General features: G+C 29.4%; 5 protein-coding genes and 2 long non-coding RNA genes across 15 annotated transcripts; 4 read left to right on the top strand and 3 right to left on the bottom strand.

Annotated features, from left to right (window-relative positions):
* Positions 1 to 2,633: 2,633 nt before the first annotated feature.
* On the top strand, positions 2,634 to 26,707 carry LOC145196964 (uncharacterized). Of its 4 annotated transcripts, XM_090087233.1 has the most exons (33): positions 2,634 to 2,865; positions 7,991 to 8,104; positions 8,285 to 8,714; positions 9,092 to 9,124; positions 9,533 to 9,600; positions 10,152 to 10,952; positions 13,284 to 13,428; positions 13,733 to 13,762; positions 13,940 to 14,526; positions 14,641 to 14,800; positions 16,746 to 16,983; positions 17,335 to 17,621; positions 17,712 to 17,860; positions 18,189 to 18,315; positions 18,524 to 18,636; positions 18,754 to 18,881; positions 19,359 to 19,379; positions 19,496 to 19,592; positions 19,747 to 19,894; positions 20,192 to 20,358; positions 20,613 to 20,783; positions 20,904 to 21,074; positions 21,941 to 22,099; positions 22,708 to 22,793; positions 23,016 to 23,165; positions 23,579 to 23,659; positions 23,734 to 23,968; positions 24,604 to 24,710; positions 24,812 to 24,976; positions 25,156 to 25,519; positions 25,627 to 25,937; positions 26,028 to 26,097; positions 26,172 to 26,707. In XM_090087233.1, the coding sequence occupies exons 1-33, from the start codon at positions 2,844 to 2,846 to the stop codon at positions 26,234 to 26,236; spliced, it is 6,000 nt and encodes a 1,999-aa protein (XP_089943359.1). In that variant the 5' UTR covers positions 2,634 to 2,843; the 3' UTR covers positions 26,237 to 26,707. The 4 variants fall into 4 exon arrangements, 3 of the variants coding, with proteins under 3 accessions (XP_089943359.1, XP_089943361.1, XP_089943362.1); XR_016452454.1 differs by lacking the exon at positions 19,359 to 19,379 and having other exon boundaries at positions 18,754 to 18,904; positions 26,172 to 26,273; XM_090087235.1 differs by lacking the exon at positions 20,904 to 21,074.
* Positions 26,708 to 30,181: 3,474 nt separating this feature from the next.
* Positions 30,182 to 33,373, bottom strand: LOC149888090 (uncharacterized). Its single transcript, XR_016452350.1, has 3 exons — positions 33,265 to 33,373; positions 31,620 to 31,704; positions 30,182 to 30,315 (listed from the first exon to the last, which is right to left on the bottom strand). It is a non-coding gene; the product is annotated as an uncharacterized LOC149888090 (long non-coding RNA).
* LOC145189329 (uncharacterized) lies at positions 33,315 to 62,255 on the top strand. Of its 3 annotated transcripts, none has more exons than XM_090086843.1 (33): positions 33,315 to 33,738; positions 44,458 to 45,030; positions 45,299 to 45,707; positions 46,322 to 46,354; positions 47,990 to 48,057; positions 48,231 to 48,794; positions 49,714 to 49,852; positions 50,371 to 50,400; positions 50,685 to 51,256; positions 51,675 to 51,831; positions 52,141 to 52,381; positions 52,546 to 52,832; positions 54,893 to 55,035; positions 55,182 to 55,305; positions 55,386 to 55,492; positions 55,640 to 55,767; positions 55,925 to 55,945; positions 56,086 to 56,179; positions 56,558 to 56,702; positions 56,864 to 57,030; positions 57,139 to 57,306; positions 57,789 to 57,959; positions 58,041 to 58,199; positions 58,388 to 58,476; positions 58,664 to 58,813; positions 59,142 to 59,222; positions 59,600 to 59,825; positions 59,998 to 60,110; positions 60,332 to 60,490; positions 60,577 to 61,012; positions 61,199 to 61,506; positions 61,632 to 61,704; positions 61,788 to 62,255. In XM_090086843.1, the coding sequence occupies exons 1-33, from the start codon at positions 33,717 to 33,719 to the stop codon at positions 61,832 to 61,834; spliced, it is 6,204 nt and encodes a 2,067-aa protein (XP_089942969.1). In that variant the 5' UTR covers positions 33,315 to 33,716; the 3' UTR covers positions 61,835 to 62,255. The 3 variants fall into 3 exon arrangements, with proteins under 3 accessions (XP_089942969.1, XP_089942970.1, XP_089942971.1); XM_090086844.1 differs by lacking the exon at positions 33,315 to 33,738 and adding an exon at positions 42,668 to 42,852; XM_090086845.1 differs by lacking the exon at positions 33,315 to 33,738 and adding an exon at positions 44,326 to 44,378.
* Positions 62,256 to 65,851: 3,596 nt separating this feature from the next.
* Positions 65,852 to 68,604, bottom strand: LOC149888089 (uncharacterized). The gene is made up of 2 exons (XM_090088999.1): positions 68,082 to 68,604; positions 65,852 to 68,034 (listed from the first exon to the last, which is right to left on the bottom strand). The coding sequence occupies exons 1-2, from the start codon at positions 68,602 to 68,604 to the stop codon at positions 66,056 to 66,058; spliced, it is 2,502 nt and encodes an 833-aa protein (XP_089945125.1). The 3' UTR covers positions 65,852 to 66,055.
* Positions 68,605 to 70,279: 1,675 nt separating this feature from the next.
* On the top strand, positions 70,280 to 87,362 carry LOC145188867 (protein eyes shut homolog). Of its 3 annotated transcripts, none has more exons than XM_090087578.1 (14): positions 70,299 to 71,033; positions 71,407 to 71,494; positions 74,343 to 75,571; positions 75,738 to 75,917; positions 78,505 to 79,002; positions 79,118 to 79,294; positions 80,854 to 81,043; positions 81,344 to 81,632; positions 81,732 to 81,915; positions 85,543 to 85,612; positions 85,723 to 85,860; positions 86,020 to 86,103; positions 86,347 to 86,453; positions 86,925 to 87,362. In XM_090087578.1, exons 3-14 carry the CDS (start codon positions 74,476 to 74,478, stop codon positions 87,080 to 87,082), a joined length of 3,171 nt encoding a protein of 1,056 aa, XP_089943704.1. In that variant the 5' UTR covers positions 70,299 to 71,033; positions 71,407 to 71,494; positions 74,343 to 74,475; the 3' UTR covers positions 87,083 to 87,362. The 3 variants fall into 3 exon arrangements, with proteins under 3 accessions (XP_089943702.1, XP_089943704.1, XP_089943703.1); XM_090087577.1 differs by having other exon boundaries at positions 74,225 to 75,571; XM_090087576.1 differs by lacking the exon at positions 71,407 to 71,494 and having other exon boundaries at positions 70,280 to 71,033; positions 74,225 to 75,571.
* A 4,233-nt stretch (positions 87,363 to 91,595) lies between these two features.
* On the bottom strand, positions 91,596 to 92,423 carry LOC149888088 (uncharacterized). The gene is made up of 3 exons (XR_016453033.1): positions 92,374 to 92,423; positions 92,208 to 92,242; positions 91,596 to 92,043 (listed from the first exon to the last, which is right to left on the bottom strand). It is a non-coding gene; the product is annotated as an uncharacterized LOC149888088 (long non-coding RNA).
* Positions 92,424 to 95,343: 2,920 nt separating this feature from the next.
* LOC145189299 (uncharacterized) lies at positions 95,344 to 102,613 on the top strand. Of its 2 annotated transcripts, none has more exons than XM_090086969.1 (10): positions 95,344 to 95,645; positions 96,214 to 96,351; positions 96,663 to 96,711; positions 96,974 to 97,021; positions 97,594 to 97,724; positions 98,080 to 98,154; positions 98,787 to 98,907; positions 99,170 to 99,320; positions 99,418 to 99,621; positions 101,996 to 102,613. In XM_090086969.1, the coding sequence occupies exons 1-10, from the start codon at positions 95,598 to 95,600 to the stop codon at positions 102,027 to 102,029; spliced, it is 999 nt and encodes a 332-aa protein (XP_089943095.1). In that variant the 5' UTR covers positions 95,344 to 95,597; the 3' UTR covers positions 102,030 to 102,613. The 2 variants fall into 2 exon arrangements, with proteins under 2 accessions (XP_089943095.1, XP_089943094.1); XM_090086968.1 differs by having other exon boundaries at positions 98,607 to 98,907.
* Positions 102,614 to 105,024: the final 2,411 nt, after the last annotated feature.

Below are 105,024 nucleotides of genomic sequence, written 5' to 3'. Positions count from 1 at the left end.
TCTTGTAACTTAGCCTGCAATATAAAACAGAGCGATTTTTGTACTCAGTGGCAAAGATGCTTCTAGTTCAGGCAATTGATTAACAATATCATAAGATTCTTCACATCCAAAAAAGCCACCATTTTGACATAAATGCTCAATGTCAAAAGTGTAATCTGAAACATCAACTTTTAATTCCAATAACAGTTTAGCTCTCTCAATGTTTAGTTTTTCAACGACATTTTGAATAATTATAAAATACGTTCCGCCTGAACCTTGTCTAAACTTACTGAATGCTTTTTCACTTTAATCTGTTGAGAACTCTCCTAACATAACGTAAATGAAATTGGTTTTTAACAAATATTTACACATCTCTACTAATCCACAAGAAGTATGCCAAATTGAAGTACCTGTATGAAAATTATTTGGGTGCATAAACCTTTACTAGAAAGTCTATCGGCCTCCCATGCCTCTGACGGAAATCGTTTTTAATCAAATAATTTATACTTGATTTATAATTTTTGCAAAACTTTTTGAAATGTCATTGTCCCACCCTAAACATATTTGATAATGCCTTAAACGAATTTTGAAATATGTTCAGGGAAGTTTGAGTTGATTTACGGCTTTAATTGAATTTTTTCCAATAACTAAAGTTTTCACAAAAATGGAGTATTTTATTTCCTAAATAGAACTTATTTTTTGCGACAGAATTGCTTACTGTCATTATGAGATTTTCACTCTCCGCATAAAAATATACTTTTTGGAAAAATGTATTTTGCACTAATTAATCTGTAAATTGCTTAATAATGTAAAAACAAACGTTGAACTTTCTTCCATTTTTTCTGGCGACAGGAAACGAAAATTTGCGCCCACCTCCCACCCCCCACCCCCTCCTTCTCTTTGGCGGCCGACGAAGTTGAGAAATGGAAACCACTGAAGACAACCTTTTAATCTTTTTGCATACAAATTAACTTCTGACGGCAACCGCCAGTGGTTTTCACCTTTTGATTGGCACCGGCCTCCAAAAAAAATTTCCAGCACCGGCCGCCTATCGAAAGGCGGAAGCTACTGTATGTAGAGGCAAAAACATTCTGCTCGCAAAAACATTTTGGGAAGCGGACGGCAATTCTTTGCACCTCCAAAAAGAGTTTGTTTTTCGGCATAATCTTACTTTGCCGCCGGAAGGCATTATTAACGCTGACGCATTATATCACCATAAAATATGTTTGAAAAAAAACGCAATATAAAGGAAGTTTTCGAAAAAGTGCGCTCCGTCGGAAAAGTGACGTAGTCAAGGATTGGCATGGAAAGGAAGCAACCCACCATGTTTATTAAACTTGCCCCCAATTTACAAAACCCCTGCGCAAAAATGGTCCACATACATGCAGAATAATTCCTAACATTATAACCCAGAAGAATTCTCCTTAATACGCTGTTTTTCTTACTACTTAGTATGTTAAAACAACATAAAATGACTTTGTTATTTGGTAAAAGTAAATAAAATAACTTACTTTTTACTTACTTACTATGTAAAGCATTACTTACTATGTAAAGCATTACTTACTATGTAAAGCATTACTTACTATGTAAAGCATTACTTACTATGTAAAGCATTACTTACTATGTAAAGCATTACTTACTATGTAAAGCATTACTTACTATGTAAAGCATTACTTACTATGTAAAGCATTACTTACTATGTAAAGCATTACTTACTATGTAAAGCATTACTTACTATGTAAAGCATTACTTACTATGTAAAGCATTACTTACTATGTAAAGCATTACTTACTATGTAAAGCATTACTTACTATGTAAAGCATTACTTACTATGTAAAGCATTACTTACTATGTAAAGCATTTCAATGATAAAAATTTACTTTTACTTGTAATGTTAACTTTTTTTTTTTTTTTTCAAATAGTTTTTATGTAAGTTGCCTATATTAATTTTTGTTACTTTTACGCATAAAAGTAATTTCATATTACGATGCAGTATTCTCTTACTTTTTAAAGTAAATACGACTTTTTAAAAATCTTATATTTACGTAAGATCACTTTCAAAAGTAATTTACTTTTGTATGTAAAAAGCAAATTACATTTCAATACAAACTATTTGTATAAGTATAAATCTAAATTACTTTTTAAAGTAAATTACTTTCAAACGGCTTACTTTTAAAAGTAATTTACAAAAAAGTAACTCTTTTATGTAAACTACTTTTACTTGTAATTAAACAAAAGCGAATATTTTCGTACAAGAATATTTTTCTCGTTCAAACGAACAATATTCGTTCGAAAAGTTTTTAATAAGTTACGCATTTTTAAAATTAAATTTACGTAAGTAATTTTATATGTAATATGATGTTATTTTTAAAAAAATGAATTACTTTAAAATGTAAATATATTTCATAATTTAATCTAAGTTATTTAAAGTGATTTTTTTTTTTTTACATCAAAATAAGTAAAAGTGCCATCCCTATTCACAGCAATAAAAAAAACTGCTAAATTAGCTCTTCATAACAATAAAAGGATTTTGTTAAAACTGATGCGTACCAATGTAATTTTCCTCAATACGCAGAGTTTAAATATTTAATTTATGTCATTATTTACGAATTTGTTCTTTGGATGTATTTTTATAAATATTTCATATTTTCGATAGCAGATTACTAATTACAACTCTAAATCAGTGTTTTTATGGCATATGTCAGAGATCGCCATGCAATTAACAATGAAAAAATGTTTTTCTATTGGTTGAAATGCAACTAATTTTTATACCCTATTTAGAATTTTATATCATTAAAGATTTGTTTTTTTAACCATTCGCTTCAACGGCAGGTTATTTTACGCAGCTCTCGGTATTCTTAAAAATGACAGTTCTTGTTTGGATTGGTGAGTGTTTTTTAAAGTAATAGCAATTTTAATAGTTCATTTTTTTCCTATAAATATTTTCTCTCTGCCTCTGTCTGTCTTTGTCTCTGTCTCTGTTACTGTCTCTCTGTCTCTGTCTATGTCTCTCTCTCTCCCTCTCTCTCTGTCTCTCTCTCTGTCTCTCTCTCTCTGTCTCTCTCTGTCTCTCTCTGCCTCTCTCTGCCTCTCTCTGTCTCTCTGTCTCTCTGTCTCTCTCTATCTCTCTCTGCCTCTCTCTCTGCCTCTCTCTATCTCTCTGTCTCCCTCTGTCTCTCTCTGTCTCTCTGTCTCTCTCTGTCTCTCTCTGCCTCTCTCTGTCTCTCTCTGTCTCTCTCGCTCTCTTTCTTTCTCTGTGGGTGGGTGTACTTAAACACCAAACCACTTTTTTATTCATTAAAAATATTCTAGAGTTACTACTTATGAATTCATTAAATGCGATGGGCACATTAATAAACGAGTATATCCTTTTAAATATGGATTATTAAAACTAAGTCCTAATATAAAACTTCAGTTCTTTATCTTTTTCGTCCTCTTCACTATTCTCGCCGGTACGTGTATATATTGCCATATATGCACGTAGCGGCGAGAACAGTGAAGAGGACAAAGAATATAAAGAACTGAAGTTTTATATTTGTTTTAAGTTTTAATGATGCATTAAACAAATATAATCCGACAAAATAAAACAAAATTTATTTTCCTCCTTTTCCTTCCCATTCTACCATTCCGTCCTTTTTTGAAAATTCGTAAATTTAAACCTCATTCGTGTATGAAATGTGCCCATCACAGTTTCGTATTTTGTGCACTACTGACACAAAGATAAGGTTGTTTGAGCAATAAAGCAATAAATGGCTGTATATTTCTAGCACTTAGCGCGATAGAAAAGTAGTGCGCGAACAATTACGTAGGCCTGACACAAGGTCGAAAACTAATAAACTTTTTGAATCATGTTATTTTTTCAACAAGATAACCAAAAATATAATTCCGAAAATAAGTTTTGGTATGTTTGTTCGTCACTGGTTACAGCGAACTAAATATTTATTTCAGTGTTAAATTTAAACTGAAACTGATTTAAATATACAGATTTTTGTGAACATAATTTTTATCAGTGAAAAAAAAAAAAGCTATCGGCTTAAAAAATGGGGTCAAATGGGCTGGTTTCTTTTCATTGGCCCTAAAAATCTTTATAAAATTGCTGAAGCTCAGATGGCTGAATAAATGTCTTTAGTGAACTTTTTTTTATAAAGCGTAAGAGAAAATGATAATCTCCCTCAATCCGGCCAGCTACCAAGGCGGAATAAGATAGCGTTTTAAATGATAAAATAAAAGAATTCTAATGTTTACTTTATACTTTAGCACTCAATTTTAGTACTTATTTTCGATAGTATTAATATGTAAGAACTACAACTGAAACTAAAATATAAAGTTCAGGGGCGTGTACAGGAATTTTCTTGGGTAAGTCGCAATTTTAACCCCTCCCAAAAAATGTTAAGTTTTAGCATCCCCCCTTCCTCATTGACAAACACATATGTGAGGTAAGACGGCTTAGCAATCGCCCAATATTTTATCGCACATGATGCTAACCATTATCAAGCATCATCGCTTCGCACGCTATCTATTTTAGAAGAAAATGATGATAACCATAGTCAGCACCAACGCTTAACAATTACACACGACCTATTCTTATATCAAAAAAATATTACTTGCTTTATAGACAAACATCCAAATATTATACTTGGATGTTTGACTTTAAAACAAGTAATATTTTTTTCCAATCTTTCTTTCCAATGGACTAACTCCGATTAACATTTTGTTTGGAGAGTTATTTGAACTTGAGAGTTGGTCGACATTTTAAGCGAATAATTAAACTGTCTAAAATTTATGTTTAAGAAGTGTTTGATAAATACATACCAAACAGGGTGTATGTACCAAGGGAAGTCCGAATTTAATTTTTAATATTTTAAACCCTTTCTTTCTTTTTATATTGTTCAAAATGCAAGTAATTAAAAAGATACACAGCTTTGTATAAAATAATTGGGGATGTCCATTGATATATTTTAATATATGCTTGTTGTTAATTATAGTGTTCTCCTCCTGATGATAAATATTAATAGAATTTGACTAAAACTTTACTCAGGGTGTAATTAGAAAGGGAAGTCCAGAATTTGTTCTCTAAGAAACAATTACTTTTAAATTTTTTAATTAATAAAAGAAAATATTTAAAAAATGAAGTACTCTATAACTTAACGAAAAAAGGTATGTCCATTTAAGTTTCTTATTAATTTATATAAGTCAAAAATTAAAACAACCTCCGTTTAAGTATCTTTTTTTTTTTTTTAATAAACTATAGACCGTTCTCGATTTGACAAGCACTATAATAAAATACTAAACTGTTAATCTAATTGTTAGCCCGGATTAATAACTTCTAACCATCCGTTCGAACAATTAACCTTGTATACTTTGCTTAATTATTGCTTTAGTTTGCTATAATCATTCGCTCTGTTTGCTTCTATTTACCGACGCATCATATTTATTCAGCAAAATATTGAAGTTGTGAAAAAACATATATATATATATATATATATATATATATATATATATATATATATATATACATACTTTGGGTATGTCCAACGACGTAGCAGACATCCCCTAGACACGCCCCTGAAGTTATATAATAATTGAAATGATAAACAAAAGATGCTAGAGAAGAACTAGAATAGAATTCAGTCTAGTTCTTAAAAATTTTAAAAGACTGAATTCCAGTCCCCCCAACCGGTTTCAATATCTTATTCCGATCCCCTCCCCCCTTTTCCTCAGTGATATAATTTTGATTAATGGACAAGTTTAAAACATGTTACCATTATGAAAATATATTTATAGAGCGCTCACTAAATTCAAGCTGAAATTAAGAACACACTACAGTATATAAAGATTGTTACAGTATTAAAGATTACATTCACAAAATTCGATCGATAACATTCAAATATTGCAACGGGTTGAGACGAAATCGTGAAATCAAGCTATATATCGCAAACGGTATCAACTGTAGAGCAAAACTTGTTTGAATAGCTTCATTTTCTATCTAAACTTAGTATCAAACAACTTTTCGCGACCTCTTAACTTAACAATTTAATAAATAAGGTTTCACATTCTACCTTGGTGTTCCGTTCCGCTAAATATCAGCGATTCTTTATCTTTATATTTTTGATATATCAAATCGTCACTAATCTTATATATGTGCCAAATTTTAACTAATTTAAAGGCTGATTAAAAGCAATTATACACTTTCCTCATCAGAGATATAAAATTAAATAATCACTTATATTTTTTATGAAATGGGTAGCTAAGTGTAAATGCTGAATGACATGCTGAAGACACCCGAGCTCTTGGGTGTATCATCTTCAGGAAATTAAAATATTCCTGTTTTTGACCGTTATGGTTTTTGTATATCATGATTCATTTCAAAGTTAAATTATTTTGATCTAGTAGAAATAAAATGTTTGAAACCTCTTAGCCATGTAATTAACAAAAAAAAAAAAAAAAACAAAAAAAAAAAAAAAAAAAACGAGTGCAAAAATTCAAAGAAAGCGAAAGCGTTCAAGCAAATATTTTTACGAGATAATGAATCACGTGTCAAAATAAAAAGTAAATTTTTTTTCTCCGTATTTACTCCTCTGTTTTTCAATATTATTTCAAATACAGAACTAAAAACTTAATATGATTTTGCATTTATTTTTAAATGAAATAGAAATAAGAATTTTCTAATAATTTCTGACAATTTTCTAATAATTTTTTAACAAGTTAAAAAATAAATAAATAAAATAGTTTGTTTCTTTTCTTAAGGAGTCTTACTGTTGTCCACCTTTCTAGATTTCACACATGAAATTTTTAAATGTAATTAGTAAGGGAGTGTGTATCCGCATAGAAAATGCACCTTTGATATTTTAATACAATAAAATGCCCTGGTCCCTTCTCCTAGAATTTCCTAAAACCTAGTTTTTCTCTTAGAAACTTCTAGATATTCCTAAAAAACTCATGAAGACCTTAAAAGCTGCCAGAATGCTTTTTGCATTGTCAATTAAATGAAAATCTCAACAATGCTATGCATTTATTTAAAAGAATATGCATCATAATCATGCTAAATAAACCTGTAAAATGCCTCTGAAAACTATGCTTTATCTTTAACTTAAGTCAAGTCTCATTAAATAATTGAGCTCTACTTGATTCAGAAATTTGCAACTTTTCTAAAACATTGTAAAGCGTTCTAATTACTCTTACTCCAAAGTGCAATTTAATGTTAAGAAAACATTTTCCTCAAATATATTGAGTGACCTGGTTTACTCTTATGTACAGATTTCATCAGATAACTTTATTTATATGTTATTAGAATTGATTATGATGTTTTTGGAAGGTAATTGATTCCATATAACTTAATCAATTTGATTACTTTAACTTTTAAAATTTGGAACTTAAGGTTAAATGATTTTCATTTGTATGCTGAATTTTATTATAGCAGATTTAGTTTAACAACCTTTTTGATAATTCCAAACTATCAAGATTATTAATATGATTAATGTATCAATACAACATATTTCTGCACTTTGACAGAGCAATTGAGAGTTCAGTCTACAAGGAAATCTTGAAAAAATTTAGAGCAAGGATCCTGTAAGATTTTTTCTGTAGGGTCTTAAACTATTTTGGATGATCTTTTTTTTTTTTTTTCTAATTTTACAGAATTGTTCTGAAGTACACTTTTCTTAGATAGTTCAATATTTCATATTTAGGATAATTTTTTACCAAAATATTTGTAGAATTGTCTTGAACTTTTACTGTTCTATAGGGCTAACTCTGCAGGATCCTTTTTAAATTTTACATCAAGTTTTACAGTTAAAAGATCTTGAGTTTTTTTAACTATTATAGTTGAGACGATCATCTATTTGCAATTACTTTTATTTAGAACAAAGATGATTGTCTTTTATTTATTCAAAACTCTATAATTTAATCATTCTTTTATTTGTTTCATGGAAATGTAAAGAATGTTTCTTTTATTTCTCCAGTTGCTGTTGTTTTTTTCTTTTTTCAATTTTTTTAAAAATTTATTTATCAGCTCTCATTAGTCTTTTTATGGAAAAAACAGCTGCTCAAAATGCAACAGTAACCAATCAAAGTGAAAACCAAACTTGCCAGGATCCTAAGAAATGTCTTCTAAAACCTGCTTGTGGTAGGCTTACATTTTATTTTAAAATAAGTATATACATGTATGTTTTTATGTATGTATGTATGTATGTATGTATGTATGTATGTATGTATGTATGTATGTATGTATGTATGTATGTATGTATGTATGTATATACATTAAAAGTGAAATATTTTAAATGAAAAGTTAGTTTTTCTTTTGCAGCATGTCGACAGTATAGAAACTTGTACCGTATCTGTGCTTATCTTAGTGATGGACTGAATGTTTGCAATGATAAAGATGTTTATAATATTGCTCAGCAATGTTCACCAGATTTAACTGTTCATTTAAGTAATTTGAAATTGAGATTAAATGATACTGATCTTGCAGTTGATGATGTTCTTAAGATGCTGGACATGAGATTATCAGATGACATATTAAGTATGAATGCCCAGAAGATATTAAAAGAAACATGTATTATAACTAATCAGACTGAATTTAAATGTCCTACTTTAAAAAGTTTATTACAAGTTTACAATGAATGTGATGATAATTATAAAGAATTAGAATGTTCTGATCAGAGTCAAAGATTTTGTATTCTGAGTGGTATTTGTATTCCAAAAGCAAATTTCTCAGCAAAATGCAGTGTAAACAGGTTTGCTATAAAGTGATTGTTAAATTATATGCAGTTTAATTTATATGTACCTGTGTCCAGTCTATGCACAGTATACAATCATTACTGCTCCAACAGCATAATATTTAGGTTAATTGTACCTTTAAACAATAGGACATGTTTTCAGTTGTAAAAACAAGTTTAATGTTGAAATTCAAAATATGCAACTGAAAAAAAATCTGAATAATACAATTACAAAATCACAGAAGCAATACTTTTTTTGCAACAAGTGAATAAAAGGAAAATGCTTAAATTGATTTTTTTCTTTTTTTTTTATAAACAATCTACATAAATAAAATTGTTTTATTATTGATGAAAACTTTATATTGAGTGTAATGTCTAAAATATTTTATAAATAGAGACACATGCATTAATGATACTCAAAATCTATGGTATGTTTTTTTTTTTTTACAGTTTTTGTTTGTTTTTTATCACTTAGTTTATTGACATTTTCAGTTTTTTATATTCAAAATTTTTAGTTTATTTAACTTTTGTAAGATGGTAAGTTGATTATAAATATTTTAATATAAGTTTATATTCTTTTGCTAAAATTTTAAGTTTATTATGCATTTTAAGTAAATTTTAAATTTAATAAAAGTAAAATTAAATTCATTAAAATTTAAATTTTAAGTCAAATTTCTAAAATTGTTTCATTTTGAGTGAAATAGCCTTAGGAAAACACATTAAAAATTTTTCTGAATTAAAATTTGATTTTGAGTGGTTTGATTTTAAACAACAAGCTTTCTCATTACTGTGTTTAAAAATATTTATTATTTTAATGATGCTATGTTTTTCTTTAGTAAAGTCCAACTTCCTAAACTAGCCAATAAAATGGGAGATATATGTAAGATAGCAAAGCCTAAATATGGCAAGTAACAAATATTTGTTTCTTCAATTTTTAATTCATATTAGTTGCATCTGTTTGTATATATAAATAAAATCAAAAAATTAAACTTGTTTGGTTAAAAGCTAAGAGAAAATAAACAGGGTCTCTATCACTATATCAAATGAGTTATAATGATTATTATGAAATAACTTTAAAAATTTCCATAGAGGAGGAAAAATTTAAAAGAAAGTAAAAAAAAAAAAAGTCTTATTTTAAATTGCTGTAGATTTTAAGAAATCTGCTAAAGCTAGAGAAACAGTAATGGCTAGAGCAAAGATTTCTAAGGTATTAAGGTAAAATAATTTCAGATAAAATTCAAAAAATGACCAAATTCAATGTTAGAGTTAGAGCATAATACTGTAACCATAGTTAAAAGTTATTAGTATTTTCTTTATATTTATTGCTATATTTATCTCAGGAACTTATCTATGATCTTACCTAAAAAAGACACTGATTATCCATGGTTTTGTTTTAAAAAGAAAAAAAAAAGAATGTTTATGGTTTGGTTTAACTTTCACTATTTTTTTTCATAGCTTGCAGTTCTTGTCTTGACACCAAATCATTTACTCAAAATATCACCAAAATGCGTTGTGGTATTAGCATACTAGACAATCTGAAACTTGCTCAAGAGAATTTAGAAGAAGCCATGGATATATGGGATTACTCACTAAATCTTATTGTAAATAGGGCTCATTTTTCCCTGGACAGTTTTATGGAGTTTGTTTTTCAGTTAAGAGATAGCAAATGCATTAAAGAAGGCAAACAATGTAGTTTAGCAAATGAGCAAGTTAGCAAAATGAAGTGCAAAAAAATATGCAAATGGGATGCTATAGCAATTTCAAAATATTTAAATAGTTCTATTAAAAGTTTGAATAGCAGTCTGTTTATGAAGTTTAGTGACTATATTGTGTCATATTATCAATCTTCTTTTCCATTTAGCTCTTCTTTAATCCCTCAAAAAATTTCTCCAACATCAGCTGTATCAGCAAGCATTTCCTACCAAATCCCATCACTGAGTTCAATCATATCATCACCAAAAGCAACTGAATCTTTGCGTTCATCAGCTTACAGTATAAATCCATCTTTAACTATCCCTTTTTCATCATACTTAAATATTTCAACAATTTTATTATCTCAATTAACAACATCTAAACCAAACTCTTTACCATTGAAGAGTTTGCAGTATGAACAAGAAATTATTTCTGACTTTAAGAAAGTTTTTGCTACAAACTGCAGTGATGGGAGAAAAACTATGGCATGCGATGATTTGAAACAGTTGTTGATGATACTTGAGTGTAAATCTTGTAGTTTAAATGAAAGTAGTTTAACTGGAGGTAATCTTGTTATCTTTAATTTTATGATAAATATTGTAAAATGAGAAATATTTCTCTATTAAAAAAATTTTTTTTTTTTTTTTTTTTTTTGCATGAAAACAGTATATCTAATAATTTATCAATTGCCTAAATATAAAATATAAAATATATTTATAATGACACATTCAATATTTAGAAAATTTTGTAGATTTTTTTTTATTAATTTTTTTATTTACACTGCCAGTCAAAAGTTCCAGGACACTTGAACAATCAAAACAGAATTTGAAAACAAACAAGATAAGTTCTTCTGGCGTGTTTAAAAACAATAAAATATGTATGTTGTAGGAGAGTAACTCCATATGAAATCACTATTGACAGAGTTGCAAAAATGGTTTCATATAACATTAAAGAAACTTCCTAAACAACAGAAATAAAAAGCCCCATTTCAAACAACAACATTGTACACACAACAAATCTGATTTAGATTTAGAAAATATAAGCAGTTGGTTACAATAAAAAATTAAATACATTTAAAATAATTTTGTTGTAATTTTATTTACCTATTTTGCATTTAGAATTTGTCTTTCGTTTTTTTTCTTTTTTTCAAATCCTTGGATGGAAGGCTGAGAAGGGTTTAAATAACTCCCACTGTCCACCTTATTATGTCAATGACTATATTTGTACTAATCTACTAAATAATGCCATAAAGATATTGATTAAAATGTTTTAAAAAACATTTCAATGTTTTTAGTTTTAAAATTTATGATTTTTAAAATTGTGAAAAGATCTTAGTTTTGAGTGCTTACTTTGAAATAATAGGTAAATAATGAAAATATATCTTTTAATGCATTAAAAAAAAAAGCAAAATTGGTCAGAGGCCCCCTAGCCCTCCCTTGGCCTATGACTATAAACATCCTAAACTAGTCAATAAATAACACTATTTGATGTTTTATTCAAATAAATGTTTTAAAAAACTTTTTATTTGCTTTTGTTACAAAATTATAATTTTTCTATAAGGACACAACTTTTAAACGCAAATTTTGATCAAGTATTAGAGACAATTGATGAATCTAATTTTTTTCAGTAGACCTAAGATAAAATAATGATATAAAATTAAACTTTTTATTCAGGATTTTGGGCCACAGCCTTCATTTTAACTCCAAATATCATGAATTTACAAGTCAATGATTTTGAACAAAATTGGATAAACAAGGCATTTCCTGAGACAATCGAGTGTTGAGGGTGCTCTTTTTGGATTCCGCAAGTAAAAATCTATTGGGGTACCAAATTTTAGGAAATTTCCCCAAGCCATTATGAAGATACTATATGTCAAAGTTGCTTTGTACTCGCTTCAGATAATCACTAAAATGCTGAGTCAGCATTATTTTAACTGACAATATCGCTGGAACCCATATGTATTTTTAAATAAAATTTATCGCAGTTATTATTTTTTAATATGGACTGCAAGTGAGGTAAAAATGAACAAATTCTGAGAGATAAGGGTGTCGACTGGGTTTTTTTTCGGATGATTTCATATGGAATTAGACTGTGTGTTTCTGTTATTAACCTTGTTTCTGAAGTATTGTATGCTGTTTTCTTTTATTGTGTACATTAGTTTCTATTGAAAACTTCAAGGTAAGTATATGCATTCATTAAAACTAAATTTATGTTAATCGAATATATTTTATGTAGTAGTAAATTAAAACTACAGACATACCGAAACCAAAAGCAAACTTCAATTATATGATTGCTACAAACTAAAAACACCGAGATCTATTGTATACAAACACATTCAAGTGGTTTAAAAAAATACCACAAATTGTCACAAAAGTGTTAAAAGTTAAAGTTGGATTTTTTGATGAAAAGCATGCAACCATTTTTTTTTTTTTTTGTATAAACATCTCTAACACTTTTAAACATTTGATTATATATTTGCAATATAATGATAATATTGTTAAAATAAATTCAATTTATAAAGTTCGCAACAATTCTGTATTTGTTTCATGATTTTCACTAATAAGTTGAAACCAGTGCAAGAAGAACCTTTTTTTTTTTTTTTTTGTAAAGACATCTCTAACACTTTTAAACATTTGATTATATATTTGCAAAACAAACCATCTTTAGAATAAATATCTTTATATTTTTTAGTTTCAAATGTTTTTGATGGATTTTCTCTATTCTGAAATTACTTGTTAAGTGTCTGAAACTTTTAACAGGCAGCGTATATAAATTGTTGCTTTAAATAAAACATTTCATTTATAATTATAAAAATTTTTTGTGGAATAAAATAAAATTAAAATTCAACAACACAAAATATTAAATTGAAGTCCTCTAAAAACTATTATTTTTTAGGAAATGTACTTGATTTATATGAATGGCAGCAACCTGGTTGGCTTGGAGATCATAACTTTAATGAAACAACTTGTTTTAACAGCCAAAAAGGAACACTGTGTTCTACTTCAGACAACTCATGTAGTTCATATGATGATTGTTATAAGTAAGTTTGTCCATTTTGAGAATTTTAAATAAACAAAGTTATAAAGGATAAATTTTCTGAAAATGTAAATGAGCTTAATGACGGTGATGAAGATGACAATCTTGTCATAAAAACATTTTATATTAAGAAGTTTTTTTTTGTACTGTAATATTTGCTGAAACATTTCATTTGTTTGAGCATTACATATTATGTTATTTTTTTTGCATTACTATGGTATATAACCATAATAATGCATAAACACTTATAAACATAAACAGCATAACTTTTGACTATTAGCTAAGTATAAATCTTTTTCATTCATTAGCAAAGCAGATTTAAAAGTGAAATCATTCTGGTAAGTTTTTTCAAAATGTACTTCATTGTTTTGTTGTTATATACTTCATATGACTGTTGTCAAAATTATATATAAATACATTTAGTTTTAAATAAATTTTTTTTACTTAAATTGTTGAATTATGTTACATTGAGTTACTTTTTGACTACTATACTAGTTAATTTTTGTTGCTTTTAGTTCAGAGACATGTTATGTATCACCATCTCCCACTGTTGTTGTATATAAAACAGTGCTTAAATTAAAATCATTATCAACCCTGCTTAATATGGAGGGCACTTCTGTTAAAGAAATAATTTCTTCATTTATTATTGCTGATGAAGCAGTTTTAGGCAAGTTGAATGTATACTTTGAAAGCCATACTTGTTTGAAGCTTCAATGTGGTGGAAAAGTTATATCAAGTAACATTTCAACTCTGATAGATAAAGTTGGTCAAATACAATCTGAGAATGAATGTAAAGTAAAAGTTAGAGTGGTTTACTCTGCAAATGATTCTGTTGCATTTGAGATGGAACTGCGTAAAGCTGATTGTGCAGGTCGTGTAGGTGGCTCTTCAGTTGTTCAATGCAAAGTAACGTGTGTAGATCCCCAATTAGCGGACTTGTGCTGCCCTCAAAACAAAATATTAGGAGAAAGCCGGTGTTGCAACATATCAACATGTAATGGAAAATGTTATTATAATAACAGTTGTGCTAGCGAAGCAAATCCTTGCAGTTTACCAAATAAATGTGGCATCTGTGTAAGCCCAGGGAAAGATTTTAGTATTGGTAAAATTATTAGCTTATTGTTTGAAAATTTGTGTGGTTTTTTTGAATTTATATTTTTTGTGTTCATTAGTTCAAAGTATTGAAGAATATTATGCTTCAACTCTTTTTTTAAAGGGATTGATAAATGTGGGCATTGTGCAATTGATAAAAAGCCATGCAATCCTGATATTGTGTATGTCACAGAGTATCAAGATATGGAACACGGGAATCTTTTAAAAATTTGTTTTAATAACAATTCAGCCAGCATGAGTGAAGCCTTATTTTTAAATAATAGGTTAGTTTTTTGAATATATAAAAGTATTTTTGAATTTAACTATTTCTATTTAGTTAAGGTCACTTTAAGTGGACCATATAAATAAACTTTTGAATTTATTTTATGTGAGATTGGTCAGCATGGTTTCACGATTAAGCTCACTTTAAGTTGACCATTTAAATAAACTTTTGAATTTATTTTATGTCTGAGCAACCATGGTTTCACGCTTAGTTGACAACTACTTTAAGTTATTTAAACAGAGAAACTTTAAAAAAAAGGTTAAGTAGAAGCTTTTTTTTTTGAAAACTCTTAAAATATCATCAAAATCAAACAAGCCACCCTGCCGTGCAAATTAAAAAGAACGTAAAATGGTAAAAAATGTAACCTTTATCAATTTTTAGTTAAGTAGATAAATGTATAGCTCTATAACTGACAATCATTGCAAAATCTTAACTTTAAATTTTCAGAACTTTAATAAAAAACCAATTTTTGCAAAAGACGAACAAGCACTTTATTTACTTTAATGAGTCATCAAGAACTTTTTTTCAATTTTACTATTAATCAAAGCTGTTTTCAACTTTATTTTTTTATTTATAAATATTCTTTTACTTATGGTTTAAAATAAAAATAAAATGAACCTCTTTTTACTTTAAAAAACTTTACAGCTTTACTTTCTTAGAAAAACTTTTAATTATTTGCAATTGTTTTAAGCTCTTTAACATGATCAACAGAATTTCCAAGTTAAATCCTCTCACTTGAAATAAAATAGCAACTGATATTTTTTTAAAAGTAATATGGCCAAAAATGTAAAAATAGGCCTATAAGTTGCCCTAAAGTAAGAACAAGATACCATTTGGAGAAAAGTTCCAACCCAAGTTTGCAACAGTCTTGTAAAATCAATGCAATTGATATACATCGCTTACAAAAAAGTATGTGGGGGGGGGGGGGGGGATATTTAAAATACTAATTTGGATGCTTGTTGTTGGGCCATATATCACAGTTTTTCTTATTGATATATTTAATTATTATGTTCAATTACATTTTAAAATATATTGTATGGCTTAGGGTAAAGTCCTTTGCCAAGACTTATTTTAGGGTAAAGTTCTTTTGCAAGATTTAATTTTTAAGCTGTACTACTTTAAATAAGCTTTATACTAATAGAGTCGATGCTTCAAAAATAATAGTTTTTAGTTAGATAATTTTGGCCCATATTTTACTTTTTTTTTTTTTTTGGTCATTACACCTCCTCAGTGGTTTATCAATTGAAGTGGTTTATCAATGAAGTAAAAATTTAAGTTAAGTTCTTGAATCTATATTTACCCACAAGAAGTTTTTAGTGGCTGCAAGAGTGGACAAGAGTTGAATAGGCTTGCTTAATGTTTGCATAATTGGCTTGCTGACATCTACTAAAGTCTGAACCTATACTAACAAAAAGAGGACTTAATTATGATTCAATGTTTTGACAAATGTTAAGACTTTTTTAGCATCTTTTAAATTCTATTTCTCGTAATTTCGATTATTGTTTTGATCAGTTTAGATAATTGACATCTTGATAACTAGGAAACATCACACTATTATAAAAAAAACATGCATTTGTTGCAAATATGTGTTTGTTGCAAAGATTAATTTGTTGTTAACATGTGTTTGTTATAAATGCAAAATAAATTTAGTTTTGGTTTTTACAACAGTTCAATTTACGCATATTTGGTGTATTCATGGAACTTCTTTTGAAATATGTACCCAAATTTAAAAATATGTTTAGTTTGAAACCAAATGAAATCATTTTTAATATGATCAACACTGCTATAGGAGTCTATTTAACAGTTCTAGATTATACTATTAATGGTAGTAGAAGTCATAGTTTTTGGCATTATCAAAAATAGCAAACAATTGTTTCTGTGAACTTATTAGAATTAGAACAAAGCATCAAATCTGCATTTAAACTTTAGTGTTGCTTTTTTTACAGCAAGAAAAGTTACAGTTTAACAAGATTTGGAAAATGTCGTGATGTATATTTTGGACCACAATCTCAATGCAATGATTTATACACAACAAATCAGCTTATTGAGCCAGGCAACTACAATATTATTAGGAATGGTCTTTTGGCAGTTGGGGAGATAATCATTTCTGTCAAAGATGTTATATCTTTTCTTGGGTTGCCAGACACTATTGAAATGGGAGAGTCTGTTAATTTTTCTGTTCAGGTTGTTTGTTCTTTTCTTGTCTTTGTTCTGTTCTCTTGCTTGTTTTTAAAAGCTAGATACATTCAATAATTTTTTAAAATCTATTTATTGTATTTAATATAAAAATGTAATCAATAATATTATTAACAACATTTTAAATATTTTTTTAATAGCATTTTTTAGTAATGCTCTTGTTAACATTTTTGACTATATTATTATATCATTGTTGTATTAAAGCCGTTGCAAATGTTGATTATAAATTTTTGAGAATTTTTGAAATTTTTGAGTTTAAGGAAACAGTTCAAGTATTGGTTTTAAAATCAACTACATTTAATGTCAGATGAATTATTTAACAGTTGTTTTTTTACTTAGGGTATAAAAGACTATAGAATTGGGCAATGTTGCATAAAAAAAGATATGGATGATGTTTTGTGTAAACCTTTTGTAAATGGCAATTGCTCAGTTTCATTTTGCAATCCTGGTACTTATGTTATCTCGTTTAAAACTTGTTCAGAATTAGTTCTTGTTCAGAAAGTACTTCAAGTTAATTGTAGTGTACCAAAGCTTTTGTACAGATCTTATGGCAATACCTATTCATTGTTTTTCAAATGCCCTCTAACCCAGGTGACTTCGTGCAGTGAATGGATAGTTGGAAAAAAGTTTGTTCTTGTTTTGCTTTTACTTGATTTTTTTAAACAAAAATGATTGTTTCAAAGTTTGAAAAAAAAAGTTGGTTGTTTTTTTTTTAGCCCTCAATATTTGGTAAGAAATTATTTCTCTTCCTCACTCACCATTAAGCAAAAGTGTTTCACTTCATGCTCAAATGATACCAGTGATACTGAAACTTTACTTCCACAACCAAGTTGCATGCTTGAAAACATCCCACCAAAACAAATATGTAAGATATTATTTTATAAATAACATTTTCGAAGGGTTTCTACTATTTGTTTTTTTAGTTTGACTCTGGTATTGAGATTTGTATACATGGTATTCTTTCTAGGATAATATGTTTTATTAAAGTTTATGAGCTTTTAAGGAGAAAGGAAAATTTATTCTAAGGTTAAAAAATAGTTTTCTCTGTGGTTTAACACCTAAAGACAGAATAAATTATTTTTAACTTTAGCAGCTCATGTTGATCTGTTTTTTTTTTTATTCATGGACAACCATAGTAATTTTAGATTTTTTTAAAAATTTGTTACTGTCACATAGTTTACTTTTATTTTCAGCGCAGTGTCAGGATCGTAAAATTTTGATGTGTCTAGACCCAAGCATTACTGATAGTATCAAAAGTGACAATATCAGCAATACAGATGTTGTTGTGAAGATCAGTGGTAGATGCATGATCATTAACCAGTAAATATTAAAAACTCTCTATAGTTTCACTTAAAATTTAGTGAAATTTAATTTTACTTTTTTTAAACATTTATAAGTATCTAATAATATAATTACAAAATTTATTTCTTATAATGAGATAGATAATTTTAATCGATTTTTTTTTTTAATTTATGTTTTAATTTCTTCTTTATAGTGATTGAATAAGTTACTTCAATGATATTTTTAGAATGCAAGTCAAGAATGGCGATAAATTTAGGATTTGTGATACAAAGAGCTCCTGTTGTCAGGAACATGTTTTTGAAGTCGTGACAGTTCGGTTGGGTATTCGTCTTGAAGAAGGTTTTAATATAAAATTACAAAATCTTTGTATAAATTAACAAAATTGTTTTTAATTTTACATTATGTTGCTGTATATGATCTCTAATTTTTTGAATAACTGTAAAGATAAATATTTAGGTAATCACTTCTCTCCTTATCTCTCCTGTGGCAAGCAACCTGAAACTGGTTATTCATGGAAGTTAAAAATGTTAGGGGATGTTATATACCAAAGTGATGCACAGCACTTTTTTTTATCAGATGAATTGGTTAGTACAATATAAATATCTCTGTAAAAGTTTGATCTTTAAGATCTTACAATCAAGATCATTTACATTTGATACAAAAATTGCCACTCTTTTTATTAAACTTAGCATATTCATCATCATCATCATCATCATCATCATCATCATCATCATCATCATCATCATCATCATCATCATCATCATCATCATCATCATCATCATCATCATCATCATCATCATCATCACCACCACCACCACCACCACCACCACCACCACCACCACCACCATCACCATTACCATCAGAATCATCATCACCATCATTATTATCAGCATTATCATCAATTGTTATTGTTATCAAAACAATGTTTATGATTAATGATCAATGATTATGATTTTTATTAATATCTTCATCATTTTCATCATGATCATGAACATCATTATTTTGTAAAAATTAAGCTTTTTTTTTTTTGTATTTATAATTTTACTTTTCTTATACTTCAGCAATTCAAGTATGCTAAAAATGTAAGTAATGTATTTTTAGTTTTAAAAAATAGTTTTAATTTTTCTTGGTATAAAAAATGTTTTGATTGGTTTTTCTCTTTCATTTCAAATCATTTGATTGGTCTCTTTCATTTCAGGTTGCTACCCTTTCTTTGAATTTGACACTAAATGATAAATACTATTCAGCGAGTTATGAAAATATTGAAATTGGTAATGGTAAAATTGAGATATTTGGTAAAGTATTTTCTTTTTTGCTTTCATATTATTCTTTTCTCGTTTATTTTTTTATTTCAAATTGCATGAAATTCAATAAATGTTTTTTGAAATTCAGCTTTTTTGAAATTCAGCTTTTTTGAAATTTATCTTGGTAACTAATAATTCTTACAAGGTGTTGATAAGGGTGGATGTCAAGATGGTGATCCTGATGCTATCATTTCTTTTCGTATCAAAGTTTCTCCCAACATGGTACCAAGTATAACATGTAATGATATATTGTGCTCAGAAAAAATGTATGCAACTGTGCCTTGTGGTGGCATGTAAGTACAGTTTCAACAGAACTGGTAGAAATAAACGCATTTAAATGCATTCAGTTTCATAAACTATTTTATAATATAACTTTTTTATACTATAGCAATTATAAATAACAAACATGTGCAAATTTTCTCTGGCTATTAAAACAACAAATATTAATTTTTTACATAAAGTAATTTAATAAAGTAATAAAATAATGATAGTTATAATTAAAAAAGACAAGTTGTTTTTTTATTTGTAAAAGTTTGATTGATAATTAAAAACAGTTTGTTAAAATCATAAATTTTTAAAATTTACTATAGAGTGCGTGTATGCGCAACCGTTGGGATGATAGCAGAGTGTTTGAATCTTGCAAATAAAAAGGATCCCCTTCCTCCAATCATAAAAGTAGTTGAGCAAAAGGTTGGCAAATTGTGTTTCATATCGAACTTGAACTCACTTGCATTTGTAACAATCAATGGGATTCCAGGTAAAAGGTTTATTTTCAACAATAAAGATTTTTTTCATTTATTTTTCATAATTATTTTCATTTATTCAAATAATGAAGAGATTCAAAGTTACGCATTTCAAAATCAAAAATAAATTGTTTGTAATGAATAAAAAATAAATTAGTAAACAGATATTTAGGCTACTCTATTCATATTCACTTTATTAGTTTACTCTATTTACATATTTTTATTATGAAGTTCAAAGTTTATAAACATCTGTTAACATCATTCTTAGCTTCTGACTATTCAGCAGCCATGGTTACTTGGATTGGAAAATCATCTAGTGCTAAAATTTTTTTTAAACCTGAAACTGCTGGAACATACGAATTTTTTATTGTGGCTAGCAATAATGCTGGAAATACAAGTGAAACTGTAACAGTATTTGTTGGTGATGTTCCTTATCTATGTAAGCACTGTATTTTTTCTATATTTATTAATTTTTAACAAAATTTACATTTTGTTTATTTATAGCTCTTATTTTTTATCATTTTACTATCTAATAAAAGTTACCATTAACATTTTAAAGGTAATATTAATATTTATCCAACTGTTGGAGTGGCAATGGAGACAGACTTCTCAATTCAACTGACCTATGGAGATGATATAACCAGTAAATTAATTATAACTAATGTTGATGACAGTGCTACTAGTGTTACTTTCAAAGATAAAAAATTTATATCGATGAAATTTCCTCATGGTATTGCAGTTTTTTGTGCAGTTTGTTATATATTTGCTCAAAAATTTCTAATTTATATTTTTATAGATAAAGAGAGCAACCGTTATAAATGTTTTATCAAGTTTTTGTTATCAACTGTTAGTGACTTTAGTTGTTAATGTTTAGTAACTATGAATATTTCTCATCTGGATTATTTATTAAATTAAAAATTTGACCATGGCTGCTGGTAGACTTCATTAACCATTTATAAATTCAATCATTACTCATCCACTCAAATTTGTTATTTTTTTTGTTAGTATAACCTTCTAAATCATTGTTACTTTTTTGTTATGACTATTGCTCTTTCAACATTGCTGTTGAGGTTTTCTGAGCCTTTCTATTTTCTTTGTAGTTTTGCTTTTAGCCTTACTATTCTTTTTGAAGAAAGCTAAAATTTTTTGTTAAAATTTCTTAAGTGCATGTAGAATATTCTCCTTTAATTTCTCTATTTTGTTTAACAACAAAATAAACCATTAGAAATCTAACTAATAAAAGGACTTGCCATTACCCTTGCCTTTTTGGTTTGGCAGTTGCCTAGTGGAATGCAAAATTTTCTTTGTTTAACAGATTAGCTACGTATTTTAAAGATTCTAATCAAACAACCCACAGATGAAAAAATTGAAAAAAATACATTTGGAAAAAAAATTTTGCAAAAGACTTTTTATGTTTTTATCTTTATTTTGTTGTTGATGTTTCTTATTTAATTTTTTTTTTTTTTACTTATTTAAATTTTGTTATTACTTCCATTTTCATTTTTTTTTTTTAATCTTTATAACAGTATAAAAATCTCTTAAAAATTAAAATTGTTTTTTTATAAACCGTAAAAGTTATTTTCCTCTTTTTTAAAGGTGGTAAATTTTCTGTCCTTTTGGTAATAAGTAATGATTATGGACAGAGTTTTTGCGCTGCATCAGTTTCAATTAATGAAACACAAAAGGATATGGCTGAATTAGCTTCTATCACATTATCTGCAATATCACAGACTGGTGATACTACAGCCATAATTGGTATTTTTTTTTTTAAAAAAAAAATTTTTGTCATAGATTTTCACTTGTCTTTCAGATTGTTTACATATGCTTATGTTGCCATATTATTTTTAGGATGAAGTGAATATAAGTGAAAGCAAGAATTTGTAAACATGATAGTAAATTGTTGCTTGAATATAAAATCAAATCTAAAACTTAAATATTTTTCGATTTCTTCAGTGATTTTATCATTTTAAATTTTGAATCATGGACAATTTTTAATCTTGGTATATCTCAGTAATATGAAAAATTATAAAAATTGTTGCTATAATAGTTTTAATAATAGAAAAAATTTCTTTTAATTAGAGTTTTTTCTGATATTATTTTAGTACTCTTAATTTATTTTAACTGATGAGGTTTTGTCTAAAAGTCAGAAGGCATGCACCTATCATCCTCCTTAGTTTCAGACAATACATCACCATCATCATTCGAATTGAGATACATTTAATATCTATGTTGTTGAGCTTCATTTTATTACTAATATTTCCAAATTTGTAATTTTTTATATATTCTTATATTAAACAAATATGTAATTATATTTTACATTTACTTTAAACTTCTTTGTATTTTGAGTACTTTTCTTATTTTAGAAGCTGCATCTTCATTATGTGCTAGATTAAGTCAAAGTGAATTAAGCTCTTCTCAATCAGATGCTATGCAGGAATTTTTTTTGCAGGTTGTTTTGCTAACATTAAATATTTGTTTATATCAAGTTGGGACATGGAGTTCCTTAATACTTTTTATTTTAATTGTCTATTAATATATTGATTAACCGAATTCATTTATAAATCTTCGTTTTATTGTTTTACACTTGAAATCTTTCTAAATTCCCAAATGTATTTGTAAAACTTCTACAAAACATTGCTTTAAACACATTTGCCGCATAAATGTTTTTTAGGTGATTTTAAACATGAATGATGCTAGTGATGAGGATGTCTGTGTTACTGCTAATATCTTTTCAAACAAACCTTCAGGTCAAAAACCACTTCCTACATCAAGAATTGCTCGTCAGCAATGTTTAAATCGCATCAACATAAAAACCACACCAGTAAGTACACCTGTAAATTATCCTATGTTAGTTATCTTAAGAATATTTTATATATAGAAATTAAAAGGTTATTCACAGGTTTTCATTATTTCCTTAAGGATTGTAGTTGAGCTTTATGTAGTTTAATTTAGAACCAAATGATAGGGTAAAGCAGTAATATTTTAATACTATTGCATTTTGGGCCAGTTTAATATAAGAGATTAAGCTTAAATAAATACCTTCAATAATTTGAAATCTTTTTTATAGTCCCCTTTCACTATATTTTTTGATAGCTTCCTATTTTCACGGATGTAGAAGTAGTGATGTCAAAGACACTGTGTTATGAATAAGAAGAGCATAACATCATTATTTTTTAAAATGATTTTATTGATTCTGTGATTGTAGAAATTTTAAAACTTATGTTACATTCTTAGGGAAGCAGAAAGCGCAGGTCGTTGGATGATGCTTCGTACTATCCTTCTTGTACTGCTGAATACCTTCTTGGCGAATTATTGGTGGGATTTTAAGTCCATATTTTCAGTTCAAACAAAATTTACAAATTTTTCTTATTGAGAAAGTTTTTCTTTAGATTAATACAATTGTTGAAGCAATGGTGAAATCAATTTTTCCAATTTCCTATAACGAAATCGCTGTTAATGAAAAAAATCAATTCCTCAGTATATCAAAACTGCTCATCGAGTCACTCTGCTCACAGATATCAAAAACTGATCGCACTGAGATTTCAATCATTAACAATGAAGTTAGGTATTTTTGCCACAAAGTAATCAATGTAAACAACGACACTGTATGCTTTGGTGAATCGGGTAATAAATTTAACATTTAATTTTAGTGTCATTTGTTTTATAACGAACAAATATCAGGTTATCAGGTTCAAAAACTTTATTCGTATCATCTCTATTTTGATTTATTATTATTTTTTATATACATCCATGAATACAAATGTGACAACCACAAGTGAACTTGCAACAATCATATTTGTATTGATGTCATTTGTATTCATAAAAATGTGACAATCACAAGTGAACTTGCAACAATCATATTTGTATTGATGTCATTTGTATTCATAAAAATGTGACAATCACAAGTGAACTTGCAACAATCATATTTGTATTGATGTCATTTGTATTCATAAAAAAAAATCAAGAGTTTCACAAGTCGAAAGTCAAACTCGTGAAACTTGATTTTTCATTTAAAATAATTTTTTTTGTAATGCTAATTCATGTTCGATACATTTGTCAATGGCCAATAGCGAAATAGAACACATTCTTCTCTTTCGAGGAAGTGTTAGGTGGTTCATTGTTGACATTCTTATTAGGTTTTCGGATTGTACATTCCACATCATCCTTACGTAATAATAAAGTAATTCAAAGTATAATAAAATATGTGCGTTTGTTTTTATTCTTTTTTCGTGTTACACATTAGATTGTCTCGATTATAGGACATTGTATCTCGATTAACAGTACCATTGTAAAACAAAACTATGAATCTTGGGATTGTGAACAAGACGGAAATATTTGTGAAGGGTATTTTATTGGTACCATATGGGTAAGATCCAGTTTTGTTTAATTTTTTATTTTTGTTTGTAAACACTTTTGAAGTATTTAAATTTTTTTCATAAACTGTTTAAAAATCCTGCTTTTTTGTAGTTTCTTGAAAACGTAATGAGTGACAACAATAATACGAACTTCACGTTTACATCAAACTCTATCGATGTATATTTCCTCAACCCCAGTAAAAGTTGTGTAATGGAAGTCGATCAAGTTAGAAAGAACATCAAAATTGTATTCCCCTATTATTATGAGTCTGCTGAAGTATGATTTTGTATTTCTGAAAAATTTTAAAGAAGTTAAAAACTCCGTTGGATTTGTAGATTTCGAAATTACTGATCTTTAGATTTGTTAAAATCTCAACATAATTATAATATATCGTATATTGTAATTATAATATATTATATATTACAATATCTGATATATATCGTTTTCGTTTGCAGTGCATGCGCTACGACAGTCATTATAAAAGTTGGCGTGCTAAAGAGTGCGTAACACTCGTTGTTGACAATACTACAGAATGCCGATGTTCGCTCGCTGGTCCTGTAACAGTCGCGTTTGGTTCTGAAAATGAAGCGGACATATTGACTACAAAAGCTACCACAGACGCATATTTGACATCTTCCCCGAACAATACAAATATCACCGAATATCAAACAAAGAAAGTTTTGCGACTCGTTTACAATACAAATTTTACGAGTACTGTGTTTTCTCTTGGTGGTTATGAGTATGCAAAGAATGCATTTTGTAAACCGTGGTTGTCTATGATGTCGAAGCATTTGACATATAATTGTACTATATATGAAGGTTGCTGGGAATTTTTTAAAAATATTTTTGATAAAATAAATTTTTTGTTTTATTTTTTTAAAATTCATAAATTTTACGACTAAAGATAATAATATGTTTTAATGTAGGTAGTGTCATTGTAATTCTCGAAATAAAGGGTTCGATTTCTATATGTGAACAATACACAAAGTCAGTGATGGGTTTGTTACAGAACGGAACCATGAACATAGTCTTCCTTAACGGCTCCCTTTTACCCAATCTTGATTCATTTACAACGGATGGGGTAGTTATGTTCACGACTACTGTAGCTCCCGTGTCTACTGCCGTGACCGATCGGTCATATAAAGTGATCATAATAGTAGTGGTGGTTATTTCCGCTTTGTTCCTCATGATCATTGTCGTGGTTTTTGTACTCGCAAAAATGCAAAAGAAGCAGAAGGTCCTCTTGAAACCGGTTTTCAATTCTGCTGAAACTTTTTATAAATGTCTAGTATAAATGTTTAGTATAAATATTTATATAAATGTTTAGGTCAAGCAATCTCCTACAATCAGCACAAGAAATTTGCGGCCACGTGAAAACCCAAAGAAGCTTGAAACCGGTACTTTTTTTTGTCAATTTGACTTAAAATCTTGTTATTTTTGATAACTATTCATTTTCTATCCTTTAATGCAGGTCCAAGAAACAACCCTGGTATTGGTAATCCTGTTTTTGATGACCAACATGACTTGATTCAGTAATCTTGTAATTTGAGATGATAAGATGATTCAACTATAATTTGGTCTAATTTTCTTTTTAACAAGTTTTTTGCTCTCCCTTTCTGTCGACCTTTCAATCTCTTTCTCTCTGAAAGTCTTTTTCTCTCTTTGAAAATCTCTAAATTCTTTTTCAAAAAATCTCTTGCTTTCTTTGAAAATCTCTTGCACTCTCCCTCTCTTTGTGGAAACTTTTCCTCTTTCTTTGACATTCTCTCCCCCCTTTGAGAGCTCCATTACTTTTAGTTTGCATCAAGAAAAACTGAATTATTTTAACACTTGTAAAAAACAACTTTCAATTTATCATAAATAATTTAAGTTGAAAGAAGTATAATCTTCTATTTATTTGTTTTACATAATTTTTATTAATGTATATTGGTAATATTATTTACGTGTACTAAGCAAATTATGTTTGACCAATTGGGTCAAATATATGACAATTAAATTGCACAAGAACGGTGTTGTTTTTTTTTTCTATTTGTTTTTTTTTAATTTAGTTTAAGTGTTCACGAGATTTGTTCGTTGGTAATTTTTTGCCTGTTTTAAGGTAAAAAAAAAAGCCTTCAGTTTTTTTGTGTTTCTTAAATAGAGTTTAACAAAGCTTCATCATAAATCTTATAGTTCATTTTATTGACAAGAAACGCTCGATAAACAAATCACAGTATCTCCAACTTGATCTGAGTCATGTCTTCTAGAATACGACAAGGAAGGAAATGCATGGTTAAATGTCTGAAGATCCTTTTGATTTTTCAACTTCGATTAACACACAAAATTTTTTTTTTTTTTGAAGAACTTGAAAAACAAAAATGTTATTTAAATGAAAGTTATTTAAGAAGCTTCTGCGAAAAGATTCTTCTGGTCATTATTAAAGGGAAGACAAGACGCGTTTAAGAAGAGTCATTGAATGCTTTACTGATTTTGATAAAGCTTTGAAGGAGTTTTAAAAATGACGATCCACTAACATAATCCGCTTAAGAAGGTAATGTACAATCCTTATAAAAAGGATCTTAGTAAAGAAAACTCAAAGCATGAAAAGTTTGAAATGCAAAGTAGAAAAATAATAAAGAAAAAATAATTCAAACAAATGAATGTTTTCTCAAAATAATGACAGTTACGGAAAAAACAATAAATAATGGAAGACACGAAGGAGAAAAATAATTGAATGAAGTTTTAGATGTGGCTTAAGATTTTCATTATTAACATCTTCATTATTAGCATCTTAATTAACGCAACTCAAACAACGTTCCGTTATTTCACTTCTCCGTCTTCCGCTCCAAGCTTAAATATACCAGAATACAACGTTCCACCACTGGAAGTATTTGATAGAGATTTAATTTAAAATTAACATAATAAAAAGCTTTCTCGTTCTTTATTACTCGAGAGTAATAAAGAACGAGAGAGTTCATAAACACTTTTTTGTCACATCAATATTTCATAAAAGAAACAGAAAGATGAGGAAATAATGATAGCCTCACGGAAAAACTTACTAACTCCATGATACCTACAATCGATAAATCTTTTTAACAGAGAATTTTCATGACAATGTAGCAAAATTTAGAGTTTTTAAAGACAATGCAAATTTAGAGATTTTTTTAAGACCGGAAAGTCTAAAAAAAACTCAATAAATCAAAGGATTTTTTCTTTCAAGGTGTAAACCCAAATTCATAGTGACGGCTATTCTTAAGTCAACTTGAAATCTACGCACAAGCAGTCCGATTTAGTAAAGTAACTCAGGCAATACCGATGACAAAGCTCCCATAGTGGAAAAGATGCACATAAAAATTGGCAGGTATTAAACAGCCAAATTTAAAAAGAACACGGATATATTTGTTGATTCATACCTTCAGTGTGATTAAATATACTCTTGTAGAAGGAAATGTTAAGTGTTTAAATAAACCAAAAGATAACAGGCGAAATCTGTTTCGAAAAACCATGACATATATGTCAAAATCTAAACACAAAACGAACATGTAAAGTAAAAACCATTGGTTATACTGGAATTGTGCTCAAACTGCCGACACAGAAAAAGAAGTATTGAGAAAATTTTAAGAAGAATTTCGCTGCGAGCTTGAGAATTTGAAGGAAACAGCAAACTTTTGATGCGAAAGAAAAGAGGATGAGGGGGAGATATTTGATTTAAATACCGTACCGAGTTTTTACGTCGGATATAAATGAAACATTTTGGATCAGAGTTCCAAATATGTTAGAAGAAGACTTTTTGAACAAAAATTGGTTGTGTACTTCAATCATTTTATTGTTAAAAACTATATTTGAGTAAAAGGTTTGAACTATTTATTGAATATTACAAAAGAAGAGAAAGGCTAGTATGAAGTATAAATACTATACATACATACATACATACATATATATATATATATATATATATATATATATATATATATATATATATATATATATATATATATATATATATATATATATATATATATATGTATATGTATGTATTGAGGAGGTCATCTATTAGCCTAAATTTAAATTTATTTTACATAGAATGTCACATTGAAAACTCAACCGCTAAATTATGCATGAAGGTCCAAAGTCTTTTTTTAATAAACTCAATTTAGAGAAAAGTTGTTCGCTGGAAAATTAAAAAAGCCCTATGCACCCAGACTTCAAAAATCTCTTAAACCTCTGCAAGTGGCCACTAAATTGATGAAGAACTGCTTCAGTTGCTAATGTGCCAAATAAATTAAGGGCTAGTCTGTTCATACAAACAAACTGTTTGATGTGAAAAAATATTGCATACACATTTGGTCTAATACTGCATTTCGGTATTACTAAAAATCAACAACTTGGTGAAAAAGCTTCAAGATATTGATGAGATTGTAACATAACAGCCTAAAAAGTGACCATTATGATAAGGTTCCTCTAGAAGATGAAAAACTGCTGGCCATTAACTGACTTTTGGCCAAACAACTCTCAAAGTTTTTTAAAAATGATTAAACACACCGAGAAAAAGAAGCCATATGGTGTCTAAGCTCTAAAATAAATGAGTTGGCTGAACCGGAGATAATTATCTAATACAACACGTTGCCAGAAGTTTTAGCTTTTTTGATACCACCACCAGATCTTTGGAATTCTTGGTTAGAGTTTGTCAGAGATCCAAGTGGTGTCACTGTTGGTAATATAAGGTCACATCATTTACATGTTGGAATTTTATTGACAAAGAACCTATTGATGAGATCTTTCTTGTTGAATTTTGAACATTTTGGTTAAAAATCAGACCATTGGTTGAGCTATTGGTTTTGAACTATGGGTTAAAAATCAGACCATTGGTTGAACTATTGGCTTTAAACTATTGGTTAAAAATCATACCATTGGTTGTCCCATTGACTGAAACTTGGATCAAAAATTTGGCTCAAGGATTTCTGATTAGGTAATTTGGTTGATTGTGGAAGCTAGTTTTAGTATACCAATATTTAAAAGTCCAGTATTCAACTGAACTTAAACAAGATTTACAGCTGTCATGCTTTTGCTTACGAAACATTTATCTCTTACTCGATGCTCCTAAAATATTGAGGAACAAATATTTCAGTATTCACAAGATTTAATTTTCAAAAATTGTTACATTTTATCCGTCAATATATGCATTTTTTTCATGGGAAATTAGTTAAAATATGATAAAATGTAAGCTTTAAAATGTAAGTTTCAAATAAGGTCTCAAACGTCTCAAATAAGTGTACTAAACAAATCTTTACATTTTTCTCATTTAAATTGTCTCTAATTTGTGTTTTAAATGAACACCTATGTAAAATTTGTATACAAAAAATTTTACGGTAGACGAAAAAATAATTTTTGTAGCACTAAAAATGATCTATAAAAAAGATATTTCATAAAACTATAATATATTTACCTGCTCTTACTTTGCTAGGTTGTCCTCTGTTAGGTTATGAGATCTTGATGGCTCCGCTTGAAACTGCATCTTTGGTAGCTATTACTTGTGAGGCGATCTACAGCAGTGTTATCTTCAGCAGCAAGTTGCTTTAAATTTTCTCAGAACCGAAACTGGTTTAAATTATTTGACAATCTTTTGCCATGTAGGTCTAAGCAATCAAAACAGTGCTTTTGAGTTCGTTTTATGCTTTTTGTGCTTCCAAAGGAATTTTTATATAAATACTAAAAGTCAGAATGAATTTGCCTCATATATCAAATTACACTAATTTGATATATGAGGCAAATTCATTCTGACTTTTTTGGGTTTTTAAAAATGACAAATTCTGGGTTTTTAGAAAAAGTTGAACTTTTCTAAAGTTCTTTTAAAAAGTTGGACTTTTTCAAGTCTAAGTGTTGTTTAAAAAAAAAGATTTTTTGAAAACTCGTATCTTTTGAAAAACGTTTATCTGATTCCACAGCTTTGTTTTTTCAAATCTTTTTTTAATACTTGCTAATTAGAAAAAAGCTCAAAGATTTTTAATCGCAAATAGTAAGCATCGACGATTAGTTTTTCAGTTTTCAACGAATAGTAAATAGTAATAATAAACTTCTCTATAAGTCAATTCTAAGATTCAATGAAAAATTTTTTTTAAGTTTACTAAAATAGAACTCTTTATGCGTTTAAAACAGCAAAATGTTTGGTGCGACGAGTTTGCTTTCATTCGGTAAGAAATTTATTATTTAAAACTCATAAAAAAATAAGATTTGTGGTTTTAATCGGAAAGCAGTTCTGTGCAATTAAAGGGTTGAAACAATATAACATAAGGTTTGCAAGGTATTACAATTTTTTTCTGGAATTTTATATCATTGTATGTCTAAATATACTAAAAAATCAAAAATATTTTCTAAAAATGTAGTTTTTTAGTAAAGAGCTTTTTTCTTCTTTCGGAACTTTTTCTAAAGATTTAGAAAGTCACTTAATTCTCGGTTTTCGAGGCTATTGAAAAAACAGGCTTGGTAGCTGGATTTGAGTTTATATGTATTGATTTGAGTTTATATGGCTTCTTTTCAAGAAAATATCGTACATTTATAAAACTATTTTACTTATCTTTAGATACTAATCAATACTGAAAGTAATATTTTTTATTTTAAACTCTAAATAATTCAGTAATTAAAATTTTTGGGGCTCTCAGAAAGGGGGGATATAGACTGTTGCACTGCCTGCCCAGCCCTTAATCAAATTCTGAACGCCCCAAGAGTTTTTTTAATACCCTTCACTAAAATTCGTGACAGAGATTTTCAAGATGAAATTAAATTTGTTAAACTTGTATCAAACAATCTGAATCTTTAGATTCAAAGATGATTCACATGACAGCACATCCAGGTTTGTGGCGATCTCTGGAAAAACTCCATCAATAAGCAATTAGAATCTGTTTACCAAACAATATTTCGCACATAAAATACAATCCAGTACCTTCAACAACAGTTTTCAAAATTCTTGCTTTTTAGATCCATTAGCACTGCCACCTTTCAACATTTAAAAGAGGTTCTTCATAGATCTATAAATAATATATCTATAATTAATATAATTGATATATCTATAATTAATATTAGTAGTTTGAATTTTGTTGAGAGTGATAATTACGTAATAACGAAGGGACGAATTACGTAATGCATTCATGCGGAACGTATTGTAAAAAACGTGCATAAAAAGAAAATGAAGAGATATTAAAGAGGTTAGAGTTCGCTTAATTTTTTAAGTTGTTTAAAACTGATTTTGTTAATTGATCTTAAAAATGAATATATATGAAGAATCCACGGGAAGAAACGGCAGGATCACATTTTGAAAATTTAGACTTTTTACACTTGCTAGCTTTACTAACCATAATAGCATATTTTGTATTTGAATTCAAATCAAATAAACAATTTGATTCATATTTAAAATTTTTCTAAACTTTCCTAAAAATTCGAAACTTTTATAGGTTCAAAAGTTTAATAATGACTTATCTCAAAATGAAAAAATGTGACCCTGCCATTTCTTCCCGTGGAGTCTTCATATATTAAAAGATATAGTTATGTGTTTGGGGAAAATACAACAAATCTCAGTTATTTTTTTAAGTTTTTTCAATATTTATCGTTTTTTAGGTGGTGCTTCCTATTAAACAGAAACTTGTTCAAATTCAAAATGATAAAAGACTCAAAGACTGAAGAGAAATCGCAAAACTGAATTTTGGACAGTTACAATGTTTTTAGAGGCGTCAGCTTTTCTCTTCAATCATCTAAAAACGTGATTTTTTAAATTAAAAGCTAAAATATTTAGAAGTTCTATAAAATTTCATGCATACCACTCATCGATTATGTAAATATTTGATTTTTTTGGTTAATTGAGTTTAATTAGATAACTAAATAAGGACTTTTTTGTTCATTAAATATTTGTTCATAGACATTTTTAGATGTTTAGGTTCATAGACATTTTTAGATATTAAAAATCTTCATAAATATTTTTAGATATCAAAAATTTAATCATTTTGATTAAACTTTTGCAACTACAAATTTTTTGTTTTCATTTTCGCTATTGATAAAGGAACACAATTTCGTTTGTAAAACGTTTATTTCTAAAAAATTTTAACTGCATATGACACGGAAAAAAGATTATCCTTACTCGTTCCGAAACTTTTGCACGCTACTGTGCGTCGTGTAACCTTGTGTCTTAAGGCATGCAGTTGAGTGAACAAGTTTGTTGCTTTTATTATTTTAAGTTCATTGCTTTGTTGCAAGCAGTTTTTCAGTTTAAGTATTGGAAAATTTTATTTTTGCACGTTGGTATTAAAAAATGATTTTCAATATTTTAAAAAGTTTTTTTGTACAGAAAATATCAATTTTATTGTAAGGCAACTTTGCATTAAATTTCAGCATAAATAAAACTAAAATGAAAATAGTTATGAAAAACTAAAAAAATTCAAATTCATTCCCAAACTTTTACATATAACTGAATGCATGACAACTTAAAATAAAAAATCTGCTGTCGTTATTTTATTGGCTAAATTTTATTTCTGAAACAACAATCGTAAACTTTCAATTAAATGAATTGAATAAAAACGGACAAAAAAAAAACTCGCCTTGTTTTTTCGTAAAAAGAATATTTAAGAAATTTCTTTGTTAAAATTCATTTTCGTTGCCACATTGCTTCTTCGCGTCATATAATATTGAAGAATTTGTTATTCTGTGGTTTAACGTGAAATACTTTATTCTTCTGTGGTTTAACGTGAAATAATTTATTCTTCTGTGGTTTAACGTGAAATAATTTATGAAAAGTCTATTTAATGTACAACTTTCAAAAACACGAAAAGAATTTCTCTGAAATGCAATTAATGGTGGAAACGATAATACTCAAATACAATATACGTTTAAAAATTAATAATGCATTTCAAATTGTAGTTTTACTTTAAACGATTGCTTAGTTTTGCTTCAAAAGTTTTATTTGGATTGTGATTTACTACCATTGATGCAGCTAAGAATTTCTAATTCAGACGTAACGCATTCTTCATAATGTAGAAAAACTGTTTTAAGAATGGAAGTATTTTTACGCGAAAGTAAGTTTTTATATTTCTTTCTTTTGCGAAATCTATTGAACCTAGGCGAAGTTTTCGTGTTCTTTATAATTTTCATACTCCCGCATGGGAATGCGGGAGTATTATAATATATTATAATTATATGAGTATGTAACTATATAAACATATAATATATTACATTTTAATTATATCTTCTGCCAAGTTAATGGAAACAGCGTGAAGTTTAGAAAAGAAGCATGACACTATCGAGCATCTGTCTATAGCTTCAAATATGTGATTAAACTCATTTTTATTTTATGAAAAGTTTGTCCGTGACCACGTACGATTATGCATAAATTTGTACATGTCCACGTAAGGTTGCAATGTATAACTGAATAAAATTTTCAATAAGGAGTAGGTGAGTCTGCTTAGAACTGCGTCAACCAATAACGTTTATCAGTTCGTCAACCAATAGCTTTTATCAGTTCATCAAAATAAATTTTATCATTGCCAAACTTAAATCGAAAAAAAGACATTGCAACGCCGGTTTGTAGTTCAAGGCATGAAATAAAGAGCAATTTCTATTTCCTCTCGAAATCAAAATTCGGAGCCAGGTTTAAAATCCGGAAACAAGTTCAAAATCAGGATTGGGAAAAATAAGTTATGTTATTTAATTTTTAAATAATCACAATTTACTTTTAAGAAAAGGTTTACGAAGGTTTTACAAACGTCACGATTAAAGATTAAAATTGCATGCATTCATAATTGTTAAAGATTGCTACAACTGTTAACCTAATTTTGCACGCGTAGAAGAGTACTTCACGTTGTAATTCGGGAACGTGAAGCTCAATAATAGGGGGTAGCTTAGTATGCTTAGAACTGAGTCAACCAATAACGTTCATTATCATCTTTACAAAAGCAGGTGAGTTGACAGTGTTAAAGGGCAGGTTATCACTTGCCTGCCATTCCATGATTGTATCGTCTCTTGTAAGCTGATCTCATCACGGTCAACATCTTCAATTTTAGCATCGTCTTCGAAGTTTTGCGGGACTTTCTTTTCCTTTTTTATTCTTTAACTTCAGTTAGGAATCCTTCCGTTTTTCTGAACGCTTGTGCTGGTATTTGATGGTTGAAATGGTACCCTTTGTCTTTTCAAGGGTGATTTGTTTACCCTGAAATTCACATACCATGTAGCTGGGCTTAACTTTACCAAACCGTTGCCCTATGGGCGATTTTGAACTTAGAATCTGCAACAAATATTGACAGGAGTTAAAAATTTGCTGCCTACCTGGCAAGTTAGTTAGGAGGTTGATAGGGAGCATTTCGCGGATTTCACGGATTTCTTGGATTTTTATTTAGTTATATATATATATATATATATATATATATATATATATATATATATATATATATATATATATATATATATATATATATATATATATATATACAAAAAATGAATTTTATAATCATTATCTCAATAAGTTCAATAAACTCAGCAATACAAATAAAAATACCTGTAGACATATAAGCTTTAAAAATAAACTTTCTCAAAATTTACAAAAAATGATCTTGTAGGTGAAATACAATTTTGTAAAAAAACAAACTGACGCAACTTCGTTTACCCGCGAGCGTAACAGCCGAGAGAAATTTCGGGCCCCGGGGAAGTTCTTTAAGGGGCCCTCATTATGATCAATTACATACCCAGGACCAAAAGAAGCGTGCTCTGGTCATTGAAAATGAAAAATAAAAGTTAACTAAATCTTTTAAAAGTCAAAACTACTTAAATATTTTAAAAATTACTTTAAAAAATTGTTTGTGCACACGCAGGGCCCCGGGAATCTTCCCCGTCTACCCCCCCCCCCCTCTCGGAGGCCATGCCCGCAAGCGTAACTCATTTCTCTAAAAATTTTATTCTATTTGCAGATTAATTTTGACAAGTCGGATTGAGGCGGAAAAAAGTATTTCAATCCAGATTTGAGAAATATAAATATTCTTACATTTTGTAAATAGAAAAGGGCTTCTGATTTTTTTATAGATTACCTTGCATTATGGAATGTAAATACTTTTTTTTTTTTGTCTTAATGTCTTACTTATTCTAGTTTTGTCTTACTTTGTCTTACTTCAAACTCGATTAGAAAAATTGCGATTCTCATAACTTTTTTAACGGAATAAGTTTGTCGAATCAGAGGTTGTTTTAAAGGTGCATATATCATAATGGTAACTCAATGAAAAAGAAAAAAAAAAGCAATGATCATAATTTTAATTTTGAAAACTTTTTTTTCATCAAGTTTTTTATACTAAATTATGATAGCATTCCAATTTCTTATGCTTTTTTCTAACCTCTTGAGTCTCCTCACATAACTGCCTAATGTTGTTTGTAAAATATTCAAAGAAAGTGTTTGTAGAAAGTACATCAAAGTTGGGGGTCTTTATTTTATTACTCTATAATGCTTGAAAAATAGCGCTACATCCTTTAAGTAGATTTTCATGAAATCCTGTTGCATCCGCTGAAATTTCATAACTCCTAAGCCTCCTGGTCACACCTTCGTTCTTCATTCGTTCCCTTACAAACTTAAACTCTTTATTCTTCGCTTTTTGAGCTTACTCACCGAGTTCTTCAATAAGCAAGATTGCTAGTTTTATTATTTTCGCTCCAGGCGACAACACCTTGTGCGGACCGCGAATAATTTTGAACAATTACTTCTGCAGTCTCCTTGGTATATTTTTTAAATTTTTCGCTAGTAACTTCATACCTACACAAAGTTGTTTGGAGAACTACGTGAAACCTCTTTACCAAATTTTTGACCACCCCAGTCAGCTCTGCAGAAATTTCCGAGTCTTGAGAAAATTCGTGAAGTGTTGCTTAATCTATAGTTCACATGTAAACAACACTGAAAGAACCGTATTCACGAATGGCGGCTTAACAATCCAAAGCTATTATTTTTTGGCTCTTACTAATGGAGTGACATTCTGTAAGTCTTTCATCTCCAATAATTTTCCCTTAATTATGTAACAATTGAGCGTTTTGTTATCTTAGATTGGTTGTTACTCACTTGCCATCCACCGTTTTGTTGAAAGCAGTTTCAAAGTAATACTAATTTTTTCCTTAGTGCACAAACTTGTTTAAACTTGTTCATTTGCTCTTGATAAGCCTACGGTTTCTCTTTTGGAAAAAATACACTTTAGTGATCTTCAGAATCTTTTGGAAGAAGGAATCGGATTTTACCATACACAAGCTGCTTCATTTTCATCATCGTACAGTTGTAAAAGGAACATGCGAAGTTGAAAATATTGATGAATCAAAAACATTTTCAGGCGTCTTTTGTAGTCATTCTGTCCCAAACTTCCATCTAAATTCCATTGCGGTGATGTCTGTATCTGTACCAAAGATTACGGAAGAAGAAAATATCAAGTTTTGCACTTTTCGTTGCTTAGTTCGGGTGCAAAAATCTTTCAGTTTTTTCTCTGTATATCATGATGTTGAAGGTTCTGATGCCTAAAGTTCACTCCCTTTTTCAGAAAGTTCCATTTCTTAGTCTAACTATCTCTTATTGTTTGAATAACACTGAATTCTGTCTCTATTACAAGATATCCATCGTCAGGGCCGGATTAGGACATTTTTAGGCCTGGGGCTGTAAGTATAGGAGGGCCTAATGTGGCGGTAAGGTAGTATAAAAAAAAACAATAAATATAAATTGTAGCATAATTTATGTACTATTTAGTTAATCAATTAACTTTAAAATAGTTTTTTATATATTGACTTTTCTGGCCTTTTTTGAAGCAAACTTCTTGATCACTACTGTGAAATCTCTTGATCTAACTATGTCACTTTCAATGCATAATAAAGCCAAATCATTTAAGCGAGGTTGCCCCATTGTTGATCTAAGTTCATTCTTAACTCTTTTAAGGACTGAAAAAGATCTTTCTCCAGTACAGTTTGTGACCATAAGAGACAAATAAATTCTCAACACAGTGTAGACATTCACAAAGGTATCGGTCAAACTATTCTTAACTAGAAAGGTGTACATTTGCAGTTCAACACAATCAGTTTCATTGGGCGGTGACAATTTGGCAAACAGAGAAGTGAAGTGAATAAATTCACCATGACAGTTAGGTTCAACATCTTCAAAATATGTTTCACATACAAATGAAACATGATCTCTCATAACATCATTGGACAAAGATTGTAGATTTTTAAGAAAACCAAACCTTTTGCTGACTGTATCATATGCATTAGCCCTCTGTTTAAGAGCAACTAACAATTGATCAACTATAGGCAAAAAACACTGAACTTTAAACTTATCAGAAGGGGATAACTCTAGATCTTCTGAGTCACCATAATCCCATCCTTGGTTCCTCTTGCGCTTTCGCCTTGATTCACCTTTGTACGAATCGGTACCCAGATCCTTTCCTTCCTTTTCAAATGCTGTGAACTGGCTCCGAAGAGAATGAACAAAATCACCCAAAGAACGAAGCAGTTCCGTAGCGGTGTTGAGATCCATGTCTGCCCCTTGTAAGTAATTGCTAGTGAAATTGAACCTATTCAGAATTTTTGACCACAATTGAACTAGGATACCTGTTTCATGATGACTCATTATATCTTTCAATCCTGCGGCTTCAAGTCGTGTTTCTGGCTTTTGGGACATATCTTGACACATGATATCCAGTGTAGACTTCACTTGCGTAAAGCCAACCTGGAGGGAGTGTACAGCATCATAATGTGCTGACCATCTGGTATCAGATAACCTTTTTAAGGCAGGCATATTAAGTGGCTTTAAAACTGCCATCAAACGATTCCAACGAGAGGTGGAGGCAGAAAAAAATACAAACAGCTTATTTACAAAGTCAAAAAACGTTACAGCCTCAGAACAACATCCTACAGCACATTGACCAACAAGGTTAAGCGAATGAGCACAACATGGTATGTATTCAGCTAAGTTATTATGTTCTTTTATTTTTGCTTGCATGCCATTGAAACGGCCACTCATGTTGGCAGCATTATCGTAGGATTGACCTCGGCAGTCTTTAATTGAAATGCCAGTATTTTCCATAAAATCAAGTAACTTTGTTGCTAATCCTTCCCCAGTGTGCTCTTCTATAGGGATAAATGTCACAAAACGTTCAACTGGTCCTTTAGAAGTCATGTAACGGAATATAATGGTAAGCTGATCTACATGTGAAATATCTGGTGTTGAGCCAACACTAACTGCAAAGTATTTTGCTTCTTTAATCTCAGTTAAAATGTGGTCCAAAACGTCACGACTTAACACATGAATAAATTCATCACATATAGTTGATGATAGATATGACACATGACCTCGGCCTTTGTTCGCTCTTTTCTGAATATGTTCTGCAAGCAATGGGTCAAACTCAGCCACTAACTCTAAGCAACCTAAATAATTGCCATTGTGGACAGAACCCACAATTTCGTTACTGCCACGGAACAACAACCCACGCGATGCTAACATTTTGATTACGGTAAGAATACGCAACAGTATGTCATTCCAGTACTTTTTCTCTGATTCAAATTGCTCTGTGAGCCTCTTACTAATGTGCTCTTCAGCTTTCCTACGTGTTAAAAGGGTTTCAATTGATTGAATGTGGGTTTCACTTGTTTTATGGCGAGCTAACTCTCTTGCAGCGTGTTTCCAATCATCATATCCTGATGACATCAAAGCAGATGCTCCAATTCCACATTTTGAATTAAATAATTTACAATGGGCGCAGAAAACCTTACCAGTTGATGGGGAATAGCAAATCCAGTCTCTCTTAATTTTCTCACCATTCACTTTTTCCCGGAAAAAAAGGGACTTTGTACACTGTCGTTTAAACTTAAAAGTGTCACCAGGCAGTACTTTAGTAGATAATTTAAAATCGCTATCCATATGTTGGCATGATAAAAACCCATCTGCACTTTTGCTTAAATACTCACGCAGGTCGTCGGTTATAATCCACTCAGCCACATCGGTGTTGACAGTGTGGGTCGTCAGAGCCAGGGGTAACACTGCTGAGATAGTTGAGACGCTTGAACTTGCTGTAGCTGAGTCTGCAGGGACACTATTAGCACTACCTGGAACTGGTGCTGACATTATTGACATAGTTAGTGAATTTGAACTCGCTCTCGCTGTAGCTGATACCGAGACACTACTTGCAGTATTACAAAACTCAGTCATTTTTTTATTTTTGTTCAATAATTCATTTAATTGAATCTCATTCTTCTTCTTTTTTTGCATTTTGTCCCAACCGCTCAGGCCGCTTTTTTATTTTAATTTTGTAAACGAATGAGCAATGCTGTAATTTTCTGCGGTAACGGAAGTGATCATAAAATAAAATAAAATAAATTTTTTTTTGATGTTTTAATGTTTGAGAACATTCAAGTTTATTTATGTTTCCATCTATGTCCGCACAACTATTAGTTTTTTAAATACACGCTAAAAAATTAACTTCGTGACATAAATTTTCTAATCAAATACAGCGGAGAAAATAGAATTAGCCTCACCTTTATTTTTTGTTCTAATTTAACAAAAATTGCAGGTAAACAATTATGAAATCTACTTTATTTCTTGTTACTTCTACTACAACTAAAAAGTTTATAAATTGGTATGTTTAATTAATTCCAAATGGAAAAAAAAATTAAAAATATTCAATTTGTGGAGAAAATAGAATTAGCCTCATTAGCGTTATATACAAAAAATAAAGTAAATATTTTGTTTTTTCGCTCATTTAGTATTTAGTATAGCTTCCTGAATTTTTAATGACTTCAAATATGCGGTTTGACATACTAGTCACAAGATTTTGGATAGTTTCTATAGATATTTCATTCCAAGCTTCTCTGATACGAGTTTTCAGCTCCAAGGTGCATTCAAATTGCTTACCATTTTCATAAACCTTTCTAGAAAGTATTCCCCATAGATTTTCAATTGGGTTAAGGTCTGGACTACGTGCGGGCCATTCCATTACGTGAATATTTTTTTCTCTAAACCAAGCTTTTGTAAGCTTTGAATTATGGATAGTAGCATTATCTTGTTGGAAAGTGAAAGTTTCACCCATCAATTCCTTACCATGTTCAAGTAAACATATTTCTAATAAGTCAATGTAGTCCTGTGAATTCATTTTTGTTGAAATCCATGCCAGTGGAAGTTTTCCAGCAAAGGAAAAAGCCCCCCAAACCATAACATTTCCACCCCCAAAGTTACGACTCATCCGAGTTTCTTTCTCTTTTCGAAGATCGTGCCAGTAATATTGATAGCCATCAGGACCATCTAGATTGAACTTTTTTTCATCACTAAAGAGAACTTGATGCCACTCTTCTTGCCAAGACATGTGTTCTTTCGCAAATTGTAATCTAACTTTTTTATGACGAGCAGTAAGTTTTGGTTTTGGTTTACGCTTTTTCCAAACTGTGTTTGGATCTTCATGTAAGATTTGTCTCACACGTTAAACAGATACAGGTAATTGTAAATCAGCGCGAATTTGAGATGCAGTCATGTGCTGAGCAGCAGCACGACGTACAATAACTCGTTTAGTACGATTATCAATTTTACGTTTGCCACCACTTCCCTTATAGGCTCCATAATTAACGCCAATCTTGAAGTAATTGTTAACCACTTTTGGAGATCTTTTAATTTTCTTTGCAATTTCCCGATTAGATAAGCCTGTATCTTTGTATGCTTTGATTACTGCTAATTCTTCATTCGTTAAACGCTTACCACGTCCCATTTCAAATAAAGGTATCAAAAACCAAATGTTAAAAACTTTATGAACACTGATTTCACAGTCTTTGTTTAACTTACAAATAATAATAAAAAACTAACTCACAAATGCGTATCACCAAATCAAAATATACAAGTAAACTGAAAATAATTATTGATGAGGCTAATTCTATTTGTTACCGCAAATATCAAGTATTATACATTTTATGGTTTTATCAAATGTTCCGCAATTTAATTATGCTATATTATAATCTAAAAAGTTGTTGTTTGTAACAGTAATTATATGTGTGTGGATACAAAAGTTGTACCGCACAAACTTGTTTACAGATCTACAAAATATTGGATCAGCACATGGTGAGGCTAATTCTATTTTCTCCGCTGTAGGTTTTATAAGAGAGTGCTTTAAAATCATTCACTAATATAATTGTTTTTCCTTTAAAAGGTTTTTACATCAACGAATGTTTTAAAAGCATTCTCTTATAAAACCTATTTAATTAAAAAATTTATGTCACGAAGTTAATTTTTTTAGCGTGTTTTTTAAAAACTGATAGTTGTGCGGACATAGATGGAAACATAAATAACTTGAATGTTCTCAAAACATCTTTATGCGGAAAGATAATTTAAAAAATATTTGCGAATACCAAAATTCCGCCAAATATACGAAGATTGAGATATAGTATATCTCTATTCATTTATTTATTCACAACGCCTCCGCAGCTCCTAATAAATTGATTTAAAAAAACTGAGAAACAGGAATATTTATCTGGTTTCCTAAAAAAAAAAAAAAAAAAAGTAAAAAAAAAAAAAAAAAGTCACGGGCCTTAGGGCCTATTTTTTTTATAAGGGCCTGGGGCTGCAGCCCCATCCGCCCCCGCCTTAATACGACCATGTCCATCGTAGTTCGATATTTTTGATGACTTTTAACAAAACTTCCTGTTTATTCTGCTGAATTTTATTTCTATCTAAAGATACTCTTCTTATCCGAAACAGTAATCATGTCATTTAAAATTTTTCAATTCTAGCCACTCATTGAAAAACTCTAATTGGGTGACTGAAGATGCGGGCGCTGAAAAATTATATAAAACGAATTTCGGGACACTTGTTTTTAGCTTAAGTTAATTTTAAAACAATACATTAAAACATTTGTATTTTTTCTAAATCAGTAAAACATAAAAATAAAATAAAAAGAAAAATTCAATACTTACCACTTTAGTTCCTAATATTTACGATTAATAGTTTATGGAAAAAACTAAAATATATATAAAAAAAGCATAAACTTACCTTGATTAACTGCAGACATGTTGAATATTGTTAAATAAAAAAACACAGACTTTTAAAATAACACTCACAATCACAAGATATTGGAGGCCACAAATTAAGTTCGCGTGCAATTAGTACCAACGGGACGTTCAAGTAATAAACAAGAAAAATACTTTGTTGGGTAAACTTTTCTGACATAGTGGTCTTCTTACTTTAGTCCTCCGATAAAAGAACTCAATTCTATTTTCCAGATTTTTTTTTTTTTTTTTTACTTTAGTTATAATCCCTTCAAACATGAAATTTACCGATTAAAACGATGCCAAAATATACAAACCTATTTCTCTAAACTTAAACATTTCTTTAGCATATATAGCAATGCAGTATATATAAAAATCTTCTTCTCTTTTTTTATATAAATAAAAAAAGAGGAGAAGATTTTTACTGCAGGGTGTGAGACACTTCCTAAAATTTATCCTTCTCATGCTTAAACAAAAATCTTTAAATTGGGATTTTATTTCTTCTAAAAATATTTAAAAAATAAACCATGGATGTCGTGAGTTTGTTAGTTTTTCCAATCAAATAATCACATGCTGATTCTCTAGTGACAATTCAAACTTTTATAATTGAGAAATTATGCAATTTAAGAAGAAATGGATGTTGTCTATTTTTGTACCTTTTCATAATTGAGTGATACTATTCACATTATTCAATGGGTACCTTTGCCAAAATCAATTGATGTTTAAATTCATTAAAGAAGGAATAATATCTTGACAGGGCCCTTGACTCAGCCTCTTCAAGCAGAAAAAAAAAAGTGACTTCTTGTTCTTTTTGTGACCCTTTTATTGATTTTGCATAATTTAGACATTTAAAAGGCTTCATATAAAAAATCCAGATGTAAGTCAAAAAAATTTACAATAACCAATGTCAACTGTTTTAGCCACCCAATCTGAAATCCTCCTATTGACACCAAGTTTTACCTCAAATGTTGATTCATCTTCAATGGAACAACACTAATATACATTGGCAATTAAAACAAAGTTTTTACAAATCTCACAAATTCTTATAAGAATATTTCAATAAAATTTATTTAAATATACTTTTTTTCTGCAGAAGTTACAGAAGGACTAAAATGAACTTATCATACTAATGACTAATTCTAAAAAAAAATTAAACCTTTAATTTATTTAAAATATTAAATATTTTAAAATAGAATAGTATAAAAATTCCATTACAAACAATTTAGATTCTAGTCAAGGTGAAAGAGTATGTAAAAAGATACTTGATGGGTAAAGTATGTAAAAAGATACTTGATGGGTAAAGTATGTAAAAAGATACTTGATGGGTAAAGTATGTAAAAAGATACTTGATGGGTAAAAACAATATTCATAAAACAAAAAATTATAAACAAATTGTCTACATGACTTTGTCTTTTTTTTTTTTTTTTTTTTTCATAACAGAAATTATAAAGCCTTAAATAAGTGCTTTTTTTGAATTCAATTGCTTTTTATTCCTCAAAAGCTTTACAATTTATAATTATTAAAATATTAGTACTCTTCTGTAAATAAAAAAGGGAATTAAAATGATATTATTTTTGTCTTTTCTGAGTCATTGTTGCATGGGTACAATAAAGTACAATTTTTGATTATTAGACTTCTACTTAATGATGACTTCAAACCTTTCAGTATTTAAAACCTTCCATCCATTGAAGTAATTATATCTTATTTTTCTATAAAAAAAAAATTAAATTAAAAAAGATGTTTATTATTTTTATTATTTTTTTTTTTAGTTTTTGTTTACATACTTGTGGTATTTGTTTTGACTGGTGCTCAGTTACTGGAACTCCCTAATCTCACACCTGCACTAAAAATTGATGTTTCTGCAGTGGAAAATGATACTAATTTTACTTTATCAGTTGATAACATTTTACTTACACCTTCAATACAGATTACAACATTCCCTTCAAATCTACCTGTGGTACAAAACACAAAGTTTGAAAATTTTTTAAATAATCCATCTGTGAATGTAAAACCAATTGATGTTGTTTTGCCAATATCTTCATCAGCATTTAATGGGCTAAATGTATCTCCTTCAAATGTTTTAGTTGAAAAAAATACTGAATCAAAAAGTTCTGCAAGTATTGTTTTTTCAAGCTCAAGACCAATTCAAAAAGTTGAAACAGTAAATCAGGTTGGTAATATAGCAGCATCAGTTTCAATATCAACTCCTTCAGCATCAAATAAACAAGTAGCATCAAGTCTAATACCAACCACCAAACCTGTTGTGACGCCAAAAACAGATACTCTATTTAACCAGTCGTGTATTGAAAAAGACAATATGTGTTTTTTCAAACCAGCATGTGGTAATTTTATATACAATTTATATCTTTTAGCCTCCCTTTAGTTTTAATAATTCTTTAAGAATCATAAATTAATTATATAATCATAAACAAAACAAAATCAATTTATATTATTTATATGCATTAAATTTACTTTATATATCTGCACATATTTTAAATGTCAAAAATGTATTTCACATTTTTTAATTATTGTTCATTAATAATTTCTATGCATTTTTAAGTTTAAGTTTAAATATTTTAAAAACTATGGCAATTTTTTAATATTTATTAGCTTGTCAGCAATACAAACAACTAAATGACATCTGTGCTATATACAAAGATGAAAATGTTTGTGACAACTCAGATACTTATCAAATTACTCGAAAATGCTCCTTTGATTTGTCAGCAATATTGCGTAAGTTACGACTAAAAGTAGACAACAAAGAACTCCTTCTTAATGATACTCTACAGTTGTTGGAAAACAGTTCTCCACAAGATCTTCTAATTATGAATTCCAAATCTCAATTAATAGAAGTATGCAATTCTCAAATTGACAACTGTCCAAAGTTACAGGACTTGATAAACACATTTTATGACTGTGATGAAAGTGTTTTTAATTGCAGTTCTCCTAATGTCTTTTGTGTGCTGACAGGGACTTGTATACTAAAATCTGATTTTGCAAATAAATGTAAAATTGAAAGGTTAGAATTTTTTCCTTGTTTTAGATTCATGCTTAAATTATTATTATTATTTTGTTAACTTCATTTTTTTATTTTTATTTTAATGTTAGTTTCAATTTCTACTAATAATATTCCTATTTATTGTTAAATAAATTGCATTATATAATGATCCATATACTAGAATTGTTATTAAAAGTTAAATGTTCCTTGTGAGGGGAACAAAGTTCCATTTTTATTAGTCAAAATTATTTTCTGAAAATAAGATCAGCCAAAAAAATTCACAGTTAAAAATTACTCTGAACCTCAAATGTAAAAACTGAAACTGCATCACTTTTTTACTTTCATCTAAAAATATTTAATTTATTTTTTGCAATCAAAAATTTTTTTTCAGTTTCTAAAAAGTTATAATACTTAATGAGTTGAACTAAGTTTTATATAATGATAAACTAGATTGTTAGCTTGAGCAGACCACAAGTATTGTTATAAGAGTATTTAAAAAATCATAAGGCTAAATTCTTCAAAATAAAACCTGAATAAACATGCTTTTTTTGTTGTTGTTGTTGCCTAAATTTTTAATTTTTAACTTTGTTTTACATAACTTTTAACTTTGAATTTCAATTTGAATTTTATTTTAGAGAAACATGCAAAAGTGTTGTGGAAAGATTGTGGTGAGTTTACAATAAACTAGAAGTTTGTAATTGTGATCATGTGATCATTTGCACCAATGGTTAACATATAGTGATAATATGCTGTAAAACACTGAAACACATTTAAAGTTTTGTAAAAATAATGTTTTTTTCTAACTGGTTTCTGAAGTTTTCTTCATCTAAAATTAAATTGAATTTAAAAAAAATTAAATTAAAATAAAATATTTGTTTTGGGTGGTAAACAAAATGAAAATAAATAAATTTTAAAAGAGTAATAAAATAACATTTTATACAAGTAACTCTACTAAATGGACTGCTAATTTTTTTAAAAATTGATTTTTAAAATGCAACTAAAGTTCAAAATGTTAATTGTTATATAATTGTTAACTTTTTGGCAAGTTGTTGCGATAAGTTGATTTGTATATTTCTAAAAATATTTTTTTTGTGTGACACATTCCAAAATATATTGTAAAAATATTAGTAAAATACTTCGGAATGAGCAGCAATCTAGATTGCTGCTCATATTTGAAAGCAAACTGGTTGAACGCTTTGTTTACAAATTATTGTTTCTCAAATTGAGACCCCAAGTCAAGCAATTTTATTAGGTTCATTGAATATATCTCTCTTGAGCATCAATTGCTCCTTCAATATGCTCTCAGATCAAATATATTGACGTAATCACAAAAGTCTTGATATTGTTGGCTTTGAGAAAATCTTTAATATTACAGAGATGTTGCAACAATGCTATACTTTAATAATCTAAAATCCATAATCTAAAAGATTAAAATCTGGTAAGTTTGGAAACCACATGTATAACATTACTTAATTCTAAAAGTAAAAGCTTGTGATTTCTGAATTACTGTTTCTTGCCTTTAAGTAACAATATTGTTTGTTTGAAAAAGAGATTTACATCAAGTATAAGTAATAGTTAGGAAAAAGTAAAAGTCTTGAACAACATCCTCGATAAGTTATACTTTTCTGATGATAAACCTGTGAGTACAGATTTTATATGCAACAGCGTAGCTTCGTTTTCTGTGAATGGCTATTTTCTTTATGTGCCTGATCATACTTCTAATAAATCATATGAAATCATATGAAATCATATGAAATCATATGAAATCATATGAAATCATATGAAATCATATGAAATCATATGAAATCACAAAATTCATTAATCCAAATAAAAAAAGACTTCAAAAAAAAGTTCTACTAGTTATATGTGTATCCCTCATTTGGATTGGTTTAATAAAAAGGTTAGTAATAAATAAACAATATGATATAGCTAATATCTGTTAAGCAATCAGGTTGTCCAGTTTTCTGACTTTTTAATTTTTTGTTTTAATTTCATAAGAATTTTTCAGCTGTCAAAACCTTGCTGTTCATCTTTCTACTTGTCTTTTCTTGCCATTCATCTTGTTTTTCCTCAAAGATAAATTTAATGTTTCATTTCTTTTCTTATTTCTATGCATCATTTACTGGGATAACTATACTTGATATACTTAAGCCAGTTTTTAAATACTTGTAACAGTTATCAACATATTCTTTCCAGAAGAAACAAATACTTTTAGTTTGATACTTACTTTATGCATTTTATAGTTTTACATTCATCAATTTATTTGGAAAATATTTGCAAATAACCAGATTTTTTTTATTTAGCACAATTCAGTTACCAAAACTTAAAGTAATAATGCAAGAGAAGTGTGTTGGGAAAAATCCAAAAAGCTGTAAGTTTAAGCTCCTACTCTGTTGCTTTTACAGAGATCTTTTTTTATTTAGGTAATTTTTTAGATTTAAATATGTTCTAAATAAATTCTGTTTTATTTCTTGTTTTGATTTTTAAATAAAAATTGTTATTGTACAAAATATTTTTTTTTTACATATTTGTGTTACTGTTTAGTTTGTAATGTATGTCTTGATAAGTCAAACTTGTTCAAAAATGTTTCAAACATTTCATGTGCTGGAGGAATACTAGATGCTCTACAATATGCGTATCAAAAAAATCTTGCAAAACCCTTGGAAGCTACTGATTACATTTTAAATCTTTTTATGAAACAGAATCCTTTTTCATATAATGATTATTCAGATTATTTCCTTCAATTAAGAGACAAAATGTGCGCTACAGAAAGCAAGCAATGTAGTTTAATGAATGAGTTTGTCAACAAACTGAAGTGCAAAAAACAGTGTATTTGGGACCTTGTAAAGATTTCTAGTTTCTCTAACAGCAGTATTATAACTTTAAATAAAAGTTTGTTTGCTAGTTTTGTAGATTATGTGAATTCCCTGATCAAAGGGAGAATGTCTAATCCAGAATATGAACAGCAGTTGTATTGGAAATTTTTGAAACTTTTTGATGAGAACTGCACTGTGGAACCAAAATCAGTACCTTGCGAAGAATTAAATGGTTTGCTTATGACAATGACTTGCAAATCATGTCAACCAAATTCATATAACGTGACAGCAAGTATGAATTTACTGTTTATACATATTGTTTATATATATATATATATATATATATATATATATATATATATATATATATATATATATATATATATATATATATATATATATATATATATATTTACACACACACACTTTGTTTAAACACACATGTATAAGTATGTGTGTGTTTAAAACATTGAAAGTACAGTTTTGAGTATTACTTAAAGTTTCTTGCCTAGCAGCAATAATTACAAAATTAAATACAAAACAATAGTAAAATAAAAGTTACATTTTGATTTTTTTTTTTTCAGTAAGTTTCTTTGCTTCATACTTTTCATAAAGACATAACTTGCAACTTCTGCCACTGCAAGTTTTTTCTGGCCTGACCTGTTGTTTTGGTCATAATCTTTGAATCAAAATGTAGAGTAAGACATTTATCTTAAGGTCTTACTTGATTTTTTGAGCTTTTTCATTCACTTTTTCTGCCTCTTCAAATTGCTCTGTGATATTGAGAAATCATTAATACTACCGCCATTATTTATGATAGTAGTAAGTGTTGCTACTGCTGCTATTTTTAACTATAGTATTTCTAAAAAAGCTCAGTTCTCAGTTTTACTTATTTTTGTTTTAACTAGATAATTAAACTTTTTTATATTTAAATTCATTGGTGCAACCTTTTTTTTTTTTTTTTTTTGCAGTTTTTGGAAAAAAAAAAAAGCTTAAATTTGATAAAAGTTTTCAATTCAAGTCATAAAATTAATTTCAAAGAACTGTTAACATAATTTCCAAAGTTTTTAAAATACGAAAAGATTTTAGAAAAAAATAAATTTCTAGACACAAAATTTATCTCTTCAATCCTGGAGATTTAAACCTGAAGGTAATACACAGAGTTATAATTTAATACAAGTGTAAGCATCCACTTTAACTTTTTTTTCTAGATAGTGCACTAAATGTGCTTGACTGGCAAAATCCAGATTGGCTTGCAGAACGTGGTGTAAAGAAATGTACTAGTGGGACAAGGTTTTGCATCTTTAACAATGAATGTGTAGCTGAAAAATCATATGATACTTGTTACAAGTATGTTTCTGTTGCTTGTTTATCTGATAAATTCTTTTAAAAGCTTTTAAAGTATTTAAGTAAAGTGAAGCAAACTTCCTAGGAACTAATACTTCTTCTATATCTGGTATTTGTTGCTTTGCTTATTTTTTAATTATCATTTTATTAAGTACAATTTATTATACAAGTTTTTGTTGCATCAGTTTTCAACTAAAAATGATTTTTTTATTACAGAAATTAGTATTTATCAATATTGTATCAGATTAAAATTTTTTTAAGAAAAACTTGGAAGCAGTTATAAAAAAATTCTTAATATGTTTTCTAAGTGCTTGTTAACAAAAATGAGTTGTTTGTGTTTTTTATCATCAACTTGCAAGTTGAAGCAAGTTAAATTTTTTTTTCAACATTAAACTTGAGTTTTTAGCATTTTTAAAATTTTGATAGTTTTTCTTTTGTGGTTTCTTTCGTAATGTAAAATTCTGATGCTAAATAGAGTTTTTTTTTTTTTGCGCTAATACAATTCCTTTTTTTAATATTAGACTTGGTATAACAAACGGAGCAACTTTTTGGTATGCATGTTGCTATTTTGATTGTATAATTGCTTTATATTTGTTAAGAGTTAGTTTCCATAAAACTCTATGATGAATTCCTATTTCAATATTGCAAAAAATTTTCTACAAAAATTTCTACAGATATGTTTTTTTTATGAGTAACTTAAATAAAATCAAATATAAAAATATATTACCATTTTAAATGTAAAATTAAATCCTTTTTTTTTTTTTTTTCTTTTTTTTTTTTAATGTAAAAAACTTTGAAATTTAAAAATCTAAAATTTTTGAATATCATTTTACAGTCAAGAAGTTTGTCAAACAGAACAAGAGCCAACTCTAGTGACAAAAAGAGTTCTTCAAAGTAAAATGTGTCAATCAAACTTTAAAATGGAGGGCACTAAGTTAAATGATGTGATATTGCAATGTCTGATGGTTGATTCAAATACTCTAGATGGTTTAAAATTTTCTGTTATAAACAGCACTTGTCAGCCTCAAATTAAGGCTACAGTTATTAGTAGAGACTTTTTATTCGTCTCAAGTACTGAGTGTAAGGTTATGCTAAATGCCTCATACTCAACAGAGTTGCAAATTTCATTTGATATTGATTTACGTAAAAGTGACTGTAAGGGTATACCAGGTGGTAGTGGAGTTCTTCAGTGTGGTGGTTTATGCATGGCATCAAAGGTAGAATGCGGCTGTCCACAAAATCAAATACTTAGTGCAGGTAGTGTTCAGTGTTGTGGTATTCCAATATGCAGTAGCAATGGAAGATGTTATTATAATAACTCATGTGCTAATGCATCAGATCCTTGTGCAGTGCCTAATAAATGTGGAATCTGTGTTGGTGGCAAAACTGGAAAAGATTTTTCATCAGGTAATTTATTTATAAAAAAATATTTTCAAACCTGGAGTCTTTAATGTTTTTATTATTTTAAATTTTTTGTCAAAAGTTATTATTGAAAAATAATGAAATCTCTTATAAAAGCATGTTCAGCTTTTAAACCCTTCCCCCTCCCCCTCCCCCTCCCTTTCATTTCCTTCAACTGCTCCCTTTTACTTTTTGGTAGATCATACATTTAACAATTTTGTTGTTTTAAAATTGTGTCTCAATTCTCTTGCCTTCTACATCTCCTGTTTGATCAGTAGGAATGTGAATATTGGCTAAAATTGTGCTTATTCAAAATGTTGTAGTTACACCCTGCATTGCCAAACAGTATTTTCTTTCCTTATTTTGATGTTTGAACTTTTTCTAAAAATAATCTTTACCGCCAAATCTGAAATTGATATTTAAGGAATTGATGAAAAGTGTGGGATTTGCAAAAGTACTGGGAAACAATGTGCAGAAGAAAGTGTATACATCACACAGTATTGGGACCTGATGCAAGGAAATGTTTTGGCAATTTGTTTAAGTAAAGATCTTGGGGACTCAGAGATTTTTTTAACAAAAAGGTTGAGTTTATAAATATATAAATGTTATGTCTAAACATGTATCTTGTAGTTTCAGTTATATTTGTGCAAAGCTATTTTGATTGCATTCATTTCATTTTCATTGGGTTATTATTATTTTTTTCATTTTCATTGGATTCATTTTTGTTGAATTAGTTTTTTTGTTTGTTTGTTTTCATTAGATTAATTTAATGGTTAAAATGAAAAAAAAATTTTTTTTTTCAAAAATGAAATGTTCTTCATTTATTCTTTGTTCATAATTTTTAATTTTGAAAAAATAATTCATAATTTTTTAATTTTTTTTCCTTTCAGTACTAAACAATATTTCTCCCTAAAAAAGTTTAAGGGATGTCCAGTTGATGATTATGCCAATAAGTATACAGTTAACTGTAGCAGCTATCTGGCAAATCAACCATTAGTAGCAGGTGTCTTCAATCTAACTTTCAATAATAAAGTTGTTGGAGAAATAACTATTCCTCCCAAACAACCACTCTCAATTAATGTGCTGCAAGAAACAGTTGAAATGGGAGACACTGTCAGTCTTTTATTAACGGTAAATAAATTTTTAGTTTTTTTTTTTTTGTTTTAGAGTTTTTCTTATTTAACAGTTTTTCTTGTTTGAGGTTTTAAGAGTTAATTTTAATTGTTATTCTACTTAAAACTTGTGTTAAATTCTGGGTAACACTACAATCTGCAGAATGACCTCTTTTTGTGTAGGATTTGAAAATGATTGAATATGGAAGATGTTGCATTAAGTATGATGACAAAAATAGTTATACGTGTAAAAAACCAGTGAATGGTCTTTGTTCAGAGACATTTTGTACACCAGGTAAACATTCAATGGTGTTTCAATCATGTTCAGGCATGAACCTCATTGAAAAGATTGTTAACGTTAATTGTTCAGTGCCAGATTTGTCATACTCATATTACCAAAAGAGAGATGCGTTATTCTTCAAATGCCCTCTGAATGTGAAACCTTGTCAAGGATGGAAAGTAGTAGCAAGGTATGAAAAGCATATTTTGTGTGTTAAATATAATGGCAGTGATTTTAATGAAAATACTTCATTTCATTAGTTTTTGTTCTATTTGGTCATTCTCTGTTTGGTCTTTAAAGTTCTTTTTGGTTTTTAAAGTTTTTTTTAAATGCTTCAACAAAGTTTTTTTAAATGCTCAAACAAAATTTATTTCTATGAGGTATAGTGAGATACAGTTAAAGTTATTGAGATAGATTTAGATAGAGGGGGTTTGGTGTGTTTCTCTCTTTAGAAAGTCTTTTTTAAAACATTAAAGTTTATCTTTAGTGCAACTTACTATACTTGTCTTAAAATAGTAGTATCAACTATCGTCATGTCTAACTATGGAATATCTAACTACTTAGTGAAGACAATGCAACCTGTCTTAAAAAAAAACAAAACACGGCTGAAAAATTCTTTTGACTTTATTAACAAAGCAAACTCATGGAATATAGAAAAGAATGAGGTTCAAGTTTCATTTAATGTAGTAAATCTGTATCCATCAATTCCACTTAAAGAAGCTTCTTTGATTCTTTTTGATCAATAAGATAAAGATAATTTCTACAAATGTTTTAACCAAGCTTACTATCTCAAAAACAAAAAAGCTGATAGAGCTTTGTTTACACTGTTATTATATCTTGTAGAACAAAGAAATTCATGAATTAAAGAGTTCCAGTCCGATTGATCTTTCATTGATGGTTGTACTGGTGGAATCTTTTCTACAATACCACGAAGAAAATGCTTTTAAAATTGCAAAAACATTAAACCCTCCTCTTGATTTAAAATCTTATCTAAGATATGTTGATGATAGTCATGCTAGATTTTCAAAAATTCAGGAAGCAGAGCAATTCCAACTTATTTTGAATAAACAACACCCTGCAGTACAATACACAATCGAAAACAAAAGTGAAAATAAAACGTTGAACTTCCTTGATGTAACAATAATGAACAACAACAAAAGTAATTACAAGTTTAAAGTTTACAGGAAAGAAGCCATTAAGAATATTCTAATTAAACCTCACTCAAATCACAACCCAAAAATTTTAGGTGCAATATTTAAAGGTTTTTTAAAAGTGATTCACATTTACAAAATTGATTTTCTAGTTCAAATATTCAATAAAATGGCTGTGTCAAAAGCCAACTGGTAAGTATTGCTAACCAAATTACTATAAAATGGTCCATAAAGAACAATAAAATTCAATCCGAATGTGACGCCCTCCATACATTATCATTATCATGGATACCATCACTGCCCCCAAAATTAAGCAAAATATTTAGAAAAGCTCAATATAGAGTAGTTTTTAAATCTAATCCTAATTTAAGATTACTGCCAAGTGTGTAAAAATAAATTTAAATTACTACGCATTAGCCAACCTGGAACTTATTTAATTGAATGTAACTGTTTAAAAAAGTAGATTGGCAAAATGAAGTTAAAAATTAGAACTTGAACTCAACAACATCAATGGGAGAGAACTAAACTCTTAAAGTAGAGACAAAAAAGTTTGATCAGACAGTCTGTGAGGCTCTTGAGATAGAGACACCAATGTTCCCCTCTAAATGGTGGTATTAATCTTGATAATGAGCAACTTGTTAAGACTAAATTTTGGACACATTTTTCACGTTTTTATCTAAGGATAAAAAAGAAAGAAGTAATTCAACTGCTGAGTCAGTTAATTTTAAACTGTTTTTTTAACTTGAAACAATTTTATGAGCTGATGATGCTGGTAACCATAATCCAGCAAAAATTTATCATAATCATTATTTGTATTTAGAGAATATGTATCATTTGATGTTTTCTTATTAATGTAACATACAATCTTATACAAGATGTCAACATTCAACTCATATACTTGTCTTGTATAAAATTGTGTTATTGTTATAAAACTGTATGTGTTTCAAAGTATCAGAGAGTTCTTATATCTGTAGTGAGGGAGTTAGTTTTTGGAGTGTGTATTCATTTACATTGTTTGTTGCCAATAATAAGCTCTCATTAATATTATTTTTCCAGCTAACTTTTAAATTATGGTAATAAAGTTTGTGTATTTCTTTAGTCAATATTTGTTACCTGTGGAATCCACAGTTTCTTCTATCAAACAAAAATGCATTACAAGTTGTTTTAACCAGACAGGTGAAAATGAAATAAAACTACCAAAGAAGGAATGCAAGCTAGAGACAATCCCACCAAAACGAATTTGTAAGTCTTCTATTTGTATTTAAGTGAGTTGTACAAAATTTAAATGAATCTCATATTTTGATAATCAAGGATTTATGATTTATTTTTCTTGTACAAGCTTTGATTGACTAATGAAATTTCATGGTATAACTTCTATATAATTTAAGCACAATGCCAAAATGGCAAAATATGGATGTGTATTGATGAAAGTGTATCAAGAAGTGTTAAAAGTGACAATAAAAGTTCTGAAGCTGTTTTAAAGATCAGTGAAAGATGCATGGTTATTTCACAGTAAGTTACTGTTAACTAAGAGGTTCTTGCTACAAAGTTTTTTGCTTTTAATTTAATTGGTATCATTGTTTTGTTAAAAGGTCAAAAATAAAGAATGGAGATAAGTTTAGGATTTGTGCTACTGATGATAGTTGTTGTCAGGAGCATACCTTTGAGGTGGATGCTGTTATATTGAGTATTCGTTCAGGTGCAGATTTTTTTTTCAAGATTTTATTTTTAAATGTTAAGGTTTTTTTTTTTTTAATACTATTTATTAGACAAAGATAGTTATTAGGGTGGCTTTTTACAATTCTCATAAAGAAAAAGTGCGAAAATATAAAAAAGATTTTTCTAGATAACCATTTTTTTGCTGAACTGTCATGTGGCAAGCCACCAGAAAGTGGTCATTCTTGGAAGCTTAGTGTTGGTGATCAGATCTTATATGAAAGCAAAGACCAAATCTTTAAGTTGAATAATGAATGGGTATGATACATTTGTTCCATAGAGCTATAATATTGAGTTGCTCTATTAAGTGATTATTATTTGAGCTAACCTTTTTTAAGATGTTGTTATTTTTGTTATATTTTTTTGCTGAATGCATTTGTAGTATCATTTGTTTTTTGATTTTTTTTTTCTTCAGCAATTCAAATACATTGGCCAAGTGAGTAAATTATGTTTTTTACATTTTGAATTAGATTCGTTTAAAATGATTTAGCTACCGTAGTTGCAGTCAAGTGATATATTTTTCAGCATAAAATATTTTTTTGATTAAAATAGTGTTACGCTACTGTACTTTTTTAGGTAGGCAACCTTAGTTTGAGCTTACTGGTAGACAATGTAATGTATAATACAAGTTATGAAATTCAACTTGGCACTGGAGAATTAGAAATTTTAGGCATGTAAATTTTTCTTTTCTGAAAATAATACAATTAAAATTTTTTTTATAAAACTAATACAATTAATTAAAGTTTTTTTTATAAAAATAATACAAATAATATGTTTTTTTTTAGAAAAATAACAGTTGTTATAATTTTGAAATTTTTCTGTAAAAGTTTCAAAATACCAGCCAAAGTTTTCAAATTTTGATTTTCATCAAAAAATGTTTAAAAAATAACATAATCATTGATAAACAAAAATTTTCTCGTTGCTATTATTTTTATTTTATTGTATGTTAATGAGCAAAAGATTTATAGCAACAATCATTACAAATAATAACTTTTAAAATTGCCAGCACAAGTGTTCCATCTATTTAGAAAATGTTTTTTTTAACAAGGTCTTGATAAAGGTGGCTGCAAAGATGGGGATCAACCTGCTTTTATTCCTTTTCGAGTTGCTCAGAGACCTTATGTTGATGAAACCAATATTGTTTGTAATGGTGATATATGTAAAGATGGTGCATTTGTTCCTTGTGGAGGATCGTAAGCCTTTTGTCTCTTGTTGGTTTGTCATTTTTCCAGTATATGAAAATACTTTCCTTTATAGTTGCATCACCCTGTATAGTTGCATCACCCACTTAGTATGACAAAGGTCATATTAAGTCAAAGACATAAAAATGAGAATCACTTTGCTTGTTTTACAGTGTCACTGTTTGTGCTACAGTTCAATCAATGAAAGTTTGTAAGCAGTTCAATAACAACAAAGAGCCTGCTCCTCCATTAATAACATGCAAAGAACAAGGAATTGGTTTTGTTTGTTTTGTATACAACTTAGAATCCATTATGAATTTAACAATAAATGGAAATATAGGTAATATTTGTTAAAGCTGATGTTTTTTGTTTTCATTTATTTTGTTGTTTTTTCAAAAAATTTTTATGAGTAATGTCTTCAAAAAAAAAAACTTCATTTATTTTTTAGCTTCCAAGTTAGGTGGTATGGTTTATTGGATTGAAAAGTCATCTGTTGCTAAGATTACTATAAAATCAGATACACCTGGAATCTACAACTATTTAATTGAGGCAGTCAACTCTGTGGCTAGTGCTTCTGAAAATGTAGAGATGGTAGTTAAAGATAAACCATATCTTTGTGAGTGATTGCTTGTTAGATTTATTAGTTTTACATTATATAATAATTTAATTTTCACACATTTGATATTTAATGATTAACATTGACAAGTGGATTGTCACTTCTTAGCCAAATGTTGGTTTCTCAGTATTAAAGAAAAAGTTGTTAAGTCAAAGTAAATGATAAAAAAGTATATACAATGATCATATTGTACTATTGATTTTTTATTTAATAACTTCAGTTAAATTTTACTTTTTTATTTATATAGTATCTTTTTTTAATTGAGATATAATGTACCATTTACTTGTTCATTTTAAAGTATTTTAGTTTGTTTAAATCTTTAGTTCTATAAACTAGACCAACATAGTTAGAGCTTTTTAAATCAATCATGGTATTAAAATGTTTGTAATATTAAATTTTTGTTATATATATTTTTTTTATTTTTTTTTATCTTATCAAGAAAAAAGAGGATTTTTTGTTGTTGAGTTCAACCTCTTTTTCAGGTGATATTAGTATAGAACCACATGTGGGGATTGCTATGGATACTTTGTTTTCTATAAAGCTGTCAAATGACAGTTCTGCTACAAATACTCTTTTGGAAATACAAAAGAATGGTGATGATTTTGTTTGGTCAATTGCAAATACTGATCTGGTATCATTGAAATTTCCAAGTGGTAATTTTTTTTCTTTAATATCAGTTTTGTAAGAACAAATCTTAAGATTAACTGCTGATTTCTAAAACTCGTTTTTTCTAGATGGGAATTTCTCTCTTAAATTTCTCGTCAGAAATGACTTTGGAAAAACTATGTGCAATTTGTCAATCTTGATCAATGATACCGAAAAGGGCATGGCAGATTTAGCTACAGAAACATTAAATTCACTTACACAAATCAGTGATGCAAGCGTAATGATTGGTATATATAAAATCATCATTAGAAAAATGCTTTTCTATAAGTTTTTATAACGTTTTTTTTGGTTTCAAAAAGTATGTTGTGTAGAAACTTTAATTAAAAAGATGGTATACTACTTAATTTTTCAAAAATTAGTTTAATGTAATAAATTTGGTTTTTAGTTATTAATTTATTGTCATGGATTTATTTAGATACTGCTTTTCCATTGTACGCAAGACTCTCAACAAATGTTGGATTGGATCAGTCAGAAGCAGATGCAATGAATGCAGTTATTTTAGAGGTAGCTTTTTTGTTTTTATTTATGCCAAATAAAAAAAGTTTAAAAAAAAAATGTTCACAAAACATCAGTGCGAAGCTGCTTTTGAAAAAATCACTTTTAGTGAGTTGACTGATCAAATTAGTGAATTAACTTAAAAAACCATACTAAGAATAAAACTGTATTATTGTTGATTTGTTTATTTTTTTAGGTAACTAAGAATTTGGCATCAGTAAGTGATCAAGTTTGCTGTAAAGCAAGTGATACTTTTTCTAATAAACCTAAAGATGGTAAACCACTTGAAACTTCAAAATTGACACGAAAGGAATGCTCAAGTCGTATTAGTAGTGCAGAGTCCACCGTAAGTAAAAAAAAATCATTTGTATACACATAACGCTTACATCTGTATGTTAATGTCAGAAATGTTGTTTTAAATTGTCATTTTTATAATGAGTGTTTTTTTTTATTTGTTGATGCTTTATTGATTTTTTAAATTAAAAAAAACAACTGTTTTTCATTTTCCTTGAAATGAAGTTGAGTTGTTTGAAGGTTTTTTTTTAAGAGAAAAAATGATCTTATTTGAATTCATCTCTAAAATGAACACGCTATCTATAGATGGTTAAACAATAGCATGTTGATGTTAAGTTGATGACAATGACAAAGTTAGTGAATAAAGTTTTTCTTTTTAGGTTGCTCGAAAAAGAAGATCTCTGAGTAATGATACTTATTACCCTTTCTGTAATCCAGGAAATCTAACTGATTTAGAAGTTGTAAGAATGTTTTTTTTTGTTTTGTTTTTTTAATTTTTTCATGTTATCTTATGGTAAGTCAAAAAAGTCTTCAGATAACCAAAGAATAAAGATAAAATTTTTTGTTAATATTTTCATGGTAATGTTTCATGTTGTTTTCATTTTTTCATGTTTTCATGTTATGTTATTTTTTCATAGTTAGTCAAAAAAAGTCTTAAGATAAGTCTTAAGATTAAGATAACCAAAGATAGTAAGTAAAAATTTAGATTGTAAACAAAGATAGTAGATAAAAAAACTTTTACCTTATTCTTTGGTTATCTTAATCTTTGGTTAAGCTTTATAGGTTTTTACAAAAAAAGTTATTTGTGAAGCTGATTTCTTTGGTTTTATTACTCCAGGCTAAGCTGTACATTTCATCAACCAGTAAAGCTATTTTTCCGCTTAATGAAGACACTTTCGATGAAAGACAAGAATTTCTAGCTAAAAGAAAGACACTTCTTGAATCTCTATGTAATTCAATTGTTGATTCTGGTCAAAGTATGGCAACAATTATTGATGAAAATGTTGAGTTTTACTGTTATAGAGTTACAGATACAATTCATAATTCCTCAATATGTTTTTCAGGTTTGTTTATATAGTTTGTATATTATATATATGGTTATATATTATATATATTATATATATTGTTTATATATTCTTTAAGAATTAAATCTTTATCACAAACTTTGTTGAAATTTATGATGTTTAATGTCAAGTATTTTTTATGCTTTTAACTGAAGAAATCTTGCATATTTAGGTTTTGAAACTTGTGTCTATATTAACAGTTCTACTGTAAATGAGGATTATGCTTCCTGGGATTGCCAGCAAGATGGTCATATCTGTGAAGGATATTTTATTGGAGCTATTATTGTAAGCATTATTTAAAGCAAATATTTAGTTTTTTACATTAGTTTTAAATTAGCAATTATGAATTCCATAAAATGAAATGTTATAAATGTGTTGAGCAATTTTAGTAGTTTAGTAAAGTAGATTATGATTTCCTTTTCCCCATCTGGCCAATTATCAAAGATCATTGAAATTTTTAAAATTGTAATCTTCTCTGATCTAATTGCTTCCTTTAAACATTTTAGTTTTTTGAAGATGTGATGAGTAAACAACCTAATGGCAACTTTACTTTTGATTTTTCAATTGAAGCTTATATTCTCAATCCAATGAAAAGCTGCATTATGGAAGATGAATCAATACGAGATCTAATTAACATTGAGTTCCCTAAAAATGATAGTGCAATTGTAAATTATTTTTTTTTTCAATTTTTATAAGAATGAGCAGGATGGTTATGATGATGGTGATGAAATGATCTTGTATTTTTTAATAGTGCATTCGTTATGATACAAAAATTGAAAGCTGGACTGATGACAATTTCAATCAACTGACTAATGATCAGACAAGCATATGCAATTCCATTTTTCCTGGTCCAGTTGCATTGGCTTTGGAAAATGTTCCCGATGAACAGACAACCACAGCAACTATTGCAACAACAGCAAAAACAGCAACAACAAAAACAACAACAACAAAATCAGTTACTGCAAATAAAATCCCAACAACCACATATACAGAAACTACACGCACACAAAATGGATCAGACACATCTTATGAAAAAAATATTACAAAAAATTTCAAACTGATATACAAGGTTGATTTTCACAAAACAGTTACTGATCTAGGAGGGTTTTGGAATGCAACAGATGCCTTTTGTAAATCATGGTTATCTAGAAATCAATTAGCCTCAATTAATTGTTCCATCTCTGAAGGTAGAACTAATTTGCTTCTTGAAAATCAAAAGCCTTATTTAACTTTTCTGTCTCTCAAGGTAGATCTGATTGAAAGAGACAAACACTTTTGATAATTTTTAAATAAAAAATTGCTTTTGGTATGTGATTTAAAAGTTGTTTTACTCTTGCGTTATCAATAGAAATGTTTTACACTTTTCTAAATAGGAAGTATCATTGTTAGTGTTCAAATAACAGGACCAGAACTAGCTTGCAATCAGTATAAAGATTTAATGGTTAGTTTAATAAGTAATGGTTCGCTAAACTTGTTGGTAAATAATGTTTGGATTAACTCTTCTATGGATTCATTTATTACTATCGAAGAGTTCACAACCACTCAGTCACCTGAACCTGATGAACCAGATGATCCAGTCAATCGCTCTTATATTGTGCTCATTGTTGTTGTGGTGATCATTGTAATCGGGATTGTCATTATTGTCGTGTTTGTTGCTCTTTCAAAGCATAAGAAACGAAAGGTAACAACTATAGTGGTGTAAACAAAAAAGATAAGAAAAACTGAGTTTGAAACAAGTTCCTCATTTAGCTTTAATTTTTTTTTTATTATTCTGTACTCTCAAGATTTTTTTTTTTTAACTTTTAGATTGATGCATCTCCAAATAGCAGTATGACTGAATTAAAACAGAGCTCGCCTTTTAATCACAAGAAACGTGATGGTAAGATAAAGTCATTTTTAAACTCTCCCTGCTAAAAATCACTTTCCCTTCTGAATGTAAATAAAATAAATTCTTACTTAAAGATCCACGAAAAGAACCTGGCATCTCGAATCATGTTTTTGAGAAATAACATTTTGTATGGAGAAAATTCAAGATTTCAAACTGAAAGATGACGAATCTACTAAGTTTTTATTTACAGGCTTTGTAGAAATTGATTGATATTATTTTCAATCACTTTTTTGCTGATTGTTTGGTTTAAAAGAGAAATGAGTGTTTGCTTTCGCTTCTGTTATCATATGATCTTCGTGAATCTTTGTGAATCTTCACTATTTATTGATAAAGAATTTTTATAAATTTTGCAATTTGAACACGTTTCTTCTTTTTAAAACTTTTTTTAAGTAGGGGAAAAAAAAGGGTTTTAATATGATATTTTAATGTGTGATTGCTGCAATAATTTTTAAATCAATATTTCTCAGTGTAAATAATCAAAAATAGCAAAGAATTTTTTCTCCTTTCTGACAAATTAAATTCACATTTTTATAAAAAAAAAATCATATTTAAGCATCGTTTTATTTTTAAGCACTTTGTATTTAAGATGCAAATTTTTCAATTTCCACTTTTTTTGTTGCTGTTTTTTTGTTTGCCGCGTTTACTTAGTTTTACTCTAAAATTCACTGAGATCCTTTAACTTGTAGTCTCAATACACGAGACCTTTCCGAAAACTTTCTCAATACACGAGACCTTTCCGAAAACTTTAATTTTAATGAGTGCACATAATGATGCAAGTTTTTGAACTGAAGTATTTTATGTTATATTAATGTACTTTCATCATTTATATAATTTATTGTAAATATGTAAATATTTACTGTATATAGTTTAAAAAGGCAGAGACACTAATCGTAAATAAATATGCGCTTATGTACCTATGCCGGTTTTTTTTTATACATAATCGTTACCCTAATCGTAGACCTGATGTTTTTTCTCCGTAATCCGAAAAATGCTGGTATGCGAATCAGTCGGATTTATGTGCAAAAAGTTTCCACATTCTGTTGACATCCCCTCTGCTTTTTTTAATGCAAGGACCCTTCTAGGCATGGGAGTAATGAGTTGACAAATATCATCTTGAGGAATTTCTTCCATGTGTGACGCAATAATCTTAAATGTTCGGCCTTAGAAGGTGACTTTCTGTTCTTTTTTTGGAGTTTCGGTTTAATATGCCCCAAAACTGTTCAATAGGGGTTATATCTGGTGACGGAATTGGCCATGGAAGTTTATTGATCCCCTTTTGTCTAAACCAATCTTGCGTTGATTGAGCAGTGTGACATAAAGCTTCATCTTTCATAAATAGGAAGTCAACTTTGTTCATTTTATCACTTGAGATATTGGAAAGAGTTCTTTCTGTATATAAAAACATATTTAGCTGAATTAAAGTTTCCTTCACTCTGAACAAGCTCTGAGTAACCATCACTCTAAATTGCACCCCATACCTAGCAATCAGACAATACGATAATTGACATATCATATTTGACATTGATATATGTCAAAAAAAGCACAAAATAAAATGACATTGGTACATACAAATGTCCATGTTGATTAAAGCAATATAGCAAAACCTCTATGTCAAATATATCTCATTTAAAGATTAATCTGCAAAAAGGTCTAATTATGAAATTTGAATCCTATTACAACAATCACATCAAAAGGCTTCTCCCATTAATGTAAAAAGACAAAAATATAAATTTCAGATTATTTTTTATTAAAATTCTCTGATCCTTGCACCATTTAAATAAATGAACATTTATATTATTTGAATGATTCTCTTAAAATAGAAAAACAGGACGTGCAACATCTTTTATTTCCTCATCAGTTCTCCTAATAAAATCTTTGAAAAAGCATTTCAAAGAATCGACAGTTCAAAAAACATATGCAAGATCTTCCAACCTAGTAAACGTTTCAAAATGATCTGGGTTTTTCAGCATAGAACGATTGGCTCCAAAGCAACAGGCAGCGGTCCTTTATTTAGGTCTTTATGAATTAACTTTGTAAACTGTTTTAGCACTTTTAATACTCGGGTTCAGTTTAAAATGTGTCTCCTCGACATTTTAAAAAGCATCTGGATGATCAAGGACATGAAGTAAACCGTTCTCTCCTAAAACATTTTGAAAATGTTTAGAAAATCTTTTTATTTTGCTTACTAAAACCTGGTGGTGCTGCTCTTCTAATAGAGATTCAGGAGAACGAAGAACTATTCAAGAATTTCTTTTAAATTTCTTTTAAATTTCTTTTAAAGATTTTAAACAATACTCAGTTGGGATTCCATTTTTAAATTGTAATTTTTTTAAATCTGAAGATTTACGAAGTTTTCGTATGTCTGAAGCAGCCTTAATTAAATTATCATTCGTTTTAGGATCGCCCAAATCATATAACACACCAATCCGCTCAATCAACAGTTTTTCTTTAAATTTAGTTAATAAAATTTCAAAACCAGTTTTCTTCAGACCTTCTCCATTTTTTTGTTTTTTTAAATGCCAACTGATCGTTGGCTCTGGTATATAGAGGCAGTATAAACTGATGAGGTTCCTTCAGAAACTCTGTTGCTAGGCTACCATTTGAGAAAGCACTTCATATCTCTTGTATTTTTGAAATACGGTGGCAATTATTGCTTCCTCTTCTTCAAAACTATCACAATTTTCCATGATTATAGGATAAATCGCTTAAATTACTTTAATTAAAAAAAGGGTCTTCAAAAGACTTTTTACGCAAAGATTTATTTTATTTAATTTTTTTTACGGCAACGAACACATTGTTTACACAAATTTAAAGTTGTTTTTGAATTTCCAATAGGGTTGCCAGATTTCTTTTCTAAAAAAACTGGACACTTTCTCATACATCCGACCCCCCCCCCCCCGACCCCAACATTCTTCGTGAAAATTCATTTTGTTTCATTTGGAGAACTAAAGACGGAACAATATATACTAATACTACAATACATTTTATGAGGATATACAAGGAATAATGAGCCGAGAGACCCCCTACTTTTTTTTAAATTTTAATAATAAAATATGAAAAGATATATAGAAACCTTTGTGACCCCCGTCCCTTCTGCTCGAATTTGATAAAAGTTATCAAAGTTAAAAGTTCTTTTACCATTACTTTTATACTGCAATACAATACTAATTTTCAATTTTAATTTGAAAATCGTAACCTTTTAAAAACAAGCCTTGAAGTAAATTAGTACAGAAAAGTACATTTACTATTACTTTTACACAACAATAGTAATTGTTAATTTCTTTTCAGTTTTTAATAGTGCTATTATACATCCTACCTGCTTCGAATATATTTTATTTTTTACTTTCATGATTATATTTAATTTTAGTCTCGAATGCTTTTTGTAGTTTCTTTTTTTTTTGAAATTGCAAAAAACTGAAAATTTAACAGTTTTTAATAAATTTTTGTTTGCGTTTATTTTATTATTTACACAAACTTTCAATACTCCAATAAAAATTCTAAAATTTGAACGTTCGAAAATTAAATTCCTTTGCGTTTAATATAATTAAACGTAACTAAAAACTTTCACTAATAATAAACAGAATTTATTATTTTTAAAAAATAATAAATTCTGGCTATTTTTTTAAAAATAATGCGTAAACAATCAATGAAGAAAAACAGATATTCCATAATTTTGAAATAACCGGACATTTACAAGTCCGGTATTTATTTTTGTTTTTTACAGGATAGACAATTGAAATAATGGACTGTCCGGTTCAAAACCGGACACCTGGCAACCCTAATTTCCAATATAAATTCCTATTGAGGAGTCAAATACCCTGAAGATAATTTTGTTTTTCAAATCTTAATCGTCATCTTTTAAGTCAGAACGTGCCAAATACTCTCAAGCATTTTCCCTCAAAAAACAAACCAAAAACAACAACAAAAAAAAACTTTTACCCCCTAATTGCGATCTACTTATGGGACAAGAACGCTTATCCAGTTTGGCAATTATTGAGAATGAAATAGCGATAAAAATAAATTAAGACCAATTTATTGATGATTTTGCATGCACAAAAAAACGAAAAATCAACTTCACTAAGTGTATATTTGTAGTTTTTTTTCTCGCAATCAACAAGTCACTAAATAGCAATAATTTTCTCTTCTAACTAACTCTCCCCTTTTTACAAATTTTCTCCTTTATATATACCCCATGCTTTTCCCAAAATATCCTTCCACAAACCGTCATAAATCACCACAAACACATATTTACAATTCTTATTGGTAAATCTATTAAAGCTATTAAATCCCTAACGTCATCAAATGTTCTAGAACTTTCCGAAATTACACTCCTCCTTGATCCTTACGGATCATCCAAATAGTAATCAAGGTATTTCGAAGGCATGCGCCGTTCCCGACCACTCCGTCGCAAAAGCATGTCGATTTCTTGGGGTCTATCTTCAGCGTCGATATTTTCCTCGTTCGTCTCTAATACATCTTTAATTGGATCTCCTTGGTTTTCAGCGTCCACTTGATCAGTTTCAACATTCATCTCTACTTCCTCATCAGGGATAATGTAGGGCTGAGTATCAGTTCGAGGTCTAACATGTTTCACATGACGCGGAATGCCGTTCACTTCTACGGTTTGGTTTAACGCATTCCGAGTTACCGTAGCTGGTTGCCACTTTGTATGGCACCTCGCATTTGGTGGTTTCAGCCAGACTTTATCGCCAATTCGAAATCTCTCGTTCAGGACATTTCGTGCAGGAAGATTCTCTTTTTTCAATCCTTTCACACCAATGGGGTAGCTGTATATTTTGCCCATCGGGCTTGCACCATTTTTGTCGGCTGAGACATTGTACCAATATAGTGCTTCCGGTATCGACATTTTTGATCGTTCTGCTATTCTCTTGATCGTACGGTGGTTTCTTTCCACAATTCCATTTCCTTCAGGATAATAAGCGGCTCTATATCTAATTTGCACTCCCCAACTATCAAGGAAACTCCTTATCTCTTTAGTCTTAAATGTTGGCTCATTGTCAGTTAATATCTCAGACGGTGCTCCACGTTCACAAAAAACAAGACGGAGTATTCGGACTATGGCAACACTTCCGTATGAGCTCGATAATTGTCGCCACAACGCGTATTTTGAAGGTCCACAATCAATTAGACTCAAAAACTTGTCAGTGCCATAATGCGTGATATCCATGGCCAATCTCTCCCAGTTTTCTTTAACATCCAATTTTCCTTTTTCCCACCGTATTGGCGCTGGATCTATTGACTGACATGGTTCGCAATTTTTTATCACACTTCGAACATCGTTTTCAGTAGCAGTCGGAATTGTTTTACGAACAAAGTTTAACGTTCGATTCACTCCAAAATGTCCAGTTCTTTTGTGTATATTGGAAATAGCTTCAGCCTTCGTAGCTGCGACTCCCATGCAACTATTCCGACACTCTGGCACAGTCAGTTTGTTGAGCCATCTGCTGCGAACTCTAGTTAATGCGTCGGCCAAATTATCTTTAGAAGGAATGAGTTTCACCTCGACGCTAACATCGTATTCTTCAATTAGTTGTTGCAACACGCTCAGTCTTCTTCGAATCAGCATTTCCCCCGTCGCTTTTGATCTCAACCTTGATTTTCCCAAAAGGGCGTCAGAAACCCAGTGGTACACAGTCACGGAATCGGTAAAAACAGTCACTTTCTTCAGCTTCCACATCAGAGCCATATTCATTCCCCGTATCACAGCGTCTAGTTCTGCCATGTTTATATGAACATCAGACGTTTCTTTTCGCAGCCATGTTGCATCCTCCACAGTAGTCTCCCCAACTTGAATAAGAGCACCAATCGCTAAAGAACTGGCATCAACCCACACTTTTCCCTCATCACCACGCACAGCCCAATCACCACAAGCAGGCTCGCAGCGTTCCACCTCAGCAAATACTTCCTGAAGCACCCACTTAACGTTCTCATCACAAACATCATCGTCCCAACCCGTCGTCAGACTGACAGCTTTCCTCTTCAAGAGACTACAAATCACTCGCAACCAACCACACACGGGTAAATGTCCTACCAACTGTCCACAGATTGAAAACACAACTCTCCTGGTTAACTTTTGCGAGATAGCATCAACTCGATTCCCTCTGGACCACATCAGTTTGTTACCAACCTTGCGCACACACAATCCTAACACACGAACTCCATTATCATCAATCTGCTCACCATCTTTACTCTCTAAACCATATTTCAAAAAATGCCTCTTGACATAATCAAGACTCACCACACTTTCGTCTACGAAAATGTCGTCTACATAAGCGGACGTTCCCCTCTTCACTAATTCGTCTTGATTAATGACGGCACAATGTGATTCAAACCTTTACAGTTGTAACACACTAACGCAGTTTTTGTAGCATGGCGTCTAGACACAGCGCCAACAGCATCACTGTCAATCACATTTGCACAGTTCATAGCAGCTCTCACTCTGGGTAACATTTTATCAATCGGGTCCATTACGGCTCGAAATCTTGATGATAAGACTTCTGGCAAACCCACAACAAACGCCAAACGCACAGACTCCTCTGGTAATTTAGCTAGATAGGCTAATCGTCTTAAATCAGCTAAAAACACGTCAACTTTTTCTTCGTCACATAATTTTCGTTTTGTGAATAGTTCATATGCAGTGTAGGCATCTATAGAAAACGCCGCTAATAACACACGCTCGACTTCCACTACATCTTTTTTGACTTCCGCGGTTAAAGCATCGTACACTGCATAAGCAGCTTCTCTGAGAAGAATCGGAAAAAGTAGTTCAAGCTTTAAGTTCTGAATTTCAGCAATCACTTTTGTTCGTTGAATCCAAACAGCAGCATCCGAAGTGCCATCATACGTTTCAAACATATCAAACAATCTCATACTTGGTTCCATGGCCCGGTTAGCTTGTAGTTTTTTTTCTCGCAATCAACAAGTCACTAAATAGCAATAATTTTCTCTTCTAACTAACTCTCCCCTTTTTACAAATTTTCTCCTTTATATATACCCCATGCTTTTCCCAAAATATCCTTCCACAAACCGTCATAAATCACCACAAACACATATTTACAATTCTTATTGGTAAATCTATTAAAGCTATTAAATCCCTAACGTCATCAAATGTTCAAGAACTTTCCGAAATTACAATATTAAACCTATTTGTTATTGTCAATAAGTTTTCAAGTTGCTAAAAAACCTTATTTATTATTAGCCCTACACATCTGGACCCATTTTCATTTACTTTTTTTTATTATCTCTCAAAAATTCAAACCAATTTTAGGGAGCTGGGTGGTCAGTTTTCCATGCTATTTTCGATACGGACACTTGCATTGAGTCATGACCGGAAAAAGTCTCAGCTGCTAGGAAAACTATGCACAATGAGATAATTTCCTTAAAACAAGTGGCTGAAATCAAGCCCTTTAATGAATCTGTAGTCTTCGGATAACACTTTTCAACTTTTTGCGCTTTTTTGGTAAATATGACAAAATTTTAATAAGATTGAAATATGAAATTTTTCGAAGTTGTTAAGTATATGTACATATTTAGATCTAGTATGATACAAAACTATTCAGAGGTGGAGCTAATTAATAATTTTAAAGATTTGAAGGATTTATGTAGTCAAAAATCTTTTTATTTTTGAAGGGTTAAGCTTATGATCATTTACATTATGAATATTATCTCCTTTAACTTGAATTCCTGTTATAGTATACTTGAATGTTTCAATCGAAAAATGATTGGAATTTTATCATTCATAAAAACTTAAAACTGAAAACAAAAAAGCTTAATTTTTGGTTCTATTCTTGATTCTCAATTTTTCAAGGACTGAAAATCAGGTACTACATGAAGTGATAATGAGTGACACACCATGATAGACTTTGAATCTACCTGACCTGAGTATTTTATGCATCAAAGTATATGTGTTTTTGTCTTGTTCATGATCTTTTTTTATTATTATCATTTTTTTACAATAATAATTTTTTGTTTCAAAACACTTAAATTTTTCAAAAATGTTTATTGCTTAAGGTAGCATATGGAAGGAGCCTATTATCACACATTTTAACAGTACTAACTCTTTCTAGTATAATAACTTTCTCAATTTTTGACCATGTGATTTCCCATTTTGTGTTTGTAGCTGTTTTTATAGGGATTTAACAACATTTAGGCAATTCTCTTTTTTACTCCTTATATTTAGGTATTTTAACAGTACCACCCATTTCCTATATATATTGATTGAGGGATATAGTACAGTGTAACAATATATATTTCCTATATATATTGTTACACTGTACTATATCCCTAAATCTATTAATATCAGTTTTCTATTATAATCATTATTTCATACTTCAAATCAATCATAATAAATTTTAGTTCAATAACTATTTTATTAATAATATTGAGATAAATAGTTTAGTTTTCTTTTTTAGTTATGAACATTTTAACATCTTAATGAATTTTATTTCTGCTATGGATTGGTTATTAAAGTTAGCTTATCACTAACTAGAAATAAGTTTATGATAGTTTTAATAATGGTCTTATCTATAATATCTAAATGATTTTATCATATGCTTGTAATTTATAGGCAATGATCAAGAATAAAACTATAAATGTTATCACTTTAATATCATTTTGGATTGTGCTAGATGTGTTATCACAAGAACAACAATGTTCTTCAAGTTGTGATGGTTTAATCTCATGTATAAGCAGTTTTTCAACAATTATATATGTTTTTTCAACTGAAAGGAGTAATCTTTGTGATTCAAGAAATTTGTGTTTTGGTGAAAATTCCCATGCTACTGTCCCATTACAACAGAAGCCTATAAATATTCTCAAAAATCAGGGTTTGATATTTTCTTTAGGTAATTATTTAAGTAAGGCATTTCAACTGTATATGTTTAACGATACATTCTATTCAAAATGGGCTCAATGTGATGTAGAAAACATTTTTGGAACTCATCTTGAGTTAAATGAGGATGGTAACTTACATATATCCAGCATAAAACTAGGAAAGCATTTTTTTTTGTTTAACACAAGTAAGCAGATGTGTTTGAATGGTCTAAGAATTCAAGTAAATGTATTTGATCATAGTTGTATTAATACCAACACAATATTAAACACCTCAAATACAGAAATATGTTCTTCCAATGGGAAATGTTTATATAATGAGTCAGCAAATATGTATAAGTGCAAATGCTGTCCTGGTTTTGATGGCCAGTATTGTGAAAAGAGACAAGATAGTCAGACCAATCTCATTTTGCTTAATTGTCGAAAGGATGTTCTAGATTTTCTGCAAATAAATGGAGGATTCACCTGTGGTAAGTTATCTTCATTTACTGAGATTCCTTTATAAAAATAGAATATTTTTTCTAACTGAGAAATGAAATTTACAATAATTCATTAGTGTGCAAGGATTTAAGTTGCATAACATTTCTTTGTGTGTACAATTTTTTAAAAAGTTTTTTTTAATGACGCTCCATTAAATATTATGAAATGATCATTCTCAAGCAAATAATCAATAAATGACAAAAAAAAAAAAATTTAATGATAATTAAAGTAATTAAAAAACAAGTGAATTTGTTTCAGAGTTGATTTTTACTCTAAGTTTTCTTTTTCACTCCAATATTTTCTCAATAAATTGGTATTAATCATATAATCTAAAGAAATAATTTGGGACATTGCTTCACCTAGATATACCTCGTATCACTGACAGAAATGAACAAGACTTTTCATTACTACCAACTACAGTTTTTTACAGAAGGTCTTTACTTGAATAAAGGTTTGTATTGCATACAAGTATTTAGTTTTAAAAATTATATGTTAATAAACAATTTTTGTAATTGTTATCCATAAGATTACTATACCACTATACATGCACAAGAACTGAACTAGAGACATAAAAACCTTTATTTAAATATAGCAAATTACATGCAGCCTGTACTATGTAAACTTGGGTGATCATTACGTATATAGAAAATTTTAAAAATTCATTGAATTTAGCGCATACCCTCCAATATTTTTACAAAATACAAAGAAAACTCACACACAAAATTTTAGCCAAATTAAATAATATCTGGTGCCTTTGTTGGATGCTTAAGATTTCTATGAATTTGTTGCAATTGCAACATTTTTACACCACACAATACTTGGAACAAAACAAAATCATCAATATATCATGGGCAGTAATAGTATGATGTTACCACATGATCACTTCTTTGTGTTCTGTCTAATGCCATTGCTGGCAGGGTTTCAGAGATTTTTGATATGAGCCAGAGCCAGAAAAAAAATTTTTCAGTGAAAAATATAGAACCTCTCAAAAGTTACATGTGTTGTGGAATACATACATTACAAGTTGCCATTCAGGCAGCTTATAAAGTTATTATGATTAGAAGAAAGAAATGGAACTAATCTTATTAGTGAGATTAGGTGAGTTGTAGTTGCTGCAATAATAACCCACCTTGAAGAAATAATAATATGACAAGCTGGAAAAGTAGAAGATTTAGATCAAGCTACCATATGGCGTAGCACATACTGGATCATTGAGCACTTATTAGAACTGAAACCAGTTGTTGTTGATATAACAAATTTTAAATTATGGTGTAGACTCAAGTGGAAAATTTGAAAATTTTACTGCACCAATGTATATTGTTATGAAGGAAGTTTAAAGAGAGTTTTTCAAAAAGTAGAAGGCTCTTCTTTATTTCTTCTCTAATAAAGTGGCATCATAGCTAAAGGTACTAGGAATTCAATGCAAAGTAGAGAAGCAAATTTAATGATAAAATAAAGTATTGCTTGCTGGTGTTTATCTGGATCCAATGTAAAGGTGCCTGTTAACAGATGAACAGATGAAAGCATTTCATCTTTTACTAGCACTTCAGATCATGAATTTTGCTTTAAAAAGTTTTTATAAAACTCACTGCTTGATATAAAGTGTATACACACTTTGTGAACACTTATACTTATACACACATTATAATACCATATTTATACAGACTTTTTAAAGTGTATACACACTTTTTTAACACCAGCTTGTTGGTTGTTATAGAAACAACCAACAAGCTTGTATTGGTCCTCCTCTTAGTAGTGTAACTTGGTTTAAGCCAGCAGCACATAAATCATTTTTGAAATATTGGCTAGAGTTTCTTATCTTAAAGAAGCCAAAGCCTGAAGCTGTTGTAAAAAAATTGAGTTCTCTAGCTGGCCATTTTTCTTCTGGTTATCAAGCCCTGATTGCCAGATTAAGTAAAGCAACTCTTTTTTTCTATTTTGAGATTCCACTGGTGTAAGGCACAGGTTTACAATATGTTTATCTTCTTGTAAGATGGATTAGTATCAAAATTCTCAGAAATCAAAGGCATTAAGGAAGGTGGAAATTTCATCAAACGTTATCTAAACATTTGCTGAAGTTTCCATCTTCGTTAATGCCTATGATTGTTGTTGTTGCTCAATTTTCTCCTATTTATTCCATTTTCTAACCATGTAGCTTTCTTTTGCATGTTTACTTATCAATGATGCCTAAATAACTGTGCTTTTTCTCTTAACACTGAAGAGACCATTTGTCCTCTTACTGCAAAGTATTCATATGAGCAATATCAAATTTTCTCTTTAAATTTTGTTTCATTTTCAGTTTGCATTGAATTAATCTTTGCATTTGAATTCTTTAGTGCTATATATTCATGCAATTTCACAGTTTGTGTAATTTTTTCCTATGAAACATATTTAATAAGATAATATACATACTACAGAACTTTACCAACAGATAGAATTTTAATAAGCAGGTGCCCAATAATACTGCTTGACTTCTAGTATCAGATGAAACTGACATCTTTAACATGGTCCAGAAATCAAGAGTGAAAGCAGCACTTTTCATAATGTCTCAAATGCAAATGACTGTCTTATGTAGTAGCGTTTTATTCAGTGTAATATTACTTGTTTAGTATTACTATGTAAAAAAATTGTGATTTACTGTTTATGAAACACATATTTTGCTCTGTTTTAGTTGTTTGTTCTGTGATTTGAAATATAAATGGTTTGAGCTGGATTCCAATTACAACTTTTGAATGTTGCATAAGTACCTTAGTATGTAATTAACATTTGAACTTTTATCTGGTGGCACTAAATATGATTTAATTTTAATGAAATTTGGCGTGTGGAGTATTATTACAAACTTGAGAGTGTATGCTAGTCCATTTATTAAAAAATCTTTTTTCTGCCAGTATATATATATATATATATATATATATATATATATATATATATATATATATATATATATATATATATATATATATATATATATATATATATATATATATATATAGACACACACACACACACATATAAAATTATGTTTAGTAATTAAATTTTTTTTTTACAGACTTTTGTACAAAAAAAAAATCTTTTTATTTATTGATTAAAAATTGCATTTTTGAATTATTGAAATAAAAAATTTATATATAAACATCTGTGAAAAACAATAAGTGCACTCATTACATTATATTCTATCTAGATTACCAAAATGCTTCATTAGACAATAACGATGATTTTGATTGCAATCCTTATTCTAGTTTTGAAAGTCTCCTAAATAATGCTTTGCAGGTAATTACTGATAAATTTGTATGTACTAGGTATGCTACCAATTCATCACCATGTACAATTTTTAATAAAAATCTAAATAGCACCCTTGGTTTACTTTACCGAATTAAAGATGACTGTTTAACAAACTCTTGTCAAAATTATACTTTATGTTTATATGCAAATATGAGCTGCTGTATTCGGCTAGATAACTTAGACAGTAAATTGATTAACAAAAGTGATCAAGAATTATCTAAAAATAATTCATGTTTTGATTGTGAGTCTTTCTGTAAATTACTGGGAAAGCTAATACAATGCAACACAGCTACTGAATTGGGTAGATCTGAAAGTTCTTCCAGTATGAAAAAAGGAATATCACCATCTGTTTTCCCATCTGCTGTTGATAGTTTTCTGGTGTTAAATCAATCATCAAATACATTATCTAGTGAAATGCTACCCTCACCAATTGTGAAAATATTGATCTTATCGTCTTTATCACCTATGTACACATCAGCTATAAATCTAACACCTACACCGGTTCTGATACCAGTAGTCTTTTTTCAATCATCAGAATTCCTTTTATCTACAAATAATTTGATTTTTTCAAATAAAATGTCGATAAGTTTGATACAAGAAACTGTTAAACCTTCTAATAGTTTTCAACAAACCCTTCTTAAAGATTCAATTACAAAATCAGTAGATATTGGCAATCTAAACATAGTTGGCAGCTTGACTTATGAAAACTTCTTCAACGATTTCTCACTCAGTAGTAATTTTATAAATCAAACTTGTTCAGCTTGTGGTGCTGATATCACTAATAAATTAAAAAATACAAGTCTACTTTCTTCTATTACTCATTCAGACATGTTAATGTCTTTATCAAAGCTACCTACTGCTACATCAGTGAGTTTATCACAGCAACAAAAAGTGATATCTGAATTTTCTCCTTTGCCAACTGCTGCAATGCAGTTTGCTACAACACATTTATCTGCCTTATCAACTACTACAATCCAGTTATCTACCTCACCAATTACTAAAATGCAGTTATGCATGTATCCTTGTTTTCAAAGTGCATGTCTAAACAATGGAACATGTTTTGTAGATGCAAGTAATCCATTAGGCTTCCGGTGTTCTTGCACAAAAGAGTTTACTGGTGAATTTTGTGACCAAGTAAAGGATAATTGTTTTGATAATCCATGTAATGGAGGTTTTTGCATATCAATGAAGAATAGCTTTCGATGTTTGTGTCCATTTGGAAAAACTGGAAATCAATGCTTAACAGGTAGTATACATGAGTTTGTTTTAACTTGCCTACAAGTTAGCATACCTTTTTTTTTGGTTGTTACAAAGCCTTTTTAATAAGACAAAAAATATATATATTTCTCCCATTCAATATCTATAAAATTTTTAACATAAGATTTTCTAAAAATTTTTATTTTCCATGTTAGTTTCTTCATTTGGCATCCCAATATTTTCTACATATGAAAACTACTCATCATTTATTAAATATTGGATGAATGTGGATGAACAGTCAGAAATTGAAAGATTTGAAATACAACTTCAGTTTAAGAGAGATTCAAATAAAAATGTGGGAGAGTTGCTTATTTTTTGGGGGACAAAAAAACGAGGTATGCAAATCATCTTAAACATGCATTTTTAAGTTGGTAACTTTGTTGACATCTCTTTTAATTTTCTTTAATTCAAAAACCTCATCGAAAACTTTTCTTATATTTTTATTGAGAACAGTTAATGGAGTCACAGGTGATATTAACTTCCATTCAGGTATTTTCAAAAGTTGGACTTTTTTTTAATATTAGGTATAGGCGTCAATAATATCTCACAATTTAAATTGATTTTCTACAGCTATCAGTTCTAGAATGAATTTAATTTTTCATTCTGCAATCTATTTTTGGTACTTTTTTAAAAGTTGTGAATCAAACCTGGTGTAGATAATTTTGTGCAATCCACTGGCCAATCTTTTGACATGCCATAGAGCTTTTGCAAAGTTGTCTATAAACATGGAGTTTTTAAATGGCTTGTGGGGACCAAATTGGTTGATGTGCTGTTTTAAAACTTTTTCCTGCAATCTTTGTAAAAAATCAAAACAATCTTCATACACTGTCCTTCAAAGATCAGTAACTTTTTTTAACAATCATATAAGATAGTATTTATTTTTATCCCATTTTTTTCATGATTTTGTAATATTTCATAAATTTAGGTTTCATTTGAGTTCTGTAAACTAAAGAATAGATGCATTTTTATGAAAAACTGAACAAAGCTTTATGAATAAACTGAAACTGTTGAATTGCAAAACTTAAGAAACCTTTTTATAAGTACTTGAGAAAAACCAAGATAAATAAATTCTTTGCTTTTAGGATTTTATCTTTTACATTTAAACTTTTCAGACTCAATGATTTTGTTTTTTTTCTTCTGTGACCGCATTTTATTTGACTTCAAAAGCTTTACATTAACATTTTTGAAGGTTTCTTGGTAGAGAAAGTTCAACTTGTTATAAATTTTTAATCAGATTGAGATCAGCTGGCCACATCGTTACTTTAATTTGATTGGTCTTAAACTATTGTTTTACAAGTTTAAATGTGTTTTAGGTCATTGTTTAGTTGAAATGTCTATAGAAGCCACATGTAATCAATCATCAGCATGACAAACCATATTTTCCTCAAGAATATCGTGCTAAATTAATCCATAATGCTGTTTATTTAAAACAGCCTCAAACTATTGCACCTTTTTTACCACCATGCTTGACAGTTCTTCTTGTGTATTTAGGATCTAAATGTTTACCTTAAGTTACATACCTTCAAATTGCCCCCAGGACTTTTCAAATTGTTTTTTAATCCAGTGTCTATGGACATTATCAAACATATATATCAAACTTTTTTATTCTTTGGAGAAATGAAAGGCTCTAAAACTCAGAAGTCCTAAAAGTTGTAACAATCTACAAACTGTATTTTCAGACATTGAAAGTTTCTATTTTTGGTATCATAAGCACTGTCAAAAAGATTCCTTTTAATGTGGTGAATAATTTTTATTTCATTGAAATAAAGTGTTTTGCATAGTCTTCCACCTGTTTGGTCCTGTTTCTAAAAGGCTGCTTTCATTGAATTACTTGATTATTCAGCATACAAATGATTTATTAATGTATTACTTGGTAACAGTTTCTTTTGTTTGATTTCTTTTTTATACTTTTTGATAATATGTTCTCAGAAAGGTAAGTTATGTTTGTTTCCTGCCATTATAAAAGACATTTATTTTAAAAAATTGATTGTAAGACAGAAATCATAAATATGATAAAGTTCTTTAAGCAAAACAGCCCAAAACTGTGATCTAAAGTCCAAATCATTCCTGATAATAAGACACTACAAAAATGAACACTTAATTGTTTTTTTCTTTTTTTTTTGCAATTAGAATAAAATAGTTTACAAAGTTGCTAATGTTTTGAAGGACTAGATTTTTACACAAAAATACAAAAGCAACACATTTATTCATTTTCAGGCAGTCCTATTATGTGCAAATCTTTTCCTTATGTGTAACAGTAGCAGTTTTATTCCATTTAAAGAAATTTTTTTTTAACAACAATTGCTGTATTCAATAATTGTAGTTAATAATATTTTGGGGGAGAGTGTAATGTGAGGTGGAAGTCTGTTTAGTGAGGTGATTGCTTAATTATCTTTGTATTTTCAGTTTGAAAAATTTATCCAAAATTTTCAAAATACTGTTAAAAGCTAACATTGTCCTGATTGTAAAAATGGTTTATTAATAATTACATTTATAAATATTAAATTTTTTAAATTTCAGCTGAAAATTAATATATCTTAATGATAAAATAAGTTCATTTAAAAAAAGTGCTATACAAATTGGCAAAGTGTCTGCCCAACAATTAGGGAAATTACTTGATGTCCAATGTAATTTCCCTTTTTCCATAAAATTCAACATTGTGGCATTCTAGTCTCAACTTATGTATTCAACAAGGATTTCTTCATGAATAGCTATTGTCAAAATATTTGAAAATCCTACACTTTTAACTGAAATTACTAAAAACCAATTATTAGTTTGCTGAAGTTGCTATAATATACTTTGTGTATATCTTTCTAAATGAAATTTTTGTCACTTAATTATGTAATGAAATTTTTTTTTTTTTTTGTAGTATTTTATGCAATAATTGGGCTTGTAAATAGTGATGAATGTTGTATTATTTAGAGAAGTATTACAATTTCTTTGCTGTTGGCATCTATGACAACTTCATTGTGGTTATCTATAATCTTGGAAGTGGTATAACAGTTCTAAAAAGCCATGAGACCTTATCTGAATCACGTACATGGCACTATTTAGTTACTGGGTACTCAAGACAGCAAGCTTACATATATATTGACACCCAGTCCAAGGCATTAAGTACAAGTTTTGGTGCATTTTCCAGTCTTGATGTTAGCACTGCTTTATTTTTTGGTGGTGTACCTTTTAATTTTATATTACCAGAAGTAGTTGCAAATATTTTTTTATCTGGTTTTATGGGAGCAATTTACCAGCCAAGCTTGCGTACAAGCAATCTCTATTTCACACCTTTATTGTATACAACATCAAAACAGAATTTGACAGATACTTCAGATATTCAGTTGGAAAGCAGTCTGGGTATTGTTACAAAGGCTGAAAATTGTGAAAATCAGTTTTGTAGCAACAATGGCTTGTGTATTGATCAAGGTGTCATTAAAAGTCATATATTTTTGCATAAGCATTTTTTAAATTTGATCCCAAATTTTATTCATTAAAAAAAAAACTTTCAGGTAATGACATATGGTTTGTATTATTTTTATAGAGACTGGGTTTTACTGTGATTGTCCCTATCCATACAAAGGAATATTGTGTCAAGACAAATTGCTTCCATGTGTTGATTATAATCCATGCCATGCTAGCTCTACTTGTTATTCACCTGATGGCTTTGAAATTCTTTGTGATTGTCCATTTGGGCGTTCTGGATTATTTTGTACTAACAGTATGTTTTTTTTTTGGATGAGAAGGATGTTCCTTTGTTCATGTAACAGTTACACTTAACTTTTTAATTGCTTTTAACCTTTTAATTGCTTGTTTTGTGTGTAATCAAGCTCTTTAATTGGTTTTTTGGTTGCACTGGTCAACAAGCTTTTTTCATCAGACATAAATTTATGTGGACTAGATAGAGTTTTTAACAATGATTTCAAATCTGTTTTTAGTTTTTCTGTAGCAGTTTTTCTGTCTAGTTTTTGTGATGAGATAAATTATGTTTTGCAGTATTTAGTGATTTTGTTACAATTTAACTATTACTTCTCATTTCAGATTTTTTTTGCTGACTGTAAATTTTATTATTAATATGCCTAGAACATGTAAAAATCATCCAGACAAATTTTGCTATGTGTGTGGATCATTTATAGCTTTAGGACAATGAGGTAAAATTACTAATGATCTAATGAAAATCTACAAATTGTATTTTGGATATCCACTAGGGGATCAGGACAAAGCATGAACTTTGCACATTATTTGTACTTCGTGTTCTTTTACCCAAGATGAGCTCAATGATTTGGCTAGAGACTTATCCTTGTCAAAAGAAAAGGCCAAGCTTTTAACATCTAGACTACTTCAAACAGGCATAAAAGTGGGCCATTATATTATGTTAAAAGGCCAAGCTTTTAACATCTAGACCTACTTCAAACAGGCATAAAAGTGGGCCATTATAGTAAACATAATCTTGACTTATCTAAGTTTTTTTATTGTTGAATGGCACTTGTTTGTTGACTCTTCAAAGTAGAGCTTGAAAGCTGTGTTATTACATAATGGCAATCAAAGGCTTTGCATACCAATTGCATGTTCCGTTCATTTGAGTAAAACATGAAAACATGAGAATTTTACTTGAAGCAATCAGTTACAAACCTCATCATTGGAATATCTGTGGTGGTTTGTTATACATTGGAATATTAATGGCCATGCAAGTAAGGTTCACAAAATTCTGTTGTTTCTTGTGCCTGTGGGACACCCATGCTACTGCAGAACATAATGTCAAATGTGACTGGCATCATTTAGTTAGGACTGAAATCTTGGAGCTGTAAGTGATGATTAAGGTGAACAATTTCACCAAGACATTTAACTAATGGAAAAACACAACCAAGGTTTTTTGGAATGAAAGTATGATGACTACTGTTAGATGTTATATCACGATGAACCTGATAAGTTGCACAAAGGAAAATCATATTCACAGCAATTTTAATGTCACATTTTTGTTTATTTTTGTTCAATATACCCATACTTATCAAACTGATGTCAATCATGGTCTGTAAGCTAAACAACAATTAGATGAATTTTTGTAAAATTCTATTTCTTGTAAATCTCTCAAATATACTAAAAAACTATGAAATCAATACAATGTTTGTATCTCATGAACAAGGCATGTTAAAAGAAATCTAATAACATATTTGGAATCAGCATAAAAAACTGAATTAGAAAAATTTGTTTTAGTTTATGATGAGATGAAAAAGTTCTTTTTTGTTGACCAGTATTATTTTTCAAAATAATTTCTTTCAGATCTTGTTGTTTCAATACCATTCTTCAATGATCGCTCATATATAGCTGTACCCCCTCTGAATATATCTTTGTACACCTCAATTGAAATGCACTTTAAACCAGATAAGCTCAATGGTCTTTTATTTTATGTGGCTGAAAAAACAGCAGAGTCACTTACAGGAGATTTTCTTGCTGTTGGATTGCTAAGTGGGTAGGTAATATAACTTTTAACAAATAAAATTTTCAAAGTATGACTTTAACTTATATAAAAATGCACTGAAGAGAGAAAGTATAGGCATTTATTAGCTTTTTTGTGGAAAAATTTAGTGAAAACATAAAATGAAATTAAAAAAAACCCTGAATTTAATTTCAAGATAAAAACATTAAAGTAACTACCTATTCTACTTTTTGCTAACTCTGAAAGACAAAAAAAATATCCTAATTTCACATGAAAAAAAAACACACAATATCCGATATTGCATGCTAAATAGAATATAACTATTTTATTTAGTTATGTTCTTGTACGTTTCAACTTTGGTAGGAACACTGCCAGCTTGTTAAGTCGAACATGTGTTACTACTACCAACATGCACAGTTTGCGTTTTCAGCGAATGAACAATCAAGCTGTCATGAAACTTGATAATGATAACTATGTAGGAGTTCGGTCTTCTCCATTGGCAATATATCTAAATGTAAAAAGTGATTTTTATGTCGGAGGAGTACCTGATTTTTCATTGATCAACCCCCAAGTTTCAAGTGAAATCAAGTCCAATTTTGTTGGCTGTATCACTCATTTTGAGGTATCTTTTTAATCACCTTAAAACAAACTTACATTGAAATTTTCAACTTGAAAAATTTTAGTTTTTAATTACTTACGATTAGATTTTTTCTTTTTTTAGATAAATAATAAAGTTTATATGTTGAATTCATCAAACGTAAACATCATTGGAAGAAATATTGGTGAATACTATAATGCCTGCTTATATCATAAATGTCGAAATGGTGCTTCTTGCACTCCTAATACTAATGGTAGTTACAAATGTAATTGTATGTTAGGATTTTCAGGAGGATATTGTGAAGAAGGTAGTTTAGAGAGTATTTTATGTTATTCATCTTTTAAGCAATTTTTTTTTTTCTTTTAGAAAATGTAAGTTGTAAGTTTTTTGTTGTATTATTGTTTATTTGTCAATCAATTTCATTTTATATATTTTGGTAAACTCAGAATTTGTGTAAACCTTTAATCATCATGCCTAAATCTCTATTTTGTAAATTCTGGAATGAAACCAGCAAACTATTTGTCAAAAAAAGCGACAGATAATCCACATAAACTAAAGTGATGCATGGAGGATTGGATTGAAGATGTTTTGCTGGAGAAAAATTAAAATCAATAAGATAATGCAGAAACTACAGGGTGACCACAAAGTATCCGCACAGATAAAGAGCTTAATAAAAAGCATGTAGAAAGTATTTGGAACACAAATTTTATTTTAAAACATTGAACTATAACAATTATGATTCAAAGATTGAATTCGAATTTTCCTCCATCAGCAAAATAACAGGCCTGTAGGCGTCTCGGGAATGCTTCGACGGTGGCGAGCAAGTAGGCAGGGTCCAGAGAATCCCAAGCTTTCAGTAGTGATTTTTTTAAACTTTCAATATTTTTATGCGGCTTTTGGCATGCCTTTCCTTCTAGGACGCTCCAGACTGAGAAATCCATCGGGTTAAGATCGGGGCTCGATGGTGGCCATTAAGAAAAGTTGATAAAATCAGGAAAAGTTGCCGCACAAAAATCCTGAACTGTCTTCTTTTTATGGGCTGGAGCTCCATCTTGCATGAACGTCCAAATACGATTTCCAAGTTCTTTTTGAGCCCAAGGAACAATTTCTTTCTTGAGCATATCCAAATAATTGTCACCGTTGACCTTTATACCTTGTGGAACAAATATGAGCGGTGTCTTAACATGAGCCGTTATCCCGGCGAATACCATAACTGAAGCAGGATGAGAACTGCGTGAAACCGAGACATTTGGTTGAGATTTTGCCCAAACTCGATCGTTCTGCTTATTAAGAATGCTTTCCACTGTAAAAATCTTTTCGTCAGTGAACAAGATGTTGCGATAATCAATTCCGTTGAAACGGTGCAGAAGTCCAAGAGAACGGTCTTTACGTTTGACTTTAGCTGCTTGAGAAAGAAGTTGCGACTTGTTCTTCTTGTATGGTTTGAGCTTAAGCTTCTTTTTGATTATCTTTGCCATTGAAGTTCGTTTTATCCCCATTTTCTTTGCGAGACCTCGAGCAGATTGATTGGGGTTCAAACGCAGGCGATCGCGTACCTTTTTCACATTGCTCGCAGTGATCACTGTTCGAGGTCTTCCGGATTTTGGATGATTAGAACTTGTTCCCAACTCGTCAAAGCGTTTAATTGTGTCGTAAATTGTCCGTCTTGGCGCATGTAAACGGTTCTGAATGTAGCTCGCTGAGTAGCCTTTTTTGTAAAACTCGATGATAGATTGACGATAAGGAGAAACGCGCACCATTCTAAAAAAACCAATTGAACATAGTTTACAAAGTATATAAAGTAAAGTAAATAAAGTTTATGACATAATATTAACCAAAAACAACAAATAAATAAGAAAATACATAAGTGCTTTTATGCTTATATTTTCACAAGATGAAACCGTCTCGTGTGCGGATACTTTGTGGTCACCCTGTAGAGCATTTAAAGGTTCTCCAAGAAAATTGTGTAGGGGAAGTGTGTGTACCTAGGTCCATCCCACTTTATTTGAAAACTATTAAGGTCTAAGTTATGCTTCTCAGTCAGGCGATTGGTTATACAAATTTCTATTTTTTAATCCTACTTTGAGTTTCATAGAGCGTTGCCGCATCAAGTTTTAACCGAAAAACATTTTTTGATTGTCTATAGAAAAGTTTTGCTGTTGCTATCTTATATTGTTTTACAATCCCAAAGGAAATGCTTTACTATAGGTTATTGTATGTAATATTGTTTTTTACTTAAGTACCTAATGCGATATTCAATAAGTTTATTCTCAATGTGTATTTTTTATAATAGATGATTTCGCATGAGACTTGTACCTAGGGCCATATAGTTTACGTGTACCTAGGGCAATTTGTGTTTCTCTAATAAAGCATTTGTTTGATCACAAAGTCGATTGTTTAATTCTGATTGGTGCAGAGCGGTTTTTTTTCGTGGTTGTTTTGTGAATACCATTTTACACATAGAACTATTTGTCAATTTTGCTTAGAATTATTTGTCAATTTTGTTATTTATGTAAGTGTTGCAATCAATTCCTGTTACTTCAGCCATTAGACAGAGGTGGGTTTGGACCCTTAAAGAAATACTACAGCACAGCTTTTTGTAATTGGATGCTGTCAAACCCAGGAAAGCCAATCACCATATATGATGATGCAGAGAACATTGGCAAATTTTTTTTCTTTGGCTTTTTCTCCTTTAAACATTCTAGCAGGTTTTCGTGTGTCTGGTGTATAGCCAGTTAATCAAGGCACATTTACTGATGAGTTCAAATATAACTGATACACCTGATCCAGCATTAAATTGCCCAAAAAATTCTAATTCTGACAAAAAAAAAAAAGAATTGAGGATTCATCAATAAGTTCCCAAAGCAGGTGTATTCCTGTACAAGAAAATGATTTGTCAGCGATGGAAATTGACTTTTCTCTATCAAAACCTATTTCTTGTATAAGGCCTGAACAGGTCTGTCCTTCTTCCAAAACCAAAACCTTGTTCATCTAAAAAAAGGAGGTTGAAAACCAGGAGGGGGCAAAATTCTCACTGACACTCCAGAAAGAAACGCTATTGTACTTTAGTATGTAAAAAAAATTACTAAGGTAAAAAAAAAGGAAAACTTGTTTATAATCTCTGATTCGAATAGAATCAGCAACTTTAAATATTTTTAAATGTTGGAAATTTTAAGATAGCACTATATATAACACAAGATAAATTTCTAGAAAACAATCTAAGATTAAACAAATAGTTGATAAAATTTATGTGTCTATCTTTGTTGTCTATTGATTACAAAGTTAAATCTAATTTTTAGAGACCAGCCTCAGGTACAATAGCTGGTGGCCTTAGGTACAAAAAAAAAACTAATTGTACCTAGGGCCACTAATTTTCAAACCTTTCTACATGAAAAACTTTTATATTTTTAGTCATTAAACTTATATCAATAGAAAGTAATTAGAGATGTGATCATATCAGTTTTACCAATTTTAGGGAAGTCTTAAGCCTTAAAAAATCCAGCTCTAGGTACACGAACTTCCCCATCATCTGGGTTAAGAATTGTCAGTCAGAACTTGAACTTTTAGCAAGATAATGATCCTAAGCATACATTCAATATATGCCAAGATTTTTTCCCCAACAAAGAGTAAACTCAAAAGAATAATTTGGCCAACTAAGTCGCCTGTGTCTCGGTTTTTCAATATTTCACTTAAAATTTAGAAAAATCCAACTGCTTCCAAACTTTCCCATAAATGTGTGCACTACATGTGTGCACTACATGACACTACTGTAACTACATTCTATATTACATTTCATAAGCAAAATTTCTTTCATTTAACAAATATTTTTATCAAGGTTGGATACTTTTATCTGGCTGCCATTAGTTAAGCTCCTTTTATTTTACATTAGTTGATAAATTTTTGAAATTTATAAACTTTTTTTAATCATCTATAGTGTCTGAGCAATTGACTGCAGTATCTCTTGATGGAAGTGGCTATTGGCTGGGTCGTTTTACAAATATTAGGTAGTTATTAATTAGTTTTCTGTTATTTGAATTGTCACATTTTCTTTATGAAACTTACGTTTAAAAGATTTTTGTATTTTAGTTCATAAAAATGGCATATCTGTTTTTAGCACATTATCACACTACAGTTTTGAGTTACTATTCCGTAGCACAAAAGATGGTCTTTTACTTTGGCACGGTCGTCTTCGGGATGATCTGACTGGTGATATGATGTCAGTGGGGTTGTCTAATGGTTATATTAATGTTAGGTAAGAATAATTCCAGAAGAAAAAAAAACAACAGCTTTTTCTGCAAATAAATTTATCTTAGCTGTTGTAAATATTGTTGCCTAGCAACTAGTTTTTCCGGAATTAAGTAAAAATTTGTTTAGCAAGATTGTAATTGTATACTAACGCATGTCTTATCAGGTACATGATAGATGGTAAGGAAGTTTCTACCTCAACAGAGCAGCGATTTGATGATGGGAAATTTCATAGTTTACAAATTTTAAGGTGTGATATGTTTTTGTCATAAAATCTTGTCCTTGTAATTAACAGGTAGGTAAAGTCGTTGAGATTTTTGATCGTTAAAAGTAAAAAACGCTTGATAAAAGTAAATAAATGATAAATCTAAATAGGTTCTGTGAAATGACTCTGTTAAATTATTCTATAAATTCTCCAAAAGACTTGGAAATGTTGATTTAAAATTTTTTTTTTAATCCGAGTTTTTAGTTCTTTTTTTTTTTTTTACTGAAGGAATGGCAACGTCATTTATTTGTGGATTAACTTGGGAAAACCAGATTTGGCGATGGTTAATCTATCTACAAAAGTATTGCTTAATACTGATGGATACATTTATCTAGGTGAGTAGATTCTGTTCTATTAAAAGAGACATTTTTGTTTTTCTTACTGCTTAATTATCTTTTATTATGCTGTATTAAGTTGGTTTTCTTAGTTGCTAGAAGCAGAACCGTTTTTTTTTATAAAACCTTTTTTTATGCACACTTTGTAAACGAACTTTGATTTTGGTTACTTTTTAACGAAGTGAACAAGCTCTCAGGCTCGTTGAGAGAATGAATGAGGCATAGGCCAGCTTACTATGGTAGGCCTCTGGAGCTTTAGGACGGCTCCAAGGGAGGTAGCTTTCCGGTCGCCACACCTCTTGTAGGTTTTTGTTTTTGGGTTAGAATTTCTTTTTGATTTTTGCGTGCCTTTTTAGCTCCAGCATTAATTTATTTTAACAAGATTTATAATACATAAAAGTTAAAAATACCGGCGTTCAAAAACAATTCAGATATTTGTGGATGAAAATTGTGCACTTTTTATTACTATAGGAGGTTTACCAGGAGATGTCTACGAACTTTCCGGTCACCGATTCAATCAAGCGTGGAATGGATGTATCGCTAATGTTTCTTTAGCTGACAGCAACACTTTTATTAATTTTGCCGATAAGAGAATAGCTTCGGGTAAAAATTTGAAGCCTTGCATTTGAAATTGTCTTTTTATCTACCGATCGTTATTTACTTAAAAAAATTGTATATATGTGCTTTTGTTTTTGGTATTGAGTCAATAGTATTGTCATTATCTTGCTGAGGTGTTACTTCAGTTTATTTTTTATTAATAATTTATAAGAATATTTATTTAGATTTTGTTATTATTTTGTTTTGACTGCATTTCTAATTACACGGAGCACGCAGTCAGTTTGACAATTAGCATGTTATTTTAATAAGCTTATTTTTTTTTTAAACCAAAGAAGATAAACCCACAAGATATATTGTGCGTTGTTATTTATACTGCATATGATAGACACTATTTATACACGCAAGTAGTACATGAAAGTACTGTTTTGACTGCATTTCTAATTACACGGAGCACGCAATCAGTTTGACAATAAGCATGTTATTTTAATAAGCTTATTTGTTTTTTAAATCAAAGAAGATAAACCCACAAGATATATAGTGCGTTGTTATTTATACTGTATATGATAGACACTATTTATACACGCAAGTAGTATATGAAAGTACTGTTTGTGAAAACGGTCAAAAAGCGAACTATCCATAATAATCCGCTTCCGCTATAATAGTTGCACTGTCGGTCGCCGCAGTTTCACGTCTTTTACTCCATTGTCTCGATTTTGTTTTCAGAACGCTGAGTAACAGATTTGGTGGATTTTTTTGCTGTAATTTTTCCATGGACATGTAAGAGATGGACCTGTAACGTTGTTGTTTTTTTTTGCGAACCATGCTCGTTGCACATTTTAACAAATCTTTTGTTTTAAACAATAGAAATTTAATTCTCTTAAAATCTGTCGGATTCGTCGAAAATTTTTGGTCTTGTCTAACCAGTCACATCAGCTTTCTTTCATTTATTAAGGTGGTACTAAAGCTATTATTAAAATGTTAAATACTGTATTAAAAAATTGCAAATAACAAGTTTTATAAGAAACTAAAATATACAAATTTTAAAATAATTTGTAACAAAATTTTTTTTTGCCTCGCTTACCCAAATCTAAAAACATATAAAAAGAAAAATACGCAGAATGCAATATCTCAAGATAGGGTCATTTATTTGCTCCAAAACTTTACAATAACATTGGTCCCATATTGATGTAGGTGTTGTACTAGAATCATCTACTGTATCCATATAGTTTAGGAGTAAAGGCAATTTTACCATATTGAACCAGCTGCGGGTGCCGGATGGGGGGACATATCAGACATTATTTCATGAACTATTTTGTATTAGAACCTAATTCTAGTACAACTCCTGCATATGAATATAATGAATATATGCTGAAAATTTCATTGTAATTGCACCTTTAGATCTTGAGATATTTAATTCTGCGTATTTTTCTTTTTATGTGTTTTTAGATTTGGGTAAGCGAGGCAAAAAAAATTTTTTTTTGTTACAAATTATTTCAAAATTTGTATATTTTAGTTTTTTATATATAAAACTTCTTATTTGCAATTTTTTAATACAGTATTTAACATTTTAATAATAGCTTTAGTATCACCTTAAAGATAACAGCAATAGAACCAAGTTTTATGCTTAATTTTATATAATTAGACAATCTTAACATTTTAAGAAATAACGCGGATGATGATATGGAATTTGAGATCATTTACTTTAATACATGTATAACTAAAGATGTAATAAATAACACAAAATATCAACTAGTTTTGTAGCTACCTACAGCACAAAGGTTTCATATCCAAGGATCTACTTTATCTATATTGCTGCAGGATTCTAGTTAAAGAATATTATAGAATAATCTATTTGGGCTTGCTCCATCAGACACTATAGCTCTTACTTTAAGTCCAATGGATATATATATATATATATATATATATATATATATATATATATATATATATATATATATATATATACAGTGTTTGACAACAAAAAAAAAGCTTAGATAGACATGCCGGAGAACTCAACTAAAATTTCTACAACTGATCTAGAAAAAATAAACAAAAAATTTTTATTTGGTGCATTGATTCTTAGATAGAAAAAAAACAAGAAAAAATTGACGAAAATTTGAGAATTTTTATTGAAATAACGAAATAGACCAAACTAATACTTTGTGGTGAAGCCACGGCTTTTGATCACTGCCTTGCACCGACGAGGCATACTCTCAACAAGTGATTTTAAGAGTTCCCCAGAAATGTTCTTCCATTGATTTTGAAGAATTTGAAACAACTCTTCTTCATTTTTTGGAGCTCTTGTCTTGATCCATGATCCAATATACTCCAGAGATTCTCAATAGGGTTCAGATCAGGACTTTGAGCTGGCCAAGAAAGAACCACTAATTTTTTGTTCTTCAAATAATTTTTCACATTGTTTGCCCTATGTTTCGGGTCATTATTTTGCTGAAAGACACAACTTTTATCTTTAAAGAGCTCATTTGCACTAGTTATCAGTTGATGAATTAAGATTTGTTTGTACATTTTACTGTCCATTATACCAGGAATTTTATACAAACGACCAACACCCGATGAAGTAAAACATCCCCATACATTCACTTTTTTATCGTGCTTTACACTTGGCTGTGTTACTAATGGATCGTAACGTTCATTATGCAACCGCCAAACACGCGACCGTCCACTGAAGCGTAAACAAAATGGTGACTCATCACTCCATAAAACATTTTTCCATTGTTCGATTGTCCAATTCTGATATTGCTTTGCCCATTGAAGTCTTTTTTTCCGGTTACTTTCAGAAATAAATGGTTTTGTAACGCTCCAGTAAGATTTAAATTTCCCAATACAATGGATCCTTCAAAGAACCGTCCGTTCGTCAACATCCAGTTTAAAATTTCTCTTTATTTCAGCCGCTGTTATCTTTCTATTCTTTCGAACCTTTTTTATAATTAATCTGTCCTCTCTGGCAGTTGTTTTACGCCTTCTTCCGCTCCTTTCTTTGCGTTTAAAACTTCCCGTCAAATAATACTTGAACAAAAATCTTCGAATTGTAGTGCACCATCGATTCAATTTTTTTCCAATTTCATGGTCAGTGTATTCACTTTCATGCCATGCCATAATTTGGCCCTTTTCAAACTCAGTGAGTTGTTTTCTTATCTTTTTTTGAGTTGTCTGGCGCATTGTTCGACTTGGGTGCTTTGATAGAAAAAGCGACAATTGAAGCAAGAAAAATAATTTAGGATTACGTTTTCGCTCACAATAAATTTTTTTTTTCACAACTCGCCAAAAATTTTTCCGGAATTCGACATGTCAAGCTCTAATTGACAAATAATAAAATGACGTAAATATATGCTTGTGGTTTGCCCAAAAATATTTCTAGAATATTAAAGATACACTATTGAAATGAATTATTTCTTCCTGAAATAGTATTAAAAATATATATATATATTGTAAAGAATATTTGATTGTCATTCTTTTTTGTTGTAATTTTTTGAGAGTTTACCTAAGCTTTTTTTTGTCGGACACTGTATATATATATAACTACAGAGATATATACAGTTAAGGATAAATAATTTATACATAAATTGAATAAAAATACAATAGAGAAAAATAATTTGCCACAGTTTTAAAGAATTCAGCAAAGCCAATGTGGCAAACCACAAGATTAACTAAGTATTCAATATTGACAAATATGATTTACCAGCTATATATAAACTAAATCATATTTGATAAAAACTAATGGACTTTATTTACTTTTTATGATAAATGAAATAATTTATGAAATATGAAAAACGAAAACATGAAATATCTGGCCGCATTTTACAAGATAATTATAAATTTCAATAACTTTTTAACTTTTGTTTTGCATTATCAAATGAGTTTTAAAAAGCCCATTAGAAAATAAATTATAGAGCTTATAGTAGGGAGTTTAGGCAATTTTTATAGCCAATGAAAATCTTTTTTATATCAAATGCATTGGATTCCTTAATATATTTTATTTTCAAAATGGTTTCAACCACTTCTGTAGCTTATTTGGTTCCAAAGATATTCGTGTTTTAATATTTTCAATTCGTATACATTTTATGAAATATTTCCTTAAAGTATCTCGTTAAACTTTTGGCACCGAAAAAAAACTTTTTTGTCTGTTTTTTTTTCTTGCGTAAAAAGTTGCGTTAACAATAAAATATCAAAAGACGGGGGAAATTTATAAAATCTCCACTTAGAAAACAAAAAACCCACCCTATTAGATAACCAAAAACAAAAACAAAAAAACTGTTTGACATAATAAATAAATAGTTGCAGAATCTATTTTTATGTGGGGATGAAAGAATTAGCTTAATTTACTTGTGTATAAGCAAAACTGAAACATTTAAAATTAAATAACTTTATCAATTCTAAAGCAAAACGACGTCCCCAAAAAAATTATTGTAGTGCAACCTTTTCTAAAAAAAATAACATCTATATATACGTATATTCTATTTATTTTCATGGGTAGGTTTTTATTCTTCGACACCTACATAAAATCATTTGTTGCGTTTTTTGGACGAAGTTTTTCAAAAACGTACGATATATTTTTTTCCGCGATAAAATGTCATGTGACAAAACTCCCTACTTATAGATCAACCAGTTACATGCAGTTGTAAGTATGGAGCTTATAGAGTAGTCGAGGCAAAAATTGGCGGCATCGGAAAAAATACACAAAATTATTTTCAAGTTTACAATTGTTCATCTTGAAAAAATGATAAAATCTGTTCGTGCAGACAACTAACTTCCTTTACCTTGCTGTGATATGTTTAGTAATTTGTCAACACTTGAAGTAGTTACTTTATCCTGAACAGTCTTGTTAAACAAATGCTGCAAATTTAAACTAATACCACGTGATCAAAATTTCTGTTTTAAATTTTTCGGCAGCCATTTTAATAGATTTTTTGTTGACGGCGGAAAATTTGGAGTTTGTCGGATATTCGCATGGCTTACTGATTTCTGCGGCCTCTTTGATGTTAAACAATAAGTTGCACGTCCATATCTTATGCTAAACAAGGAGTTGCACGTCCATGGTTTTTCTCAGTTAAAAATTATCAACAAAATCAAAAAATGTCAACATAAGGTATTAAAGTTACAAAACTTTAAATACCTCATGTTGACATTTTATAACTGAGAAAAACTACAACAAAAGGAAAAGGCATTTGCGCTTACCATTGGTAGCCAACTTCTTCCTCTTTTTTTTCTGTCTAAAATGAAAAACTAAATTGAACTTCAACTGTTTAGTGGCATCTTCAAAAAAAAAAAGATTGTGTAAAGTTTGGGTGTGTTTTTCGTGTTCGCATAAATGAATTATCCATTTTGAATTCAAGTTACCTACAAATAAAACATCACTTTTAATCTTGATCCACTACGTGGCTTTAACTGTCGAGTTTAGATCACTTAAATCTGTTTTGTTATTTGTTGTTTAAATTTCTAATTTAAATTGGGAGCAATAAAAGGTTTTTAAAATAGGAGGGCTGGACAAACTTTTTTCTTAAAAGGGAGGTCTACCAGTATAAATTTAGGAGGGAGTTGTCAAAACTATAAACTTTAAACTTTGTTTGCTCTCATTTAGACTTAGGTTAGGAGGGAGTAATATTTACTATTTTTTTAAGAGATTTTGACAGCTTTTAAAAATCATCTATACTATTATTTTTGTTAAAGTTATTAGCTATTTGGTTTACACGAAGGGATACATCTCCTGAAAATTCTAGTGGTGGTTGGTATCTTCGGAAAGAAGGGCTGTATCGACAAATAGCATTTACATATGAAATTTAAATGTGATATTATGAAGCGTATCGACCCTCCAGCGTTTTTCGAATTTTCATTTAATTCTACTTTTTGTTGCACTTTATTTAACCTTAAGCTTTTAAAGTTGATATTCTTAATAAATTTTATCTGTACTATGAATATGATATCTAATCTGTTCTGGTGTGGAGGAGGGAGGAGGGGAGGGGGAGAAAGATCTTATCATTACTAAAATTATATTTACGTGAGAAAGGAGGGAGAGGGACCAATTCTTTTTATTATACGAGTAGACGGGGGGTCTAAAAGGAGATATGCTAGAACATTTTTACGACGGTGGAGAAGTAGATTAAAACTTTTTTGTTTAATTTGACAACACGTTTGTTTATTCTCCTTTTAAAATTAAGATTTTTTAATTAACTGCAGTTTTTAAATCCCGAAACAAATTATTTCTGAGAAGATTTCATTATTTTCTTGCGCCTATTCTAATATGCGGTAAGAGATCGTTTCCTTAAAATTCTAGACAGTTGAGGGAAACGTTTTTAGAGAGGAAGGGTGGTTGGAATAAAGAAAGCGCACCATTATCAAGTACATATATATGCCATTAAACATTAGGATTATGTGTTTATCCTCTTATGTTGTTTGATTTACTGCTAAGGCGCTACCGAATAAGTCAATTTACTTACGGATCCCAGCAAGTACACAACGTTGAAATAACGTTGATCAACGTTATTTCAACGTTGTTTCAACGTTGTGTGCTTGCTGGGATACATGCTGTGCAAGAATATGATAAAACAATTCTTGGACATAGGGCAATTTTCGACAAGATATGAAATAGAAAAGATAAACTCGATTAAAAATATTTTTTTTAAATTTTTTAAAAAAAGCCTCTGGAAATTATTAACTGAAATATATTGCACTTTAGAAGTTTGTTGTTAATGAAAAAAATAACTGCGACCAACAAGTTACTCATTCTGCCTGAATAATGAGTTGGCTAAATTGGTAACACCGGCCTTTTTTTTTGGAAAAAAAATATATAAAAAATTTCAATAAGATCCTGATGCTGCTTGAATGTTGTCTTTCTACTTACTAAAAGTTTAAAAATGTCACAAATACCAATTTCAAATGTTCCGTCGGAAAGTAAAAATAATTTTATCATTTTTAACTGTAATTTATTTTTGTGTTGTTATATGCAAAACCCTATTCATAAAGCGATATTTTTGTTTGCTTTATTAATTTCATTGTGTTCTTTATTTTTTCAGAAGATGGAGTTTTTAAAAATCCTGATCGAGTATTGATGATTCAATTTTATGACAAGAACTCCACAAACACTTATCATGTGCTACTGGTCTTAATGTGCTTACTGGTCGGATTTTATTAAAGAAAAGCTATAAATAAAATTAATAAATTTTTAGGGGACTTTTAAAGCACCCTATAGATAAGCGTGAAATAAAGCTCACATAAAATATTCAAGAAAACATAAAAAAGATAGTTATAAATATATAGTTAAATAAAAATAGTTAAAAAAAGATTATGGAGTTCATTTAATTTCAAGTTCAAATGAAAATGAAAATGAAAATGAAAATAAAAATGAAAATGAAACGAATTTACAAGAGAAGAGGTACAAGTTCTCTGAGAACTTCTATGATACTTTGAGAGAATCTTCCTCATTGTACAACGCCAATTAAGTATCAACTAATCCACAAACGAAATACCTGTTCTTAACGTTTATCTGTTATTATCTTGATTGCAGAATAACGAATTTTGTTTTCTGTCTGGCTATGGGGTATTTTATTTTTTGTTATTTGATTAAAAAAAAAATTTGAGTTTAAAAAAGTTGAAAATTCCTAATACATGTGTCAAAAAGAATTAAATTTTTTATAACTGTTGATATTTTTTTTTTTAGATTAGTTTATTAATAGGAATAAAATTGGGAATGTGTATAGTTTTTTATTTTTTTTTTAAAAAAAATAGGGTAGTATTAATTATTAAAAATGGGATAAAACTAAATATCTTATTTTTAAATAATTAAAAAGACATTAACTATTAAGAAATACGTGGAAGTAATTTTAAAAATATATGGGGTTTTAAAATGAGTCAAAATCTGCTCGTGAAAAATACAAACGTACCGAACTTCAGAACGATGGCATTTTGATTTGTCTTATGCCAACGTCCATATCATTTACAAGGAAAAAAATCCCATACAATTAAGGACTTTAAAAAATCAATCTTAACTTTCTTTTATTATCAAAAAACAAGATAGTTCGAGGGGATTTTAAATTAAGTCCCTTGGATAAAATAAATAGATAAAAAAAAAAAAAAAAAAAAAAAAGAAATTGAACCACTGAATAAACTTGCTAGTGTTTTTTTAAAAAACTGCCCTTGCAAAATAGACTTTTATCAAAAACGAGCATTTATAATTGATTGCCGCTTATATTTAAGATATACATTTTTAATAGATGGGAATGGATTTTCAATAGTTATTGTTTTTTATGAAAGTTTTATTTCAAGAAAGCTGTCATATTTACTTACTTATAAATCGTGAATAATTCGTTTCCACGCTAAAATAGTAACCCATTCATTGGTCACGACGGAGTTATTATTGAAAAAGTTTGTGTTGTTATGTAAAATGGCCTCATGTTAAATTAAACAATCATAAGTTTTAAAATCAGATATTTTTGTGAACGTGTGACCAATAATTAGAAACAGTTTCTGCTAAAAATCTATAATTGCAGCCGTGTTTACAGAAATTTGTGGAAATTTAATCCTAATAAACGTTCCAAAATTTTTGAAATTTAATTTTTGTTTTTATCTAAAATGCCAAGAAAAGCCATGAAATGCATCATAGAAATAGATTTACATACGGTAAGACTGTTTAATCCATATTTACCACATTTATGTTCATTGATTTTTCTAATAAAGCTTACAGGTATATAGCTAGATAAGTAAGCTTTATCTGATAGCAACCATAACTTTATAGCAGAGAAGGTGTTTTTTATTAATAACAGATTACGTACCACACGCAAATGTATCACTATTATTTATCTTCTTAAGATATTATCTTCTTACAAAAATTCAATTAAATCTAAAATTATTTCCAATTTCAGAGGCAAAATCCTATCACCGTTTTAATTAGCAATAAACTTGTAGACTCACTTATTAAAACTCATTAAGATACAAAAAAATCTTATATAAAAAGAATTATGTTTTTTTCTGTCACTTCTGTATGTTTATTAACTTGACAAGGCTATTGGACCTTAAACTTGCTGATTTTGTGTCTTATTTTAAACAGTCTAATCATCATAACTTGATGGTTTAACTTTGTCTTGTTACTTTTTTTTAGCTATTTAAAAATTTTTCTTATGCTTTAGCTTAAATATTTCTAATATTTATTCTCAATAGTTTTTATTGACTTTACCAACTGCAAATTTAGATCACATGTCCTGGTACTTTTCTAAGACAGTATGAGTATGTTTATCTTCGCTTTGAAATGCTTGGTTTGGAGGCTCGTACAAAATCTGTTCCCCCAACATTCCCTCTGTTTTTTCGTGAAAAATTAAAGTTTGAACGAGTAAGTTTACAATAAATTCAGTTTTTGATTTTCTTTTTTCTCATTTAAAAGTTCTTATAATTTAACTGGCTTCAAGTTTAGGAATTAGTAATATAAAGTATTTAGTATATTTTAGTATAGTTGTGCAGCTTTGAGGTCTTTTTAGTTTTAGAATAAATCTTTAATATCAAATATAATAATTAATGATGCATAATTTTATCTGGGCTGTTTTACTTGTTTGAATAGATATTAAGTATTAATAAATAATATGAATTAGCATGTGGTTTGCTCTGGATAACTAGAAAACTGACACTTTATTTTTGTTTTAATAGACATTTCAAGATTGCACTGATCCAGCTTTAGTAGCAAGTCTTTTAAAAGGTCTTATATCATTTTTTGTAATGTAGTTTTTAAAGTTGATGTTTGGTGTATGTTTTGAATTGTTTCACTTCGATGTAATTTTTTAAGGGTTTCTTTTAAGTTTTAAGTTTTTTTGGTTTGTTTTAAATGATTAAAAGTTTTTTAAAAATATATTGTTGTTGGTTTGACTAATGTTTTTATGTGTCAGCATTTTTTAATAGTTTGCAAAGTTGTTTAAATATAATATAATCAAATATTTATGCTGATAAAAATTTATTTTTAGCGGATAATGTTGTTATTGAGTTACTTCAGCAAACTGATTATGTTTCAGGTTTGTGGACATTTTCTAGATAATTTGTAAATCTTTTTCACTGAAAATTTTTAGCAAAATTATATCATGCTTTTGATTGCTTCCCTGAAGAAAATGTTGCATTTAAAAAAAAATCTTTCAATTAAAAATTTAATGTCTCTGTTTTTACCTTTTTTTTTTTCCTACTTCTGATTTAGCATCAGTTTTTATTTATTAATTATTAACAAGTTTGTATTTATTTTATTAACATAAAACTGTTTTATGACTTATTTTGTAAAAATTTGAGGTGCACATAAATTTAAATCTGCTTTTACTCACTAATTAAAATTAGCTTAACAATTTTAGTGAAATTTTGTTTTGAAAGTTGTAAGTTGTTGAATTCCATATTAAATGTTATTAAATTTTTACACTGCTAAATATAGAAAATCTATCACTCTGTTAAATAGATAATTAATTACACTATAGTCATTTTTAAAATCTGCTATGTAAAATATGTCTTGGTTATAAGTGCTTAAAAATATGTAAACTTTAATGTTTTTATTTTCTTTACAGTAATAACAATAGCAAAAAAACAAGTTTGTTTTCTATTATAGATGGAAATGTGATAGCGCATTGTAGCAGCAATACTCATGATTTTTTGTACCCCTCCATTCCTCCCTACTATGGCTCTGGTAGAGAAATTCTTCTCTACAAAACATCAAAATTCAAACCTATTCGAATTACAGTACGTAAAATTTATGCTGTTCCAGTGTTTTATTTTCTTATTTAAATTTTACATAAACTCTACAATATTTTTTAAATTTTTTATTTATAATACACATTGTTTTCATTTAATTAAATTTTTATTTTTGACAAAATAACCACTTCAAATAACTTCAAAACTTTTTTTTTTTTGAATACACTTAAAATTTCTGTGTTATATTTGGATTGAATTGTCTCAGAGTTATGTATTTAAAGAAACAAAATCTTTAAGCAAAAAGTAAAAACTATGTATTTTACTTTATATTTTATCTTTTTTCATTTTATCTTTTTATTTGTTTTTTATTGCAATTAGCTAACTATTTTTAATCACTTTTCAGGGAGAGCCAGTAAAGCTAGAGTTTTCTACAAAGACAATAATCAAAGAAGTTGCTGACAGTGGCAATTTAATATCAGTATATACATTTTTTAAGACCTATTTGATTTTTAGTTTAGTTTTGCTGATGTTCTGATTGCAAAATAATCCCTCCGTGCAATTATTTCTAAGGTTCACATAGTCAAAAGCATTAAAAGTTAATGATATCATTTATTATTACAATATTTTACAGTCATTTAGGAAGTACCTTCATGCTAAGGTACTTCCTAAATGTTTTTTAAGCTATAAAATCAACTATTTTTTGCATATAAAGAAAGGTGGCTATGGTCATGTATTTAGCATAAGCATTTAAATTCCTTTGTCTTCTAATCTGCTCATAACTTATTCTCAAAAAAATACAAACCATGCTTTAAAATTTCGTTAGCATTCAATCTTCAATCTTTATTTTATGTGCGCACAGAACCACCAAAAGCAAGTTTAAAAAAAAAAAAATTCAAATATTCACTAACTTAGGACTTGGAACTTGTTTAGAATGATGACGCGGAGGGGGTACCTAATAAAAAAACTGTGAAAAAGACAAAATGTAAAGAGAAAAAATGTTGTTTAAAACGTTCACATAGCTACTCTGATGTTAATAATGATTTTCTTGTGGGTCATATTGATGGTAAAGTTTTGTCTAACCGTAATTTCTCTACCTTTATCCGACCAAAGACAAGAAGATCTACATCTCCTGCTCGTGCATTGGTGCGATCATCATCACCAAAGTTGGTAAGACCAAAGTCACCAGTGAAGCTTAGTAGAGTTGAATCAACTTCAGTGGAATCGATACCATGTAAGTACTTCCATATAAATATCTTCTAAAACCTTCTAAAATGTAAACTCTATGTTTTTAATTCAGTCTTGGTGTTTTTTTTTAAAATGAGGATTTAACATTATTCTAGACTTTTTAAAAAAATTGTTACCTTAGAGTTTAGTTTTTACAGAAATAGAATTTGTATTATGTCCTGAATTAGGCTTGCTTTTTGTTTGTCCTATGATTTTAAGTATTTGCATATTTACTTTGGCTTAAAATCTTCATTTTTGTTGTTACACAGCAAGGAAGCTCCTAAGAGATTATTCATTAACACCATCTATTGGTACGCACTATCGCTCAGTTACTGCTCCTCAGATATATGAACCTGTTTACTCGCCTGTTAAAAGCTTAGGATATGCCCTTGATGACCTTAATCTATATAGCAGTTATAGGTAGAAATGATTTCTATTTTTCACAAAATAGTTAGAACAACCACATACTTTTTATATTTGGTATATTATGATTGTTTACAAGTTTGCTTTAATTTAGACGCAGGAATTTATTTTCCCCAAATCTAAATGCTGCGCTGCGTTCTTCAACACGGATTCAACGTCGTATAGAAGATATAATACGTAAAAAGGATCACTCATTAGATACTGATTCAGAGAGTGATTATTCTTTGGATGTACTCAGAGAAACATTAAGGGAGGAAAGAAAAGCTTTAAATGAAGCTATTAAAGAAGCAGATCGGGAGTAAGTTCATTCTTTTGACAATGTTTTTTTTTTTTAATAATTTGATAAAATCAATCTTTAATATGGATTAATTTAAAAGCTTTAGGTTTAGTCAGTTTAATTTCTTCTAGTGGGTAAAGTCATTTTTATTTTAAACTAGCTGACTTTGATGCAAAATTGTGCATCCATAGGAATCGGTTTTGGAGAAAAATCAATTTCTTGAGTACAAAATCTAATTAAAAAAATAAATACCATTCAAAACAGATCAACAATTACAAAGAGGATAATCTTTACTAAAAAAAAAAAAATCTTAGTTGCCACTGCTTGCTGCAAAACAATTGGGAAAGTTATGGATGAGAATGGTCTACTCAGCAAACTTTATTACATTTCAAATATGGATGAACTAGAATTCCTGCATCAATCTGATAAAATAGTTGCCAAATCTATTTCAAAACTCCTTCCCTATAACATTTAAAGCAAATTAAGAAGAGCTTTAATCAGCTGGACATCAGTTTCATTGAACTGATCATTAGAACTGATCATGTTTGAAGACATCTTACCTGGTTATGATTATAAATCACTTAGCTTCATTAAAATGATCAGTTCACTTATTGAAAATTACAAAGCAGTAGAAATTTCAGTACACTCATCATGCTGGGTTTAGCTATGGGATTGCAGAGTTTTTGGTCCATGAAATTGATATATTACACTCTGCTTGTGATGAAATTTTATCTAAATAAGAAACAATCTAGATGATTTAAGGCCTAAAACATCAATTCATTTAATACAAAGTAAGTTTTAATACACAATATATTCCATAAAACTCACTATCCTGTGACATAATCAACTGAAATGACCTCAACAGTTGCTGCTATTATAAAGTCCCTTACCCTCTCTTTGCACAAATGTTGAAATTGAATAACATATGACGACAAATACTCAAATTACATAAAATGAATGCATCTCTATCAACAGAGTCAGATTCAGATGTTAAAAATATTTATGCTTATCAGTCAATTAAAACTGTTGATAAAGCTTACAAGAATTCTTTTTCTTTAGTTTTAAAGTTCTAAAATTTTAAAAAAACTTTTTCTTTTCCAAGCATTTTTGTTAAATATTAGAGGTTACTATTAACCAGCCGAGAACTGTTTTGAAAACAAAAAGTTTGAAAAAGATATCATTATTTATTATATCAAAATCTGTTGAAATCAACAATGCATCTTTTTTAGTGCCTAAGAAGGAATATTTATTGGTGCATGATGCTGTACCTCTTTATCTGAGCTCTATTTGGCTACTGGAGCTTATTTCAATGTTTTTTCGCATTAATACTAAATGCGTCTATTTTCTTTCAATTGTTTGTATTTTATAACTTGTTACATCTTAAGGAAAACAACGTCGGTGTATCAATCATACAATAACAACGTCGGTGTATCATCATACTATAAAAATGTTTAACAAGGAAACTATATTTTTTAGAAGCTTTTTATTTGATATTGATAAATTAATTAGGGCCGTAAGATGTAAGTACATCCTTTAATAACTTAAATGGTAGATGACCAAAAACCATTTTTACCATATTGTTATATTTGTTTTTATTTTATGTGCAAAATAATGACAAAAATTGTTTACATACTAACCTGTCTAACAGTTCTTAGTTTCATTCTTTTCAAGATTTTACTGGATCTTTATTCATTTTCTATTCTTATTAGTTTTTGCTCATTTTAAACGGCTTTTGTTTTACACAGGATCAAAAATTGATAACAACGTTGATTTATCTAACACTGAAGTTTAAATACTGCGTAAATATCCTTAATGATAATAATAAATGATCAACAAATATACCACAATTATGATATATTTCATTTGGACCACCGCACAGGCTTATAATTATCATGTTTATTAAAATACGTGATTTGGGTTGTCCAAATTAAAATATTTGTTACCTGTTTTTGTAATGACTTGCTATTCTCACATTTACGTCAAAATGTAACGAAGCGTAAAAACTATTTTAAAACTCACAAACATTTTGTAAACTCCCCATCGCCCCAACTGTATAGCGCAACTCCGAGCAAAACTCCAAATTTTTTGACGCCAAAATCGCCATATTGGAAAGCCCCAAAAATTTAAATCCCGTAAGCTTTAAGTTCTGTTTTTCGACTAATCGCTTTAAATACAAAGTATCAGTTTTCAGAGTTCTGGGGATTTCCAATATGGCGATTATGGCGTCAATTTTGATATTAGAGATGAGCTATCCAGTTATTATAGAGATCAGTGGTCCTCCTCTCATTTTTAAAATTATTTATATACTGCAATTAGCTTACAATAACTTTACATCTATTTAAATTTTATTTAATAATGTTATTTTTTCTAACTTTGCGATTAAACTTCTCTTTAGAGCGTTCTACCGGTCGCTAAACAGAACTCGATAAATGTTTACCTGTTTAAGAAATCTGCATTTTCCAAAAAAAAGATAAGCGCACAAAAATTTAGTACTTATTTATTTGAGGCACAAACAAAGAGTAAAGCAAAGAGTAGAGTTTAAAAGAGTTTAAGAGGCTCGCCAGGGTAATAGTTTCTTTAAAAAATTTTTCAATTTGTATCCCTCGTTTATCCACCCACATACTCCCCTTTTAACCTTCAATTTTTAGATTTTTTTTATGTTTTAAAGAGTTTGCATTTTTTTAGTTTTTCGCTGGAATTCTAAAATAATATTTGAAACCAATTTTCAATGTTTAATTTTTCAAAATTTTTCCTTTACAGAGTTTTATTCCCTTTTTTTTCTATGAAATTAGTTTAAGTTGAGTTTCGAGTATTTTAAGCCAATAAATCCAAATCGCATTCTTAACTCCCCCTCAACCCTTTTCGTGTTAATCTGTTTATCAGGCAGCTCTTTTGATTTCTTTATAGTATTTTATGTACAAAAAATTTTTAATGTAGCTTTTTTATGTCGATAGTGTAAATATTTGTTCTTCGGTTAGATATGCCACTTTTTAAAGTGATTTATTGCGTTTCATACAAATTTTTTTCTTTCGAGTCAATCATACAAAAAAAAAATTCTCGTAATATATATTTTAAAAGTTTTTCCTCCGTTAAGTTGTTACTCCTCTCGCTCATCTTCCAATATTGAAAGAATTTATTTAATGCTAAATTAAAACAGGAACTTTTTATTTCGATTAAAATCGGTGTAGCGGCTTTTTTCGAACCTTTCGCCTTATAAGTTGAAACCAAGTTTAATTTGATCATATTTAAAATATGGGCCAAAAACAGGTAAAAATATTTAACTCAAAAAAATGAACCCACGCAAAAAAAAAAAAAGTAAAACAATTTTAAAACTATTATTGTTCAGTTGTCTGATGGAAAGTTTATTTTTGATCGAGTCCACAGCAAAGAATGCTCGACGCTGGAATGTCAGACCCAACGAAAACCACCTCTTTCAGTTTGGTTTCTGATAATGAGGAAACCTTTCACATAAATACTTGAAATATTCACCGTCTTTAGGCAAGGCTGTACTTCATTAAGTACTGCCTTGCCTAAAGACTTGTTCACTTTAATTAGTACAGCCTTGCCCATAGGGTGTACTAAATTAAAGTGAACAAGTGCTAGAAGGATTTTTGGATCTGTGAAAGTTTTTTAGGAAATGTTCTTCTCTCTGGCTACTAATGTTTTTCTTGCACATCAATTTTTTGTGAACCTTTGTCAATTTCTTGCCCTGTTTTCCCATTAACGTGAATGGGACAATTGGGTAAGGGATCAACAGTGGCAACACATGCTTCACTACCTATGGTTTATTCAGTCCAAAAAGGAAACCTACAAAAATCTCCTCTCTATTTAAAATAAAATCAGCTATGCAAAATTATCACGATTGGATGGTATGACGAGTTTTAAAGTCGTTTGCATGACTCACAAAAGGGGTTTACTTAATTTCCATGTTTTATACTTGACCACATATAAAATCACTCATCACGTATAAGAGTAACTTTTAAGCCAGTTTTTGATGATTCTATAAAAAAGCCTTTATCCTTCATTGTTGTACTCAATTCCAAGTTCATTAGAACAACAAATATCATGACAGAAACCTAAGTTCTTTTCTTGCTTAAAAAACTTGGCAAACTGCCGATTTCTTGTGCTATATTGATATTTGTATGTTCGAGACGCCAACAAATGGTTTCTGTTAGCCTAGATCCAAGTAATTCAGCTTTCTTTTTAGTCAAACCCAAATCTCTTACCAAATCATTTAACAACTGAGATTCTAAATTTTCTGGAGAATATTGGAACTCATCATTATCCGTTCCACCTTCACCAGATTCAGTTTAACTAGACTGGTCAAGTCAAACGTCATTAATAGCTGTTGGCTCAGGGACAGGTAGTACACACACATACAATATACACACACATACTTTAAATACAAAAGTTAGCTCACTCTTACGTCTTTATTGAAGGTTTCTTTTTGCAACATGGGGTTGATTGTCAAAATCGATAAAGCCCTTCTCAAGTTATCGATTATAGGGTTTTATTAGGCCGATTTCTAAACAGTTTAAAAGTTTGGAGCTGAATTCCTGAGGAACTAAAGTAATTAAAAGGTTCTATTTTTTTGCTGAGAAAATTTCAACATATAAATAATTTTTCTAAATACTTTTTTGTTTATTTTTTTTTTTTTTACTTCTACTTAGAAGTTGAGGAGGGCTGGTGTTGAGGAGAGCTGGTGTTGAGGAGGGCTGGTGTTGTGGAGGGCTGGTGTTGTGGAGGGCTGGTGTTGAGAAGAGCTGGTGTTAACATTTTTCCTTTGGTTTCAAAAAATATAAAAAATCGCTGGTTTAACAGCCTTTTGATTTTTGTCCGCGTAGTTGGATGGAACTTTCTCACTATGCATTGATATATGTATTTTTATACTGTTCATACTGTATTACAAAACTCAATGTGGTGAAAAAAGGCGGATGCGATCGTTTGAGATTTTGATGAAAGACACATAAGTAGTATTATCGGCAAAAAAAAGGCGGTATAATATTCGATAATTTTTTTCAAAACCCCATTTAAGTTGAAATTTAGTGATTTTGGACCAAATTTAATGACTTCGGACCAAATTTAGTGACTTCGGACTAAATTTTCGGTGAAATTGTCAAAACTTGAACTTCCCGTGAAACTTTTCAAAATTCTAGAAATGATTTTTGAAATGTTTTTTTGAAATGGTTTTAAACTCCTTTCTAACAATATATATTTGTCTGGGAAAAATAATTACATTGCACATTAAAATGCTACCGCAAAAACTGATCTTTTGTACCCCGACATGCGAATTTGTCTGGGTACAATAGATCAGTTTATATCTTTATAAAGGTATGACAAGAAACTTCATATTTGGATTTTTCTGTTTTAAAATGTTGTTAATCAAATAAAAATTTCAAATTCAAATTTAGAAGACATGACTTT

Source organism: Hydra viridissima, unplaced genomic scaffold (assembly GCF_058129835.1).
Source record: "Hydra viridissima isolate aposymbiotic clone 2 unplaced genomic scaffold, HvirCarnegie_v1 scaffold_5, whole genome shotgun sequence".
Lineage (NCBI taxonomy): Eukaryota > Metazoa > Cnidaria > Hydrozoa > Anthoathecata > Hydridae > Hydra > Hydra viridissima.
This window is presented reverse-complemented; position numbering and strand designations above follow the sequence as displayed.

Excerpts from the sequence above, each read along its gene's own strand:
- LOC145189329 (XM_090086843.1), top strand. The coding sequence starts at position 33,717 with ATGGAAGTATTTTTACGCGAAA. Across the intron at positions 33,739-44,457 it reads GGAAGTATTTTTACGCGAAA|TTTTTGTTTACATACTTGTG; the intron begins GTAAGTTTTTAT and ends TTTTTTTTTTAG. Across the intron at positions 57,960-58,040 it reads ATCATTGAAATTTCCAAGTG|ATGGGAATTTCTCTCTTAAA; the intron begins GTAATTTTTTTT and ends CGTTTTTTCTAG.
- LOC149888089 (XM_090088999.1), bottom strand. The coding sequence starts at position 68,604 with ATGAGATTGTTTGATATGTTTGAAACGTATGATGGCACTTCGGATGCT. Across the intron at positions 68,035-68,081 it reads TACAAAAACTGCGTTAGTGT|ACGAATTAGTGAAGAGGGGA; the intron begins GTTACAACTGTA and ends TCATTAATCAAG.
- LOC145188867 (XM_090087576.1), top strand. The coding sequence starts at position 70,304 with ATGATCAAGAATAAAACTATAAATGTTATCACTTTAATATCATTTTGG. Across the intron at positions 71,034-74,224 it reads AAATGGAGGATTCACCTGTG|ATTACCAAAATGCTTCATTA; the intron begins GTAAGTTATCTT and ends TATTCTATCTAG. Across the intron at positions 85,613-85,722 it reads GGTCGTTTTACAAATATTAG|CACATTATCACACTACAGTT; the intron begins GTAGTTATTAAT and ends ATCTGTTTTTAG.
- LOC145196964 (XM_090087233.1), top strand. The coding sequence starts at position 2,844 with ATGACAGTTCTTGTTTGGATTG. Across the intron at positions 10,953-13,283 it reads TGAAAGTAGTTTAACTGGAG|GAAATGTACTTGATTTATAT; the intron begins GTAATCTTGTTA and ends ATTATTTTTTAG. Across the intron at positions 26,098-26,171 it reads CCCAAAGAAGCTTGAAACCG|GTCCAAGAAACAACCCTGGT; the intron begins GTACTTTTTTTT and ends CCTTTAATGCAG.
- LOC145189299 (XM_090086968.1), top strand. The coding sequence starts at position 95,598 with ATGCCAAGAAAAGCCATGAAATGCATCATAGAAATAGATTTACATACG. Across the intron at positions 96,352-96,662 it reads AAAAATTAAAGTTTGAACGA|ACATTTCAAGATTGCACTGA; the intron begins GTAAGTTTACAA and ends TTGTTTTAATAG. Across the intron at positions 99,321-99,417 it reads AATCTATATAGCAGTTATAG|ACGCAGGAATTTATTTTCCC; the intron begins GTAGAAATGATT and ends GCTTTAATTTAG.